The sequence below is a fragment of the Dermochelys coriacea genome, chromosome 1 (assembly GCF_009764565.3).
Source record: "Dermochelys coriacea isolate rDerCor1 chromosome 1, rDerCor1.pri.v4, whole genome shotgun sequence".
Classification (NCBI taxonomy): Eukaryota; Metazoa; Chordata; order Testudines; family Dermochelyidae; genus Dermochelys; species Dermochelys coriacea.
The window spans coordinates 4,558,543-4,702,721 of NC_050068.2; the positions used below are offsets into that span (position 1 = coordinate 4,558,543).

Consider the following 144,179-nt stretch of genomic DNA (forward strand, 5'->3'; position numbering starts at 1 on the left):
GCATAACATTGAAAGGTTTAAGAGCCATTTAAGCGGTAATTAAGCGATTTGAAGGGCATTTGCCAACCCCTAGGTACATACTGTCAGTTTCTGAATTTACTGATGAGAACAGTTGTGCATAACTGTAATATTTACTCAGAATATGTTAGTCTACTCTACAGGACCTTCGTTTAAAATTTGCTTTAAAAATACTTCATTAGAAGATTGCTGAAGATTCTAAACTCACATCTCTAAAAAACCCTTGCATAGATTTTTAGATCCACAATCTGAATATTCATCTTTAACCTTAAATGCTTGGATCTTCAGACATATAATTTTTTAAATAAATCCTTCGAAAGTCCACTCTTATCTAAAATACACATTTTAATTTTAATTACTGTAGTACAAAAAACTTGCTTCCAAAGTCTTCCTGTCCTTTCTGTCCATCCCTTTCTCCCTTCACCCCCCCACACCCAGTTGAAAAGAGACTAGTCCTTAAAGGGCTACACCCCTTTCCTTGCACATAGCTGAACAAACGAGTTTGCCTTTCTTTACTTCTGACTATTTGATTAACTAGTTTTAAGAGATCCCTCCAGCAAAATCAGTACCTTAGTAAGATATAAAATAGATTTATAGATTCATAGACATTAAGGTCAGAAGGGACCATTATGATCATCTAGTCTGACCTCCTGCACAATGCAGGCCACCAAATCTCACCCACCCACTCCTGTAACAAACCCCTAACCTATGTCTGAGCTAGTGAAGTCCTCAAATCGTGGTTTAAAGACTTCAAGGTGCAGAGAATCCTCCAGCAAGTGACCCGTGCCCCACGCTGCAGAGGAAGGTGAAAAATCCCCAGGGCTTCTGCCAATCTGGCCTGGAGAAAAATTCCTTCCCAACCCCAAATATGGTGATCAGCTAAACCCTGAGCATGTGGGCAAGTCTCACCAGCCAGACACCCAGGAAAGAATTCTCTGTAGCAACTCAGATCCCACCCCATCCTACATCCCATCACAGGCCATTGGGCATATTTACCACTAAAAGTCAAAGATCATTTAATTGCCAAAATTAGGCTATCCCATCATACCATTCCCTCCATAAACTTATCAAGCCTAGTCTTTAAGCCAGATATGTCTTTTGCCCCCACTGCTCCCCTTGGAAGGCTGTTCCAGAAATTCACTCCTCTGATGGTTAGAAACCTTAATCTAATTTCAAGTCTAAACTTCCTGTTGGCCAGTTTATATCCATTTGTTCTTGTGTCCACATTGGTACTGAGCTTAAATAATTCCTGTCCCTTTCTGGTATTTATCCCTCCGATATATTTATAGAGAGTAATCATATCTCCCCTCAGCCTTCTTTTGATTAGGCTAAACAAGCCAAGCTCCTTGAGTCTCCTTTCATAAGACAGGTTTTCCATTCTTTGGATCATCCTAGTAGCCCTTCTCTGTACCTGTTCCAGTTTGAATTCATCCTTTTTAAACATGGGAGACCAGAACTGCACACAGTATTCTAGGTGAGGTCTCACCAGTGCCTTGTATAACGGTACTAACACCTCCTTATCTCTACTGGAAATACCTCGCCTGATGTCTCACAAGACCGCACTAGCTTTTTTCACGGCCTTTTCCTTTGTTATGCCTAAAATCTTTGGAAACATATTTTTTTAAAGTTGGTGACATTTCATAAACATGTCTATTGTTATGGAGATCACACAAAGTAGATGAGTGTTCCCTTTTTCTAAAAGCAATGAACATTGTTATAAACACACTAAACCTCTGTGACTGATTAATTTAAAAGAATATCTTTGTTTCAAGGAGTTAAATATGTAGTAATCTGGAATAAATGCTTTTTGAAGGCTTAAGAGTACATTTAAAATCTAAAATCAGCTCAGAAATACTGATTAAGAAAATGTAAAACAGAGAAGAGCTACATCATGTGTTCCAAAATATTTAATGTTGTATTCAGCAGGACAGCGGACTTGCCCTTACTACAAATTTTTGGCAAATAAATCTCTGACAAACTTCAGGGTATATCAAAATACCTGTGACTGACATTTTTTATTCCTAAATTTAGTGCTTTTAATTTGGTACCTTCTGCGTGTCCAGTCTTCACATTCTGGCATGCAGTGGAAACATGCTCCATTTTCTTTTGAAAACCCCCCACTCTTCTGCAATTTCTTTCTAATGTCATTTGCTTCATTTGGATTCAGGGATTTGGCTGGAAGTGGGTGATTAGGGAGGGGGAGGGAAGAGAGGAGGGAGACAGTGGGAAGGGGCTGGGCCTGGGCAGAGTGGGGGTGGAGTATGGGCAGGATAGAAGAGGTGGGCCTTAGGCTCTATGGAGCCCTAGGCAGTATTATTATACTGGTTCCCCTATGCCCCATGGCAGCCTGGTCTCACAGCCTGGGGGCGGCGGGAAGGGACAAGGCAGCAAGGATACTGAGCCGCCTGGCCTGCCTCATGGTGGCAAAGAGTCACAGTTCCCCACAGAGACCCCCGTACCCTCTCCTTCATGCAGAATATGCGGCACTGGCACATTCGGCGCTGTGAATATGGCCCCTGCCTGAGGACACTGCAGCACGCGCTGGGTGTGTGGGAGCCGACCCACTCTTACTTGCTGTCATGGGCAGTGGGAGAAGCTGCTGCGTGGGGAGGCTCGTTCCCCAGCCGACCGTGCCTGTTACAGGGGTTTGATTCACTGCCTCAGCAGAGTTTAGAGCAGCCTGGGGGCTGGGCTGATCTATGCCTGGTGGCAACGACTTGCAAGAGCACAGCCCACTCTGGCCCAGACCTTCTGGACAGGGGCGCCCCAGAGCGCCACCGTGTGGCTTGAGGTAGCATAGCAGGCACCCTGTCCTTCCCTCTAAGGTCCTTGCAATGACTTACTCTCAGCCTGGGATACTTAAAACAAGAGCCCCCTTTGTGGGGTCACATTAATTCAGTCATCTCCAAAACACAGGTTCTCCTACTGTCCCCCCCATCCTACTCCTTTACTCAGGAACATCCCCACCTCCTGCTTAGTGGGGTCAGTTTCGTTTCAGGCTTGCTGAAGCCTCACTGGCTTCTCCGCAGCTGGCACCCATGATATCTCAGTCCCTTTCCCCTGGGCTGAGCGAGGGCAGCTGTCTGTCCCCTGCTGGTGTGGCCCATGTTTCGAGAGAGGATGCAGCCTGCCTGCCCTCCTAAGTCTCCTCCTGTTTCCCATGGAGGAAAGGGGGCCATGCCCTGCCCTACAAGGCTCCTGACCCAGGCCTTTTTTAAAACCAGTAGCCTGGGATTTCCCAAAGTATTAACTATTCCCCGGGACCATCTTCCTGTCTCCCACGAGCTGGCTCTACAAAGCTTCTGTCAGCTCTAAAAGTCACAGGAACCTTAAAGGGCCACACCCTGGATATTAGGAAAAACTTTTTCACTAGGAGGGTGGTGAAGCACTGGAAGGGGTTCTCTAGGGAGGTGGTGGAATCTCCTTCCTTAGAGGTTTTTAAGGTCAGGCTTGACAAAGGCCTGGCTGGGATGATTTAGTTGGGGATTGGTCCTGCTTTGAGCAGAGGGTTGGACTAGATGACTTCCTGAGGTCCCTTCCAGCCCTGATATTCTATGAGTCTAGGGGTTCACTGACCCTCCTAATCTCTCCAACAACAAAAAGGGGACACTCCACAGACAGCTCTGCTCTTCTTCCGTATGGAGTGGGCTCAGCAGGTGTGTGGTGTGCAGAGTCAACAGAGGTGATGATGAGAGCGGGGGCTGCCTGAATGGCTTCTCTTTCAGCTCTTGCATAATGATGTCTCTGGCACGACTCAGTCACAAGCACCTGGCTGAGGGCGTGGCAGAAGCATGGGTGTTCGTGCTCCTGGAATAGCCCCTGTCCACAGCTGGTGCAGCCCCCATGGATCACACAGCTTCCAGAGTGCTCAGGAAGGGCCAAAATTGTGACCGCAGAACAGCTCTGCAGCTTTTTTCATGGCCCCTGGATGTTTAACTAGAGACAGGACAGTGACAGGCCAAGTGTAACGGGAAACAACATCCACATCCCCTCTCTTTATTGAGAGTATTGACAGGATTTCTGAGGTTGGAGCAGCCACCGATATGGCTCTTTATGGGCCAACATCCTACCAGTCCCCTGGCTCTCCACGAACACAGTAACTCTGTAAATACTGCTGCCTGCCCTGGTCTCCTTCCCCCAGTGCACCGTCCTCCCTCACCAGTGGGTGGAGACAACCGCTATACCATTGCTTCAGGCCTTAGACCCCATCTGACCCTAACTGTACAGAGTGGAGATCAGTAGCTCATGTCATTACAGATATAAGGGTCCAGAATGGAATAAGTCACTGTGTCCTGTGTTTCTTGTTTCCTATGACACCAGTGCTTGAGCTGGGTGATAAACTGACCCTTCACTTCACGAACACCCTGATTATCCTCGAACGAAGGTGTTTGCTTTTCATGCTGTACACGATTGGGTTCATCAGAGGAGGAACCAGCAGGTAGACATAGCCCAGGACAATCTGAAGCAAGGGAGAAGAACTCTTCCTGAATCTGTGCATCAAAGTCAGGCTGATCTCAGGTGTGTAGAAGAGCAGGACAGCACAGAGATGGGAGACGCAGGTGTTCAGGGCCCTGAGGAACTCCTTGTGGGATGTGATGCTCAGCACAGTTTTGAGGATCATCACATAAGAGAGGAAGATGAGCAGCGAGTCCAACCCCTCTGTTATGATTGTAATAATCAAGCCATAGATGTTGTTAACTGTGATGTCCACACATGCCAGTGTCATGACCTCCATGTGCAGGCAGAAGGAATGGGAGAGGACATTGGCTCGACAGTATCGGAACCATTTCAGGATAATGGGGAGTGGGAGTATCACGGCCACCCCTCTTAGACCACACACCAGTCCCATCTTGGCTATTCTCGGCAGAGTTAAGATGGAGGCATATCTCAGCGGGTTACTGATTGCGATGTAGCGGTCAAAGGCCATCAACAAGAGCACGGAGGATTCAATAAATGTAAATGAGTGGATGAAGAATAGCTGGGCAAGACAGGCATTGAAACTGATCTCCCTTGAGTTAAACAAAAATACACCCAGTATTGTCGGTATGCTGGCTATCAATAAGCCTAGGTCTGTGACAGCCAACATGGAAAGGAACATGTACATTGGCTCATGAAGGCTTAGATCTGTTTTTATGATGAACAGAATAAGTGAATTTCCTACTATCGAAATAGCATACGTTAAGCAGAAGGTGATAGAGATCCAGAGATGGATGTCTCCCTGCCCAGGTATCCCAGTGAGAAGGAACATTTCGTAGTTGAATTTGGTGTCATTGACAGCTGACATAATGTACTGGGCAGGTCTGAGGAGTTTTGAGCTTTTCTTCCTGAAAGAAAAAAGAATTGGAGATTAGATGACTAGATGATATTTTACAAGATATCATTCTGCTCTCAGACTGCTAGGAGGTGAAGGAAGATGAGCAAAAGCATTGTCTTGGATTTACACCACTGATAGGAGGATAGGCATTGACAGACTGGATCAGACCTGTAGTCCATCTAGCCGAGTATCCAGTGGCCAGTTCCAAATACTTCAGAAAAAAATGGAAGAAGCCCTACAATAGGCAGCTAAGAGATACCCTGCTCCCAGGGAAAGTTTCCCCTGACACCCACTAGTTAGACATATTTTGCAATGTAAATCAGGAACATATATAGCCCTTCCAAGACATTTAAAAAAAACCCCTCACTTCTGTAGTTGACTTTTCTAATCATCCATATAAACTTCCAGTCCCTCTTTCAATCCTTCTAAGCTCTTGGCCCCGTTGATATCTTGTGGCTGGGAGTTCCACAGCCTACTTGAGCACTGTGTGATTTTACAATTCTGACCTTCCCACAGACACCCTTTCTAGCTCTCCACTTCTGAGTGTGGCCCATTGTATGATAACATATATAAACACATGGCAAGCGTATGGTGAAAACCACTGTATTTTCCACTGAATGCATCCGATGAAGTGAGCTGTAGCTCACGAAAGCTTATGCTCAAATAAATTTGTTAGTCTCTAAGGTCCCACAAGTACTCCTTCTAACAGTCAGAGTGGTTAAGCACTGGAATAAATTGCCTAGGGAGATTGTGTATTCTCCATCATTGGAGACTTTTAAGAGCAGGTAAGACAAACACCTTTCAGGAATGGTCTAGATAATACTTAGTCCTGCCACGAGTGCAGGGGACTGGAGTAGATAACCTCTTAAGGTCCATTCCAGTTCTATGATTCTATATATAAAAAATTTTCTTCACTCCTGAGAATCCAAATTATGTCACTGCCTCTTTGCAGTACATGGGATAAATACTTAGGGCCAGGTTCTTAGTTCAATTATATTGATTTCAATGGTGCCACTCCACATTTACATGTGTAAATTCAATCAGAACCGGGCTCTATTAACTTTCCCTTGCCAAATGTTCCCAGTGATACATTCTGACCTTGAAAAACTCCAAGAGAAGCTGATGTCCTTTGCTTGGTCAATCTCACAGACAGCTACTCCAGCTGGGGAAGGGAGGGGATGGTGTCACAAGTGGGTGAATAGTGGAAAAACTGGGTTTTCACGAACATCCAGTTGAGTGTGCAAATTACTTCAGTCATGTTCTTGTAAAGGTAATGGGAGTAAATTACATTAAAGACAATATAATATTCCCCTTTCCTGCACCTCAGCTCGATTCTTTGCTGAAACACAAACCAGCAGTTCTGTCCTCTCAGGATTTTACAAAGTTTTTCACAGGTAATACAGAGGAATTGTGTTCATGACCCTAAATGTAAGTGTTAGAAACAGCTACTGGTCTTTTACCAGGAGAAAATATTATACAACTATTCACTGAACACAGATTCAATACAACAAACCCTTTGCAAACAGTTTGTAGAGGACTTCTGAAATACTTTCTAAAGCAAAAGCCTTTAAACAGGAAAGTTACCACTGCTCCTTCCTCCAGCAATTCCAAGAACTTTGCTGCTGGCTTTTGACATGCATTCATTTAACGAAAGGTTGGTTTGTAATATTTGTATTGCAATGAAATATTCTGTCACAAGATTTACACATCTGTACTTTCATGCACACATGTCAAAACCACTGGTACCAAACCTAGCTGGACCTGCTGGGCAAGCACAGATGATCCACAGTATGCGGTAGCCCAGGGCCCAGTCCAGGGTTGGGAAAATTGTGAGATTCTACCCCATGAGGGGGCAGGGTACGAGGCTTGACATCTGGCACTGGGAGACCAGAGAGGGGGCAGAGATACCGATAGCCCTGTAACTCTGAGGGATATCTACAGGGCAGAAATGATGGAGCCTTCAGACCATTCGGAAAAAGAAATGTGCCCTATCGGACCTATTACCACAGAGCAACACAGCTCTGAATTCTCCTGCCTTCAAAATTGAGCCAGAGAATAAAATTGTTGAAAATACATTTGCTGATTACATTTCCTGCAGCAAATAAACCTGAGGTGATTTGGGAACTACTCACTGATATTCTGTGGGGTCTCCTCTGGCTCAGCCCCTGGCAGAATCGGGCCCAGAGCACATGGCACCTCTAGAAATCGGACCCATTCAGAAATCCTGACATGGGGCATCGGGGTTTTAACACTCCGAGCTGACTTTGAATGTTAGATTTCTCTGTAGCTTGAATAGCCCACCCTGGAGCATGGGGAGATGTGGGGGAGCGGTTCCCAAGCTTCCTAGCGTTGCCTGACCTCTGGCACCATCACTGAGTCACCCCGACAGCCCCGCTCAGCCCGCTGCCGCTACACAGAACATCTGCCAATGGAAACAGCTTCCGGCCTTTCCCCTTCCCTTTGTATTTTAAAGATAGTGAAACCTGCCAATGTACCCAGTTCCTGCTAGAAGGGGAGTCGCTGACACCAGAGGTCTTCACCCTAAAGGACAAGGAGTCATCGGAGAGGTTGCCCAGGCAGCAGGCAGCATCTGTTCAGATAGGGAGGCAGGTGTCTTTATGAAGCATGTTTGCACAGTCCCTTGGGGGCCACTTGGCCATCAGGGAACCTCAGCTGCTTAGCTTAGTGTGTACCAGCTGTAACCCCCGTGACAGCAAACAGTGAACTGTAGAAGGCCAAATCACAGAGGATGTGTGGTGATGCTACCCAACTGGACTTCAACTCAAGCCCTGTTGCAGGCTCTATTCCTTATGGTTCCAATTAGTCACAAGGCTACGTTGGGGGCGGCCGAGTGGTAACGATGATGCTGTCACAGCTGTGATAATAAAATATAATAAATAATAATAATTATAATGTAGGACCAGATTTCTCCAGGGCAGCACCCTTTTCTGCATCACAAACTCATGGTGCAGGGCAGGCAAGGGAGATTCCACAAGGCTTTCTATATAGAAATTTCTCTCAGATTTTTCCAGGATGGGAGGTCCCTTCCCTTCTTCCTGAATTTAAAGGAGGACCCAGGATTCAGGGAGGAGAGTTTAATTATTTAAGAAAACACATCTGGAATTTTGCCATTATAACTGGACCCTTGTGGCGTTTACTAAAAAAGAAAGTAGAATGGGAGTCGGGGCCAGAACAAGAAAATCTTTCTGTCATTTAAAACAAGGCTTGATGCAAGCTCCAGCATTGAAATTCCCAGAGATAAACAAACCGTTTGTGATTATATTGGCAGCAACCCAAGAGAGTCTGGAGGCAGCATTAATGCAGGAAATTGACAGGAAATTAATCCCAGTAGCATACGAGTCTAGAAGATTAACCCCTATGGAGCAGCAGTTTGGGATCTGTGAAAGAGAATGTTTAGCTGCTGTATGGGCCATTGAAGCTTTTGCTTTGACTACTGGCACAGCCCCTATTATAATACAAATACCTCAATCTCCTCTGAAGTATATTTTATCAGGGAAACTGCAGGGGAAGGAGTATCAAATACCAGGATGGCCCAATGGATCTTGAGGTTAACTAGCAGAGGTGTTACTTAGGAGAATAACAAACAAGCAATGATATTACCATATGCTTCTCTTGAAGGAGAGGAGCATGAATGCCCACTTCCAGAAACTGAACCAAAGTTAGTTGAAGAAGCATCCCTGGTAGATGAAGTGTTAAACCTCAGAGACAAAGAGGTTTGGTTTACGTATGGTAGTTCATACCATGAGAACTCTAAGCCAAATATGGGATATGCTGCTGTACAAATTGATGGGGAAACTATTTCTGGTTCTATGAGTACAACTTCAGCTCATGGAGCAGAAGTCAAAGCTCTTAGTGATATGCTTAACCAGAAAAAATAATGTTGTAGACTGTCTTTATGTCTATATGGATTCAGACTTTGTGGTACACAGATTGGGGTTTGGAAAAAGAGTAATTGGGAAACAGCTGAGGAGGAAAAAATTGGTCCAAAGGGAGGACTGGGAATCTATCTATGATTGGTTAAAAAAAACAGGAAAATTAAGAATAAGACATATTAAAGGTCATCAAAACTAAGAAGGGCATGAAAAATACTGGAATCATAAAGCGGATGCTTTAGCTAAATTAGCTGCAAATGAACCTTTGGGAGTTATGGTAGTTAATAGAGCTCAAGCCATAAAATAGGAGGTTAAACCCAAGGAAAGATGAGGAAATTGGAATATACAAGGTGGCTATGCAGTGAATAAGAAAACAGGAGAGGTAAAGTGGGTACCTAACAAACATCAAAGAGAAGAGATTATTAATCTGTGTCACTCTATGGTCCACCAAGGAATAGAGAATACTTTCTTTCAAGTAAAATCATATTGGATTATGGCCTAAGGTATGAAAGCATGTAGAAAGCTTTGTTAAAAACTGCATAAGGTGTGCAGCAGATGGAAATAGACTATCAAATTCAGGACCCTTGTTCCACAAAGAATTGTGGGGTCATGGAGTAGAATACAAGTTGATTATATTGATAAATTGCCTGTCAAGGTTCCTTCCTCACTCTGAACTCTAGGGTACAGATGCGGGGATCTGCATGAAAACGTCCTAAGCTTACTTTTACAAGCTTAGGTTAAAACTTCCCCAAGGTACAAACTATTTTACCCTTTGCCCTTGGACTTTCGCTGCCACCACTAAACGTCTAACCGGTTTTATTTTATTAGGAAAGAGCCTGTTTGGAAACGTCTTTCCCCCCAAAATCCTCACCAAAACCATGCACCCCCCTTCCTGGGGAAGGTTTGATAAAAATCCTCACCAATTTGCATAGGTGAACACAGACCCAAACCCTTGGATCATAAGAACAATGAAAAAGTATTCAGTTTCTTTCAAGAAGAATTTTAATAGAAGAAAAAGTAAAAAGAATCACCTCTGTAAAATCATGATGGTAAATACCTTACAGGGTAATTAGATTCAAAACATAGAATATTCCTCTAGGCAAAACCTTAAGTTACAAAAAGTCACAAAGACAGGAATATCCATTCCATTCAGCACAGCTTATTTTCTCAGCCAATTAAAGAAAACAGAATCTAACGCATACCTAGCTAAATTACTTACTAAGTTCTAAGTTCTATTCCATTCCTGTTCTGTCCCCGGCAAAAGCATCACACAGACAGACCCAGAACCTTTGTTTCTCCCCCCGTCCAGCTTTGAAAGTATCTTGTCTCCTCATTGGTCATTGTGGTCAGGTGCCAGCGAGGTTATCCTAGCTTCTTAACCCTTTACAGGTGAAAGGATTTTTCCTCTGGCCAGGAGGGATTTTAAAGGTGTTTACCCTTCCCTTTATATTTATGACATTGCCTAAAACCCAAAGGGGGAATTAGTGATAGAATCCTTTTCTGGATTTGTGGAGGTGATTCCCACAAGAAATCATACTGCAGAGACCACTGCCAAATAGTTCTGGGAAGTAATGTTTAGTAGATATGGAACTCCAAAAGTAATTGATTTAGATAATGGGCCATATTTTGTAGGATAAGTACTTAAAAGTTTATTAAAAGCTTTAGGAATAAAGCAACAACTACATATCCCCTATCATCCTCAATTGTCAGGGACAGTAGAAAGGATGAATGACTTGCAATGACTTCTTCTCAGCCAGGGATACTTAATAGAAGAGCCCCCTTTGCTGGGTCTCATTAATTCAGTCTTCTCCAAAACACAAACTCTCCTACCTTGCGGCCTTACTGGCTTCTCCCAAGCTGGTCCCCATAATAGCTCAATGCCTTCCCAACTGGGCTGAGTGAGGGTAACTGTCCTTCCCTTGCTGGTCTCACCCATTTTGTGGGAGAGGACGCAGCCTGCCCTCCCTCCTAAGCCTCCTCCTGGTTGGCAGGCAATGATGGGAACCATGTCCTGCCCTGCAGGACAAGGTCTCAGGCCCTTAAATAAACAGAAACCTGGGATTTCCCAAAGTATTAACTACTCCCAGTGACCATCTTTTTCTCTCCCACTAGCTGCCTCTACTAGGACTCTGCCAGCTTCAGAAGTCACAGGAACCTTAAAGGGCCACACCCTGGATCAGGGGTTGACTGACCCCCCAATCTCTCCTACCCCTAAAGGGAACAGTCCCCAACTTCAAACAAATGGCATGGTGGAGAAGTTTAATGGAACTTTGGGGGCCATGATACGTAAATTCATAAATGAGCACTCCAATGATTGGGACCTAGTGTTGCAGCAGTTGCTGTTTGCCTACAGAGCTGTACCACATCCCAGTTTAGGGTTTTCACCATTTGAACTTGTACATGGCTGTGAGGTTAAGGGGCCATTACAGTTGGTGAAGCAGCAATGGGAGGGATTTACACCTTCTCCAGGAACTAACATTCTGGACTTTGTAACCAACCTACAAAACACCCTCCGAACCTCTCTAGCCCTTGCTAAAGAAAACCTACAGGATGCTCAAAAAGAGCAAAAAGCCTGGTATGATAAACATGCCAGAAAGCGTTCCTTCAAAGTAGAAGACCAGGTTGTGATCTTAAAGGCGCTCCAGGCCCATAAAATGGAAACATCATGGGAAGGGCCATTCACGGTCCAGGAGCACCTTGGAGCTGTTAATTACCTCATAGCATTCCCCACTTCCAACCGAAAGCCTAAGGTATACCATATTAATTCTCTAAAGCCCTTTTATTCCAGAGAATTAAAAGTTTGTCAGTTTACAGCCCAAGGAGGAGATGACGCTGAGTGGCCTGAAGGTGTCTACTATGACGGGAAAAGTGCTGGTGGTGTGGAAGAGGTGAACCTCTCCATGACCCCTGGGCATATGCAGCGACAGCAGATCCAGGAGTTGTGCACTAGCTACTAGCCAATGTTCTCAGCAACCCCAATGTTGACTGAACGTGCATACCACTCCATTGACAGAGGTAATGCTCACCCAATTAAAGTCCAACCTTACCGGGTGTCTCCTCAAGCTAAAACTGCGATAGAACGGGAGATCCAGGATATGCTACAGATGGGTGTAATCCGCCCCTCTGGCAGTGCATGGGCATCTCCAGTGGTTCTAGTTCCCAAACCAGATGGGGAGATACGTTTTTTCATAGACTACCGTAAGCTAAATGCTATAACTCGCCCAGACAACTATCCAATGCTATGCACACATGAACTTTAGAGAAATTGGGATGGGCCCAGTTCATCTCAACCTTGGACTTAACCAAGGGGTACTGGCAGGTACCACTAGATGAATCCGCCAAGGAAAGGTAAGCCTTCACCACCCATGTCGGGCTCTATGAATTTAATGTACGTCCTTTCAGGCTGCGGAATGCACCCGCCACCTTCGAAAGACTTGTAGATGGTCTCCTAGTGGGATTAGGAGAATATGCAGTCTTCTACCTTGATAATGTGGTCATATTTTTGGATTTCTGGGCAGAACAGCTGGAACATCTACAAAAAGTCTTTGAGTGCATAAGGGAGCCAGGACTAACTGTTAAGGCTAAGAAGTGTCAAATAGGCCTAAACAGAGTGACTTACCTTGGACACCAGGTGGGTCACGGAACTATCAACCCCATACAGGCCAAAGTGGATGCTATCCAAAAGTGGCCTGTCCCAAATTCAAAGAAACAGGTTCAATCCTTCTTAGGCTTGGCCGGTTATTACAGACGATATGTTCCGCAATACAGCCAAATCGCTGCCCCACTGACAGACCTAACCGAAAAGAAACAGCCAAATGCCATTCAGTGGACCGAAGAGTGTCAGAAGTCCTTTAACCAACTTAAAGCGACATTCATGTCTGACCCTGTACTAAGGGCCCCACACTTTGACAAACCGTTCCTAGTAACCACAGATGCGTCCGAGCGTGGTGTGGGAGCAGTTTTAATGCAGGAGGGACTGGATCAAGAATTCCACCCTGTAGTGTTTCTCAGGAACAAACTGTCTAAGAGGGAAAGCAACTGGTCAGTCACTGAAAAAGAATGTTTCTCCATTGTCTACCCTCTGGAAAAGCTACGCCCATATGTTTGGGGATGGTGTGTCCACCTGTAAACCGACCATGCTGCACTACAGTGGCTTCATACCACCATGAGAAATAACAAAAAACTTATTGGGTGGAGTTTAGCTCTCCAAGATTTTGATTTCGACATCATACATCTCAGAAACTTCTAACAAAGTGGCTGATGCACTCTCCCATGAAATTTTCCCCAAATTAACTGGTTAAAATCATCCTTGAGATGTGGAAAATATTGTTAGTCTTTTTATATACTTGGTAGTATATTTAGATGTGCATGTGTCTTATTAAATTTGTTTTTTCCTAGAGCTCCAGGAAGAAATCCCAGCCAGCGTTTCACCCTAGCTGTGATTTGGGGGGCATGCCATAAATATAAAGGGAAGGGTAAACACTTTTAAAATCCCTCCTGGCCAGAGGAAAAACCCTTTCACCTGTAAAGGTTTGAGAAGCTAGGATAACCTCGCTGGCACCTGACCACAATGATCAATGAGGAGACAAGATACTTTCAAAGCTGGAGCGGGGGAGAAACAAAGGGTCTGGGTCTGTCTGTGTGATGCTTTTGCCAGGGACAGAACAGGAATGGAGTTTTAGAACTTAGTAAGTAATCTAGCTAGAGATGCGTTAGATTATGATTTCTTTAAATGGCTGAGAAATTAGGCTGTGCTGAATAGAATGAATATTCTTGTCTTTGTGTCTTTCTTGTAACTTAAGGTTTTGCCTAGAGGGATTTTCTATGTTTTGAATCTAATTACCCTGTAAGGTATTTACCATCCTCATTTTAAAGAGATGATTCTTTTTATCTTTTCTTCTATTAAAATTCTTCTTGTAAGAAATTGAATGCTTTTTTCATTGTTCTTAAGATCCAAGGGTTTGGATCTGTGTTCACCTATGCAAATTGGTGAAGATTTTTATCAAGCCTTCCCCAGGCATGGGGGTGCAAGGTTTGGTGAGGATTTTGGGGGGAAAGATGTTTCCAAACAACGCTTTCTCAAAATTAAACCCAGTTGAATGTTTGGTGGTGGCAGAGAAAGTCGAAGGGCAAAGGGTAAAATAGTTTGTACCTTGGGGAAGTTTTAACCTAAGCTTGTAAAAGTAAGCTTAGGAGGTTTTCATGCAGGTCCCCGCATCTGTACCCTAGAGTTCAGAGTGGGGAAGGAACCTTGACACCCTCCAATAATGGCTTTGCACACAGCGCACCTGCTCAGTCCATTCCCCCCCCGAGGCAGGGCAGAACTGCATGTGTGCGTAATGATCGGACACACAGGAGTCCTGGTATCATAGAATCATAGAATCATAGAATCATAGAATATCAGGGTTGGAAGGGACCCCAGAAGGTCATCTAGTCCAACCCCCTGCTCAAAGCAGGACCAAGTCCCAGTTAAATCATCCTAGCCAGGGCTTTGTCAAGCCTGACCTTAAAAACCTCTAAGGAAGGAGATTCTACCACCTCCCTAGGTAACGCATTCCAGTGTTTCACCACCCTCTTAGTGAAAAAGTTTTTCCTAATATCCAATCTAAACCTCCCCCATTGCAACTTGAGACCATTACTCCTCGTTCTGTCATCTGCTACCATTGAGAACAGTCTAGAGCCATCCTCTTTGAAACCCCCTTTCAGGTAGTTGAAAGCAGCTATCAAATCCCCCCTCATTCTTCTCTTCTGCAGACTAAACAATCCCAGCTCCCTCAGCCTCTCCTCATAAGTCATGTGCTCTAGACCCCTAATCATTTTTGTTGCCCTTCGCTGTACTCTTTCCAATTTATCCACATCCTTCTTGTAGTGTGGGGCCCAAAACTGGACACAGTACTCCAGATGAGGCCTCACCAGTGTCGAATAGAGGGGAACGATCACGTCCCTCGATCTGCTCGCTATGCCCCTACTTATACATCCCAAAATGCCATTGGCCTTCTTGGCAACAAGGGCACACTGCTGACTCATATCCAGCTTCTCGTCCACTGTCACCCCTAGGTCCTTTTCCGCAGAACTGCTGCCGAGCCATTCGGTCCCTAGTCTGTAGCGGTGCATTGGATTCTTCCATCCTAAGTGCAGGACCCTGCACTTATCCTTATTGAACCTCATTAGATTTCTTTTGGCCCAATCTTCCAATTTGTCTAGGTCCTTCTGTATCCTATCCCTCCCCTCCAGCATATCTACCACTCCTCCCAGTTTAGTATCATCCGCAAATTTGCTGAGAGTGCAATCCACACCATCCTCCAGATCATTTATGAAGATATTGAACAAAACGGGCCCCAGGACCGACCCCTGGGGCACTCCACTTGACACCGGCTGCCAACTAGACATGGAGCCATTGATCACTACCCGTTGAGCCCGACAATCTAGCCAGCTTTCTACCCACCTTATAGTGCATTCATCCAGCCCATACTTCCTTAACTTGCTGACAAGAATGCTGTGGGAGACCGTGTCAAAAGCTTTGCTAAAGTCAAGAAACAATACATCCACTGCTTTCCCTTCATCCACAGAACCAGTAATCTCATCATAAAAGGCGATTAGATTAGTCAGGCATGACCTTCTCTTGGTGAATCCATGCTGACTGTTCCTGATCACTTTCCTCTCCTCTAAGTGCTTCAGGATTGATTCTTTGAGGACCTGCTCCATGATTTTTCCAGGGACTGAGGTGAGGCTGACCGGCCTGTAGTTCCCAGGATCCTCCTTCTTCCCTTTTTTAAAGATGGGCACTACATTAGCCTTTTTCCAGTCATCCGGGACTTCCCCCGTTCGCCACGAGTTTTCAAAGATAATGGCCAAGGGCTCTGCAATCACAGCCGCCAATTCCCTCAGCACTCTCGGATGCAATTCGTCCGGCCCCATGGACTTGTGCACGTCCAGCTTTTCTAAATAGTCCCTAACCACCTCTATCTCTACAGAGGGCTGGCCATCTCTTCCCCATTTTGTGATGCCCAGCACAGCAGTCTGGGAGCTGACCTTGTTAGTGAAAACAGAGGCAAAAAAAGCATTGAGTACATTAGCTTTTTCCACATCCTCTGTCACTAGCTTGCCTCCCTCATTCAGTAAGGGGCCCACACTTTCCTTGGCTTTCTTCTTGTTGCCAACATACCTGAAGAAACCCTTCTTGTTACTCTTGACATCTCTTGCTAGCTGCAGCTCCAGGTGCAATTTGGCCCTCCTGATATCTTTCCTACATGCCCGAGCAATATTTTTATACTCTTCCCTGGTCATATGTCCAACCTTCCACTTCTTGTAAGCTTCTTTTTTATGTTTAAGATCCGCTAGGATTTCACCATTAAGCCAAGCTGGTCGCCTGCCATATTACTATTCTTTCGACTCATCGGGATGGTTTGTCCCTGTAACCTCAACAGGGATTCCTTGAAATACAGCCAGCTCTCCTGGACTCCCTTCCCTTTCATGTTAGTCCCCCAGGGGATCCTGGCCATCTGTTCCCTGAGGGAGTCAAAGTCTGCTTTCCTGAAGTCCAGGGTCCGTATCCTGCTGCTTACCTTTCTTCCCTGCGTCAGGATCCTGAACTCAACCAACTCATGGTCACTGCCTCCCAGATTCCCATCCACTTTTGCTTCCCCCACTAATTCTACCCGGTTTGTGAGCAGCAGGTCAAGACAAGCGCTCCCCCTAGTTGGCTCCCCTAGCACTTGCACCAGGAAATTGTCCCCTACGCTTTCCAAAAACTTCCTGGATTGTCTATGCACCGCTGTATTGCTCTCCCAGCAGATATCAGGAAAATTAAAGTCACCCATGAGAATCAGGGCATGCGATCTAGTAGCTTCCGTGAGTTGCCGGAAGAAAGCCTCATCCACCTCATCCCCCTGGTCCGGTGGTCTATAGCAGACTCCCACCATGACATCACTCTTGTTGCACACACTTCTAAACTTAATCCAGAGACACTCAGGTTTTTCCACAGTTTCGTACCGGAGCTCTGAGCAGTCATACTGCTCCCTTACATACAGTGCTACTCCCCCACCTTTTCTGCCCTGCCTGTCCTTCCTGAACAGTTTATAACCATCCATGACTGTACTCCAGTCATGTGAGTTATCCCACCAAGTCTCTGTTATTCCAATCACGTCATAATTCCTTGACATCACCAGGACCTCCAGTTCTCCCTGCTTGTTTCCAAGGCTTTGTGCATTTGTATATAAGCACTTGAGATAACCTGTTGATCGCCCCTCATTCCCAGTATGAGGCAGGAGCCCTCCCCTCACAGACATTCCTGCCTGTGCTTCCTCCCGGTATCCCGCTTTCCCACTTACCTCAGGGCTTTGGTCTCCTTCCCCCGGTGAACCTAGTTTAAAGCCCTCCTCACTAGGTTAGCCAGCCTGCTGGCAAAGATGTTCTTCCCTCTCTTCGTAAGATGGAGCCCGTCTCTGCCCAGCACTCCTCCTTCATGGAACACCATCCCATGGTCAAAGAATCCAAAGCCTTCTCTCCGACACCACCTGCGTAGCCATTCGTTGACCTCCACGATTCGACGGTCCCTACCCAGGCCTTTTCCTTCCACGGGGAGGATGGACGAGAACACCACTTGCGCCTCCAACTCCTTTATCCTTCTTCCCAGAGCCACGTAGTCCGCAGTGATCCGCTCAAGGTCATTCTTGGCAGTATCATTGGTGCCCACGTGGAGAAGCAGGAAGGGGTAGCGATCCGAGGGCTTGATGAGTCTCGGCAGTCTCTCCGTCACGTCACGAATCTTAGCCCCTGGCAAAAGACTCAGGCCTAGGTTCCCTCCCCATCCGCTCTATTTGTGATGCCCCAGCAATGCAAAACTGTAGAAACTGGCATCAACTCAGGCCCAGCTAGCTCCTGTCCGAACCCAGCCCATTTATTGTAGGGTGACCACCTTTTTAAAAGGCAAAAGCAGGCCACAGGCCAGGATCCCCATCCCCTCGGCGACCCTGCCATGCCCCTCTTCTTCTCCCTGGAGGCCCCACTCCCTGGAGGCCCCACTTCTTCTCCTCTTTCACCAAGGCTCAACCCCCTGTCCAGGCCAGAAGCCAGAGCCTGGACCTGGAAAGTGCTGATCAGGGAGCCAGAGCCTCCTTGAGGAGCCCCATATCCTCCACCTGCCCTGCAGGGGACTAGGGGGACAAGAGAATGCTCTAGCCTATGTCTCTGCCCCTCAGGATGAAACCCCAGAGAAGATGGAGAGTCTGAGAATCCCCACAGCAGCCTGGGCTCCCAGGGTAGCTGTAACCATGCTTTGGTGGATCACAAGTGCAAATACCAAATTCAGGACAAACTGCTAAGAAATAGGGCAGACAGACCCCAAAACTGGTGATTATTCTCCCATGAGATCTACCAAAGCAGCAACACAAAGTAAACTTCTGTTTGACCACAATGGCTAACAAGAAATCATAAAAGCAGTTTCCTTAGATATTCCAGTCTTTATATCCCTATCAAAAACACTAGATTTAAAGATGAATGGTTTTTTAAAACCAATTTAATGTAATGACAGGTGCTTCTGATCCCAAAGGACGAGCCGCACACCCAGGGCAATATATAGCTCAGATCTTACCCAAAACTCATGGTGATGCCAATCCTTTGGTATCTAAAGTCTAAAGGTTTATAGAAAGAAAGAAAGAAAGAAAGAAAGAAAGAAAGAAAGAAAGAAAGAAAGAAAGAAAGAAAGAAAGAAAGAAAGAAAGGAAGGTGAGCGCGTTAAAATTGGTTAAAGAAGTCAAATACGTACAATAAATGCCAAGATCTTATTTCAAGTTTGTAGCAGTGTTGGAATAAGCTGTTGCCTTGAGAAGTCTCTGGTTGCTTCCAAATCATTGGAAAGACCTCAGTCCATTGGTGAGAATGCTCCCATTAGTATAAGTCCATAGTCCAGAGGCGTGAGCAAGAAAGAAGCAAAACTGAGGTGTTTCCTTCTATAGCCATTGTAGCATCAGCCATGCGGAGGGAAGCCCGTTGTTTCAAACAAAGCCCTCAGCACAGCTGGTGGAAAATGACAGGTGACAAGCTGGGGTTTGGAATCACCTAGGCAAGTCACATGGGCATGATAATTTTGCCTAGTCACAGCTGGAAATGATTACCCATACCCTGGACAGGACATTTGCAGGACCGTCCACTCAGTGTAGATGGGCATCTCCCAGGGTCCATTTTCAGTTAAGTGTTTCTTGATGAGCCCTTAATTTGAATAGTCTCTCCAAGATTTTCAGGCTAACTACTTTGTGCTTAGGAGCAAACATTGGAAATTCAGGTATAGAGCCAATAGTCATACCTTCAAATACAAAAATGATACATGCAGACAGACAGCAGAACCATAACCAGCAAATCATAACCTTTTCATAGACATATTAAATGTCACATTTTGTAGAAGATTTGTTGCAAATATATAACAGTGGTTGCAAAAGTGATCTATATGGTCATATTTTCATCAGAGAACATCACAGTAGCTCTTACCATGGCCCAGCTCTGGGGTGGCCAGGAGGCGGAGCCTCAGGGGAAGTGGAGCAGCAGGAGGCAGGGCCTAGTGGGAAGAGATGGGTGGGAGGGACTCAAGGGAAAAAGGGTTGCAGAAAGTCTGAAACAAGCAGACACCACCAACAGGGATGATAGGGTGTTCATGAGTAAAACAGACTGGTCAAGTTGGAGGGTAGGAGACCTTGTGTTTTGGAGAAGACTGAATAAATGTGACCCCACAAAGGGAGCTGTCATAAATATAAAAGGAAGGGTAACCACCTTTCTGTATACAGCGCTATAAAATCCCTCCTGGCCAGAGGCAAAATCCTTTCACCTGTAAAGGGTAAAGAAGCTCGGGTAACCTCGCTGGCACTTGACCAAAAATGACCAATGACGGGACAAGATTCTTTCAAATCTGGAGGGGGAAAAAAGGCTTTTGTCTGTGTGTGTGATAACTTTGCTGGGAACAGATCAAGGATGCAAGCCCCCCAACTCCTGTAAAGTTAGTAAATAATCTAGCTAGAAAATGTGTTAGGTTTTCTTAGTTTTGGCTTGTAAATTTGCTGTGTGGAGGGAATGTGTATTCCTGGTTTTGTGTCTTTTTGTAACTTAAGGTTTTGCCTAGAGGGAGTCTCTATGTTTGAATCTGACTGCCAGTAAGTTTATCTTCCATTCTGATCTTACAGAGTTGTTCTCTTATCTTTTTTTTTGTTCTTCTAATAAAGTTCTTTTTTTTAAGAATCCGATTGGGTTTTTTGGGTTTTAAAAATCTAAGGCTGGTTTGTGCTCCTCTTGTTATTCTCAAGCCTCCCAAGGAAAGGGGGTGTCAGGGCTTGGGGGGTTATTTTTGGGAAATAGGAATTCCAAGTGGTCCTTTCCATGTTCTTTGTCTAAATCGATTGGTGGTGGCAGCTTACTGTTCAAGGACAAAGCAAAGTTTGTGCCTTGGGAAAGTTTTTAACCTAAGCTGGTAAAAATAAGCTTAGGGAGTCTTTAATGCGGGTCCCCAAATCTGAACCCGAGAGTTCAGGGTGGGGAAAAAACCATGACAGGAGCTCTTGTTTTAGATTTTCCAGGCTGAGAGTAAGTCATTGCAAGAACACTAGAGGGAAGAGCAGGGCGCCTGCAGGGCTACCTCAAGCCCCCAGGGCACACTCTTTGTTGGCCCTGAACCACAGGGACATGGCCAGAGTGTGCGGTGCTCTTGGAAGCTGTTAAAATCACGCAGAGGTTAGCCAAGTGCCCACACTACTCTAAACTCTGCTGTGGCTGGGGGAGAACAGGCCAGCGAATCAAACCTTCATAACTGGCTCCTGGCCATCCCTGCTCTCGACAGCAAGGCAGGGAGGGGGGGCTCTGCAGCTGCAGCAGAGATTCCATCCTGGCCTCTCACCACTCAGAGGGCTGGAAGCCTGGTCCTGTGATCTAGGCACTGCTCTGTGACTCAGGACAGGTGAGTTAAATTCCCCTGTCGTCTGTGACCATGGGCAAGCCATTGGCTGTCTCCAAGCCTGTGCTCAGGTGGATAACAGCCCGGCCCTGCCTCGCAGTGATGGCGGGAGGATAAATACATTCAAGGTGCTCAGATACTCTAAGACCAGAAGATCAGGGCTGTGTCAGCGATCCACAGAGCAACAACTCTGTCACTATCAACATCCTGGTCTGCTGATGGATAATGTATCCCTACTGCTATATTCCTCTTATTAGAGTATGGAATTACTATTCATAGAGATCCTTTGGTAGAGTTTGGTTCATTTAAGATTTTTACTTCATTTGTTTCGACACTTTCTATAACATAAAGTGCCACTCTTCCACCAGCACGATCTGTTCTGTCCATCTGATATATTTTCTACCCTTTGATTATCCTCATTCAACCAAGCTTCTGTGATGACTATTATATCAATATCCTCATTTAATACGAGGCCCTTTAGCTCCCCATCTTATTATTTGGTCCAATTAGGTAGCATCACCGCACATGCCCTGTGATTTGGCCTCCTGCACTTTGCCATTGGGGGTTAAAGCTGGTGCACATGAAACCAAGCAGCTGAGATTCCCTGAAAGCAGGTGGCCTCCAAGGGACTGTGCGAACATGCTTCATAAAGACACTAGCCTCCCTATCTGAACAGATCGGGCCTGCTGCCTGTGACTGGACTACAGGTATTGAAGGGTATGTGCTCTTTAGGAAAGACAGAAACAAAGGTAAAGGTGGTGGAGTAGCATTGTATATCAATGATGAGGTAGAATGTAAAGAAATAAGAAGTGATGCAAGGGATAAGACAAAAAGAAAAGGAGTACTTGTGGCACCTTAGAGACTAACAAATTTATTAGAGCATAAGCTTTCGTGAGCTACAGCTCACTTCATCGGATGCATTTGGTGGAAAAAACAGAGGAGAGATTTATATACACACACACAGAGAACATGAAACAATGGGTTTATCATACACACTGTAAGGAGAGTGATCATTTAAGATAAGCCATCACCAGCAGCGGGGGGGGGGGGGAAAGGAGGAAAACCTTTCATGGTGACAAGCAAGGTAGGCTAATTCCAGCAATTAACAAGAATATCAGAGGAACAGTGGGGGGTGGGGTGGGAGGGAGAAATACCATGGGGAAATAGTTTTACTTTGTGTAATGACTCATCCATTCCCAATCTCTATTCAAGCCTAAGTTAATTGTATCCAGTTTGCAAATTAATTCCAATTCAGCAGTCTCTCGTTGGAGTCTGTTTTTGAAGCTTTTTTGTTAAGTATAGCCACTCTTAGGTCTGTGATCGAGTGACCAGAGAGATTGAAGTGTTCTCCAACTGGTTTTTGAATGTTATAATTCTTGACGTCTGATTTGTGTCCATTCATTCTTTTACGTAGAGACTGTCCAGTTTGGCCAATGTACATGGCAGAGAGGCATTGGTGGCACATGATGGCATATATCACATTGGTAGATGCGCAGGTGAACGAGCCTCTGATAGTGTGGCTGATGTGATTAGGCCCTATGATGGTATCCCCTGAATAGATATGTGGACAGAGTTGGCAACGGGCTTTGTTGCAAGGATAGGTTCCTGGGTTAGTGGTTCTGTTGTGTGGTGTGTGGTTGCTGGTGAGTATTTGCTTCAGATTGGGGGGCTGTCTGTAAGCAAGGACTGGTCTGTCTCCCAAGATCTGTGAGAGTGATGGGTTGTCCATCAGGATAGGTTGTAGATCCTTGATGATGCGTTGGAGAGGTTTTAGTTGGGGGCTGAAGGTGATGGCTAGTGGCGTTCTGTTCTTTTCTTCGTTGGGCCTGTCCTGTAGTAGGTGACTTCTGGGTACTCTTCTGGCTCTGTCAATCTGTGACTTTGTCCTCACCCATAACTATTTCACATTTGGTGACAATGTATACCTTCAAATCAGCGGCACTGCGATGGGTACCCGCATGGCCCCACAGTATGCCAACATTTTTATGGCTGACTTCGAACAACGCTTCCTCAGCTCTCGTCCCCTAATGCCCCGACTCTACTTGCGCTACATTGATGACATCTTCATCATCTGGACCCATGGAAAAGAAGCTCTTGAGGAATTCCACCATGATTTCAACAATTTCCATCCCACCATCAACCTCAGCCTGGACCAGTCCACACAAGAGATCCACTTCCTGGACACTACGGTGCTAATAAGCGATGGTCACATAAACACCACCCTATATCGGAAACCTACTGACCGCTATTCCTACCTACATGCCTCTAGCTTTCATCCAGATCATACCACTCGATCCATTGTCTACAGCCAAGCGCTACGATATAACCGCATTTGCTCCAACCCCTCAGACAGAGACAAACACCTACAAGATCTCTATCATGCATTCCTACAACTACAATACCCACCTGCTGAAGTGAAGAAACAGATTGACAGAGCCAGAAGAGTACCCAGAAGTCACCTACTACAGGACAGGCCCAACAAAGAAAACAACAGAACGCCACTAGCCATCACCTTCAGCCCCCAATTAAAACCTCTCCAACACATTATCAAGGATCTACAACCTATCCTGAAGGACGAGCCATCACTCTCACAGATCTTGGGAGACAGACCAGTCCTTGCTTACAGACAACCCCCCAATCTGAAGCAAATACTCACCAGCAACCACACACCACACAACAGAACCACTAACCCAGGAACCTATTTTTGCAACAAAGCCCGTTGCCAACTCTGTCCACATATCTATTCAGGGGATACCATCATAGGGCCTAATCACATCAGCCACACTATCAGAGGCTCGTTCACCTGCGCATCTACCAATGTGATATATGCCATCATGTGCCACCAATGCCCCTCTGCCATGTACATTGGCCAAACTGGACAGTCTCTATGTAAAAGAATGAATGGACACAAATCAGACGTCAATAATTATAACATTCAAAAACCAGTTGGAGAACACTTCAATCTCTGTGGTCACTCGATCACAGACCTAAGAGTGGCTATACTTCAACAAAAAAGCTTCAAAAACAGACTCCAACGAGAGACTGCTGAATTGGAATTAATTTGCAAACTGGATACAAACTTGTCACCATGAAAGGTTTTCCTCTTTTCCCCTCCCTGCTGCTGGTGATGGCTTATCTTAAGTGATCACTCTCCTTACAGTGTGTATGATAAACCCATTGTTTCATGTTCTCTGTGTGTGTGTATATAAATCTCTCCTCTGTTTTTTCCACCAAATGCATCCGATGAAGTGAGCTGTAGCTCACGAAAGCTTATGCTCTAATAAATTTGTTAGTCTCTAAGGTGCCACAAGTACTCCTTTTCTTTTTGCGAATACAGACTAACACGGCTGCTACTCTGAAAAGGGATAAGACAGAGTCCGTCTGGGCAAAAATTACATTGGGGAAGATAACTAGTAAAGCCTCTCCTACGATAGTGCTTGGGGTGTGCTATAGACCTCCAGGATCTAATTTGGATATGGATAGAGCCCTTTTTAATGTCTTTAATAAAGTAAATACTAATGGAAACTGCATGATCATGGGAGACTTTAACTTCCCAGATATAGACTGGAAGACCAGTGCTAGTAATAATAATAGGGCTCAGATTTTCCTAGATGCTATAGCTGATGGATTCCTTCATCAAGTAGTTGCTGAACCGACTAGAGGGGATGCCATTTTAGATTTAATTTTGGTGAGTAGCGAGGACCTCATAGAAGAAATGGTTGTAGGGGACAATCTTGGCTCAAGTGATCATGAGCTAATTCAGTTCAAACTAAATGGAAGGATTAACAAAAATAAATCTGCAACTAGGGTTTTTGATTTCAAAAGGGCTGACTTTCAAAAATTAAGGAAATTAGTTAGGGAAGTGGATTGGACTGAAGAACTTATGGATCTAAAGTTGGAGGAGGCCTGGGATTACTTTAAATCAAAACTGCAGAAGCTATCAGAAGCCTGTATCCCAAGAAAGGGGAAAAAATTCATAGGAAGGAGTTGTAGACCAAGCTGGATGAACAAGCATCTTAGAGAGGTGATTAAGAAGAAGCAGAAAGCATACAGGGAGTGGAAGATGGGAGGGATCAGCAAGGAAAGCTACCTAATTGAGGTCAGAATATGTAGGGATCAAGTGAGACAGGCTAAAAGTCGAGTAGAGTTGGACCTTGCAAAGGGAATTAAAACCAATAGTAAAAGGTTCTATAGCCATATAAATAAGAAGAAAACTAAGAAAGAAGAAGTGGGGCCGCTTAACACTGAGGATGGAGTGGAGGTTAAAGATAATCTAGGCGTGGCCCAATATCTAAACAAATACTTTGCCTCAGTCTTTAATAAGGCTAAAGAGGATCTTGGGGATAATGGTAGCATGACAAATGGGAAGGAGGATATAGAGGTAGATATTACCATATCTGAGGTAGAAGCAAAACTTAAACAGCTTAATGGGACTAAATCGGGGGGCCCAGATAATCTTCATTCAAGAATATTAAAGGAATTGGCACCTGAAATTGCAAGCCCATTAGCAAGAATTTTTAATGAATCTGTAAACTCAGGAGTAGTACCGAATGATTGGAGAATTGCTAATATAGTTCCTATTTTTAAGAAAGGAAAAAAAAGTGATCCGGGTAACTACAGGCCAGTAAGTTTGACATCTGTAGTATGCAAGGTCCTGGAAAAAATTTTGAAGGAGAAATTAGTTAAGGACATTGAAGTCAATGGTAAATGGGACAAAATACAACATGCTTTTACATAAGGTAGATCGTGCCAAACCAACCTAATCTCCTTTTTTGAAAAAGTAACAGATTTTTTCGATAAAGGAAATGCAGTGGATCTAATTTACCTAGATTTCAGTAAGGCATTTGATACCGTGCCACATGGGGAATTATTCGTTAAATTGGAGAAGATGGGGATCAATATGAACATCAAAAGGTGGATAAGGAATTGGTTAAAGGGGAGACTGCAACGGGTCCTACTGAAAGGCGAACTGTCAGGTTGGAGGGAGGTTACCAGTGGAGTTCCTCAGGGATTGGTTTTGGGACCAATCTTATTTAATCTTTTTATTATTGACCTTGGCACAAAAAGTGGGAGTGTGCTAATAAAGTTTGCAGATGATACAAAGCTGGGAGGTATTGCCAATTCAGAGAAGGATCGGGATATTATACAGGAGGATCTGGATGACCTTGTAAACTGGAGTAATAGTAATAGGATGAAATTTAATAGTGAGAAGTGTAAGGTTATGCATTTAGGAATTAATAACAAGAATTTTAGTTATAAGTTGGGGACGCATCAATTAGAAGTAACGGAAGAGGAGAAGGACCTTGGAGTATTGGTTGATCATAGGATGACTATGAGCTGCCAATGTGATATGGCTGTGAAAAATGCTAATGCGGTTTTGGGATGCATGAGGAGAGGCATTTCCAGTAGGGATAAGGAGGTTTTAGTACCATTATACAAGGCACTGGTGAGACCTCACCTAGAATACTGTGTGCAGTTCTGGTCTGCCATGTTTAAAAAGGATGAATTCAAACTGGAGCAGGTACAGAGAAGGGCTACTAGGATGATCCGAGGAATGGAAAACTTGTCTTATGAAAGGAGACTTAAGGAGCTTGGCTTGTTTAGCCTAACTAAAAGAAGGTTGAGGGGAGATATGATTGCTCTCTATAAATATATCAGAGGGATAAATACAGGAGAGGGAGAGGAATTATTTCAGCTCAGCACCAGTGTGGACACAAGAACAAATGGGTATAAACTGGCCACCAGGAAGTTTAGACTTGAAATCAGATGAAGGTTTTTAACCATCAGAAGAGTGAAGTTTTGGAATAACCTTCCAAGGGAAGCAGTGGGGGCAAAAGATCTATCTGGTTTTAAGATTCTACTCGATAAGTTTATCGAGGAGATGGTATGATGGGATAATGGGATTTTGGTAAGTAATTGAGCTTTAAATATTCAGGGTAAATAGGCCAAATCCCCTGAGATGGGTTATTAGATGGATGGGATCTGAGTTACTATAGAAAATTCTTTCCTGGGTATCTGGCTGGTGAATCTTGCCCATATGTTCAGGGTTTAGCTGATCGCCATATTTGGGTCGGGAAGGAATTTTCCTCCAGGGCAGATTGGAGAGGCCCTGGAGGTTTTTCACCTTCCTCTGTAGCATGGGGCATGGTTGACTTGAGGGAGGCTTCTCTGCTCCTTGAAGTCTTTGAACCATGATTTAAGGACTTCAATAGCTCAGACATGGGTGAGGTTTTTCATAGGAGTGGGTGGGTGAGATTCTGTGGCCTGCGCTGTGCAGGAGGTCGGACTAGATGATCAGAATGGTCCCTTCTGACCTTAGTATCTATGAATCTATGAATCTAAACTGCTCCAATGACTCCTTGTCCTTTAGGGTGAAAAGCTCTGGTGTCAGCAGCTCCCCTTTTAGCAGGAATTGGGTACGTTGGCAGGTTTTGCTATCTTTACAATATGAAGTGAAGGGGAAAGGCTGCAAGCTGTTTAAATTTGGAGATGTTCTGTGCCAATGCAGCGAACCCAGCTAGGCTGTCATAGCGATTCAGTAACACGGGCAGGAGGACAGGCATCACTAGGGAGCTTGGCACCCCCTTCCCTGCATGTTCTCACGGTGCTCAGTGTGTTATTCAAGTTTCACAGAAACCAGAGCTGGGAGTGTTAAAACCCTGATTCCCGAGTCAGCATTTCTCTAGGGGCCCCATTTCTAGAGGTTCCGTGTGCTCTGGGCCCGATCCTGCCATGGGCTGAGTGACAGGAGACCCCAGGGAATGACATTGACTAGTTCCGAAATTGCCTTGCATTTATTTGCTCCTTGAAATTTAATCAGCACATGCATTTTCAAAGCTTTTATTCTCTGGCTTGACTATGAACTCAGGAATTCAGAGCTTCATTCCTTTGTGGAATGGATCCGAAAGGGCATATTTTTGCCCCATAGTTACTATAGTTACATGGGTACCGGCATCTCTTCCCTGTCTCTGGTCTCTGAGTTCCAAATGTCAGGCACTGTAACCTTCCCGCTCATGGGATGGAATCCCTCCATTCGCCCACCCTCAGACTGGACCCTGGGCTACAGCACACTGTGGGTCAACTGTGCTTGCCGAGCAGGTCCGAGTGGGTTCAGCACCTGTGGTTGACACATGCCTGTATATCGAAAGCCAGCAGCAGAGTTGTTAGAATCTCTGCAGCAAGGAGCAGGGGTAACTTTACTACTTAATGGCTTTGGCTTTAGAAAGTGTTTCAGAAGTGCTCCACATACTGTTTGCAATGGTGTCAAGTATCATGGGGTAGCCGTGTTAGTCTGTATCCACAAAAACAACAAGGAGTCACGTGGCACCTTAAAGACTAACAGATTTATTTGAGCATAAGCTTTCGTGGGTAAAAACTTCACTTCTTCAGATGTATGGAATGAAAGTTACAGATGCAGACATAAATATACTGACATATGAAGAGAAGGGAGTTACCTCACAAGTGGAAAACCAGTGTTGACAGGGCCAATTTGATCAGGATGGATAGTCCACTCTCAACAATAGATGAGGAGGTGTCAATTCCAGGAGAGGCAAAGCTGCTTCTGTAATGGGCCAGACACTCCCAGTCCCTATTCAAGCCCAAATTAATGGTGTTAAATTTGCAAATGAATTTTAGTTCTGCTGTTTCTCTTTGAAGTTTGTTTCTGAACTTTTTTTGTTCAAGTATAGCTACTTTCGAATCTGTTAGGGAATGTCCAGGAAGATTGAAGTGTTCTCCCATTGGCTTTTGTGTGTTACCATTCCTGATTGTCCGATTTGTGTCCATTTATTGTTCTACATAGGGACTGTCCGGTTTGGCCAATGTACATGGCAGAGGGGCATTGCTGACACATGATGGCATATATCACATTAGTAGACATGCAGGTGAATGAGTCTCTGATGGTGTGGCTGATGTGGTTGGGTCCTCTGATGGTGTTGCTAAAGTAGACATGGAGACAGAGTAGGCAACGAGGTTTGCTACAGGGATTGGTTCCTCCGTTAGTGTTTCTGTGGTGTGATGTGTGGTTGCTGGTGAGTATTTGCTTCAGGTCGTGGGCTGTCTGTAAGCGAGGACTGGCCTGTCTCCCAAGGTCTGTGAGAGTGAGGGATCGTTTTCCAGGATAGGCTGTAGATTGTTGATAATGTGCTGGAGAGGTTTTAGCTGGGGGCTGTATGTGATGGCCAGTGGTGTTCTGTTATTTTCCTTGTGGGGCCTGTCCTGTAGTAGGTGATTTCTGGGTACCCTTCCGGCTCTGTCAGTCTGTTTCCTCACTTCCCCAATTGGGTATTGTAGTTTTAAGAGCGCTTGATAAAGATCGTATAGGTGTTTGTCTCTGTTTGAGGGATTGGAACAAATTTGGTTGTATCTTAGGGCTTGGCTGTAGACAATGGATCATGTGATGTGTCCTGGATGGAAGGTGGAAGCATGTAGGTAAGTAAAGCAGCCATTAGGTTTCTGGTTTAGGGTGGTGTAGTTTCTTTTGCTACTCCTCAATGGGGTCAGAGGATAGTAGCCTGTAGAATGTGGTGTTGGAGAGTTGCCTGGCAGCCTCCTGTTCATAATCTGACCTGTTCATTATTATTACATCACCTCCTTTGTCAGCCCCTTTGATTATAATGTCAGTGTTGTTTCTGAGGCTGTGCATGGCATTGCATTCTGCACAGCTGAGGTTATGGGGCAAGTGATGCTGTTTTTTCATAATTTCAGCCTGTGCACATCTGCGGAAGCACTCTATGTATAAGTCCACTCTGTCATTTCAGCCATCAGGAGGAGTCCACGCAGAATTCTTCTTCTTGTAGTATTGGTAGGAGGGTTCCTGTGGATCAGTGCACTGTTCAGTGATGTCTTGAAAATATTCCTTAAGTCAAAGATGACGAAAGTAGGCTTCCAGATCACCGCAGAACGGTATCATGTTTGTGGGGGTGGTGGGGCAGAAAGAGAGTCCCCGAGATAGGACAGACTTCCCCCCGGCTAAGTGTGTGGTTGGATAGATTAACTATATTGTTAGGTGAGTTGAGGGTACCACTGTTGTAGCCCCCTGTGGCATGTAGGAGTTTACTGTCCTTTTTCTTCTGTAGAGAAGTGAAGTGTGTGTTGTAAATGGCTTGTCTCATTTTTGTAAACTCCAGCCACGTGGAAGTTTGTGTGGAAGGTTGGTTTTGTATGAGAGTCTCCAGTTTTGAGAGCTCATTCTTGACCTTCTCCTGTCTGCTGCACAGGATGCTGATCAGGTGGTTCCTCAGATTCTTTGAGAGTGTGTGGCACAGTCTCTCACCATAGTCAGTGGAGTATGTTGATTGCAATGGATTTTTTACCTTCAGTTCAGTTGGTATGATGTCCATGTGTTTGCACTTGAAGAGGAAGGTGATGTCTGTCTGTATCTGTGTGAGATTTTTGTTGAGGTTGATGGATTTCCACTCCATACGGCTTAAATTAGTGCCCTGCATGGTGTCAAGTATCAGAGGGTAGTCGTGTTAGTCTGTATCAATAAAAACAACAAGGAGTCCAGTGGCACCTTAAAGACTAACAGATTTATTTGAGCATAAGCTTTCGTGGGTAAAAACCTCACTTCTCCAGTTTGCAATGAGTTTGTGCTATTAACTCTTTATTCAGTGAACAGTTGTATGATACTTTCTCCTGGTAAACTAACTGACTAGAAGCTGTTTCTAACACTTACATTCAGAGTCATGCACTCAATACCTCTCCAAGACTTGTGCAAGACTTTCTAGAAAGACATGAGAGACCAGAACCGCTGGTCTGTGTTTCAGCAAAGCATTTATCTGAGGTGCAGGAAGGGGAGTGGTATAGTAGTTGTATGTAATTGACCCCAGTCACCAATTACATGAGCATGGCTGAAGTAACTTGTACACTCAAGTGGATATAAGTGCAATGTCAGCGTTTTCAGTATTGACCCATTTGTAAAGCCAACACCTCTGCTGCCCAGCTGAAATAACTGTGGGTGTCAGGTTGTAATTTTCCAAATATCTACAGACCGTTGCATGGGGAGAGGATGCAGGTCCCGGGGGGATAAAAAGAACCCTGTAGGATGATCGAAGTCTCTGGATTCAGTCAACATTGGCCAGGCAATGCCCTTCAGCTTCTCTTCGAGGGATTCTTGGGGGTCAGAGTGTATCACTGGAAGCTTTTGGTAAGGGTGAGTTAAGAGCCCAGTTCTGATTGAATTTACACATGAAAGTCTGGCATGAGGCTATTGATATCACCGTTATTGAGTTAAGAACCTGACTCTAAAAATGTATCCCATATCCTGGAAAGAGGCAGTTGAATAACCTGGACTGTCAGGAGCGCAGAAGAAAAGAATTCAGATAATGAAGCTATAAAACACATTTAAAAATAGCTTCAGTGCAGGAGAGGTAAATACAATGACTGTTTTCACCATGCACTTGCCATGTATTTACACACATGCCATGATACAAGGGGCTACACTCAGAAGTGGAGGGCCAGAAAGGCTGTCTGTGTGAAGGGTGTAACAGGATTCAAAAGAGAACTACGTAAATTCATGGATGATGGATCACTCGATGATGACCTATTCTGTTCATTGTCTCTGGGGCATCAGGCATAAGCCACTGTAGAAGACAGGATCCTGGGCTAGATAGACCTTTTCTCTCACCCTGTATGGTTTTTCTTATGTTTGTATGTTCTAATGTCACAATGGTAAAATCATACAGTGTGCAAGTAGGCTGTGGAATTCACAACGCCAAGTTATCAATGGGGCCAAGAGCTTAGCAGGATTCACAGAGGGACTGAATAATCAGAAAATCCAATTACAGTAGAGAGGATTGTTTTAAAAAAGTTTGGGAGAGGCTCTAAACCTTCCTGATTTACACCACAAAATATGTCTAACTAGTGGGTATCAGGGGGAAACTCTCTGGGAGCAGGTTATCTCATCGCTGCCTATTTCAGGGCTTCTTCCACATCCTCTGAAGCATCTGGACATGGCCACTGGTTACTGGGGGAGATGGACTACAAGTCTGATCCAGTCTAACTAATCAGAACCGTGTAAATCCAACAGAATGCTTTTGCTTATCTACCTTGAGCTCTGGGAGTCTGTAGACCTGCACTCAGCGCAGAATGAATCTTGCTAAATATCATCTAATCTCCTCTTCTTTTTCTTTTAGGAAGGACATTTCAGAACTCCTCACACCTGCCCAGTACATTATGTCAGCTGTCAATGACACCAAATTAAAATCTGCAATATTCCTTCTCACCAGGCTACCGGTTCATGGAGACGCACATCTCTGGATCTCTATCCCCTTCTGCTTCATGTATGTTATTTCAATAGCAGGAAATTCAGTCATTCTGTTCATTATAAAAACAGATCCAGCCCTCCATGAGCCCATGTACATTTTCCTTTCCATGTTGGCCATCACAGACCTTGGCATATCGATAACCACCATAGCGACGATACTGGGCATATCCTTGTTTAACTTTAGGGAGATCAGCCTCGATGCCTGTTTAACCCAGCTCTTCTTCATCCATTTGCTTCAATACATTGAATCCTCTGTGCTGTTGTTAATGGCCTTTGACCGCTTCATCGCGATCCATAACCCACTAAGATATGCTTCCATCTTAACCCTGCCGAGAATAGGCAAGATGCGACTGGTGTCTGTGCTAAGAGCGATGGTTCTAATACTTCCACTTCCCTTTCTCCTGAAATCGTTCCGATATTGTCATGCCAATGTCCTCTCCCATTCCTACTGTCTGTACCAGGAGGTCATGAAGATGGCTTGTTCGGATATCACAGTCAACAGCATCTATGGATTGTTTACTAAACTCTTCCAGATGGGGTTGGACTCGTTGCTTATTTTCCTCTCTTATGTGATGATCCTCAAAACAGTGCTGAGTATCACGTCCCATGAGGAGTGCCTGAGGGCCCTGAACACCTGCATCTCCCACCTTTGTGCCCTCCTGCTCTTCTACACACCAGAGATCAGCTTGTCTGTGATACACAGATTTGGGAAGGGTTCTTCTCCCTTGCTTCAGATTCTCCTGGGCTACATGTCCCTGCTTCTCCCACTGCTTATGAACCCAATTGTGTACAGCATGAGATGCAAACACCTTCGTGTGAGCATAATCAGGCTGTTCATCAAGTGAAAGGTCAGTTCACTACCTGGCTCCAGTAACATGGGAGATGAAAAACATGGGCCACCTGTTCCATTCTGGACCCTTACATCTGAGATGACATGAGTTACTGATCTCCACTCTATAGAGAGGTTCAGATGGGGTCTAAGGCTGGTGAATGGGGACAGGGCACTGGGGGTGGGAGACCATCGGCAAGCCATTGGCTGTCTCCAAGCCTGTGCTCAGGTGGATAAAAGTCCGGCCCTGCCTCATAGTGATGGCAGGTGGATAAATACATTCAAGGTGCTCAGATACTCTGAGACCAGAAGATCATTTCTGTGTCAAGGATCCATAGAGCAACAACTCCATCACTATCACCATCCTAGTTAGCTGATTGGTAATATATCCCTCCTGCTATATTCCTCTTATTAGAGCATGGAATTACTATTCATTGAGATCCTTTGGTAGAGTTTGGTTCATTTAAGATTTTTACTTAATTTGTTTCGAAACTTTCTTTAACATATAGTGCCACACTTCCACCAGCATGATCTGTTCTGTCCCTCTGATATATTTTTTACACTTTGATTGTCAACATTTCACCAAGCTTCTATGATGACTATTATATCAACATCCTCATTTAATATGAGGCACTCTAGTTCACCCATCTTATTATTTGGCCTTCTAGCATTGGTATAAAACCACTTGATAAACTATCCCTTTTTAGCTGTGTGCCATTGCATGATGTAATTGAATGGGACTTTTTTTCATTTGACTCTTCCTCATTAGATCCTACCTTTATTTTATCATCTTCCATTCACTCATCTTTACTAGGACATAAAGAATCTCTATTAATAGATTATTCCCCAAGGGATATCTCTGCCCGAAATCATGCTCCTTTGCACCTGTCAGCTTTCCCCCAGCCCTTAGTTTAAAAATTGCTCTATGACACATTTAATTTTAAGTGCCAGCAATGTGGTTCCATTTTTGTTTAGGTGAAGTCCAGCCTTCTTGTATAGGCTTCCTCCTTTCCCAAAAGTTTTCCCAGTTCCTAATAAATCTATCCCCCTCCTCCCTACACCATCTTCTCATCCATGATTTGAGACACTTCAGTTCTGCCTGTCTCACTGGCCCTGCACATAGTACTGGAAATGTTTCAGATAATGTTACCCCAGAGGTCCTGGACTTCAGTCTCTTACCTAGTAGCCTAAATTTGGCCTCCAGGACCTCTCTCCTATCTTTCATTATGTCATTGGTACCTACTTGTACCACAACTTCCCCAGCACTACACATACATCTATCTAAATGTCGCAACAGATCCATAACCTTCGCTCCAGGAGGGCAAGTCACCATGCAGTTCTCCCAGTCATCGCAAAGCCAGCTATCTATTTTTCTAATGATTGAATGTCCACAAGCTCTGACCTGTCTCTTCCTAATAACTGGAGTTCCCTTCCTTGGAGAGATATCCTCAATGCAAGAGGACACCACAACACGATCTGGAAGGAGGGTCTCAACTAAGAGGTCATTTCCTTCTGCTCCAGTTGAATATTCTCCTTCTCTGAGACTTTCATCCTCCTCAACAGGACAGAGACTGTGAGAGTAGGGGAGGGACTGTTCTACTCTGTCCCAGAAAGTCTCATCTATGTACCGCTCTGTCTCCCTTAGCTTCTCCAATTCAGCCATCTTCATCTCCAAAGTTCATACACTGTCTCTGAGGGCTAGGAGCTCCTTGTAGCAAATGCACATATATGCCACATGTTGCATTGGATGTAATAAACTGGATAGCCCCCAATCTGTAGCTGGGCTTCTACCTACATGTAAGTTGGACCGTTTCTGTTTCTCTATCTCCAGAGCAAAGCATGTCTAACTTAGCTTTCAGTGATATGTGAGATAGATGCATATAGATGTGTGACAGCTGTCTCTTATTTTAAAACCAATTTCTCTAATACTTTGTGCTGCTTACTACTAAACCTACTAAACCTAAGAAGGCTGGGGGTGACTATATAGCTCTGGTCATAAAGTACCCAAAGGGAAGAGACTGAGTCAGATCTGCTTGGTGATAAGCATTTAGCAGAGACGGGGTGTTGTTCCAGACTCTAAGAGTGGGATAATTAAGAACATAAGAATGACCATACTGGGTCAGACTAGTATTACATCTAGCCAAGTATCTTGTCTTCTGACAGAGGCCAATGCCAGGTGCCCCAGAGGGAATGGACAAAATAGACAATCATCAAGTGATCCATCCCTTGTTGCCCATTCCCAGCTCCTGGCAAACAGAGTCTAGGGACACCATCCCTGACCATCCAGGCTAATAGCCATTGATGGAACTATCCTCCATGAATCCTCCTAACTTGTTCTCTTTTGAACCGTTTTAAAGTCTTGGTAGTCACAACATCATCTGGAAAGGAGTTCCACAGGTTGACTGTGTGTTGTGTGAAGAAATACTTTGTTTTAAACCTGCTGCCTATTAATTTCTTTTCATGAACCCTAGTTTTTGGGATATGAGAAAGAGTAAATAACATTTTCCTAATTGCTTTCTCTTCACTTGTCATGACAGGCAAGGACATAGCTTAGAGGGTAAAGAGACGATATATCAGAGGTTTTTTGTGACAATACGGATTCTTATTCGCCAGTTCCTTGTTGAGTGCCTATCAGCATTCAGAATAGCTGCTTGTTCATGTTGCATCCAAGATAATGATAACTCAAAAAATGATTAAAAGATTATAGAATTTATGGCCAGATAGAATTATAAAATCATCTAATCTAACCTCCTGCATAATTTCACCCAGTTACCTCCGTATTGAGCACAATGTTTTGTGATTGACTAAAGCATTTCTTGTATAAACCTAAAACTTATCTTCCATGAAGGCATCCAATCTTGATATGGGGATGTCTGGAGAATCCACCACCTCCCTTGGGAATTGTTCCATGTGTTGAGCAACCTTGCTATGAAGAATGCATGCCCCATTTCCAAATTTAATTTTTCTGGCTTCAATTACCAGCCATTGGTCCTTGTTATACCTTTCCCTGCTAGATTAAAAAACCTGTTAATAGCTGGTATTTCATCCCTGTGAAAGTCCTTGTACACTGTCATCAGTTCAGCTTTCAATCTTCCCTAGTCTATTAACTAAGCTCCTATTTATATAGCCAAGGGTAAGTTGGAAACAACAAAGGTGGGGAAAGACCTGGGTGCATTAGTCAGTCCAATGATGACTGTGAGACATCCAAGTGATGTGGCTGTGATCAAGGCACATGAGATCCTAGAAGTGTCAGTTGAGAACAGGAAGTATTAATATTTTTATACCAGTCACAGGTGAGACCTCCTCTGGCAAACTGTGTACAATCCTGGTCACTCCTATTTCAGAAAGAAGAATTCAGACTGGAACAGGTGCAGAGAATGGCTTTTAGGGTGTTCAGGGCAATGGAGGGCCTGGTTTAGGAGAAGACTGAAAGAGCTTGGCAGGTTTAGCATAAGACAAGGTAGGCTGAGCAGGGATCCAGCTGGTCTATAAATATATCAAGGGAATAAACAGCAGAGAGGGAGACGAGGTCCTGGAGCTAAAATACAATGTTGGCACAAGAACAAATGGGGACAAACTGACCTGGAGCAAACTGAGGCTGGAAAGGAGAAGGGGCTTTCTGATCATCCGAGGAGGGATGTTCTGGAACAGCCTCCCAGCAGGAGCAGTATTGAGCAAACAACCCAATTACTTTTACAATGGAGCTCGACAGATGTCAGCCCTCTGCCAGGTGGAAGCAGCAGCAACCAGGGTCGCCGTCAATCTCTAGGGATTCCTTTTCAACAGTACATCACAGAAGTGTTTTGAGCCCCCATCCAGTAAACTGGGAAAATTACATCCCACCCCTTGGTGCCTCTGAAAGGCAATTCTTCTCCACTCGCAAGCACAAAGTCTGAGTGTAGGAAAGTAACTTTTAATTAAAGGAGGGAAGTTATCCGATATTAGTTAGGGAAAATGTCACAAGCAGGAGTCATACACATAAAACTGTGAGCAGGACAGGGTGTGTGGGGCAGTGTCTTTTGCCTCATATGCTTGAGTTCTACAAAAAAAAGTTCCTTTACTGTGCCCATCTCTTCTCCCTCACCTCACCCCACTCACTGTGGTCATCCTTGGTCAGCGAGGATACAGGGTTGAAAGGTGCTTATGTGTGAGTTCATCTCCCACCTGGGGAAGAAGGTACCTTGCTTGCTCTGCCACCTGAGCACTTGCTCTGGCTGGCCATCCCGTCAGACGCAGTTCCTCTCCACTGGACGACTGTTACTTCCCTTCTGCTGCCACCAGTATCTCTGCTTTGATCTTGGAAGGTCAGTCTCTTAGTTGTTGTCAGCTTTTAGTGATTTTCAACTTTTAACAGGCCAGGCAGAAATGCCCTCCCACCACCAGTGATTTCAGTTCTCATTTGATCAGTGAAAATAACAAAAGGATCCTAAGGGACCCTATTTAGCTCTATCTTTGAACAGTGGGTAGGAACATGTTAAACCAGACCTGGGACCGTTAGGAAAAGTCCACACACCCTGGCTAGGACACCTGTCCCCACCCCTTTTACCCTCACAGAAATCTGGTATTCGAGCCCCTGGCTTAGGAAGATACTTTCAGCTAAGGGTACCCCGCATTTGGGGCAGGTTAAGCACAGTTCCGCTCCCCTTTATGCATACAATAAAACAATAACATTGATAACATTTCACCCCTAATGCATTTAGTACTACAGCGATTTGTAACCCAGCACTAATCAAAGTTGATCATTTTGAGCATCACCACTCTATCTGCTGGATACCTAGGCAGAGTAAGTGTGTTTATGAAAATAAAGGTTGCTCCTGAAGTCTCTCCCCTCCCGGATAGCTGTCAGGGGAGAACTCACTCAGACCCTGCTTAAACAGGCTTATTCATAGGATGATATGCCTGTGTCACCTGCCATAGGAGAGGACCAGGCACACTGACCCAGGATGTCTTTCCAGGCCTATGTCCATATTGGTCACATTAGCCCATTTTGAGTCACACTGGGAGCTCATGTGGAGTTGCTTGTCCAATATGACCCTGCTCTGTGGCCTAGCCGATGGATTTGTTCGTCAGTAGAGTCAGGAGAAAACATGACTCAGCCCCAAAGAGGAACAATGGTTGGGTGCCAGGCTCACACAGGTTTCAGCAAATGCTCCTTCCACAAGAAAGAGGCAAACAGATTGGAAGATGGTCTCAGAGACACAGGAAAACTAAAATGGATCCCAAGAGTTCTTTGGCTTCCCAAAAGAATATAACTTGGAAACGTATATTTTCCTCTTGGAGAAGAGACAACTAAGGGGAGATATGATTGAGGAATGTATAGTCATGACTGGTGTGGAGAAAGTAAAGAAGGAAGTGTTGTTTACTATGTCTCATAACTCAAGAACTAGGGGCCACCAAATGAAAATAATAGGCAGTATGTTTAAAACAAATAAAAGAAGTATTTCTTCACACAACACACAGTGAGCCTGTGGAACTCCTTGCCAGAGGATGTTGTGAAGGCTAAGACTATAACAAGGTTCAAAAAAGAACTGCATACATTCACGGGGGAGGGGTCCATCCATGGCTATTAGCCATGATGGGAAGGTGTGGAGTCCCTAGCCTCTGTTTCCCAGAAGCTGGGAAAGAACGACAGGGAGCTGCCGTCCCCCACCTCCCGATTACAGCCGTGTCACTACAAGCATCAGGAAGCTACTTCCGAAGCTGTGGGGGTTGGTACCTGCAGGCAAGCGCAGAGCTGTGTGGACCCACCTGCACCCCCCCACACCAAACGGGACTTGCCCCAGGTCAGCACCTAGCACCCCATCCCCCTACCCCAGCCCTAAGCCCCTTGTGCACTCTTACTCCTGCCCAGGCCCTGCACCCCAATCCCCTGAACCCTAACTCCCTCCCAGACCCCCACACCAACCACCAGCCATGAGCCCCCTCCTGCACTCCAAACACCTCATCCTCACACCCACCCCAGATCCCACACCCACAGTTGGAGCCCTCACCCTCTCCTGCACCCACCTGCCTCAACCCGCAGTCCCCTCCCACACCCTGAACCCCTCATCTTTGTCCAATGGAGCCTAGGGAGCCCCAAAAACTCTAATAGCCCTGGGCCCCCAGAAGAGTTAATCCGGTTCTGCTCACATATCACTACAAGCTAAATTAGACAGGCTTTGCTCTGAAGCTAGAGAAACAGCTTTCAGAAGCCACATCTCCAAAAGCAGATTACAGTTTTGTGTGGCCTTGGCTCAACTAGGAAAACTGAGGCTCCCTCTCCATTCCTTCTGCAGCCCTGTCCTGCTGGGGAAGCAGGGTCAAGGGTGAAGGTGTTTCCACCTAGCACTCCTCTTGGGGAGTGGGGTCTGGGCACGCGGTCAGGCAGTGGGGGTTTATTCTGCTTCACCCATCCCAGTGATTCTGAGATGCTGTGCTTGCCCCACTCCTAAACTCAGTGCTATTCCAGTGCCCCGACCCACTCTCCGGCAGTCGGGTGTGGGGAGAGGGGCAATCCCCTACATCCACACCTCACTTCACCACAGGAGAGGCAGGTGGGTGGAACAGAGCATGGTGACACGGTTGGCCCAGGACTAGTGGCTGATCCACTATTGGCCCAAACCCACCCCCACAAGGCACACCCCATTTGGGGCAAGAGACCAAGGAAATCAGCGCTCCACACCAGCTGGAGAGGGATACAGCTGGGCACCAAGCTGGAATCGTGAGTCCCAGCTTGTGGATTGGGCTTGGATGATAAATAGGTGGACCCTGGCCCTCCAAGGCCTACCCAGGCTACACCCTGGCTCCGATCCAGCCTTGTTTCCCTGTGTCTCCGAGAGCATCTTTCCGTCTGTTTGCCCGTTCATTGTGGAAGCAGCTTTTGCTGAAACCCGTGTGAGCCTGGGCCCCGTCACCACAGTGCTCTGTGCTCAGTGTGTTACAGGGTCAAGGTGTGAAGCTGCTTTCTGCCAGCCAGACTATCTAAGATGAGCCTCCTGTGCCTGCTGCTCCATTCTTTGCAATGACTTGGAAACACAAGTCTGGTGCCTGTGCAGAAACTCCTGGCATCCGCGGGACACTCCCACATACCCCTCCAAAATCCTCCTCCTTATTCCTTGTTCCTCATGGTGAAGAGAAGGGTCCTCCCCTACTGGAAAGAACTGAGCGAAATTTCCATGAAGGGAGCCTTTTGGAATCTCCCTTCCCTTCCCTGGCCTGCACCCTGGGTTTGTAATGCAGGAAAGGGGGCTGCCGGGGAGAAATCAGGCCCCATATTATTGCTCTATTTTATTTTATTTCAGCAAGATCACAGCTGTGACGGCATCATTGTTACCATTCAGCCGCCCTCGAAGTGGCCATGTCACTAATCAGAATCATATGAACAGTGATGACCAGCCCGGATTCCAGGAATAGAACCTGCTGCGGAGCTGACACTACAGTCTAATTAAGTAGCATCACTGCACATGCCCTGTGATTTGGCCTCCTGCACTTTGCCATTGGGCGTTAAAGTTGGTGCACATGAAGCCAAGCAGCTGAGACTCCCTGAGGGCAAGTGGCCTCCAAGGAAATGTGCAGGCACACTTCATAAAGACACCTGCCTCCCTAACTGAACAGATCCGGCCTGCTGCCTGTGAAACTGCTCCAATGACTCCTTGTCCTTTAGGGTGAAAAGCTCTGGTGTCAGCAGCTCCCCTTCTAGCAGGAACTGGGTACGTTGGCAGGTTTCACTATCTTTACAATACAAAATGAAGGGGAAAGGCTGCAAGCTATTTAAATTTGAAGATGTTCTGTGCCATTGCAACGAACTCCCCAGGGCTGTCAGAGTGACTCTGTAAGAGCGGCAGGAGGACAGGCAGCACTAGGTAGCTTGGGCACCCCTCCCCTGCATGTTCCCACGGTGCTCATTGCGTTATTCAAGTTACACATATACTGGAGCTTGGAGTGTTAAAACCCTGATGCCCTGAGTCAGGATTTCTCTAGGGTTCCCATTTCCAGAGGTGCCTTGTGCTGTGGGCCCAATCCTGCCATGGGCTGAGTGACAGGAGACACCAGGGAATGTCAGTGACAGCTCATGGGATGGAATCCCTCCATTTGCCCACCCTCAGACTGGCAGGTTTCACTATCTTTACAATACAAAATGAAGGGGAAAGGCTGCAAGCTATTTAAATTTGAAGATGTTCTGTGCCATTGCAACGAACTCCCCAGGGCTGTCAGAGTGACTCTGTAAGAGCGGCAGGAGGACAGGCAGCACTAGGTAGCTTGGGCACCCCTCCCCTGCATGTTCCCACGGTGCTCATTGCGTTATTCAAGTTACACATATACTGGAGCTTGGAGTGTTAAAACCCTGATGCCCTGAGTCAGGATTTCTCTAGGGTTCCCATTTCCAGAGGTGCCTTGTGCTGTGGGCCCAATCCTGCCATGGGCTGAGTGACAGGAGACACCAGGGAATGTCAGTGACAGCTCATGGGATGGAATCCCTCCATTTGCCCACCCTCAGACTGGACCCTGGGCTACAGCACACTGTGGGTCAACAGTGCTTGCCGAGCAGGTCCGAGCGGGTTCAGCACCTATGGTTGACATGTGTGTACTAAGATACAGAAGTGTAAATGTTATGCCAAAACTATTCTTTTTAATACAATATTACAAACTGAACTTTTATGTCTTGCCTGTATATCGAAAGCCAGCAGCAGAATTGTTAGAATCTCTGCAGGAAGGAGCAGGGGTAACTTTACTGCTTAATAGCTTTGGCTTTAGAAAGTGTTTCAGAAGTGCTCCACATACTGTTTGCAATGGGTTTGTGCTATTAACTCTTTGTTCAGTGAACAGTTGTGTAATACTGTCTCCTGGTAACTGACTAGAAGATGTTTCTAACACTTACATTCAGAGTCATGCACTCAATAACTCTGCAAGGTTTGTGCAAGACTTTCTAGAAAGTCATGAGAGACCAGAACCACTGGTTTGTGTTTCAGCAAAGCGTTTAGCCGAGGTGCAGGGAAGGGGAGTGGTATAATAGTTGTATGTAATTGACCCCAGTCACCAATTACATGACAATGCTGAAGTAACTTGTACACTCAAGTGGATATATGTACAATACCAGGGTTTTCAGTATTGACCCATTTGTGATGCCAACTCCTCTGCTACTCAGCTGAAATAACTGTCTGTGTTAGCTTGTAATTTTCCAAATATCTACAGACCGTTGCATGGGGAGAGGATGCAGGTCCCGGGTGCATAAAGAGAAGCCTATAGGATGATCGAAGTCTGTGGATTCTGTCAACACTGGCCAGGCAAAGCCCTTCAGCTTCTCTTGGAGGCATTCTTGGGGGTCAGAGTATATCGCTGGAAGCCTTTGTAAGGGTGAGTTAATAAAGCCCGGTTCTGGTTGAATTTACACATGAAAGTCTGGCGTGAGGCTGTTGATATTACTATTATTGAATTAAGGACCTGACACTAAGAATTTATCCTATATGCTGGAAAGAGGTAGTTGCATAACCTGGACTGTCAGGAGTGAAGAAAAAAAGAATTAATATAATGAAGATATAAAACACAGGTCAAGGTTCCTTCCCCACTCTGAGCTCTAGGGTACAGATGTGGTAACCTGCATGAAAGACCCCCTAAGCTTATTCTTACCACCTTAGGTTAAAAACTTCCCCAAGGTACAAACCTTGCCTTGTTTTTGAACAGTATGCTGCCACCACCAAGCGTTTAACAAAGAACAGGGAAAGAGCCCACTTGGAGATGTCTTCCTCCAAAATGACAGGTTTCAGAGTAGCAGCCGTGTTAGTCTGTATTCGCAAAAAGAAAAGGAGTACTTGTGGCACCTTAGAGACTAACAAATTTATTAGAGCATAAGCTTTCGTGAGCTACAGCTCACTTCATGCATCCGATGAAGTGAGCTGTAGCTCACGAAAGTTTATGCTCTAATAACTTTGTTAGTCTCTAAGGTGCCACAAGTACTCCTTTTCTTTTTCCTCCAAAATATCTCCCCAAGCCCTACACCCTCTTTCTTGAGGAAGGATTGATAAGAATCCTCACCAACTGGTACTGGTGAACACAGACCCAAACCTTTGGATCTTAAGAACAATGAAAAATCAATCAGGTTCTTAAAAGAAGAATTTTAAATAAAGAAAAGGTAAAATAATCACCTCTGTAAAATCAGGATGGTAAATACCTTACAGGGTAATCAGATTTAAAACATAGAGAATGACTCTAGGCAAAACCTTAAGTTACAAAAAGACCCAAAAACAGGAATATACATTCTATCCAGTACAGCTTATTTACCAGCCATTAAACAAAAGGAAATCTAATGCATTTCTAGCTAGATTACTTACTAACTTAACAGGAATTGTGAGGCTGCATTCCTTATCTATTCCAGGCAAAAGCATCACACAGATAGACCAAAAGCTTTGTTCCCCCACATCCAGATTTGAAAGTATCTTGTCCCCTCATTGGCCATTTTGGGTCAGGTGCCAGCTAGGTTACCTTACCTTCTTAACCCTTTACAGGTGAAATGATTTTGCCTCTGGCCAGGATGGATTTTATAACACTGTATACAGAAAGGTGATTACCCTTCCCTTTATATTTATGACAAAACATTTAAAAATAGCTTCAGTGCAGGACAGATAAATACAATGACTGTTTTTATCATGTACTTGCCATGTATTTACACACATGCCATGATACAAGGGGCCACACTCAGTATTGGAGGGCCAGAAAGGCTGTCTGTGTGAAGGGTATAACAGGGTTCAAAAGAGACCTACATAAATTCATGGACGATGGATCACTTGATGATGACTGTTCTGTTCATTCCATCTGGGGCACCTGGCATAAGCCACTGTCGAAGACAAGATCCTGGGCTAGATGGACCTTTTCTCTCACCCAGTGTGGCATTCTTATGTTTGTATCTTCTAAGGTCACCATGGTTTTACACCACAAATATGTCTAACTAGTGGGTGTCAGGGGAAACTCCCGGGGAGCAGCTTATCTCATCGCTGCCTATTTCAGGGCTTCTTCCACCTCCTCTGAAGCATCTGGGCATGGCCACTGGTTACTGGGAGAGATGGACTACAAGTCTGATCCAGTCTGATTAATCCGATCCATGTAAATCCAACAGTATGTTTTTGCTTATCTACCTTGAGTTCTTGGAGTCTGTAGACATGCACTGAGGCAGAATGATTTCTTGCTAATATCATCTAATCTCCTCTTATTTTTCTTTTAGGAAGGACATTTCAGAAGTCCTCACACCTGCCCAGTACATTATGTCTGCTGTCAATGACACCAAATTAAATTCTGTAATATTCCTTCTCTCTGGGCTACCCGGTCATGGAGATACACATCTCTGGATCTCTATCCCCTTCTGCTTCATGTATGTTATTTCAATAGTATGAAATTCAGTCATTCTGTTCAATATAAAAACAGATCGAAGCCTCCATGAGCCCATGTACATTTTCCTTTCCATGTTGGCCATCACAGACCTTGGCATATTGATAACCACCATACTGACAATACTGGGCATATACTTGTTTAACTTTAGGGAGATCAGCCTGGATGCCTGTTTAGCCCAGCTCTTCTTCATCCATTTGCTTCAATACATTGAATCCTCTGTGCTGTTGTTGATGGCCTTTGACCACTTCATCGCAATCCATAATCCGCTGAGATATGTTTCCATCTTAACCCTGCCGAGAATAGCCAAGATGAGACTGGTGTCTGTGCTAAGAGAGATGGTCCTAATTTTTCTGCTTCCTTTTTTCCTGAAATGGTTCCAATAATACCATGCCAATGTCCTCTCCCATTCCTACTGCCTGTAGCAAGAGGTCATGAAGGTGGCTTGTTCGGATATCACAGTTAACAGCATCTGTGGATTGTTTACTAAATTCTTCCGGATGGGGTTGGACTCGTTGCTTATTTTCCTCTCTTATGTGATGATCCTCAAAACAGTGCTGAGCATCGCATCCCACGCGGAGTGCCTGAGGGCCCTGAACACCTGCGTCTCCCACCTCTGCGCCCTCCTGCTCTTCTACACACCAGAGATCAGCTTGTCTGTGATACACAGATTTGGGAAGGACTCTTCTCCCTTGCTTCAGATTCTCCTGGGCTACATGTCCCTGCTTTTCCCACCACTGATGAACCCAATTGTGTACAGCGTGAAAAGCAAACACCTCTGTGTGAGAATAATCAGGCTGTTCATCAGTTCACCACCTGGCTCCAGTGACATTGAAGACGAAAACATGGGCCACCTCTTCCACTCTGGACCCTTACATCTGAGATGACTTGAGTTACTGATCTCCATTCTGTAGAGAGGTTCAGACGGGGTCTAAGACTGGTGAGGGGGGACAAGGATGGTGAGGGAGGGCAAGGCACTGGGGCAGGGAGACCAAGGCAGGCATCAGCATTTACAAAGTGACTGTGGAGAGCCGGGTGATCGGTGGGATGTTGGCTCATAAAGAGTTTTAGTGGCCGCTCCGACCTCACAGTTCCTCTCAATAATCAATGAAGAGAAGGGATGTGGATGTTGTTTCCCATTATACCAGTCCTGTCACTGTCCCATCTCTGGCTCAACATCCAAGAGACATTGCAAAAGCTGCAGGGCTGTTCTGCTGTCGCAGTCCTGGCCCCTCCTGAGAGCTCTGGGTGCAGCATAACCCATGAGTGCTGCACCAGCTGGGGACAGGGGCTATTGAAGGGGCACGGTCACTCGCCCTTTTCCTATGCCCTTAGCCAAGGGGCTTGTGACTGTGTGGAGTCAGAGACATGATTAATGAAGGTGCACAGGAGAAGCCATTCAGGCATCCCCTCCATTAATGGCTTAGCACACCGCACACCTGCTCATATCCTGATTATATAGGTTTCTCCGGCTTCTTACCTCTGGAGGAACTTTGCTACACTGAAGCTCTGAACAAAGCACTGAATGACCCATCCCAGCTGTGGATGGACTCCAGAGACTTTATTTGATCCTGCAGTTAATTCCATCACTGCTACAAGCCTGAACCTTGACCTGCTCTAATAATGTGCATGGTCTTGCTTATCCTGCATGTGCATGTCTGAGCAACAGGAGAGAGGTAGGCCATAGGTATCCACTGATTCAGCGATCGCATTGATGTTATGTGATCCCAGAAATTACAGGCCTGTAAGCCTGACTTCAGTACCAGGCAAACAGAATGAAACTGTAATAAAGAACATTATTGTCAGACATATAGATTAACATAATTTGTTGGGGAAGACTCAACATGGTGTTAGTAAAGGGAAATCATGCCTCACCAATCTATTCAAATTCCTTGAGGGGGTCAACAAGCATGTGGACAAATGGGATCCAGTGGATATACTTAGATTTTCAGAAAGCCTTTGACACGGTCCCTCACCAAAGGCTCTCATACAAGGTAAACTGCCATGGGTTAAGAGGGAAGGTGCACTCATGGATTGATAACTGTTAAAAAATAGGAAACAAAGGGTAATAAGGGAGAGAGGTCTAAATAGTGGTGTCCCCCAGGGGTCTGTTCTGGGACCAATCCTATTGAAAATATTCATAAATGATCTGGAAATAGGGATAATCTGTGAGGTGGCAAAATTTGCAGATGATACAAAATTACTAAAGGTAGTTAAGACCCAGGTAGACTGTGAAGAGCTACAAAAGGATTTTGCAAAACTGGGTGACTGGCAACAAAATGGCAGATGAAATTCAGTGTTGATAGGTGAAAAATAATGCACACTGGAAAACGTTGAAAAACATAATCCCAACTATACTTATTAAATGATTGGGTCTAAATTAGCTGTTACCATTCAAGAAAGAGATCTTGGAGTCATTGTGGATAATTCTCTGAAAATATCCGCTCAATTATGCAGCAGCAGTCAAAAAAGTGAATGTAATGCTGGGAATCATTAGGAAAGGGGTAGATAACAAAATAGTTCCATTGTATCAATCCATGGGATGCCCACATCTGGAATACTGCATGCAGTTCTGATTGCCCCATCTCAAAAATATATATTGTAGAGCAGTGGTTCTCAAACTTTTATACTGGTGACCCCTTTCACACAGCAAGCCTCTGTGTGCAACCCCCCCCCCATAAATAAAAGCACTTTTTTACATATTTAACATCATTATAAATGCAGGAGGCAAAGCGTGGTTTGGGGTGGGACTGACAGCTCGTGACCCCTCATGTAGTAACCTCGTGACCCCCAGAGGAAATGTGCAGGCATGCTTCATAAAGACACTTGCCTCCCTATCTGAACAGATACTAGTTGATGCCTGTGAATCCTCTCTGATGACTCCTTGTTCTTTGGCTGAAGACCTCTGGTCTCAGTGGCTCCCCTTCCAGCAGGAACTGGGTACGTTGGCAGGTTTCAATATCTTTAAAGGTTTCAGAGTAGCAGCCGTGTTAGTCTGTATTCGCAAAAAGAAAAGGAGTACTTGTGGCACCTTAGAGACTAACAAATTTATTAGAGCATAAGCTTTCGTGAGCTACAGCTCACTTCTGAGCTGTAGCTCACGAAAGCTTATGCTCTAATAAATTTGTTAGTCTCTAAGGTGCCACAAGTACTCCTTTTCTTTTTGCGAATATCTTTAAAATGTGAAGTGAAGGGGAGAGGCTAGAAGCTGTTTCCATTTGCAGATGTTCCGTGCAGAGGCAGAGGACACAGCTGGGCTGTCGGGGTGACTCAGTGACAGGGGGTCCCATTTCTAGAGGTTCCATGTGTTCTGGGCCCGATACTGCCAGGGGCTGAGTGAGAAGAAACCCCATGGAATTTCAGTGACTAGTTCCCAAATTGCCTCAGGTTTATTTGCTCCTGAAAATTTAATTAGCAAATGCATTTTCAAAGGGTTTACTCTCTGGCTTGATTGTGTATGCAGCAATTCAGAGCTGCGTTGCTTTGTGGTAACTGGTCTGCTAGGGCATATTTCTATTTCCTCACTGGCTGCATGCTCCAGCATTTCTGCTCTGTAGAGACCGCTAAGAGTTACAGGGCTACCTGCATCTCTGCCCCCTCTCTGGTCTATGAATGCCAGATGTCAGGCCTTATAGCCTGCCCTTTCACAGGGTGGAATCCCATGATTCTTCCATCCTCAGACTGGACCCTGGGCTACAAATGGTCGACTGTGCTTGCTAAGCAGGTCTGGGTGGGTTCAGCATCTGTGATTGTCATGTGTGTACTAAAGTACAGATGTATAAATATTATACCAAAACTTTTCATTGTAAGACAATATTACAAAGAAAACTTTCATGACATGCCTGTATATAAAAAGCCAGCAGTAGAGTCACTGGAAGCTCTGCAAAAAGGAGCACTGATAACTTTACTGCTTAATGGCTTTGGCTTTAGAAAGTGTTTCAGAAGTACTCCACATACTGTTTGCAATGGTTGCGCTATTAACTCTTTGTTCAGTGAACAGTTGTATGATACTGTCTTCAGGTAACTGATCAGAAGCTGTTTCTAACATTTACATTCAAGAATGTGCACAAAATAACTCTGCAATACCCGTACAACACTTTCGAAAAAGCCATGAGAGAGCAGAACCACTGGTCAGTATTTCAACAAAGAGTAGAATTGAGGTTCAGGAAAGGGGAGTGTAATAGTGGTCGTAAGTAATTCACACTCATCACCTGTTACAGGAGCACGGCTGAAGTAATTTGTACACTCAACTGCACATTAGTGGAACACCAGTGTTTGTACTATTCACCCATTTGTGACACCAATCCTTCTCTCACCCAGCTAAAGTAACTGTCTGTGTTGGTTTGTAACTTACCAGATATCTACAGACTGTTGCATGGGGAGAGGATGAAGAGAAGTCCGTAGGATGATCGACCTCTCTGGATTGAGTCAAGAATGGAGAGGCAAAGAACTTCAGCTTCCCTTGGAGGGATCCTTGGGGGTCAGAGTGTATCTCCGGGAGGATTTTGTAAGGGAAAGTTAATAGAGCCTGCTTTTGATTGAATTTACATATGTAAATCTGGAATCAATATTTTTGAATTAAGATTCTATCCCTAAATATTAATGCCATGTTCTGGAAAGAGGCAGTGGTATAATTTGGACTCTCAGGAATGGGGAAAATAAATAATATTATTACTGGTGCAACGAAACACATTTATAAATAGCTTCAATGCAGGATATGATCATTTTCAGCATGCATTTGCCGTGTGTTTACCACATGTCAAGCTACAATGGACCACACTCAGAAGTGGAGGTCCAGAAAGGGTATCTGTGTGAAGGTCATAATTTTAAAATTACACAATTGTCAAAAATGCTGCGGAACTCACAGCTACCAAATTACGATGGGGCCAAAACCTTAGCTGGATTCAAGGAGGGATTAGATGTTTCTATGGGTAACCAAAAAATTCAATTACAATAGGAAGGATTTTTTTTAAAAAAAGTCTTAGTAGAGCTATACACCTTCCTGATTTACACCACAGAATATGTCTAACTAGTGTGTGTCTCGGGGAAACTTTCTTTTGGAGTAGGTTATCTCATAGCTGCCTGTTGCAGGGCTTGATCTGATCCATTCTGGCAATGTCTATCTTCCTATCATTGGTGTAAATCCAAGAGTATATTTTTGCTGATCTACCTTGAGCTCCTGGGCATCTCTACACTTGCATTGAGACCAGAAAGATTTTTCATTAAATATCATCTAGTCTCCTGTTCTTTTTCCTTTTAGGAAGGAAAGCTGAAAACTCTCCAGACTTTCACAGTACATTATGTCAGCTGTCAATTACAACAAATTTCAATTTGCAGTGTTCCTTCTGACTGGGCTACCTGGGCAGGAAGACATGCATCTCTGGATATCTATCCCCTTCTGCTTCATGTATGTTATTTCGATAGTAGGAAATTCAGTTATTCTGTTCACTATAAAAGCCGAACCAAGCCTCCATGAGCTTATGTACATTTTCCTTTCCATGTTGGCCGTCACAGAGCTTGGCATATCCATAGCCACCATACCAACAATACTGGGCATATACTTGTTTAACTCTAAGGAGATCAGCCTCAATGCCTGTTTTGCCCAGCTGTTCTTCATCCACTTGCTTCAAAGCTTTGAGTCCTCCGTGCTCTTGTTGATGGCCTTTGACCGCTTCATTGCGATTTGTAACCACTGAGATATGCTTCCATCTTAACCCTGCCGAGAATACCCAAGATGGGACTGCTGTTGCTGCTAAGAGGAGTGGCCATAGTATTCCCACTCCCCTTGTTCCTGAAACGGTTCCAGTACTGTTGCGCCAATGTCCTCTCCCATTCCTACTGCCTGTTCCAGGACGTCATGAAGATGGCTTGTTCAGATATCAGTGTCAACAGCATCTATGGCTTGTTAGCTAAACTCCTAACAATGGGGTTGGACTCGCTGCTCATCTTCCTCTCTTACATAATGATCCTCAAAACAGTGCTGAGTGTCGCACCCTCCAAAGAGTGCCTCAGGGCCTTGAACACCTGTATCTCCCACCTCTGTGCCGTCCTGCTCTTCTACATACCAGAGCTCGGCCTGTCTTTGATACACAGATTTGGAAAGGGCTCTTCTCCCTTACTTCAGGTTTTCCTGGGATACATTTCCCTGCTAGTCCCGCCCCTGATTAATCCAGTTGTGTACAGTTTGAAAAGCAAACACCTTTGTGCGAGGATAATCAGGGTGTTCATCAAGTGAAGGATCATTTCATCACCCAGCTCCAGCGCTCGTAACAGGAGACAAAATCAAGAAGCTGTCCAAATGCTTCACTAATGCTTTTTAGAATCAAACACATTGAGATACAAGTACCTAGCTAATATTGATAACTTCAAATACAAAATGATACACACACAGACAGCATAATCATAACCAGCAAATTACAACCTTTTTATATACATCTTATTTGACCTCCTTTGTCCAATTTTGGTGCCACTACAGGACCTTGGTTGCAACAATGATCTATACGGTCAAAGGTTTGTGTCAATAACGTCACACCTCCTCTGGCATACTGTAAAATTCTGGTCACTCATATTCCAGAAAGAAGAATTCAGACTGGAACAATTTCAGAGAAGGGCTCCTAGGATGGTCACCACAATGGAGATGCTGTCTTACAAGAAGAATGAAGAGCTTGGCTGGTTTAGCCTACCACAATGCAGGATGAGTGGGGATCTGAGTGGTGGTAAACACCGGGGAGGGAGATGAGATCCTGAAGTTAGAGGATAGTGCTTGCACAAGAACAAATGGGGACAAACTGACTAGGAGCAAACTGAGGGTGGGAAGGAGAAGGAGATTTCTGACCATCAGAGGAGGGAGCTCTGGAACAGCTGCCCAAGAGGAACAGTGGGGGCCAAACAATCTAGCTGGTTTGAAGATGGAGTTTGACAGGTTTATGCACTGGACCAAATGCCAGGCCTATATCCCGACGGGTCACAATAGCTCATTTTCACAGGTTTCAGAGTAGCAGCCGTGTTAGTCTGTATTCGCAAAAAGAAAAGGAGTACTTGTGGCACCTTAGAGACTAACAAAGTTATTAGAGCATAAGCTTTCGTGAGCTACAGCTCACTTCATCGGATGCATGCTCTAATAAATTTGTTAGTCTCTAAGGTGCCACAAGTACTCCTTTTCTTTTTGCGAATAGCTCATTTTGCATCACACTGGGAGCTCATGTGGAGTTGCTTGTCCACTGTGACCCCGCTCTGTGCCCCGGCTGATGGATTTGTCCCTCGATAGATTCAGGAGAAAGCATGACTCAGTGTTATTGTCTGGAAAAGGAATTTTTGGGGGGTTCCTGTTTGGTGATGTCACAGAAGTTTAATTCTCTGAGTTTCTGGTAATCTCAGCATGCTGAGCTGCCAGCTGCTCTCTCCACACCACCAGTCCCAGAGAGGAAGGATGGTTCAGTGGTTAAAAAGCTAGCCTGGGATTCAGAAGAACTGTCTTGAGTCCAAGCTCGCTCACAGAATTCTTCTGTGACATTGGGCAACTCACTTTCTCCCTGTGTATCGCAGCCACATGTGTTTTAATATGGCTCATTGTAAATGTTTACGCCTAGGAAAAAGGGATGCAGGCCATCCTTACTGGATGGGGGACCCAATCCTGGGAAGCAGTGACTCTGAAAAAGACTTGGGGGTCATAATCAGTTGAATATGAACTCCCAGTGTGATGTTTCATCTAAAAAACCTAGTGCAATCCAGGATATATAACCAGGGGACTCTTGAGTAGGAGTAGAGAGGTTATTCTGTATTTTGCACTGCTGGGATCCTGTGTCATAGAATCATAGAATATCAGGGTTGGAAGGGACCTCAAGAGGTCATCTAGTCAAACCCCTTGCTCAAAGCAGGACCTATCCCCAATTTTTGCCCCAGATCCCTAAATGGCCCCCTCAAGGATTGAACTCACAACCCTGGGTTTAGCAGCCAATGCTCAAACCACTGAGCTATCCCTCCCCACTGTCTACTTCTGCTCTCTACAGTTGAATAAGTATGTTGATAAATTGGAGTGAACCACAAGAATGATTAAAGGGTTAGAAAAACTGCCTTATAGATAAAAAGAAAAGGAGGACTTGTGGCACCTTAGAGACTAACAAATTTATTTGAGCATAATCTTTCGTGAGCTACAGCTCACTCAAGAACCTTAATGAAGAGAAGGTGAAGGGGTGACTTGGGTCACTGTCTGTAAGTACCTGCATGAGGAACAAATGTTTAACGGGCCCTTCAATCTAGCAGCAGAAGTCATAACAGGATCCAATGGCTGGAAGCTGAAGCTAGACAAATTCAGACTGGAACTAAGGTGTAATTTTTTAACAGTGAGTGTAATTAGCCATTGCCACAATTTACCAATCGCCGTGATAGATTCTCCAGCACTGAAACTTGTTAAATCAAGGCAGGAGGAGACAAATGCTGTTCTAACAGCTCTGCTTTAGGACAATTGTGGGACAGGTCTCTGGCTTTTGCTCTAGAATTGGTCAGACTAGGTGATCACAATACATGCCTTCTGATCTTGGGATCTGCTGTAGCCCAGCAGGTCAGCTTACGTCTATTATATTCATTGCTTTGCATTATATTCTGCTTCATTATAATCAGCAGTAATTCAAGGAATTTACAGGCTTGTATCATGTAAAACATTGCCTTCAGCAGTTAGCATGAGGCTTGAGACCTATAAACTTTGGCGTATATATAAACTTCAGTAACTCATAAGTTGTGGGGAACTGGAAGTGGAGTGTAGGGGGGAATTTTGTCCATGATGACATCAGCCAACCATAGTACATGAACCGACACCAGCTTCTGCAAAGTTTGGGGATGGAACATCCAATTGCAAGAGTGCCATGGCATCGAAATGACATATATGATAATGGGGTGAAATCATAAATACACTAACCTTTAAAAGGACACCTTAACATTGGTAAAGGGAAGAAATACAAATAAGGAAGAGGGATGAAACCCCTACTGAATATGTATTAGACATGGTAATGTCAGAATAACATATTAGAAAAGTAGCATATCAGAGCAGTAGGAGAGAGCGATGTAGTCCTTGGGAGGGACCAGAAGTTGATGGCTAACATTTCGGGTTGTTCTGCAAGGGATAGTGTGAGTATGGATGTTCAGATGTACTTTCTGTATTATCTCTGTCCACCTTACTGACTTGCAGTGTGTGTGTGACTTTGCCAAATGCATTAATAAATATTTATTTGTAAATATAAAAGAGTTCCTGTTGTGCGAGTGTTGCAACTGTGCATGTCACAGTCCCCAGCTATATAATAATTTTAATAATACTGGGCCTGATCTTGAGTCAAGAACCTGTCAACCCTCAAAGTATAACTAGAATTTTTTATTCATCATCTACAGATAGGGCTACATTGTACAGTGCTGTTAATAGCACTTCCCTACTGCATGGGGTGTTGTTTTGATAAATATGTTAGTGATTAAGAGGCACTTGGACACTATAATAGTTGAGGTCATAGCTGAGTACCTTATAGAGATTTCAGCTCTCAGATTTGGGGCACTGGGTGGAGAACCTAAACATTTCCCAACATCTCTTGGTAATGAGACCTGTCATTAGCACAGCCCCCTTTCACGAGGAAATTCTGAGCCCCTCCTGCAGCTCGGCAGTAAGAGGGAGAATCAGGACATGCTTTAAGAAAGCAAAGATTTGGAGGGTGTTTCCTGGCTGAACAGAGACCTGCCCCTCAGTCTGATCCTGACCCCCACCCATTCCATGAGCACTGATAGCAACTCTAGTCCTGGAGATAGACCTTACACCTTCCATCCAAACTGCCATCATCACCAATTTGGGGGGCTGCTGCATGGGGGGGCTGTCTGGGTCCAACAGAGAGCTAGCAGCAGGCATTTGGAGCTGGGCTTGAGTCATGCCATTTTCTATTAAGAATAGAACGGTCTTTGTCATAAATATAAAGGGAAAGGTAAACACCTTTAAAATCCCTCCTGGCCAGAGGAAAAACCCTTTCACCTGTAAAGGATTAAGAAGCTAGGATAACCTTGCTGGCACCTGACCACAAGGACCAATGAGGAGACAAGATACTTTCAAAGCTGGAGCGGGGGAGAAACAAAGGGTCTGTCTGTGTGAGGCTTTTGCCAGGGACAGAACAGGAATGAAGTCTTAGAACTTAGTAAGTAATCGAGCTAGAGATGCGTTAGATTCTGATTTCTTTAAATGGCTGAGAAATTAGACTGTGCTGAATGGAATGGATATTCCTGTCTTTGTGTCTTTCTTGTAACTTAAGGTTTTGCCTAGAGGGATTCTCTATGTTTTGAATCTGATTACCCTGTAAGGTATTTACCATCCTGATTTTACAGAGGTGATTCTTTTTACTTTTTCTTCTATTAAAATTCTTCTTTTAAGAAACTGATTGCTTTTTCATTGTTCTTAAGATCCAAGGGATTGGGTCTGTGGTCACCTATGCAAATTGGTGAGGATTTTTATCAAACCTTCCCCAGGAAGGGGGTGCAAGGTTTTGGTGAGGATTTTGGGGGGAAAGATGTTTCCAAATTGGCTCTTTCCTAATAAAATAAAACCGGTTAAACGTTTGGTTGTGGCAGCAAAAATCCAAGGGCAAAAAGTAAAATAGTTTGTACCTTGGGGAAGGTTTAACCTAAGCTGTTAAAAGTAAGCTTAGGAGGTTTTTATGCAGGTCCCCACATCTGTACCCTAGAGTTCAGAGTGGGAAAGGAACGTTGACATGGTGGTAAGAGTGGGATCAACTTGAAATCATATTAAGATTTTTTTGAACCAGAAGCACAGATTTGAAAAGGATTTTTTTTTCCTTTGGGCTGCTGGAAAGCAGGTTAAACTGAAAGCAGTTAGTTATTTTTTTCTCTGCTTTGGGGCCAGAGCAGGGACAAAAGGGAATTGTCTTCTGTGAGCTGGAGTTTTCTCTACCTAATAGCAGTATAGTTAACCTCCTGCAGGGAAATTCACATGTCTTCACAGACCTGAAGTTTTTTGTTTTGTTTTGTTTTGTTTTTTACCTAACAGCAACTAGAGGGGTTTTCTGCATATTTGCCTGGAGACAAAGTTGTTAGGTTTTTTTTGTTTCTTTGTTTGTTAGGATTTCTCTGTAGGCTGACAATCACTATCAGAGAATATAAGTATCATATTACTGCACAGCAAAATTTTACAAGCCAAGGTTTTTTTTTGTTTTCTTTCTAACTCTCGGGTGTAAATTTAGTTAAAAACAAAGAGGTTAGGATGACAGACTCCACGGTTGAACAAAAGCTGGAATTAGCCAGATTTGAGGCTGAGGAAAAACAAAAGGAACATAAAAGACAGGTAGAACTCAGATGGATGGAGATGGAGGAGAAGGAAAAAGAGAGGAAGCATGCACTGTAGATGGAGAAGGCAAAGGCTCAGCAGAATATACCAACAAACCCTAGAAATCCTTCTCCAGGTACCACTTCCCATCCCAGAAACTTACCCACCTACAAGACAGGTGATGATACCGAGGCCTTCTTAGAAAACTTTGAAAGGGCCTGCTTTGGGTACAGCATCTCTACAGAACAATACATGATAGAGCTGAGGTCGCAGCTCAGTGGACCCTTAGCTGAGGTGGCGGCTGAAATGCCTAAGGAACGCATGAACTAGTATGAACTGTTTAAAACCAAGGCGAGAGTCAGAATGGGGCTAACACCTGAGCATTCCCATCGGCAGTTCAGAGCCCTAAGGTGGAAACCAGATGTGTCATTTACCCGACATGCCTACCACATTGTGAAACATTGGGATGCCTGGATATCCGGAGCAAGTGTTAAATCTCCAGAAGATTTGCCCTTCCTAATGCAAATGGAGCAGTTCCTAGAGCGTGTTCCTGAGGAAATAGAAAGATGCATCCTAGATGGGAAGCCCAAAACTGTAATCGAGGTGGGGGAGATTGGAGCCAAATGGGTGGAGGTGGCAGAACAGAAAAAAAACTGGTTGCAGTTGGAGCGGATACCAGAAGGGACAACTTCAGACCAGCCCCTACTACCGGGGGCAGCCCAAGGCCCCACCTACCCCCCAAGGAACCCTCCAGCCACCTTATCATCCTGCCACACCGTTCTCCAGCTACCCACCTTGCCCCAGTGACCCGTCAGCTGGACAACGTTTTCAATGTAATGAGCCGGGGCATGTAAAGACCAACTGCCCCAAGAACCCCAACAGATTACAGTTCATCACACCAGAATCACCCCAGAGGTCCTCAGGCACAGATACCTCCCAGATACCCTTGGAGTGGAGGGAAACTGTGAGTGTGGGCGGGAAGAAGGTCACCGTGTGCAGGGACACCGGAGCACAAGTGTCGGCTATCCATGCTTCCTTAGTGGACCCCAATTTAATCAACCCAGAGATCCAGCTGATGATTCAACCCTTAAAGTCCAACTCTTTCAATTTGCCTACAGCCAAGTTGCCTGTAAAGTACAAGGGCTTGTCAGGAACGTTGACTTTTGCAGTCTATGATGATTATCCCATCCCCATACTGTTGGGGGAAGACTTGGCCAATCATGTGAAGTCAGCCAAGAGGGTGGGAATGGTCACCCACAGCCAGACTAAACCAGCCGTCACGCCTAGCTCTGTTCCGGAAACTTCTACCAGGACCCGGTCAGATGTGATGGACCTGGACCCAGGCCAATGTCTGCAACAGCAGTAGTGGATCCAGTCCCAGAGACCCAGACAGGGCAAGAACCAGAACCGGTAGAACAAATAGCACCAGACCCGTTGCCAGCACTGAATCCTGACCAATGAGAAGATAAGATACTTTCAAAGCTGGAGGAGGAGAGAAACAAAGGGTCTGGGTCTGTCTGTGTGATGCTTTTGCAAGGGACAGAACAGGAATGGAGTCTTAGAACTTAGTAGGTAATCTAGCTAGAGATGCGTTAGATTATGATTTCTTTAAATGGCTGAGAAAATAAGCTGTGCTGAATAGAATGGATATTCCTGTCTTTGTGTCTTTTTGTAACTTAAGGTTTTGCCTAGAGGGATTCTCTATGTTTTGAATCTAATTACCCTGTAAGGTATTTACCATCCTGATTTTACAGAGGTGATTCTTTTTACTGTTTCTTCTATTAAAATCCTTCTTGTAAGAAACTGAATGCTTTTTTCATTGTTTTTAAGATCCAAGGGTTTGGGTCTGTGTTCACCTATGCAAATTGGTGAGGATTTTTATCAAACCTTCTCCAGGAAGGGGGTGCAAGGTCATGGTGAGGATTTTTGGGGGAAAGACGTTTCCAAACTGGCTCTTTCCTAATAAAATAAAACCAGTTAAATGTTTGGTGGTGGCAGAGAAAGTCCAAGGGCAAAAGGTAAAATAGTTTGTAGCTTGGGGAAGTTTTTATCTAAACTGGTAAAAGGAACCTTGACAGCCTTGCTTACCCAGCTTGTGCATGTCTCATGTCTGAACAAGAGGAGGAGACTCTCTGAGCTGTGCCTGAGGAACCTGTGAATCTGCAAGACAGTCACTGATATGTCTGGCTATGTGTGGTGTAACCCTGTTCCTTACAGCAGGATGCTCTGTATCCCAGTGTAGAGGGAAAGAGCGTCTCTGCCACTGGTCTGTGTGACCAGAAATGTCCACTAACCAATCCTCAGTTCCTTCATTTGTGGGTGCTCCACTTGAGATACGGCCAGCAGCGCCATCTCCTGGGATTTTACTGGGAGGCTTGCACGATTTCCTGTTTTTTCTTAAAGCCCCAACTTCTGGAATCAAGACACTGCACAGAATCTCAGCTTTCTGTTTTCTCAAAAAAAGAAATAGTTTTAAAAAAGTTGCAGAAAAGCTAGAAAATCCAAAGCAGCTGACCCCTACGACTTGGACACCAAAGGCAAATGAAAAGGAATCCCACATTCATGTATTTTTAAATCTAATTATTTTTTACCAATCTCATGGGTTTTGGGGGAGTGACTTATAATTCTTGAATGAGGCTTGGTGATATTGCGTACCTAGTTCAAAAGATCTGAAAAGCTGCTAGCAAATTAAATGAAAACTAACAGCATTTTTTTTCAAAGTACATCAGAAGCAGTAACACTGTCAAACAATCAGAAGGGCCACTGGATGATTGAGGTGGTAAAGGAGCACTCAAAGAAGATGAGACTGTTGTGGAGAAGCTAAATAAATTCTTTGCATTGGTCTTCATGGCAGAGGATGTGAGGGAAATTCCCACACCTGACCTATTTTTTTAGGTGACAATTCCTGGAAACACCAGATGTACAAAGAGTGGACTGGGGGAAGTGCTGGACTCAGGCTAAAAGGATTTCTAGCCTGCATATGGAAACTTGGTGGACTGCTTGTATCAACAGTCAGGGTGAGAAATTGCTAATTCATATTTAATCTATCTAGTATGTTAGGTTTAGTCTGCATTTTTGTTTATTTGCTAGGTAATCTGCTTTGATCTGGTTGCTATCTCTTTTAATCACTTAAAATCCATCGTTCTGTAGTTAATAAAGTTGTTTTATGCTTTATATTTACCAGCATGTCTTGAGTAACATGTTTGGTGAAAATTCAGCTCTGTGTACAAATGTACATCAATGGGAAAGTGGCCTATATTAATGACCTAGATTAATAATGATGCTGTACAGATACCTGTGCAGTGAAAGATGGTGTAATTCTGGGTTTATACTCTAGGAAGCATGCAAGGTGGGAGAACTAGGAAATTGGCTGTTGTCTCCTGCCTGTCTTTGAGTGGCTTAGATAAAGCACTCAGGCAGCAGAGTTGGGTATGTGGCACCATCATCTGATGTCATACTGGTTGATAACAGGGCTTGGAGAGGCTGGCTGTGTTCACCAATAAAGCAGTGTAAGATTGGCCAGCCCAGCTGGAGGATTAAGGGTCACAGAGGTTCCAGCAGCTCCCAGACTGCACTCCAGGGGTGACAATCTCTCACAGTGGTATACATTACTCAGCTCCCTGGGTTCATCAGTAATCTCTATGGAGTCCAGGGAGATCACTGATGAACCCAGGAAGCTGAGTAACACATACTGCCTCCCCAGCCACACTGGAACCCGCATGGTGCATAATAATAAGCAAAAACTTCCCTTGGTAAACCCTGCAACCGGTGGTCAGTGGCCACAGCTGCGACAGGGGAGGTTTATCCTGTCCTGGCCTATTATATCCACCATCTATTGTTCCCAGCATTCTGTTAGCTTTTTTGACTGCCTCTGCACATTAATCGGATGTTTTCAGAGAACAATACATGACTCCAAGATCTCTTTCTGGAGTGGTAATGGCCAATTTGGAACCATCATTTTGTAGGTATATTTGGGAGTATGTTTTCTAATGTGCATTACTTTGCATTTATCTATACTGAATTTCATCTGCCATTTTGTTGCCCAACCATCGAATTTTGTGAGAACCCTTTGTAACTCTTCACAGTCTCCTTTGGACTTAAGTATATTGAATAATATTGTCTTGTCTGCAAATGTTGCCATCTCACTCCTTACCCCTTTTCCAGATCATTTATTAATATGTGGAACAGCACTGGTCCCAGTATAGACCCCCTGTGGGGCACCACGAGTTACCTCTCTCCATTTTGAAAACTGACCATTTATTCCTACCCTTTGTTTCCAGTGTGGAAGAAAATAAATCCTCACTGTCAGATTGGAATGCAACAAAATCAGAGACAGCTTTATTTCAGGCAATTGCCAGTGAAGAAATACAGCTGACAGATAGTATCTCTGCCTCAGTTTCTCCAAAGTACAAAAAATAAGTTACCAACATATATACTCTTTTATGGAATGCATTAATTAAAAGCATCTGCAATTTATTTGTGTTATGTCCTGCCCATTCCATTATTTTCTCACTTCTGTCTCACTTCTGTTCTCACAACATCATTATCTTCAAGGTTAGGTCACACTGACTCTTTGTTGTTTCCCGCCCGCTTCAGACACAGAGTCTGCTTTCCCAAATCTTGCATTATGAGACTTCAGAGTTAGCTTGACTGTGCTCTGTCTTGACATAATTGAGGGGCCTATAGTCAAATCCTTTAACCCTTGTTTCCACACCAGTGTTTTAACTAGTTACTGATCCATGAGAGAACCATCCTTCTTATCCCATAACTGCTTAATTTTCTTAAGAGCCTTTGGTGAGGGACCTTGTCAAAGGCTTTCTGAAAGTCCAAGTATACTATATCCTCTGGGTCACCCTTGCTCACATTTTTGCTGACCGGCTCAAAGAATTCTTATAAATTGGTGAGCCATGATTTCTCTTTGTAAAAACAGTGTTGACTCTTCCCCAACAAATCATGTTCATGTATTTGTCTGAAAATTCTGTTCTTTATTATTAATTTCAACCCAATTTACCTAGTACTGAAGTTTGGATTACTGGCCTTTAATTTCTGGGATCACGTCTGGAGCCTTTTTAAAAAATCAGCATCAAATTAACTATTTGTGAATCATCCGGTACAGAGTCTGATTCAAGTGATAGGTTACATTTAGTAGTTCTGCAATTTGGTACTTGAGTTCCTTCAGAACTCTTGGGTGAATATCATCTGGTCCTTCTGATTTTTCTTTTTTAAATTATCAGTTTGTTCTAAAACTTCTTTGATGTGTTGTCAACCCCAGAGTGCAGGCTGGGATCCCGTGGAACTGTGGAGACCCCTAATCATTCAGTTGTGCTGGCCTCTCTCACACTGATCAGCTGCTGACACAGCCAGCCTCTCCAGGCCCCGTTGTCACCCAACACGACAGCAGGTGGTACCACACACATGACTGAGCTACCTGAGTGCTTTACCTAAGCCACTCAAGGAAAAACAGAAGACAACAACCAATTTCCCAGCTACCCAGGCTTGGACTCTTGCAGGAGCATAAATCCAGAATTATACCATCTTGCACTGCACAGGGATCTGTATAATGCTAACTCGTTAATATAGGTTACTTTCCCCTCGAAGTGGGATAGATATGCAATAGCCTTTGTTTACAGAGCTAACATTTTGGATCCCCAAAAGAATTGGAGACTTTTCATCTGCCTCTCCCTCGTAACATAAACAATGGTTGCAGTGAGTGTACGGCTGCATTTTGGGAACGGAAAAGTCGAAACCTCCCAACTAGTCTACTACTCTAACCAGCCTTTCCATATCTGTGCAGCCTCCTCCGCCCTGTACAATGCTCCCCTTCAGCTCCCCAACCTCTGCTACTGGAACGATCTGAGGCAAATTTCCCTGTAGGGAACCTTGTGGAATCTGCCTTCCCTGGCTTGCACCCTGGGTTTACAATACAGGGAAAGGGCCTGCAGGGGAGAAATCTGGTCCTATATTGTTATTAATTATTAATGATTAATGATTTATTATTATTATTTTTATTTATTTTATTTTATTTCAGTAAGATCACAGCTGTGACAGCATCATCGTTACCACTTGACTGCACCAAAGGTAGCTACGTGACTAATCGGAATCATATGAACAGTGATGACAAGCCCGGATTCCAGGAATAGAGCCTGCAGCAGGACTGGCACTGCAGTAAGGTTGGCTGGCATAAGCAGGCATCCCCTGTGATTTGGCCTCCTGCAGTTTGCCATTGGCCGAGATGGGAGCTAAAGCTGGTGCACAGAAAGTCAAGCAGCTGAGGTTCCCGGATGGCTGAGTGCACCCAAGAGAATGTGCAAACATGCTTCATAAAGACAGTTGCCTCCCTAACTGAACAGATACTGCCTGGTGCCCGTGCCACCTCTCTGATGACTCCTTGTCCTTTACCGTGAAGACCTCTGGTGTCAGCGGCTCCCCTTTTAGCAGGAATTGGGTACATTGGCAGGTTTCACTGTCTTTAAAATGCAAAGTGAAGGGAAAAGGCTGGAAGCTGTTTCCATTGGCAGAGGTTCTGTGCAGCGGCAGAGGGCTCAGCGGGGCTATCGGGGTAACACAGTGATGGGGCTGGAAGGCAGGCAGCGCTAGGTAGCTAGGTAGCTCCCTTACATCTGCCCATGCTCCATGGTGGGTCATTTAAGCTACACAGAAATCTGACATTCAAAGCGAACTCGGAGTGTTAAAACCCCGATGTCCCATGTCAGGATTTCTCAAGGGGTCCCATTTCTAGAGATGCCGTGTGATCTGGGCCCGATCCTGCCAGGAGCTGAGTGAGAGGTGACCACACGGAATATCAGTGACTAGTTCCCAAATTGCCTCAGGTTTATTTGCTCCTGGAAATGTAATCAGCAAATGCATTTTCAAAGGTCTTATTCTCTAACTTAATTGTGAGCGCAGGAGTTCAGAGCTGAGTTGCTCTGTGGTAACAGGTCCGATGACGCATATTTCTATTTCCTGACTGGCTGCGGGCTCCAGCCTTTCTGCCCTGTAGAGATCCCTCAGAATAACAGGGCTACCGGCATCTCTGACCCCTCTTTGGTCCCTCAGTGCCAGATATCCTCGTAGTCTTCCCTTAGCTCACGAAAGCTTATGCTCTAATAAATTAGTTAGTCTCTAAGGTGCCACAAGTACTCCTTTTCTTTTATGGGGTGTAATCCCACCATCCTCCCACCCTCAGATGGGCCCTGGCTACAGCACACTGCAGGTCACCTGTGCTTGCTGAGCTGGGCCGAGTGGGTTCAGCACCTGTGGTTCTCCCCTCTGGGAGTCTGTGACTAGTGGTGAGACAAATGACCAGTCAGCTTTCTTGAACCAAAATACTGTTTAATCTCAACAGCAGGAATAAAGCGTGGCTGGAGCCCAGAAATTTGCTCTTCCCACCTCATAGCTCTGGTGCTGTTTCTCGACTTCCCTGGGGTACTGACCGAGCAATGGCTTTTCTTGAGCTGTTGTTTCCCTTCCTGCTTGTTTTCCAGCAGCCTGCTATTAAACTAAGATGAGCCTTAATATCATAACAATACAACCATAACATTAACATCCCAATAGTTAATCCAATATAGCTCTACAACACACATCCCAAAAACAGGGTTTAACATACACATTGATTAAGTTTCAGAGAAGCAGCTGTGTTAGTCTGTATTCACAAAAAAGAGAAGGAGGACTTGTGGCACCTTAGAGACTAACAAATTTATTTGAGCATAAGCTTTCGATGAAGTGAGCTGTAGCTCATGAAAGCTTATGCTCAAATAAATATTGATTATGTTGTTCCCAAATGCTGTGGAGAGAGAGAGAAAGAGAGAGAGTTCCATTTCCATGAATATTCATGCATTTGACTTTGAAATCCACTTCCTGCAAACCCTCATCGTGGATGAATAACAGGTGCTGGGGTTACTATGTACTAATGAGTCAGAGCTCAGGGAATGAATATTTTCTTTACTGGTCTCAATGCCTGTTACCACTCCACATACAGGCTACAGACTGACAGAACAGAAGCTGAGGAGAACCAGTCAGCTATTAACCCAGGGACAGCGGAGCCACTAGACATTTGTTTGCCAACAAGCGACTTCATGAGGGCTGAGAGAAATATACAAATATTACAAACTAAGCTTTCATGAGATATATCAAAAGCCAGCAGCAGAATTGTTGGAATCTCTACAGGAAGGAGCAGTGGTAACTTTACTGCTTAATGGTTTTGGCTTTAGAAAGTATGTCAAAAGTACTCCACATATTGTTTGCAATGGGTTTCTGCTATTAACTCTTTGTACAGTGAACAGTTGTATGATACTGTCTCCTGATAACTGACCAGAAGCTGTTTCTAACACTTACACTCAGGGTCATGAACACAAACCCTCGGCAATACATGTAAACGATTTTTCAAAAAGTTATGAGAACAGAACCGCTGGTCTGTGTTTCAGCAGAGTAGAGCTGACATGCAGAAAATAGGAGTGCAATAGTGGTTTATGTAATTTATGCCAATCACATCTTACATGAGCATGGCTGAAGTAACTTGCACACACAACCTGATATTAGTGCAACACCAGTGTTTGAAATCTTCATTCACTTGTGATGCCACCCCCTCCTGCACCCAGCTGAAGTAACTGTCTGTGTTAGCTTGTAACTTGCCTGATATCTACAGACACTTGCATGGGGAGAGGATGCAGGTCCTGTGAGGATGAACAGAGGCCAGTAGGATGATTGAATGCTCTGGATTCCATCAACACTGGGCAGTTAAATCACTTCAGCTTCTCTTGGAGGAATTCTTAGGGGTCAGAGTGTATCACTGGGGGCTTTTGGTAAGGGAAAGTTAATGGAGCCTTTTTCTGATTGAATTTATACACGTGAATCTGGAGTTACACTGTTGAAGTCAATGCTATTGAATTAAGCACCTGACCCTAAGAATTTATCCCACAAAACTGCAAAGTGGCAGTGGCATACTTTAAACTTTCAGGAGTGGAAAAAATAAAAAAAATATGCATAAGGAAACAATGAAACACATTGATAAATAGCCTGAATGCAGGACACACAAATACCATTTTCACCATGCACTTGCCATGTGTTTACCCATATTTCATGATACAAAGGGCCACACTCAGAAAGTGGAAGGCCAGAAATCAAGTCTGTGTGAAGATCACAATTGTAAAATCACACAGTGCTCAATTAGGCTGTGGAACTCAGTCAAATCTAATTGCAACAGTGAGGATTTTTTTTAAATAAGTCTTTGAAGGGCTCTAAATCTTCCTGACTTACACCACAAATAATGTCTAAATATTGGGTCTCAGGGGAAAACTTTCCCTGAGAGCTGGTTATCTCATAGCTCCCTATTGCAGGTGTCATAAACACAGACAAGGGTGGCATAAAATCCTTCCTGGGTAGCTGTACTGAATCTGTACCTGTAAGGGGTAAGAAGTTCAAATAAACTAGTTGGCATTTGACCAAAAGGGCCAATGAGAAAAGAAGATGCTTTCAAATCTGGGCAGGGAAGGGTTTGTTTGTGCTCTTTGTTTGTTCCCTCTCTGGACGGAGAGAGACCAGGAAGGTATAACAGCTCCTGAAAACATACCATAAATGAGTATCTAAGATTACAAAAATTATAAGTAATGGCAAGGAAATGTGTTAGGTTATCTTTTGTTTTAGCTTGTGAATTTTCCTTATGCTAAGAGTGAGTTTTATTCCTGGGTTTTTTATAACTTTGAAGCTGAGCCTAGAGGGGAATCCTCTGTGTTTTAAATCTTTTTATTACCTTAAAAAAGTACCTTCCATCCTGATTTTTGCAAGTGTCATTCTTTTACTTTTTTTAAAGTAAAATTCTTCTCTTAAGAACCTGATTGATTTTCAGTGTCCTAAAAACCAAGGGGCTTTATTTGTGCTCAAATTGTAACCAATTGGTGAGGATATTATTCTCAAGCCTCCGCAGGAAAGGGGGTGAAGAGGCTTGGGGAGATATTTTGGGGCCTTTTTCCTGAATTTTTGTCTAAATCACTTGGTGGTGACAGCAATACCGTCCAAGGACAAGGAAAGAATTTGTGCCTTGGGGAAGTTTTTAATCTAAACTGGCAGAAATAAGCTTAGTGGGTCTTTCATGCGGGTCCCACATCTGTACTGCAGAGTTCAGAGTGGGGAGGGAATCATGACAGCAGGGTTTTTTCCACCTTCATCTGAAGCATCTCGAACTAGCCACTGGATACTGAGTGAACAGGACTGATCCAATCTGGCAATGCCTATCTTCCTATCGATGCTGTTCTTGCTGAAATTCCTTGAGCTCCTGTGAGTCTCTAGATCTGCACAGAGAGCAGAAAGATGTCTCATTAAACATCATCTAGTCTTCTTTTCTTTTTCCTTTCAGGAAGAAAAGTTGAAAACTGCCCAGTACATTATGTCAGCTGTCAATAATACCAAATTAAATTCTGCAGTGTTCTTTCTCATTGTGATACCTGGGCAGGAAGATGTCAATCTCTGGATCTCTATCCCCTTCTGTTTAAAATATGTTATCTTGATAGTAGGAAATTCAGTCATTCTGTTCATTATAAAAACAGATCCAAGCCTGCATGAGCCCATGTATATTTTCCTTTCCATGTTGGCTGTCACAGAGCTTGGTGTATTAATAGCCACCATACCAACGATACTGGGCATATTCTTGTTTAACTCTAGGGAGATCAGCCTCGATGTCTGTTTAGCCCAGCTGTTCTTCATCCCCTTGCTTCAATGAACTGAATCCTCCATACTCTTGTTGATGGCCTTTGACTGCTTCATTGTGATCTGTAACCCACTGAGATATGTCTCCATCTTAACCCTGCCGAGAATAGCAAAGATGGGACTGGTGTTTGTGCTAAGAGAGGTGGCCATAATATTCCCACTCCCCATTCTTCTGAAACACTACCAATACTGTTGAGCCAATGTCCTCTCCCATTCCTACTGCGTGCATCAGGAGGTCATGACGATGGCTTGTTCAGACATCACAGTAAACAATATCTATGGCTTGTTTGCTAAACTCTTAACAATGGGGTTGGACTCACAGCTCATCTTCCTTTCTTACATGATGATCCTCAAAACAGTGCTCAGTGTCGTGTCCCATGCAGACTGCCTCAGGGCCCTGAACACCTGTGTCTCCCACCTCTGTGCTGTCCTGATCTTCTACTTACCATACATCAGCCTGTCTGTGGTACACAGATTCGAGAATAGCTCTTCCCCATTACTTTGTATTAACCTGAACTACATCTCCCTGCTGGTCCCGCCCTGATGAACTCAGTTGTGTACAGTGTGAAAAGCAAACACCTTCTTGCGAGGATAATCAGGGTGTTCATCAAGTAAAAATTCAGTTCATCACCCGGCTCCATCACTAGTGACACTGGGAACGAAAAGCATGGACCTCCTATTCCATCCTGCACCCTTACATCCAAGATGACATGAGCTATTGATCTCCACTCTGTAGAGAGAGGTTATGACATGGTCTAAGGCCTGGAGCAATGGGAGAAGGGCTGGTGAGGGAGGACAGTGCCCTTCGGGGAAGGAGACCAAGGCAGGCAGCAGCATTTACAATGTGACTGTGTTCATGGAGAGCCAGGGGACTGGTGGGATGTTGGCCAATAAGGAGCGATATTGGTGGCTGCTCCAACCCCAGAATTCCTCTTGAGAAAGTCTATAAAGAGAAGGGATGTGGATGTTGTTTCCTATTACACCTGGCCTGTCCTTGTCCTGTCTCTGGCTAAACATCCCCAGACCATGACAAAAGCTGCAGGGCTGTTCTGCAATCACTGTCCTGGCCCTTCCTGAGCGCTCTGGGTGCTGCACATTCTGAAAGTGTTGCACCAGCTGTGGACAGGAGCTATTCAAGGGGTATGGACACCCACCCTTCCCCTATCCCCTCGCCAGGTAATTTTGACTGGGTCTTGTCAGAAACATGATTAATGCTGGAGCCTCAGAAGAAGCCATTTAGGCAACCCCTTCCCCATTGATGGTTCTGCACACAGCACACCTACTCAACCCACTCCCCACTGAGGCAGAGCAGAGCTGCCTGTGTGAGTGAGATTCTGACACACAGGAGTCCTGGCAAGAGACTCAGGCCATGTTCCCACCCAGGCCCCTCTGTTTGTGCTCCCTAAGCTGTTTGCAAAGGAATTTAAATGGTCCTCAGCTCCCACACAGAGGCACAGCTAGCTCCTGTCCCAGCCCAGCCCATTAACTATAGGGTGACCATCTTTTCAAAAGGCAAAAGTGGGACACATGCAGGAGCCCCATCCCCTGGGTGACTCTGCCATTGGCCCTCTTCTTCGTATTTGTTGCCCCACCCACTACTCCTCCTCTTCTGCCGAGGCTCCACCCCCATCTCCAGAACTGAAGCCAGAGCCAGGCCATGGTAAGAGCTGCCCCGTGAGCCAGAGCCACTGTGAGGAGCCCCAGACCATCCACCTGACCTGGCCGGGGCTTGGGTCCCAAGCAAAGCCCCCAACCTTTAGCCCCACCTTCCTGAATATAAAACCAAAGGAATTTGGAGAGCCTGGGGTTCCCCACAGAAGCCTGGGCTCCCGAGACAGCTCTTACTATGGACTGGCTCCAGCCTGCCTAGTAGATGGAGCCTCAGGAGAAGTGGAGGAGCAGGGGGCTCAGGGGAAAAGATGGGGCAAGAGGCGGATCTTAGGAGAAAAGGAGGAGCTGGTGTTGCTTCAAGCCAGAACCAAGGCTGTCATAACCATAGGGGTAGCCTAAATTCCTCCTTACCTGTAAGAGGTTAAGAAGCTCAAGTAACCTGGTTGGCACCTGACCAAAGGAAGCAATGGACAAAATATACTTTCAAATCTGGCCTGGGGGAGAGGTTTTGTTTTGGGTTCTTTGTTTCTGTGGCCTTTCTCTCTTGGGACTAAGAGGGACCAGACATCAATCCACGTTCTCCAAATCTTTCTGAACAAGTCTCTCATATTTCAAACTTGTAAGTAACAAGGCGTATTAGTTTATCTTTGTTTTCTCAACTTGTGAATTTTCCCTTTGCTAGAGGGAGGTTTATCCCTGTTTTGTTGTAACTTTGAAACTAAGGCTAGAGAGGGTTCCTCTGTGCTCTTTGAATTTTCTGCAACTCTGTAAGGCTAACTACCAGCCTAAATTTTCAGAGGTGATTCCTTTACCTTTTTCTCTTTAAATAAAATCCTTATTTTAAGAACCTGACTGATTTCTCCATTGTTCTAAGACCAAGGGGTTTGCATCTGTAGTCCCTTTGTAACCAGTTGGTTAGGATATTATTCTCAAACCTCCCCAGGAAAGGGGGTGTAGACTTGGGGGAATATTTTGGGTGAATAGGACTCCAAGTGGTCCTTTCCCTAATTGTTTGTTAAATCACTTGGTGGTGGCAGTTACCCCAAAGCAAGAAGGGAATCTGTGCCTTGGGGAAGTTTTAACCTAAGCTGGTAAGAATAAGCTTAGGGGGTCTTTCATGTGGGTCCCCGCATCTGTACCCTAGAGTTCAGAGTGGGGAAGGAACCCTGACAAAGGCTGATCCCAGCAACTAGCATGGTGGGGGGTTCCTGAGTAAGGGAGGAGGGAAGGGGTCTGGGCAGATTGGGGTGTGGAAAGACCACTGGGTGGGGGGGCGGGGAGTAGCATAAGCCTTGATGCCACAACCCCACTCCCCGGCAGTAGCACCAGGTGGTGAAAGAGGGACAAGTGTCTGTGCCTTGACCCCTCTCCCCAGTAGGAGTACCACACCGTGATCCTAATGGGTATTGAAGATGAAACCTGTGGTAAATGAGGGGAAGTAGAACCCCTTTGTATGCTGTAAAGCTTGGGCCAGGTATGAAAAATTATCAGCAGAATTTGACCCAGTTACCCCTGTATTGAGCTCAATGACTTGTGTTTGACTAATGAATAACTTGTCTTCATCTAAAGTGTATCTTCCAGGAAGGCATCTAGTTTTGATTTGGAAGTATCAGCAGACTCCACCACCTACCTTCAGAGATTTTTCCACTGGTTAAGCACCCTCTCTGTGAAAAATGTGTGCCTCATTTCTACATTTAACTTGTCTGGCTTCAGTTTCCAGCCATTGGTTCTTTTTATACCTTTCCCTGCTAGATTAAAGAGCCCATTAATACCTGATGTTTTGTCCCTGTGATGATGCTTGTACACTGTCATCAAGTCAGCTCTCAGTCTTCCCTATTTCTGCTCACTACACCCAGTTTATACAGCCAAGAGTAACTTGGAAATGACAGAGAAGGAAAAAGTCCTGGCTCTATTAGTCAGTTCCAGGATGACTGTGAGCCACTGATGTGATGTGGCTGTGACAAGGCTTATGAGATCCTTGAATGTGTCAGGTGAGACAGGGACAGGGACAGGGACAGGGAAGTATTAATATCACTATACCAGGCACTGGTGAGATCTCCTCTGACAAACTTAGTCAAATTCTGGTCATTCCTGTTCCAGAAAGATGAACTCAAACTGGAACAGGTGCTGAGAAGGACTCCTAGAATGGGGAGGGAAATGGAGGGCCTGGCTTCGAGGAGAATGGAAGAGCTTGGCTCATTTACCCTAACAAAACACAGGCTGAGTGGGGATTGTTCTATAAATATAGATGGGGAGCAGGGGGCAAACACCAGGGAGGTAGACAAACTCCTGAAGCTAAAGGACAGTGTTGGCACAAGAAGAAATGGGAAGAAACTTGCCAGGAGCAAACTGAGGTTGGAAGGAGAAGGAGGTTTCTGACCATCCGAGGAGGGAGGTTCTGGAACAGTCTCCCAACAGGAGCAGGTGGGGCAAACAACCCAGCTGGTTTTAAGATGGAGCTTGACAGGTTCATGCACTGGATGATATACTTGGGATGCCTGCCATAAGCAGGGGACTTGGTTCTGGGCAACACAAAATGGGGAAGAGATGGCCAGCCCTCTGTAGAGATAGAGGTGGTTAGGGACTATTTAGAAAAGCTGGACGTGCACAAGTCCATGGGGCCGGACGAATTGCATCCGAGAGTGCTGAAGGAATTGGCGGCTGTGATTGCAGAGCCCTTGGCCATTATCTTTGAAAACTCGTGGCGAACGGGGGAAGTCCCGGATGACTGGAAAAAGGCTAATGTAGTGCCCATCTTTAAAAAAGGGAAGAAGGAGGATCCTGGGAACTACAGGCCAGTCAGCCTCACCTCAGTCCCTGGAAAAATCATGGAGCAGGTCCTCAAAGAATCAATCCTGAAGCACTTAGAGGAGAGGAAAGTGATCAGGAACAGTCAGCATGGATTCACCAAGGGAAGGTCATGCCTGACTAATCTAATCGCCTTTTATGATGAGATTACTGGTTCTGTGGATGAAGGGAAAGCAGTGGATGTATTGTTTCTTGACTTTAGCAAAGCTTTTGACACGGTCTCCCACAGCATTCTTGTCAGCAAGTTAAGGAAGTATGGGCTGGATGAATGCACTATAAGGTGGGTAGAAAGCTGGCTAGATTGTCGGGCTCAACGGGTAGTGATCAATGGCTCCATGTCTAGTTGGCAGCCGGTGTCAAGTGGAGTGCCCCAGGGGTCGGTCCTGGGGCCCGTTTTGTTCAATATCTTCATAAATGATCTGGAGGATGGTGTGGATTGCACTCTCAGCAAATTTGCGGATGATACTAAACTGGGAGGAGTGGTAGATACGCTGGAGGGGAGGGATAGGATACAGAAGGACCTAGACAAATTGGAGGATTGGGCCAAAAGAAATCTAATGAGGTTCAATAAGGATAAGTGCAGGGTCCTGCACTTAGGATGGAAGAATCCAATGCACCGCTACAGACTAGGGACCGAATGGCTCGGCAGCAGTTCTGCGGAAAAGGACCTAGGGGTGACAGTGGACGAGAAGCTGGATATGAGTCAGCAGTGTGCCCTTGTTGCCAAGAAGGCCAATGGCATTTTGGGATGTATAAGTAGGGGCATAGCGAGCAGATCGAGGGACGTGATCGTTCCCCTCTATTTGACACTGGTGAGGCCTCATCTGGAGTACTGTGTCCAGTTTTGGGCCCCACACTACAGGAAGGATGTGGATACATTGGAAAGAGTACAACGAAGGGCAACGAAAATGATTAGGGGTCTAGAGCACATGACTTATGAGGAGAGGCTGAGGGAGCTGGGATTGTTTAGTCTGCAGAAGAGAAGAATGAGGGGGGATTTGATAGCTGCTTTCAACTACCTGAAAGGGGGTTTCAAAGAGGATGGCTCTAGACTGTTCTCAATGGTAGCAGATGACAGAACGAGGAGTAATGGTCTCAAGTTGCAATGGGGGAGGTTTAGATTGGATATTAGGAAAAACTTTTTCACTAAGAGGGTGGTGAAACACTGGAATGCGTTACCTAGGGAGGTGGTAGAATCTCCTTCCTTAGAGGTTTTTAAGGTCAGGCTTGACAAAGCCCTGGCTGGGATGATTTAACTGGGACTTGGTCCTGCTTTGAGCAGGGGGTTGGACTAGATGACCTTCTGGGGTCCCTTCCAACCCTGATATTCTATGATTCTATGATTCTATGATTCTTGGACCCAGGAGGTCCCTTCCAGTCCTATGTTCCTATGGGTCACATTAGCCTATTTTGCATCACACTGGAAGCTCATGTGGAGTTACATGTCCACTATGACCCTGCTCCATGCCCAGGCTGATGGATTTGCCCCTGAATAGATTCAGGAGAAAACATGACTCAGTATTGTCATCTGGAAAAGGAGTTGTTCTTGGGCTCCTGTTTAGTGATGTCACCGGAGTTTAATTCCCTGAGTTTCTGGTAATCTCAGCATGCTGAGCTGCCAGCTGTCCCTTCCCCAGCCACTAGCCCCAGAGAGGAAGTGGTTAAAGTGATGGCCTGGGGACTCAGAGGACTGGCTTCAGTTCCAGGCTCTTCCAAAGACTTCTTCTATGACCTTGGGCAACTCACATAGTCATTCGGTGCCTAAGCAATATGTGTTTTAATACAGCTCAATGTAGAAGTGTACATCTAGGGACAAGGGATGCAGGCCATCCTTGCCATATGGGGGACCCACCTCTGGGAAGCAGTGACTCTCAAAGATGCTCGAGGGTCATAGTGGACAGTCAGTTGAACATGAGTTCCCTGTGTAGCGCTACATCTGAAAAAGTTAGTGCAATCTGGGATGTACAACCAGGGGAATCTTGAGGTTGAGCAGAGAGGTTATTTTCCCTCTGTGTTTGGCATTGGTGTGGCCATTGCTAGGATCATCTGTCAGTTCTGGTGTGTACAGTTTACGAAGGACGTTAATACACTGGAGCGGGGTTCAGAAAAGAGCCATGGGAGTGATTAACGAATTAGAAAACCTGCGTTAGCCTGATAGTGTCAAGAAGTTCAGTCTCTTGAGTCTAACTAAGAGAAGGAGGGGTGCCATTTCAGATTGGGGGAGGGGCAACTTTAATCATGGTTCCTGGGGCTCTTTACGCATCTGAAAACTGTAGGGTTTTTTTTGCAGATAACTGAGAAATTAGCTCATAGGAGCACTGCATCTAATTCCCATATGAAAAAGAGAATGAAATAAATACTAGACCCATTAATACGAACATGTTCTCACATCTTGTGTCAAGTCACTTAAGGGTCACTGGTTAGGTTTAAAATGTTAATGTACATTCTTACTTTGTTACAAACTCTTGAATACAACCATTGAAACAATTGTAGCAAAATCTAGAAGACTTTCTATCACTTTTTTGCAGCTCACCAAGCTTTGAATGCATCATTTAACTTTGGAAACATCCTCCTAGGGCAAGGTCCTGTGAGTTTATACAGCACCTGCCTGGGGCCCTAGGGGTGTTACCCCACTACAAATAATAGACTAGAAGCTGATCTTAAACAGGAGTGAAACAGACTTTTTCAAGTCACTTTCACAGTACTACAAATCTGAAATGTTCAAAAATCATGAATCAGGCACACGAAAACCCATGAGATTGGCTTTATAATCATGAGATTATGTAAAAATAACAGATGTTGAGTTCTTTTTATTTGCCTTTTGCTCTTTGAGCATTTATGGGGCAGTAGGGTCACATTTTGATGCATTCTCCATAGCCACAAGGACTAGAAACTTCATTTTTCTTTAGGAATGCCAGCTGAAATCATCTCATATCCACCTGACTCCAGGACCTCTACAAAACAATAATTATCATGAGACTCCTGACATCGTAAGAGTTGGCGACATTGCTTTCACTTCTGTTTAAAGGCTAGTTACTTTCCAGAAGGCTCTTAAACACAACACTACAGCAACTCTGCGAGCCCGTCCATGTTATGTACGGCTGTCTGTGGCATAACCTTGTTCCTTACAACAGGAGGCTCTGTTAGCCAATGCAGAGGGACTAACTGCATGACCAGAACTGTCCACTAACTAACCCTCAGTGCCTTTGTTGTTTGGGTGCTCCACTTTAGTTAGTGCCAGCAGGGAGCCCTCTTGGGATTTTATTGGGAGTATCGCACAATTGCTTGTCTTTCTGAAAGCCCCAACTGCTGGGATCAAGAGACTTCAAAAGAACCTCAGCTTTCAGTTATCTTAGAAAACTTTATTTTAAAAGGTGAGTTTCAGAGAAGCTAGAAAACCCGAAGCAAGTGAGCCCAAAGGCTGAGAAACCAAAGACAAGTGAAAACAAACCCTACATTAGTATATTTTGAAATCTCATTATTGTAAATCAATCTCATGATTTGTTTTGGGTGTGACTCGTACTTGTGGAATGGGGCTTGCTGATATGGTACCTAGTTCAAAAGGTCTGAAAAAGAACTAGAAAATGACACAAAAAGTACAAGCTATTTTTTCCAAGTACATCAGAAGCGGTGAGCCTGGTAACCAAACAGTGAGTTGGGCCAATGGAGAGTTGAGTTGGTGAAGGAGCACTTAAGGAAGATGGATCTGTTGCACAGAAGCTAATTGAATTCTTTCCATCAGTTTTCACTGCAGAAGACGTGAAGGAGATGCCCACAGATGAGCCATTTTTTGTGGTGGGGGGTTGACAGATCTAATGAAACAGATTTAAGTCACTAGGACCAGATGATATTCACCAAAGAGTTCTGATGAAACTCAAATACCAAATTGCAGAACTTCAAACTGTAGTATGTGACCTATGGCTTAAATAAGCCTCTGTTCTTAATGACTGGTAGATGTGGTGCTCATTTTAAAAAAAAAGTCTTCACAGGTGACCCTGGCAATACAGGCCAGTAATCCTGACTTCAGTATCAGGCAAATTGGTTGAAACTATAGTAAGGGGCTGAATTATCAGACATACATGAACATGATTTGTTGGGAAAAGTAAGCATGCCTTTTGGAAAGAGAAACCATGACTCACGAATCTATTAGAATTCTTTGAGCGGGTCAACCAACATGTGGGGAAGGGTGATTCATGACACATAGTGTATTTGGACTTTCAGAAAGCTTTTGACAATCTCCCATGCCAAAGGCTCTTAAGCAAAGAAAGCTGTCCTGGGATAAGAAGGAAGGTCCTCTCATGGATCACTAACTGGTTTAAAGACAGGAAACAAAGGGAAGCAATAAATGGTTAGTTTTCAAAACGGAGAGGGGTAAATAGTGGTGCCCCCATGGGTCTGTACTGAGACCAGTGCTGTTCCACATATTGGTGACACTGTATTGATTTTTTTGGGGGAGGGGCACTTTAGGGTATTATGAATACTAGTATTTTAAAATTGGAATGAGTTGTGACAGATCTGCCATGTAAGGTATCTGGAGAAATGTTATAATTTGCCATATATGATCATCTCATGTATGTGTTCATATTACCTCTGTATTGTAAGTTATAGGTTTGGTATGTCTGTGCTGTGCATCTGGGTGACACTCCCAGAGAGATTGGCATTAGCACTGCCTAGACTGCTTGATGGCCCATCAAGGGACATTTTCTATACAATTGACCCATTGAGATAAGGCAAGGGATAAACCTTATTACTCAGCAAGGCATCCAGGGGCATACATATGGACAGAACTCTAAGACTTCCAGGCCATGTGCTGGGCAGCTTGTGTTTGGAACAAAAGAAGTCAAGCTGCATGGCAAAAGACTATAAAAGTCAGCAGCATCTTCTCCATTTTGTCTTCACTCCTGCATCTTGTCTTCATTCCTGCTTCTTACCTCTGGATTAACCTTTCTACAAACAAAGCATTGAACAAAGGGCTGAGTGACCCATCCAAGCCGTGGATGTGTTCCAGTCCGACTTTCAAGCCAGCAGACTCACCAATACTGCTAGGAACCTGATGGATTTTGAAGACTTTGTATGTATGTGACTGTTTCAGCATTCAACATCTCTCTTCTACTTTCTTTTAGCTTTTAACACAACAAAAGATTGGATGGAAACACTGTATTTTGGGTAAGATCCAAACGTGTACTGACCTGGTGACAAGGCTGACCCTTTGAGGTCAGAAGAACATTTTGCATATGTAAGTAGAGTTTTTTAAATAACTTCTCACTGTACTGGACCTAGGTGCTGACTGGGAGCCAGAGAACTGAAATGCAATAAAGGGGGCTGTGTGATTTCTTTTTTGCGTCTTGATAACCAGTGTGGGGGATCAGAAGCACAGTTTGTGACTGGTTGGGGCATTTAACTCCAGTGTTACCCTCCAGTCTTGGGAGTATCTGCTCTCCCTTTTGCAGCCTACCCTGACCATGGCATTTCCAGTGAGGACTAACCCAGGGCTAACCCAGTTGAGCACGTCCCCTGTGATTTCGCCTCCTGCAGTTTGCCATTGGCTGTGATGGGGGTTAAAGCTGGTGCACAGGAAGCCAAGCAGCTGAGGTTCCCTGATGGTCAAGCGTCCCCAAGGGAATATCAGGCATGCTTCATAAAGACACCTGCCTCCATATCTGAACAGATACTGCCTGCTGCCCGTGCAAGCTCTCCGATGACTCCTTGTCCTTTAGGGTGAAGACCTCTGGTGTCAGCGGCTCCTCTTCTAGCAGGAATTGGGTACATTGGCAGGTTTCACTATCTTTAAAATGTGAAGTGAACGGGAAAGGCTGGAAGCTGTTTCCATTTGCAGAGGTTCCGTGCAGCGGCAGAGGACTCAACTGGCTGTCGAGGTAATGCAGTGACGGGGCTGGAGGGCAGGCAGCGCTAGGTAGCTAGGTAGCTCCCTTACATCTGCTTCACGGTGGGTCATTCAAGCTACACAGAAATCTGACATTCAAAGCGAACTCGGAGTGTTAAAACCCTGATACCCCGTGTCAGGATTTCTCAAGGGCTCCCATTTCTAGAGGTGCCATGTGCTCTGGCTCCGATCCTGCCAGCGGCTGAGTGAGAGTTGACCCCACAGAATATCAGTGACTAGTTCCCAAATCGCCTCAGGTTTATTTGTTCCTGGAAATTTAATTAGCAAATGCATTTTCAAAGGTCTTGTTCTCTGGATTAATTGTGAGTGCAGGAGGTCAGAGCTGTGTTGCTCTGTGGTAAAAGGTCCGATGAAGCATATTTCTATTTCCTGACTGGCTGTGGGCTCCAGCCTTTCTGCCCCGTAGAGATCCCTCAGAATAACAGGGCTACCGACATCTCTGACCCCTCTCTGGTGTCCAAGTGCCAGATGTCAGGCCTCGTAACCTTCCCTCTCCTGGGGTGGAATCCCGCCATCCTCCCGCCCTCAGACTGGGCCCTGGCTACAGCTCACTGTGCGGGGACTGTCCTGGCTCAGCAGGTTCCAGTGGGTTCAGCACCTGTGGTTCTTCCCTCTGGGAGTCTGTGACTAGTGGTGAGACAAGTGACCAGCCAGACTACTTGACCCAAAATACTGTTTAATCTGAACAGCAGTGTAACATGGGAGAATAAAAGGGTTTTCAAACAACAATCTGTATACATCTCTGACCCCAAGCCTTCCCGCTCTGATGGGGACCCAGGCTGTCCGAGGGGCTTCAGACTTCCTCAGCAGTGTCTGTGCCTGTCAGTCTAAAGAGCTTCTCACAACAGCTGCTCCACCTGTGTACAGACTCCAAGTGCTGTCAAAATAATCTGGGTAATATGGCTGGAGTCCGTAAATAGGTTCTTCCCAAGTTCCCAGCTTGTAGCTCCAGTATTGTCTCTCAAAATCCTTGGGGTGGCTACTGAGCGACAGCTTTTCTTGGGCTGTTGCTTCCCTTCCTGCTTGTTTTCCAGCAGCCTGCTGTTAAACTAAGAAGATCCATACTGCTTTCACCTAATATAGCCATAACATAAACATCCCGATAGTTAATGCCAGATAGCCATAACATAAACATCCCAAGAACTGGGTTTAACCTACACATTCATTATGGCAGCTCAGTTCCATGTCTGTCCCAATACCATTCCAGTTTGCTATGGATTTTATGAATACAGGTCATAGGCAGTCAGAGAGCAATAGACTACTTTCATATGGGAAATGAAGATCCACTTGCATTTGAATTTTAAATGCACTCCCTGCAAACCCTCATGATGCCTGAAAAACAGGTGCTGGGTTTACTATGTACTAGAGAGTTAAAGCCCAGGTAATTAATGTTTTCTATACTGATCGCAATGCCTGTTACCTCTCCGGATAGAGGCTACAGAGTGATTGTCTCTGAGTTAATCTCTGACTTGTTCTCCTCAGGTTCTGACGAGCTACTAGACTTTTGTTTGCTGACAAGTGATTGACTGAAGGGTGAGACTTGTGATCTTTTCAGGTTCTGGAGAAATCCAGATGACATACATGTAACCCTTCTTCCAGGTGTAGCCGGAGGCAACCAGAGCCGGGTTCAATATCTAGGGTTTTCTTTACAATAATACCACAAAGAAGAGGGCTGAGCCCTCACTCAGTAACCAGGGAAAATTCCACACCCATCCTGGGGACGTCTGAGAGGCAATACTTCCCTCTTGCAAGCACAGGGTCTGAGCATAGAAAAGAAACTGTTAATAAAAGGAAAGAAGTCTCCCAACATTAATTAGGGAAAATGTCACAAGCAGGATTCATTATCCTAAAACTGTGAGCAGGACACCCACCCCTTAGTGCATGGGGCAGTGTCTTTTGCCTTGTGCTCTTGAGTTCTACAACCCACAGTTCCTTTACTGAGCCCCTCTGTGCTCCTTCACCACACCCACTCACAGTGTTTCTCCTTGGTCAGTGAGGCCCTAGGGTTCAGAGGTGCAGCTGTGTGAGTTCACCTCCCACCCAGGGAAGAAGGCACCTTGCTTCCTCCCACCCTGCCAGCCATGGCTCCTCTCTCCGGGCTGCCCCACCAACCACTTGCTTTACTCTGGCTGGTTGACTGTCAGTTATCTTCTGCTGCTACCTGCCTCTCTGCTATGACCTCTACAGGTCTATCTCTTAGTGATTGACAGCTCTTCATGACTGTCAGCTTTTAGAAGGCTGGTCAGAAATGCTTTTCCACCGCCAGTGATTTCAGCTCTCATTTAAGCACTTACAATAAAAAAGCCTCCTAATGGAGTCTATTCAGCTCTATCTTTGAACGGTGGGAGGGAACAGATTAAACCATACCAAGGACCCTTAAAGGTCACCTGTCAGTAAGGCGTTTGATACTGTTCCACATGGGGAATTATTAGTTAAATTGGAAAAGATGGGGATCAAAATGAACATCAAAAGGTGGATAAGGAATTGGTTAAAGGGGAGACTACAACGGGTCCTACTGAAAGGTGAACTGTCAGGTTGGAGGGAGGTTACTAGAGGAGTTCCTCAGGGATCAGTTTTGGGATCATTCTTATTTAATCTTTTTATTATTGACCTTGGCACAAAAAATGGGAGTGTGCTAATAAAGTTTTCAGATGATACAAAGCTGGGAGGTATTGCCAATTCAGAGAAGGATCGGGATATCATACAGGAGGATCTGGATGATCTTGTAAACTGGAGTAATAGTAATAGGAAGAAATTTAATAGTGAGAAGTGTAAGGTTATGCATTTAGGGATTAATAACAAGAATTTTAGTTATAAGCTGGGGATGCATCAATTAGAAGTAATAGAGGAGAAGAAGGACCTTGGAGTATTGGTTGATCATAGGATGACTATGAACTGCCAATGTGATATGGTTGTGAAAAAAGCTAATGTGGTCTTTAAACCATGATTTGAGAACTTCAATAGCTCAGACATAGGTGAGGTTTTTCGTAGGAGTGGGTGGGTGAGATTCTGTGGCCTGCGCTGTGCAGGAGGTCGGACTAGATGATCAGAATGGTCCCTTCTGACCTTAGTATCTATGAATCTATGAAACAACTGGTTCTAAAAGGGCTTCTAAATTTAACAGCCGGTTCTAGCGAACCGGTGCAAAGCGGCTCCAGCTCACCCTGCATACAACTGTTCACTGAAGAAAGAGCTAATAGCACAAATGCGTTGCAAACAGTTTGTGGAGTACTTCCGATATACTTTCTAAAGCATAAGTCATTAAGCAGTAAAGTTACCACTACTCCTTCCTGTAGAGATTCCAACAACTCTGCTGCTGGCTTTCAATATACATGCATCTCATGAAAGTTCGGTTTTAATATTTGTATTACAATGAAAAGTTTTGATATAATAAATCTTCTTTCAGAGAAGATTTCTCAGGTTAGAGTGGGACTTAAAAAGTAGTATATGTAAACAAGGTCTGAATGAATTCTCCCCTCACAGCTACCTGGAAGGAGGAGAGACTTGAGGAGCAAACTGTATTTACATGAACACACCTACTGTCCATAGATATCCAGCAGATAGAGTATGTTCAAAGTGTTCAACTTTGGCTGGTGCACAGATCCCTTAGTACTGAATGCAGGGGCAGTGAAATACTGTTATTAATGTTGTTGTCTTTATTGTATGAATAAAAGGGAGCAAAAGTATGCTTAACTGGTCCCAAAAAAGGTGGTCACCTTCAGCTGAATGTATCTCTTTAAGCCAAGGGTTTGAATGCCAAAGCCCTGTAAAAGTAAGAGGGGTGGGGGCAGGTATCCCATGCAGAAGTTGTGGGCTCTCTTTAAGGGTCCTTTGCGGGATTTGCGGGAAGCCGGCGGGGGCAGGGGGCATGGAGAAGCAGAGTGGGGCAGCGCGTTCAGGGGAGGATGAGGAGTGTAGGTGAGCTGGGGCCAGGTGCGGGGTGGAAAGCTGCCAGTGGGGGCTCTGCACCCACCAAATATTCCCTGTGGGTGCTCCAACCCCGGAGCACCCACGGAGTCAGCGCCTAAGGCACTACTTTTGATGTGATCAGTGGGGGAGAGCGGCCACTCCCCCGCTCCCCTCCAGCTATGTCATGATACAAAGGACCACACTCAGAAGTGGAGGGCCAGAAAGTGTGTCTGTATGAGGGTCACAATTGTAAAATCACACAGTGCTCAGATAGGCTGTGGAACTCACAGTCAAAAGATATCACAGGGGCCAAGAGCTTAGAGGATTCAAAGAGCGACAGGATGTTTATATGGGTAACTAGAAAATCGAATTATAGTAGTGAGGCTTTTTAAAACAATGTCTTGTAAGGGCTCTAAACCTTCCAGATTTATATCACAAAATATGTCAGTGGGTGTCAGAGGAAAATTTTCCTTTGGAGAAAGTTATCTCAGAGCTGCCTATTGCTGGGCTTCTTCCACCTTCCAATGAAACATCTGTACCTGGCCACTAGATACTGGGTATCATAAATATAAAGGGAAGGCTGACCACCATTAAATCCCTCCTGGCCAGAGGAAAAACCCTTTCACCTGTAAGTTAAGAAGCTAAGATAACCTCGCTAGCACCTGACCAGAAGGACCAATGAGGAGACAAGATACTTTCAAAGCTGGGGGGGTGGGAACAAAGGGCTCTCACTGTCTGTTGCTTTTGTCGGGTCCAGAGCAGGAATGCAGGTCAGAACTCCTGAAAAGAGTTAAAAAGCAATCTCGTTAGATATGCGTTAGATTCTGTTTTGTTTAAATGGCTGATAAAATAAGCTGTGCTGGATGGGATGTATATTCCTGTCTTTGTGTCTTTTTGTAACTTAAGGTTTTGCCTAGAGGGATTCTCTATGTTTTGAATTTGATTACCTTGTAAGATATTTACCATCCTGATTTTACAGAGGAGATTCTTTTACTTTTTCTTCAATTAAAATTCTTCCTTTAAGAACTTGATTGCTTTTTCACTGTTCTTAAGATCCAAGTGTTTGGGCCTGCGTTCACCCATGCAAATTGGTGAGGATTTTTATCAAGTCTTCCCCAGGAAAGTGGGTGTAGGACTTGGGAGGATTTTGGGGGGAAAGTCGTTTCCAAGTGGGCTCTTTCCCAGTTATATTTGTTAGACGTTTGGTGGTGGTAGCAATAAAGTCCAGGGGCAAAAGGTAAACTAGTTTGTACCTTGGGGAAGTTTTAACCTAAGCTGGTAAAAACAAGCTTGGGGGTCTTTCATGCAGGTCCCCACATCTGTACCCTAGAGTTTAGAGTGGGGAAGGAACTTTGACATTGGGCTATATGGACCACAGGTCTGATCCAGTCTGGCAGTGCCTGTCTTCCTATTGGTGGTGTAAACCTAAAGCTATGTTTTTGCTGATCTTCCTTGAACTCCTGGGAGTCTCTAGACTTGCACTCAGAGCAGAAAAATGTCTAATTAAATATCAATTAGTCTCCTGTTCTTTTTCCTTTTAGGAAGGAAAGTTCAGAACTCCTGGGAACTGCATAGTACATTATGTCAGCTGTCAATGACACCAAATTGAACGCTGCAGTGTTCCTTCTGGCCGGGCTACCTGGGCAGGAAGACATCCATCTCTGGATCTCTATCCCCTTCTGCTTAGTGTATGTTATTTCAATAGTAGGAAATTCAGTCATTCTGTTCATTATAAAAACCGATCCAACCCTCCATGAGCCCATGTACATTTTTCTTTCTATGTTGGCCATCACGGACCTTGGCATATCAATAACCACCATGCCGACGATACTGGGTATATGCTTGTTTCAATTTAGAGAGATCAGCCTTGATGCCTGTTTTGCCCAGCTATTCTTCATCCACTCTCTGTCATTCATTGAATCCTCCATTCTCTTGTTGATGGCCTTTGACCGTTTTGTCGCGATCTCTAACCCACTGAGATATGCTTCTGTCTTAACTCTTCCGAGAATAGCCAAGATGGGACTGTTGTTTGTGTTAAGAGGGTTTGTCCTAACTTTCCCACTCCCCTTTCTCTTGAAGCGGTTCCGATACTGTCAAGCCAATATCCTCTCCCATTCCTACTGCCTGCACCAGGAGGTCATGAAGCTGGCTTGTTCAGATATCACAGTCAACAGCATCTATGGCTTGTTTATTACACTCTTAATGGTGGGGTTGGACTTGCTGCTCATCTTCCTCTCTTATGTGATGATCCTCAAAATAGTGCTGAATGTTGCATCCCCCATAGAGTGCCTCAGGGCCCTGAACACCTGTGTGTCCCACCTCTGTGCTGTTGTGCTCTTTTACACACCAGAGATTGGCTTATCTGTGTTACACAGATTCAGGAAGGCTTCTCCTCCATTACTTCAGATTCTCCTGGGCTATGTCTATCTGCTGGTCCCACCTCTGATGAATCCAATTGTGTATAGTGTGAAAAGCAAACACCTTCGCAAGAGGATAATCAAGGTGTTTGTCAAGTGATGGGTCAGTTCATCACCTGGTTCCAGCATTGGTCACCTGGGAGATGAAAACCAGGGGCCACCTATTCCATCCTGGACCCTTACATCTGAGATGACATAAGCTATTGATCTCCACTAAAGAGACGGGATGTGGATGTTGTTTCACATTTTAACTGGCCCATCACTGGCCCGTCTCTGGTTAAACATCCAGGGGCCACAAAAAAAAGTGCTGAGCTGTTTTTCAGTTTCATTTCTGCCTCTTCCTGAGCATTCTGGGTGCTGAGTGATCCATGGGGGCTGCACCAGCTGTGGCCAGGAGCTATTCAAGGGGTAGGGACACCCACCCTTCCCCTACCCCCTTAGCCAAGTCCTAATGACTGAGTCATGTCAGAGACATGATTAACGTCAGCACCCCAGGAGAAGCTATTCACATAGCCCCCCACCCACCCTTGTTGGTGGCTCTGCACACAACACATCTGCTGAACCCACTACTCATGTAGGCAGGGCAGAGCATGTGAGTGGGGGCCTGACATACAGGAGTCCTGGCAAGAGACTCAGGACCAAATTCCCTCCTACTCTTCCCCTCCTTTTGCCCTGCTGCAGGGTGGAAACGGTCCTCAACTCCCCCACCGAGGCACAGCTAGCTCGTATCCCAGACCAGCCCATTCGGTGCAGGGTGACCACCTTTTCAAAAAGCGAAAGCAGAACATACGCAGGAGCCACATCCTGCATTGACCCTGCTCCTGCTCCTGCTCCTCTTCTTCCCCTGAGGCACCTCCCTCTGCCCCATCCCTTCCCCCAAACCACATCTTCTGCTCCTCCTCTTTACCTGAGGCTCTTCCCCCTCTCCAGGCCCAAGGCCAGAGACCACCCACCCTTCACCTAAGACCTGTCCAGGGATCCAGAGCCACTATGAGGAGCCCCAGGCCCTCCTCTTGTCCTGGGGAAGTGGCTGGGGGGCCCGAGAGCAGCTCCCAGCCTTTGACTCTGCCCTCACCCCCCGCGATGAACCTCCTTAGGGAAGTTGTATAGTTTGAGGCTCCCAATAGAGGCCTGATCAGCTCTTACCACAGCCCAGCTCTGGCCTGGCCAGGGGGCAAAACCGCAGGGGTAGGGGAGGAGCAGGGGGAAGGGCATAGTAGGAAGTGATGGGGGCAGGGTGTCAGGGGAAGAGATTGGGCAGCAGGTGCGGCAAGTTTGAACCAACACTGACCCCAGCCAGCAGGGTGGTGGGTAGCTCTCGAGTAAAGGAGGAAGGTGGGGCTGAGGGTTAGGAGACCTTGTGTTTTGGAGAAGACTGAATGAATGTGACCCCACAAAGGGGGCTCTCGTTTTAAGTATCCCACGCTGAGACTCAGTTATTGCAAGGACCTTAGAGGGAGGCACAGGGCACCTGCATGGCTACCTCAGATCACAAGGAGTCACTCTGGGGTGGCCTCTGTTTGCAGGGACTTGGATAGAGTGGGCTGTGCTCTTGGAAGCCGTTGCCACTGGGTGGAGTTCCACCCAACCCCCAGACTGCTCTAAACTCTGCTGAGGCAGTGGGAGAACAGGCCAGCGAATCAAACTGCTGTAACTGGCTCCGTGCCATCCCTGCTCGCTGAGACCAGCTGGACCTGTCACCGCTCAGATGGCTGCAATGCTGCCTGTGGTCTGTGCATTGCTCTGTGACTCAACAGAGCTGGGTTTGATTCTCTTCCCCTAGGAGACCGTGGGCCATTGGCTGTCTCTGAGCCTCTATATTGCATCTATTTCCCCATGTTAAGTATCCTCACAGCTTCTTGTCAACTGTCTAAATGGGCCATCTTGATTATCACTACTAAAGTTTTTTTTTTCTCCTGCTGATAATAGCTCATCTTAATTAATTAGCCTATTACAGTTTGTATGGCAACTTCCACCTTCTCTGTATGTATATATAGATATCTTCTTACTATATGTTCCATTCTATGAATCCGATGAAGTGGGTTCTAGCACACAAAAGCTTATTCTCTAATAAATTTGTTAGTCTCTAAGGTGCCACAAGTACTTCTGTTCTTTTGCACAGGTGGGTAATAACCCTGCCCTGCCTCACAGCGGTGGTGAGAAGATATATACATTCAATGTGCTAAGATTCTCTCACAAGGGAGCCACGTGATACCCTAAGATCAGGGTGTGACACTACTTCCCATATTCTTCATAGACATTTTGTTATGAGATGATTATAGCATATCTAGGATGTATTTTATGCAAGATGAATCATGAAAGGTATCATTGGAAAGGTGATGATTTACTGAATATAATTATCCTATTTGTATGCACATATCATTCCTGTCTCTGAAGTTAGGAATATTGACTATGTAACAATTACAGCTGTGTTTACACCTGGAGAACACCCACCAGATATTATGCAATCAACCTGATGGGCCATTAGGGAGAATAATAGGAGTTTGAACATGCTAATATCCCACCTTCCTAAGAAGTTTCCTGGGATGCTGTTTGGCACTGCAGCTTCATGTGATCATATCACCTGGTAGTGGATCCCATCTTGGCCTGCTAGTATTTTTCCAAAAATAAGGGATGCGGATCAAACTGGGAAACAAAAGATTCCGGCCCTGCGTAAATCTTATTTAAGGCATAATATTGAGTTAATCAGGGTCGGTTCTTCACAGAATCCCTGCCCAGGATGACTGCTTAAAACACCTAAGACTGTTCTGGGGAAGAAAAGACTGGACCCAAGCTAGAAGGTGTCTGGCCTGTGAAAGAAATACCTGGAGTTCCACGCTGCAAGCAAGAAACTCTGCAACCTGCTTAAAACAAAATGTAGGGATAGAAATGACTACTTGCTACTTGTTGCCTGTTTCTTTAGTACATTAAGCTTAGTTTGGGTGTTTGTTTTATTTGCTCAGTAATCCGATTTGATCTGATTGCTGACCCTTATAATCACCTAAATCTTTCTTTTTGTAGTTAATAAACTTGTTTTTGTTTATTCTAAAACCCAGATTGTGGAATTAATAACGGACAAGGGGAGCTGTGCATATATTCCTCCACATTCAGGGAGGGGGTGCTGTACAGTTCTCTGTGGAGCGCAGGACAATACAATTTTGGGTAACACTCCTAATAGGGTATGGATTTGAGTGCTGGGCAATTCCTGAGCTCTTCCCATGCAGAGCTGATTTCAGTGTCTGTGGCTTTCTGCAGCTGGATGTGTCCCTACCCGTGTGTGTGTGCTGGAGGAGGCTTGAGGGCCTGGCTCAGCAGGACAGTGTCAGAGAGCCCAGGCTGGTGGAACAGGCGGGCTCAGTGATACCCCAGTACATCAGGTGGCACCCTAGAGGAGGAAGAAGTCTGTCACACAGGGCTATCTCAGGGTTCCAAAGAGCGACACCTCTGACATTTGTCTATAAGAGCTTTTTATCCTGAAACACAGACACAGCTGAGCACTATGGTACCTGGGCCCAGTCTCACACAAGTTTCAGCAAAGGCTTTTTCCACAAGAAAGGGGCAAACAGATGGGAAGAGGCTCCCAGGGACACAGGGAAACTAGGCTGGGTCCCAAGAGCTCCTTGGCTTCCAAAAGAATGTAAGTTGGGTCAGTTCTGTTCCTCTATCTCCAGAACAAAGCCTGTCTAACTTAACTTGCAGTGTTACCTGCATGGATGAGTGTAGACGTGTGACAGCTGCTTGTTATTTTAAAACTATTTTCTCTAATGCTTTGTTCTGTTTACTAATAAACCTATCTGTTTTAAGGAAGCTGATTGCTCTGGCCATAAGCATCCAGAGGGAAGCGACTGAGGTCCCATCAGTGGTGATAAGCATTAGCATAGGTGGGATGTTGTTCCTAGCTCCAAGAGTGGGACAATTGTGAGATTCCCCCCAAGACAAGATAGGGCCTGGTTTAGAGGATAAAGAAACCATATATCCCAGTGTCAAGGCTGATTCTCCACTCTGGCACTTCAAGTGCAGAAGATGGGGACCCACGCGTACTTTAAAAAATGAATACTTGCCACTCCAGACTTGTATTAAACTCCCAAAGTTACAGATGCCCCTGGCCTTGGTTAGTAGTGCTGTCACCACGCAAGTGCAGAACCCCTTGGAGAGCCCAGGAAGGCGCATTTGGGAATTCCTTCCTGTGGGGTACCCTCAAGCCCTTTCATCCCTCCTCTGGGGAAGAGCTGAGAAAAGGGAAAAGAAAAAGAAACCAGCTGTTGCTACCAGATAACTGAAAAACAGGTGCAGAGATCTTTTAAGATACAGAAATCTAATTATGTTCTTAAAAAAGGTAAATTTTATTTAAAAAGATAGAAAGAGAACACATCTGGAAAATCAGGCTGTTGCTAGATATTAAAAGAGCAACTGCAAGGATTAAACACCAAGAGTGGCTTTCTTGGGGTCCAGCTTAAAGGTTACAAAAGAAAACAAAGGTACCTGTGTTAGCACAGAGTAATCCACAAGCCCAAAATAAAACCAGATCACATCTAACTAAACATTTCCTGATCTACTTACATATCTGTGGTTCCAAATGAGTAGTTTCTAGGGATGATGCTGATGATTTTTCATACCTGGCCAAGCCCTACAGCACACCTACTGCTCTGTGTCTCTTCAGCAGAGAGAACAACACCACAGACAAAGGGAAGGGGTTTTTTTTTTCCAATTTTAAAAGTTTCTAGTCTTCCCATTGGATCTTTTGGCCAGGTGCTAACTCACTTCCTCTTACCTAAGCATTTCAGTGAGACTTCTTAACCCTTTACAGGTAAGGCAAGTAGAGAACAGCTACTAAGAAGGATTTTTATAGCTAACTGACTGGTTAGGTGTCCATAAAATGTGTGCTACACCCACCCATCCCATTTACCACACCCATTTCTTTTTGGTTAACATATATACTTGCTCAGTGCCAATCAGCATTCAGAGTAGCAACTTTTTCAAGCTGCATCCCAGATAAAGATCCACTCAAGACAAGGATTCATGGAATTTAAGGCCAGCATCCAGTCTGACCTCCTGTATATCACAGGCTGCAGAATGCCACCCAATTACCCCTGTATTGAGCCCAATGACTTGTGTTTAACTAACACATCACTTGTGTTCCTCTAAAGCGTATCTTCTAGGAAGACATCCAGTCTTCATTTGGAGGTATCAGGAGACTCCACCATCTTCCTTGGGAGTTTGTTCCACTGGTTCAGAACCCTCACTGTTAGAAATGTGTGCCTCATTTCCAAATTTAATTTGTCTGGCTTCAGCTTTCCCTGCTAGGTTAAAGAGCAGTACCTGGTATTGTGTCCCTGTGATGGTGCTTGTACACGGTTATCAAGTCAGCTCTCAGCCTTCCTTTTGCAGATTTAGCTCTTCAAGTCTCTCACTGTCCAGCATTTTCTCCAGCCCTACAATCTTTTGATCTGCACCCTCTCCAATTTTTCAATCTGGGTACCCAATCTGGATTCAGTATTCAAACATTGGTCTCACCAATGACGTATCCAGAAGTAAGATCACCATGTACCTTCTACTCACTATACCTCTGTTTATACAGCCAAGGATAAGTTGCAAACAACAAAAGAGGAGAAAGACTGGGGTGTATTTGTCAGTCCAAGAAATCAGGATGACTGTGAGCTGCCAATGTGATGTGGCTGTGAACAAGGCACATAAGATCCTAGAATGTGTCAGGCAAGATAGGGCAATATTAATATCCTTATACAAGGTGCTGGTGAGACCTACTCTGGCAAACTGTATAAGATTCTGGTCACTTGTATTCAAGAAAGATGAATTCAGACTGGAATAGGTGCTGAGAAGGGCTCCTAGGATGGGCAGGGGAATGGAGGGCCTGGCTTACGGAAACTGAAAGAGCTTGGCTGATTCAGCCTAACAAAATGCAGGCTGAGTGGGGATCGGATTGCTCTGTAAATACTGGTTTCAGAGTAGCAGCCGTGTTAGTCTGTATTCGCAAAAAAGAAAAGGAGTACTTGTGGCACGTTAGAGACTAACAAATTTATTTGAGCATAAGCTTTCGTGAGCTACAGCTCACTTCATCGGATGCATTCGGTGGAAAATACAGTGGGGAGATTTATATACACACACAGAGAACATGAAACAATGGATTTTATCATACACACTGTAAGGAGAGTGATCACTTAAGATGAGCCATCATCAGTAGGAGGGGATGGGGGGGGAGGAGGAAAACCTTTTGTGGTGATAATCAAGGTGGGCCATTTCCAGCAGTTAACAAGAACATCTGAGGAACAATGGGGGGTGGAGTCGGGGGAGAAATAACATGGGGAAATAGTTTTACTTTATGTAATGACTCATTCACTCCCAGTCTCTATTCAAGCCTAAATTAATTGTATCCTTTGGAGTACATGGATATGTGTCATGTGCTCTAGTCCCTTAATAATTTTTGTTGCCCTTCACTGTACTCTTTCCAATTTTTTCACATCCTTCTTGTAGTGTGGGGCCCACAACTGGACACAGTACTCCAGATGACGCCTAACCAATGCTGAATAGAGGGAAATGATTACATTCCTTGATCGGCTGGCAATTCTCCTACTCATATAGGCCAAAATGCCATTACCCTTCTTGGCAACAAGGGCACACTGTTGACTCATATCCAGCTTCTCATCCACTGTAACCCCTAGGTCCTTTTCTGCAGAACTGCTGCCTAGACATTCGGTCCCTAGTCTGTAGCAGTGCATGGGATTCTTCCATCCCAAGTGCAGGACTCTGCACTTGTCCTTGTTAAACCTCATCAGATTTCTTTTGGCCCAAGCCGCTAATTTGTCTAGGTCCCTCTGTATCCGATCCCTACCCTCCAGCATATCTACCACTCCTCCCAGTTTAGTGTCATCTGCAAACTTGCTGAGGGTGCAATCCACACCATCCTCCAGATCATGGAATGAATTCAAACTGGAACCGGTGCAGAGAAGGGCTATGAGGATGATCAGAGGAATGGAATACCTACCTATACTTTGATTTTTCTAGAATGTCATTTCTATCCATAGAGATTCTATGGTACAGTTTTGATTTTTACTTTATTTGACTCTACACTTTCTTTCACAGATAGTGCCACTTCCACACCAGCACAATCTATTCTGTCATTCCTATATATCTTGTACCTTAGTATTACTGTGTCCCATTGATTATCATTGTTCTGACAAATTTCTGTGATGCCTATTATATCAATATCCTCATTTAATACCAGGCGCTCTAGTTCACCCATCTTAGCATTTAGACTTTTAGCTCTTGTATATAAGCATTTGCACATTTTGTAAATATGCAATTGCTTGCCTGCCTGTCTTATATTTGAATGGCATTCATTCATGTTTGACTGTTGCTTGTGTGATGGGGCAAGGCCAGATGGCTATAGAAAAGTAGTGGGAGATAGATATATTAGCTCAGATGATATTGGATCAGACAATTTTAACCAGTTGATTCTGGGAAACTTTCATGGGAGAGTGCATCAGCCACTTTGTTAGAAGCTCTTGAGATGGGTTGGATGTCGAAATCAAAATCTTGGAGAGCTAAACTCCACCGAATAAGTTTTTTGTTATTTCCCGTGGTGGTATGAAGCCACTGTAGCATAACATGATCAGTTTGCAGGTGGAAACGCCGTCCCCAAACATATGGGTGTAGCTTTTCCAGAGTGTAGACAATGGTGTAACATTCTTTTTCACTGACTGACCAGTTGCTTTCCCACTCAGACAGTTTTTTGCTGAGAAACACTACAGGGTGGAATTCTTGATCCGGTCCTTCCTGCATTAAAACGGCTCTCACACCACGCTCAGACGCATCTGTGGTTACTAGGAATGGTTTGCCAAAGTCTGGGGCCCTAAGTAGAGGGTCAGACATGAGTGTCACTTTAAGTTGGTTAAAGGCCTTCGGACACTCTTCGATCCACTAAACGGCATTTGGCTGTTTCTTTTTGCTTAGGTCTGTCAGTGGGGCGGCGATTTGGCTATATTGTGGTACAAATTGTCTGTAATAACCGGCCAAGCCTAAGAAGAATTAAACCTGTTTCTTTGAATTTGGAACAGGCCACTTTTGGAACAGCATCCACTTTGGTCTGTAGGGGGTTGATAGTTCCTTGACCCACCTGGTGTCCAAGGTAAGTCACTCTGTTTAGGCCTATTTGACACTTCTTAGCCTTAACAGTTAGTCCTGCCTCCCTTATGCGCTCAAAGACTTTTTGTAGATGTTCCAGCTGTTCTGCCCAGGAATCCGAAAATATGGCCACATCGTCAAGGTAGGCGACTGCATATTCTCCTCATCCCGCTAGGAGACCATCTACAAGTCTTTGGAAGGTCGCGGGTGCATTCCGCAGCCTAAAAGGGAGCACATTAAATTCATACAGCCCGACATGTGTGGTGAAGGTTGACCTTTCCTCGACGGATTCATCTAGCAGTACCTGCCAGTGCCCCTTGGTTAAGTCCAAGGTAGAGATGAACTGAGCCATCCCAGTTTCTCTAATAGTTCACCTGTGCGTGGCATTGGATAGTTGTCTGGGCAAGTTACAGCATTTAGCTTACGGTAGTCCACGAAAAAACGTATCTCCCCATCTGGTTTGGGAACCACTGGAGATGCCCATGCATCACTGGAGATGCCCATGCATCCATCTGTAACATATTCTGGATCTCCCATTAGATAGCAGTTTTATCTTGAGGAGATACCCGGTAAGGTTGGACTTTAATTGGGTGAGCATTACCTGTGTCAATGGAGTGGTATGCCCATTCAGTCAGTCCTGGGGTTGCTGAGAACGTCAGCGTGTAGCTAGTGCACAGCTCCTGGATCTGTTGTCGCTGCATATGCCCGAGGGTCATGGAGAAGTTCACCTCTTCCATGACACCAGCACTTTTCCCTTCATAGTAGACACCTTCAGGCCACTCAATGTCATCTCCTCCCTGGGCTGTAAACTGACAAACTTTTAATTCTCTGGAATAAAAGGGCTTTAGAGAATTAATATGGTATACCTTAGGCTTTCTGTTGGAGCTGGGGAATGCTATGAGATAATTAACAGCTCCCAGGTGCTCCTGGACCGTGAATGGCCCTTCCCATGACGCTTCCATTTTATGGGCCTGAAGCGCCTTTAAGATCATAACCTGGTCTCCTACTTTGAAGGAACGCTCTCTGGCATGTTTATCATACCAGGCTTTTTGCTCTTTTTGAGCATCCTGTAGGTTTTCCTTAGCAAGGGCTAGAGAGGTTCGGAGGGTGTTTTGTAGGTTGGTTACAAAGTCCAGAATGTTAGTTCCTGGAGAAGGTGTAAATCCCTCCCATTGCTGCTTCACCAACTGTAATGGCCCCTTAACCGTGCGGCCATATACAAGTTCAAATGGTGAAAACCCCAAACTGGAATGTGGTACAGCTCTGTAGGGTAAGGAGTGGCAACCAAGTGATTTACCCCATGTGCTTTCCAAAGGCTTTCCATTGTTCCTGCCAGGATATTAGTTCCTGCATCTGTGAGGATGTCAGAGGGCCAACCTACCTTGGCAAAAATGTCTGCTAGTGCCTGGCACACACTTTTAGCCCTGGTGTTGCTTAGAGCAACTGCTTCCAGCCATCGGGTAGCAAAATCCATGAAAGTCAGTATGTACTGCTTTCCTCTGGGTGTCTTTTTCGGAAACGGACCCAGAATGTCCACAGCTACTCATTGAAATGGAACTTCAATGATGGGGAGTGGCTGGAGAGGGGCTTTGACCTGGTCTTGGGGTTTTCCCACTTTTTGGCATCCCTCACAAGACCGGACATAGGTAGAAACATCCTTGCCCATTCCCTCCCAGTGGAATGACCTCCCCAAATGGTCTTTGGTCCTGTTCACCCCAGCATGGCCACTATGATGATTGTGGGCTAAGCTCAAGAGCTTGACCCGGTACTTAGTTGGAACTACGAACTGTCTCTGAGGATGTCAGTCGTCCTGGTGTCCACCAGAAAGAGTTTCCTTGTATAACAGTCCTCTTTCTACAACAAACTTGGATCGATTAGAAGAGCTGAGAGGCGGTGGGTTGCTCCATGCCGCCATCCAAGTTCTCTGGAGACTTTCATCTACTTCCTGTTCAGCCTGGAACTGTTCCCTTGATGCTGGAGACATCAGTTCCTCATTGGATTGTGGACCTATGCTTGGTCCCTCTGGAAGCGATGTAGGGGATGGAGATGTTTCCACTGACTGTGAACTGTTCTCTGCTGTTGCTCTATGTTGGGGTTCAGGCTCCGGCTGAGCCTCTTGTGTAGGGTTATTGGCTGCTGCCGGTTCAGGTTCGGTGGGGCCCTCTGGGGTTGGGGTTGCAAGTACTGGATTCAGTGCTGGCAATGGGTCTGGTGCTGGTTGTTCTGCCAGTTCTGGTTCTGGGACTGGATCCACTACTGCTGTTGCAGACATTGGCCTGGGGTCCGGGTCCATCACCTCTGACCGGGTTCTGGTAGAAGTTTCCAGAACAGCGCTAGGCCTGACGGCTGGTTTAGTCTGGCTGTAGCTGACCATCCCACCCTCTTGGCTGACTTCACATGATTGGCCAAGTCTTCCCCCAACAGCATGGGGATGGGATAATCATCATAAACTGCAAAAGTCCACATTCCTGACAAGCCCTTGTACTGGACAGGCAACTTGGCTGTAGTCAAATTGAAAGAGTTGGACTTGAACGGTTGAATCGTTACTTGGATCTCTGAGTTGATTAAATTGGGGTCCACTAAGGAAGCATGGATAGCTGACACTTGTGCTCCAGTGTCCCTCCACGCAATGACCTTCTTCCCACCAACACGCACAGTTTCCCTCCACTCCAAGGGTATCTGGGAGGTATCTGGGCCTGAAGACCTCTGGGGTGATTCAGGTGCAATGATCTAATCTGTTGGTGTTCTTGGGCCAATGGCCTTTACATGCCCTGGCTCGTTACATTTAAAACATCGTCCAGTTGACGGGTCACTGGGGTGAGGTGGGTTGCTGGAGAACGGTGTGGTGGGATGATAAGGTGGCTGGAGGGTTCCTTGGGGGGTAGGTGGGGCCTTGGGCGGCCCCCGGTAGTAGGGAGTGGTCTGAAGTTGTCCCTTCTGGTATCCACTTCAACTGCAACCAGTTTTTTTCTTCTCTGCCACCTCCACCCATTTGGCTCCAATCTCCCCCACCTCGATTACAGTTTTGGGCTTCCCACCTAGGATGTATCTTTCTATTTCCTCAGGAACACCCTCTAAGAATTGCTCCATTTGCATTAGGAAGTGCAAATCTTCTGGAGATTTAACACTTGCTCCTGATATCCAGGCATCCCAATGTTTCACAATGTGGTAGGCATGTCGGGTAAATGAGACATCTGGTTTCCACCTTAGGGCTTTGAACTGCTGATGGAATGTTCGGGAGTTAGCCCCATTCTGACTCTCACCTTGGTTTTAAATAGTTCATACTGGTTCATGCTTTTCTTAAACATTTCATCCGTCACCTCAGCTAAGGGTCCACTGAGCTGGAACCTCGCTCTACCATGTATTGGTCTGTAAAGATACTGTACCCAAGGCAGGCCCTTTCAAAATTTTCTAAGAAGGCCTCAGTATCATCATCTGTCTTATAGGTGGGGAACTTTCTGGGATAGGAAGTGGTATCTAGAGAAGGATTGCTAGGGTTTGTTGGTATATTCTGCTGAGCCTTTGCCTTCTCCATCTCCAGTGCTGGCTTCCTCTCTTTTTCCTTCTCCTCCTCCGCATGCTTCCTCTCTCTTTCCTTCTCCTCCAGTTCTTTGGCCCTTGCCTCCATTCCCACCCGCATGAGTTCTATCTGTCTTTCATGTTTTTTTGCTTTTCCTCAACCTCAAATCTGGCTAATTCCAGCTTTTGTTGAACCATGGAGTCTGTCATCCTAACCTCTCTGTTTTTAATTAACTTTACACCCGAGAGTTAGACAGAAAACCAAAACAAACAAAAAAGAACTTGGCTTGTAAAATTTTGCTGTGCTGAATATGTTACCTATATTCTCTGATAGTGATTGTTAACCTACAGAGAAATAAAAAGAAAAAACAAAAAACAAAAAACTAACACCTTTGGCTTCAGGCAAATAGGCAGAAAACCCCTCTAGTTGCTCTTAGGAAAAAAAAAAAAAGCTTCAGGTCTGTGAAGACTTGAATTTCCCTGCAGGAGGTTAACTATCCTGCCTTTAGGTAGAGAAAACTCCACCTCACAGAAGACAATTCCCTTTTGTCTCTGCTCTGGCCCCAAAACAGAGAAAAAAAAAACCCTCTAACTGCTTCAGTTTAACATGCTTTCCAGCAGCCCAAAGAAAAAAAAAATCCTTTTCAAATCTGTGCTTCTGGTTCAAAAAAAATCTCAAAATGATTTCAAGTTGATCCCACCACTCTGCCACCATGTCAAGGTTCCTTCTCGACTCTGAACTCTAGGGTACAGATGTGGGGACCTGCATGAAAACCTCCTAAGCTTCCTTTTGCCAGTTTAGGTTAAAACTTCCCCAAGGTACAAACTATTTTACCCTTTACCCTTGGACTTCCACTGCCACCACCAAACGTTCGACTGGGTTTATTTTTGAGAAAGCGTTGTTTGGAAACATCTTTCCTCCCAAAATCCTCACCAAATCTTGCACCCCCCTGCCTGGGGAAGGCTTGATAAAAATCCTCACCAATTTGCATAGGTGAACACAGACCCAAACCCTTGGATCTTAAGAACAATGAAAAAAGCATTCAATTTCTTACAAGAAGAATTTTAATAGAAGAAAAGGTAAAAAGAATCACCTCTGTAAAATCAGGATGGTAAATACCTTACAGGGTAATTAGATTTAAAACATAGAGAATCCCTCTAGGCAAATCCTTAAGTTACAAGAAAGACACAAAGACAAGAATATTCATTCTATTCAGCACAGTCTAATTTCTCAGCCATTTAAAGAAATCAGAATCTAACGCATCTCTAGCTAGATTACTTACTAAGTTCTAAGACTCCATTCCTGTTCTGTCCCTGGCAAAAGCATCACACAGACAGACAGACCCTTTGTTTCTCCATCCCTCCAGCTTTGAAAGTATCTTGTCTCCTCATTGGTCATTGAGGTCAGGTGCCAGCAAGGTTATCCTAGCTTCTTAACCCTTTAGAGGTGAAAAGATTTTTCCTCTGGCCAGGAGGGATTTTAAAGGTGTTTACCCTTCCCTTTATATTTATGACAGCCCCAAATGAATAAGCTAGAGGCAATTCAAAACTGGGCCCAGCCAACCCGAAAGAAGCAGGTCCATGCGTTCCTAGGCGTTGTAGGCTACTACCGACTGTTTATTCCCGACTTTGCTACTAGGGCAGGTCCGCTAACAGACCTGCCGAAGGCCCGAGGTCCAGACATGGTAAAGTGGACCGATGCAGCAGAGGGGGCATTTACAGACCTTCGGACGGCCCTCTGTAATGACCCCGTACTCATCACCCCAGACTTTAACAGGAAATTTGTTTTACAAACAGACGCTTCCGAGGTGGGGTTGGGAGCAGTTCTGTCGCAAATGGAGAGAAGAGGAACACCCGATCCTCTACCTAAGCAGTGGATGCAATGGAATAAGGAAAAGAATGCAATGGTCAGCAGGTGGTTCTTATCCCTCCAACCATTCCAGTTCCACATACGGCACAGGGCTGGATGCCACCATGGCAACGCTGATGGTCTGTCACGAGCATACTGCCTGGCGTCCCAAGTTGCCCAACTCTATGGTGTTGAGCAGACGGCGGGGGGATATGTGACAGGGCAAGTCCAGATGGCTGTAGAAAAGTAGTGGGAGATAGCTATATTAGCTCCAGGCTAAACAAATCCCTGGTACCAGGTTAAGTGAAATGGAAGCTGTTCCAGGTCAATTAAGACACCTGGGGCCAATTAAGAACTTTCCAGAAGGCAGGGAGAAGGCTAGGTTGATTGGGACACCTGAAGCCTATCAGGGACTGGCTGAAACTAGTTAAAAGCCTCCCAGTCACTCAGGTGGGTGTGTATGTCAGGAGCTGTGGGAAGAAGTTGTGTGGTTGGAGAGGCTGAGTAGTACACACCATATCAGGCACAAGGAAGGAGGCCCTGAGGTAAGGGTGAAGTGGAGCTTGAGGAAGTGAGGGCTGCTGTGGGGGAAGTAGCGCAGGGAATTGTACATGTCATGTCTCTAAAAGGTCAGCTACCATAGCTGATGGTAACTATTAGAGTCCCTGTGCTGGAGCCCGGAGTAGATCGTGGGCCCGGGCTCCCCCCCCCCACCTTTGCCCCCTGTTTAATCACTGAGACTGGGAGACAACAGAGACTGTACAAGGAAGAATAACTTCTCCTCACCTCCCTCGCTGGCTTATGATGAAAACAGCTCAGTAGACTGTGACCCTTGTCTCTAGAGAAAGAAGGGTTACGTGGAGGGTCAGTGAGCCTCTGAGGCTAGCGAAATCCGCCAGGAAACGTGGGACCCACCGAGGCAAGGACAGAGCTTTGTCACACTTGCTAACTCCCATTTATGGAATCATAGAAATGTAGGATTAGAAGGGACCTCAGAAGGTCATCTAGTCCAGCCTCCTGCGCTCAAGGCAGGACTAAGCAATAACTAGCCCATTCCTAGCTGGTGACCTATACTATTCCCTGATCTAACCTGTTCTTAAAAATCTCCAGTGATAGAGATTCCACAAACTCCCTAGCTATTTGTTCCAGTGCTTAAGTACCCTGACAATTAAGAAGTTTTTCCTAATGCCCAACTAAGCCTCTGTTGCTTCAATTTAAGCCCATTGCTTCTTGTCCTATCCTCAGAGGTTAAAGAGAAAAACATATCCACTCTCCTTCTTGTAACAAACTTTTATGTACTTGAAAACTGTTATCATGTGTGGGACTTTTCAGCTTGGAAAAGATACAGCTACGCAAGGATATAATAGAGGTCTATAAACTCATGACTAGTATGGAGAAAATAAATAAGGAAGTGTTATTTATTTCTTCTTGTAAAACTCAAATTAGGGAGTCACCAAATGAAATTAAATGGCAGCAGGTTTAAAACAAGCAAAAGGAAGTATTTTTTCACACAACACAAAGTCAACCTGTGGAACTCCTTGCCAAAGGATGTTGTGAAAGCCAAGACTCTAAGAGTGTTAAAAAAAACTAGATAAATTCATGGAGGATAGGTCCATCAATGGGGGTAGTGACTCTGATGGGTTGGATCACAGGAACCCCCTGGGAGCTGCTGCCTGATGTGCCAAGAGTACTTCTGCCTCTGATTTCCTGTGCTGTCAGCTTAGGACTTCAGTGCCCTGCCTGGGGTTTGAGCCAGACCTACTAGCCTGCTGCAAACCCAGACCCTGGTCTTAACCACGTCCCCTAACAGCTGTAAGCTTAACTGAAAGCAGCTTAGAGAAGTTTCAGAGTAGCAGCCATGTTAGTCTGTATTCGCAAAAAGAAAAGGAGTACTTGTGGCACGTTAGAGACTAACAAATTTATTTGAGCATAAGCTTTCGTGAGCTACAGCATCTAATGCATCCGATGAAGTGAGCTGTAGCTCATGAAAGCTTATGCTCAAATAAATTTGTTAGTCTCTAACGTGCCACAAGTACTCCTTTTCTTTCAGCTTAGAGAAGTGTTCCTGTCTTTGACACTCAGATGCCCAACTCTCAATAGTGTCCAAACCCCAAATAAATCCATTTTACCCTGTATAAAGCTTATACAGGGTAAACTCATAAATTGTTCGCCCTCTATAACACTGATAGAGAGATATGCACAGCTGTTTGCCCCCCCCCCCAAGTATTAATACATACTCTGGTTAATTACTAAGTAAAAAGTGATTTTATTAAATACAGAAAGTAGGATTTAAGTGGTTCCAAGTAGTAACAGACAGAACAAAGTGAACTTACCAAGCCAATAAAATAGAAACTGGAGAGTGTTCATCATCTACTCCTGAGGAAGCAGAGCTTGAACACTCTGCGCAGAAACATTTCCTCTCTCTCTGTCAGACATGTAGTGTGGAAGTATTTATAGCACACCTGGTAAAAGCTCTTGAGGATGAATTAATCAACTGGGAATCACCATGGATTGCACTGTTACATGTTTTAGCTTGACCAGCACAAATGGAAAATAATTAAAAGGTAAATGATTTGAAGTATTTCTGCACTGACTCAGTTTTTCACTGGTGAAGCTTCCAGGATTAAAGGTATCACGATTCTCAAAATGTTTTGGAATATTCAGCAATCATCCATCTCAGAGCTGCTTTGAATGGTGTAACTACGTGAGTCAGGGGACTGGCATTGACTTGCTCTCAGTCAGGATTTGAGTCTGAATTTTTTTTTCTCAAAGAGAAGTTAGTTCTTGTGAAAGGTGCCAGACTGACAGACCTGGAGATGTCTGTGCTTTATTGAGCCAAAATTCCATGTGTACTATTATGGAATCATAAAACTAGAAGGGACCTTGAGAAGTCATCTGGTCCAGTTCCCTGCACTCATGGCAGAACTATGTACTATCTAGATTCTAGACCATCCCTGACAGGGGATTCGTCTAACCTGCCCTGAAAAATCTCCAGTGAAGGAGAATCCACAACCTCCCTAGGCAATTTATTCCAGTGCTTAACTACCCTGACAGGTAGTTTTTCCTTATATCCAACCTAAACCTCCCTTGCTGCAATTTAAGCCCATTGCTTCTTGTCCTATCCTCCGAGGTTAAGGAGAATAATTTTTCTCCCTCCTCCTTGCAACAAGCTTTTATGTACTTGAAAACTGTTATCATGTCCCCTCTCAATCTTAAGAACATAAAAATGGCCATACTGGGTCAGACCAAAGGTCCATCTAGCCCAGTATCCTGTTTTCCGACAGTGGACAGTGTCAGGTGCCCCAGAGGGAATGAACAGAACAGGTAATCATCAAGTGATCCATCCCATCGCTCATTCCCAGCTTCTGGCAAACAGAGCCTAGGGACAACATCCCTGCTCATCCTAGCTAAGAGCCACTGATGGACCTCTCCTCCATGAATTTATCTAGTTCTTTTTTTAACCCTATTGTAGTTTTGGCCTTCACAATATCATCTGGCAAAGAGTTCCACAGGTTGACAGTGTGTTGTGTGAAAAAATACTTCCTTTTATTTGTTTTAAACCTGCTACCTATTAATTTCATTTGGTGGCCCCTTGTTCTTCCTTATTTACTTTCTCCATACCAGTCATGGTTTTATAGACCTCTATTATATCCTTACTTAGTTATCTCTTTTCCAAGCTGAAAAGTCCCAGTCTTATTAATGTCTCCTCATAAAGCACCCATTGCATGCCCCTAATATTTTTTCTTTCCCTTTTCTGAACCTTTTCCAATTCCAATATATATATTTTTGAGATGGGGCAACCACATCTGCACACAGTATTCAAGGTGTGGGAGTACCAGAGATTTATACAGAGGCAATATGACATTTTCTATCTTATTATCTATCCCTTTCTTAATGATTCCCGACATTTTGTTCACTTTTTGGGTTGCCGCTGCACATTGAGTGGATGATTTCAGAGAACTATCCACAATGACTCCAAGATCTCTTTCTTGGGTGGTAACAGCTAATTTAGACCCCATCATTGTATATGTATAGTTGGAATTATGTTTTCCAATGTGCATTACTTTGCATTTAGCAACATTGAATTTTATCTGCCATTTTGCTGGCCAATCACCCAGTTTTGAGAGATCCTTCTGTAACTGTTCACAGGCTGCCTGGGGCTTACCTATCTTGAATAGTTTTGTGTCTTCTGCAAATTTTGCCACCTCACTGTTTTCTCCTTTTTCCAGATCATTTATGAATATGTTAAATAGGACTGGGCCCAGTACAGATCCCTGGTGGACACCACAATTTACCTCTTTCCATTATGAAAACTGACCATTTATTCCTACCCTTTGTTTCCTACCTTTTAACCAGTTACCAATCCATGAGAGACTCTTCCCTCTTATTCCATGATAGCTTACTTTGCTTAAGCGCCTTTGGTGAGAAACCTTGTCAAAGTCTTTCTGAAAATCTAAGTATGCAAAATCCGCTGGATCCCCTTGTTCACATGCTTGTTGATCCCATCAAAGAATTCTAGTAGATTTGTGAGGCATGATTTTCCTTTACAAAAACCATGTTGACTCTTCCCCAACAAATTATGTTCATCTATGTGTCTGATAATTTTGTTCTTTACTTTAGGTTCAACAACTTTGCCCATGACTAAAGTCAGGCTTACTGGCCTGTAATTTCTGGGATCACCTCTGGAGCCCTTTTTAAAAATTGGTGTGACATGAGCTATCATCCAGTCATTTTGTACAGAAGCTGATTTAAATGATAGATTACAGATGACAGTTAGTAGTCCTGCAATTTCACATTTGAGTTCCTTAAAATCATAGAATCATAGGACTAGAAGTAACCTCTAGAAGCCATCAAGTTCAGTCTCTTGCACTCATGACAGGACCAGCACTATCTAGAACATCCCTGACAGGTGTTTGTCTAACCTGCTCTTAAAAATCTCCAATGATGGAGATTCCACAATCTCCTTAGGCAATTTCTTCCAATGGTTGACCACCCTGACAGTTAGCAAGTTTTTCCTAATGTCCAACCTAAACCTCCGTTGCTGCAATTTAAGCTCATTTCTTCTTGTCCTATCATCAGAGGCTAAGGAGAATAATTTTTCTCCTTCCTTCTTGTAACAACCTTTGAGGTACTTGAAAACTGTTCTCATGTCCCCTCTCAGTCTTCTCTTTTCCAGACTAAACAAACCCAGTTTTTTCAATCTTCCTTCATAGGTCATGTTTTCTAGACCTTTATCCACATCTTTCCTGAAATGTGGCGCCCAGAACTGGGCACAATACTCCAGTTGAGTATCAATGCAGAGTAGAGTAGAAGAATTATTTCTCGTGTCTTGCTTACAACACTCTTGCTAATACATCCCAGAAGGATGTTCACCTTTTTTTGCAGGAGTATTAAACTGTTGACTCATATTTAGCTTGTGATCCACTATGAGCCCCAGATCCCTTTCCGCAGTACTCTCTCTTAGGCAGTCATTTCCCATTTTGTATGCGTGCAACTGATTATTCCTTCCTAAGTGGAGTACTTTGCATTTGTCCTCATTGAATTTCATCCTATTGACTTCAGACCATTTCTCCAGTTTGTCCAGATCATTTTGAATGTTAATCCTATCCTGCAAAGCATTTGCAATCCCTTTCAGGTTGGTATCATCTACAAACTTTTAAGTGTACTCTCTATGCCATTATCTAAATCACTGATGAAGATATTGAACAGAACCGGACCCAGAACTGATCCCTGCAGGACCCTTCCAGCATCACTGTGAACCACTGATAACTACTCTCTGGAAATGGTTTTCCGACCAGTTATGCACCCACCTTATAGTAGCGCCATCTAGATTTTATTTCTCTTGTTTGTTTATGAGAAGGTCACATGAGACAGTGTCAAAAGCTTTACTTAAATCAAAATATACCACATCTACCACTTCCCCCCATCCACAAGGCTTGTTACCCTGTCAAAGGAAGCTATCCAGTTGGTTTGACATGGTTTGTTCTTGACAAATCCATGCTGACTATTACTTATCACCTTATTATCTTCCAGATGTTTGTAAATGGATTCCTTAATTATTTGCTCCATTATCTTTCGGGATACAGAAATTAAGCTGACTTGTCTGTAATTCCCTGGGTTGCCCTTATTTCCCTTTTTATAGGTTGGCACTATATTTGCCTCTTTCCAGTCTTTGTGAATCTCTCCTGTCTTCCATGACTTTTCAAAGATCATTGCTAAGAGCTCAGATATCTCCTCAATCAGTTGCTTGAATATTCTAGTATGCATTTCATTAGGCCATGATGACTTGAAGACAACTAATTTGTCTAAGTAATTTTAAACTTGTTCTTTCCCTATTTTAGCCTCTGATCCTACCTCATTTTCCACTGGAATTCACTATGTTAGACATCCAATCACTACCAACCTTCTTGGTGAAAACCGAAACAAAGAAGTTGTAAGCATCTCTGCCATTTCCACATTTTCTGTTATTGTTTTCCCTCCTCATTGAGTAATGGGCCTACCATGTCCTTGGTCTTTCTCTTGCTTCTAACATATTTGTAGAATGGTTTCTTGTTACCCTTTTCAGAGTAGCAGCCGTGTTAGTCTGTATTCGCAAAAAGAAAAGGAGTACTTGTGGCACTTTAGAGACTAACAAATTTATTAGAGCATAAGCTTTCGTGAACTATAGTTCACTTCATCGGATGCATTTGGTGGAAAAAAACAAATTTTTTTTCCACCAAATGCATCCGATAAAGTGAGCTGTAGCTCACGAAAGCTTATGCTCTAATAAATTTGTTAGTCTCTTAGGTGCCACAAGTACTCCTTTTCTTTTTGTTACCCTTTATGTCTCTGGCTAATTTGATCTCGTTTTGTGCCCTGGCCTTGACATCACTCAAGTCTCTGTGATGCCAGCTCTGTCATAGTTTTGATTTATTTACTAGTATTTCCAGTTCTTCCTCCTAATTTCCCATATTTCTCACATAAGTATTCAGACATCTAAGATACTGATTTGATCCCCCACACCTCAAGTTCTGTGCTGCCTCTCCTTTTTCCCTACTATAAGAGTCATGATCTCCCCAAAATTCTGACCCTTCTGTCAGGTCTCCATGTTTTTGACTTACTTGTGGGCTTTGGTAACTTCCCAAAGTTATATATTTCAACTTTTATCATTTATATGAAGACTTCACAAGTTACACATCTCTTCACCCGTGACTAATATCCATAGGCACAGGAAGTAGGGGTCTGGGGGATACTGCAGCACCCTCAGGTTTTGCACCTGGTGTTCTCATGCCCAGGGCTAGCCCCAGGTCCCCGCCTGCTCTGACAGTGCCAGTCCAGCTGATGGACCCAGCGGGTTCTGCTGCTCCCGGCATCCCACCGCCCCCATGGGCTCTGCCGAACCCCAGAGGCCCACCACCCCCGGGGGCCTTCCATCTGCTGAAACTGAGGGTTCTGCCACCCAGGGTCCCACCATGGCCCAGGTCTTCACAACTGCTCCAAGCTCTGACTGCAGCCTGGGGCAATGAGGGGCACTGTGTGGACAAGAATAAGAGTGGTGCAGCTCAGCACCCCCACCCTAAAAATAATTCCAGTGCCACTACTAACCCTCAGTTTGTCCCAATTCCCTACTTTAATGTGGGGAACATTCCTGGCTTCTGCATTACCCAGGGGAATTGCCTAGTGAAAGAGTCTGAGTCCCACTCCAACTGTCTTTACCAGAAGCATACCTCATCTCAGGGATTCTCCTTCCACTTTCCTGTGCAAAAATGGTGACACAGCTGGTCCCAAGATTCCTGGCAGACTGAAAACCCAGTCTCATCATAGTAACTTAAGACAAGGGCTAGGGTGTCCCCAACTCAGGGCACTCTCTTCACACTGGACGATTCCCTCACCCATGGATAACTACAGTAAGTTCAACCCAAATATAATTTATTAAATAGCAATTGTAATTGTAACTGCCCAGGTCCTGGCTATGCTGTGTTGATACCGTGGGTCCAACATTGCTCTGGCAATGGAGACACGCCCTTGGGCTGTAGGTGACAGGACCCTTCTCCCTAACATCTGTCCTTCCATCAGATTCACATACTTCCTGCTAAATCCATCCTTTGAGGCCCACTTGTCTGGTGATGTCTCCTTGTGCTGGGCCCTCTGCCCAAGGCCCCACCTTGCTCTCCCCAGCTATTCATTCTGCTCGGCAGCCGGGTTACTTGTGGCATGGCTGGCATCTACTATCCTGTCTCTGGCCCTGTAGCTCCCCCCTGTAGCTCAGCCCTGGCTCCCCATAGGCGCAGCTGGTCTGTGTTGACCTAGCTTCGAGTTCTGGTCTGCTCCAGCTGCAGCCCCCCAGCTCTGCCTCAGCACCACTGCTCTGCTTCCATCCCAGTTCTGACTCCTCCGGCTCAGTGTTTCTAGCTGCTGCTGCCCTGCCTCCAGTTCAGCTTTCCCAGATTTCTACTGCATTAATAGACCAAAGTGACTTAAAAACTAACCTAGAAGTAAACCCACCTCTTTCCTGAAACAAAGGGTTTTTTTTAAAATTAACACATTGGCCTGTACATCAAGAAAGAAATGGAAGATTTCATTAGATAAATGCATCAGATGAAGTGAGCTGTAACTCACAAAAGCTGATGCTCAAATAAATTTGTTAGTCTCTAAGGTGCCAAAAGTACTCCTTTTCTTTTTGCGAATACAGACTAACACGGCTGCTACTCTGAAACTAGTACGGATGAATTTTTTAAGAGAAAAGCTACAAGCCACAGCAGTAGATGGTCCGCATTACCAACAAAGCTGTGAGATGACAATGAAATTCAAAATCAAACCCCCAATACTGGTAATTGTATCCTGATTGAGGGCTGGTAGCTAATAGTAAATGTCCATATTTTGAATTGAATTAGTTTGTTACTGTTACTCCCTAAAGGCAACATTTCATACTTGCTGTCTTTGTTGGGAGTAGAATACTTCTGCTGCTGGTCCTACATATCAGCAGTGACCAATGCAATCTGCACAGACACACCCCTGGAACTCCGACCAGGAGTATTCTATTTGCTAGCCAAGATCCATAAACCTGGAAATCCTGGACGCCCCATCATCTCAGCATTGGCACCCTGGCAGCAGGATTGTCTGGCTATGTAGACTCCCTCCTCAGGCCCTACGCTACCAGCACTCCCAGCTATCTTCGAGACACCACTGACTTCCTGGGGAAACTACAATCCATCGGTGATCTTCCTGAAAACACCATCCTGGCCACTATGGATGTAGAAGCCTCTACACCAACATTCCACACAAAGATGGACTACAAGCCGTCAGGAACAGTATCCCCGATAATGTCACGCCAAACCTAGTGGCTGAACTTTGTGATTTTGTCCTCATCCATAGCTATTTCACATTTGGGGATAATGTATACCTTCAAATCAGCGGCACTGCTATGGGTACCCGCATGGCCCCACAGTATGCCAACATTTTTATGACTGACTCAGCTCTCCTCCCCTAATGCCCCTACTCTACTTGCATTACATTGATGACATCTTCATCATCTGGACCCATGGAAAAGATGCCCTTGAGGAATTCCACCATGATTTCAAAAATTTCCATCCCACCATCATCCTCAGCATGGATCAGTCCACACACGAGATCCACTTCCTGGACACTACGGTGCTAATAAGCGATGGTCACATAAACACCACCCTATAAAGGAAACCTCCTGATCGCTATACTTACCTACATGCCTTCAGCTTTCATGCAGACCACACCACATGATCCATGGTCTACAGCCAAGCTCTACGAAACAACCGCATTTGCTCCAACCCCTCAGACAGAGACAAACACCTACAAGATCTCTATCAAGCATTTTTACAACTACAATACCCACCTGCTGAAGTGAAGAAAGAGATTGACAGAGCCAGAAGAGTGCCCATAAGTTACCTAATACAGGAGAGGCCCAACAAAGAAAATAACAGACAGATCTTGGGAGACAGGCCAGTCCTTGCTTACAGACAGCCCCCCAATCTGAAGCAAATACTCACCAGCAACCACACACCACATAACAGAACCACTAATCCAGGAGCCTATCCTTGCAACAAAGCCCTTTGCCAACTGTGTCCACATATCTATTCAGGGGACACCATCAGAGGGCCTAATCACATCAGTCACACTATCAGAGGCTCGTTCACCTGCACATCTACCAATGTGATATATGCCATCATGTGCCAGCAATGCCCCTCTGCCATGTACATTGGTCAAACTGGACAGTCTCTACGTAAAAGAATAAATGGACAAATCAGATGTCAAGAATTATAACATTCAAAAGCCAGTCGGAGAACACTTCAGTCTCTTTGGTCACTTGATTACAGACATAAAAGTGGAAATTCTTCAACAAAAAAACTTCAAAAACAGACTCCAATGAGAGACTGTTGAATTGGAATTAATTTGCAAACTGGATACAATTAACTTAGGCTTGAATAAAGACTGGGAGCGGATGGGTCATTACACAAAGTAAAACTATTTCCCCATGTTTATTTCCTCCTCCCCCCGCTGTTCCTCAGCTGTTCTTGTCCACTGTTAGAAATGGCCCACCTGATCACTCTCCTTACAGAGTGTATGGTAACACCCATTGTTTCATGTTCTCTATGTATATAAATCTCCCCACTGTATTTTCCACTGAATGAATCCGATGAAGTGAGCTGTAGCTCATGAAAGCTTATGCTCAAATAAATTTGTTAGTCTCTAAGGTGCCACAAGTACTCCTTTTCTTTTTACATTTATTTGGGCATAAGCTTTTGTGGGCTAAAACCCACTTCATCAAATGCATGGAATGGAAAAGACAAAGATATATATGGTTTTAGCCACTGTGTATATATATATATATATATATATAAAGAGAACATGAAAAGGTGGGAGTTGCCATACCAACTCTAATGAGACAAATCAATTAAGGTTGGCTATTATCAGCAGGAAAAAAAAAAACTTTTGTAATGATAATGAAGACGGCCCATTTCAACCAGATGACAAGAAGGTGTGAGTAACAGTATGGGGAAAAATTAGCATGGGGAAATAGTTTTTAGTTTGTGTAATGACCCATTCTTAATAAGAATATTTTCTAAAAGTTCCTCTAGTATCTTCTTGTGTAATTTCATTCAACTGCAGTGTTGCTAAAAGGTAGCAACAGCAATGAAATAGCAAACAAGGCAAGTTCACTAAAGTCTTTGTCCTCAGCCGAATCCATGAGTTTAAGAACGTCAACCCCAAACTGCTCAACTTAGTTTTCCTAAGCATGAGGCCAGCATGAGGCTTTCTTCCGGCAACTCACGGAAGCTAATAGATCGCATGCCCTGATTCTCATGGGTGACTTTAATTTCCCTGATATCTGCTGGGAGAGCAATACAGCGGTGCATAGACAATCCAGGAAGTTTTTGGAAAGCGTAGGGGACAATTTCCTGGTGCAAGTGCTAGGGGAGCCAACTAGGGGGAGCGCTTTTCTTGACCTGCTGCTCACAAACCGGGTAGAATTAGTGGGGGAAGCAAAAGTGGATGGGAATCTGGGAGGCAGTGACCATGAGTTGGTTGAGTTCAGGATCCTGACGCAGGGAAGAAAGGTAAGCAGCAGGATACGGACCCTGGACTTCAGGAAAGCAGACTTTGACTCCCTCAGGGAACAGATGGCCAGGATCCCCTGGGGGACTAACATGAAAGGGAAGGGAGTCCAGGAGAGCTGGCTGTATTTCAAGGAATCCCTGTTGAGGTTACAGGGACAAACCATCCCGATGAGTCGAAAGAATAGTAAATATGGCAGGCGACCAGCTTGGCTTAATGGTGAAATCCTAGCGGATCTTAAACATAAAAAAGAAGCTTACAAGAAGTGGAAGGTTGGACATATGACCAGGGAAGAGTATAAAAATATTGCTCGGGCATGTAGGAAAGATATCAGGAGGGCCAAATCGCACCTGGAGCTGCAGCTAGCAAGAGATGTCAAGAGTAACAAGAAGGGTTTCTTCAGGTATGTTGGCAACAAGAAGAAAGCCAAGGAAAGTGTGGGCCCCTTACTGAATGAGGGAGGCAAGCTAGTGACAGAGGATGTGGAAAAAGCTAATGTACTCAATGCTTTTTTTGCCTCTGTTTTCACTAACAAGGTCAGCTCCCAGACTGCTGTGCTGGGCATCACAAAATGGGGAAGAGATGGCCAGCCCTCTGTAGAGATAGAGGTGGTTAGGGACTATTTAGAAAAGCTGGACGTGCACAAGTCCATGGGGCCGGACGAATTGCATCCGAGAGTGCTGAAAGAATTGGCGGCTGTGATTGCAGAGCCCTTGGCCATTATCTTTGAAACCTCGTGGCGAACGGGGGAAGTCCCGGATGACTGGAAAAAGGCTAATGTAGTGCCCATCTTTAAAAAAGGGAAGAAGGAGGATCCTGGGAACTACAGGCCAGTCAGCCTCACCTCAGTCCCTGGAAAAATCATGGAGCAGGTCCTCAAAGAATCAATCCTGAAGCACTTAGAGGAGAGGAAAGTGATCAGGAACAGTCAGCATGGATTCACCAAGGGAAGGTCATGCCTGACTAATCTAATCGCCTTTTATGATGAGATTACTGGTTCTGTGGATGAAGGGAAAGCAGTGGATGTATTGTTTCTTGACTTTAGCAAAGCTTTTGACACGGTCTCCCACAGCATTCTTGTCAGCAAGTTAAGGAAGTATGGGCCGGATGAATGCACTATAAGGTGGGTAGAAAGCTGGCTAGATTGTCGGGCTCAACGGGTAGTGATCAATGGCTCCATGTCTAGTTGGCAGCCGGTGTCAAGTGGAGTGCCCCAGGGGTCGGTCCTGGGGCCCGTTTTGTTCAATATCTTCATAAATGATCTGGAGGATGGTGTGGATTGCACTCTCAGCAAATTTGCGGATGATACTAAACTGGGAGGAGTGGTAGATACGCTGGAGGGGAGGGATAGGATACAGAAGGACCTAGACAAATTGGAGGATTGGGCCAAAAGAAATCTAATGAGGTTCAATAAGGATAAGTGCAGGGTCCTGCACTTAGGATGGAAGAATCCAATGCACCGCTACAGACTAGGGACCGAATGGCTCGGCAGCAGTTCTGCGGAAAAGGACCTAGGGGTGACAGTGGACGAGAAGCTGGATATGAGTCAGCAGTGTGCCCTTGTTGCCAAGAAGGCCAATGGCATTTTGGGATGTATAAGTAGGGGCATAGCGAGCAGATCGAGGGACGTGATCGTTCCCCTCTATTCGACACTGGTGAGGCCTCATCTGGAGTACTGTGTCCAGTTTTGGGCCCCACACTACAAGAAGGATGTGGATAAATTGGAAAGAGTACAGCGAAGGGCAACAAAAATGATTAGGGGTCTAGAGCACATGACTTATGAGGAGAGGCTGAGGGAGCTGGGATTGTTTAGTCTGCAGAAGAGAAGAATGAGGGGGGATTTGATAGCTGCTTTCAACTACCTGAAAGGGGGTTTCAAAGAGGATGGCTCTAGACTGTTCTCAATGGTAGCAGATGACAGAACGAGGAGTAATGGTCTCAAGTTGCAATGGGGGAGGTTTAGATTGGATATTAGGAAAAACTTTTTCACTAAGAGGGTGGTGAAACACTGGAATGCGTTACCTAGGGAGGTGGTAGAATCTCCTTCCTTAGAGGTTTTTAAGGTCAGGCTTGACAAAGCCCTGGCTAGGATGATTTAACTGGGACTTGATCCTGCTTTGAGCAGGGGGTTGGACTAGATGACCTTCTGGGGTCCCTTCCAACCCTGATATTCTATGATTCTATGATTCTATGATTGAAATCATAGGCAAAAATCTCCATTGCTGCTTCAACTATCTAAGGTCTCCACAAACCCATCGCAAAAATGAGATATCAGCCAATCTAGGTTGTGCCAAATTGAAATCAATAGAAGGATTTAGTACTGCAAGTGATTCAATCACTTCGACATGTAGTGGCAATCTCTGTTTCATCTGTTTCAAAAACTCCAGCATGAAATCTCGACACTTAGTTTGACATCTTCGACAATGTGAACAGTTAGTGTCTGTTTTGAAAGTTCCAGTTGGAAAGCAACTGTGCAATGTGGTGATTATTTTGACTCAATGGTTATGGTAATCGTTTAATAAAGCGGTCCCATTCTCAAAAATACATGGTTTCACAACTCTCGCCAACAAGCTCTAGGAGAATGTTCTCAATTACTGCAGAAGCTTTCCTGTATTATCATTTTCCCACTGAAACATTTGGTTTATTCTCCAGGCTTCCTGAATTACTGAACATAGCAAAATCAGATAAATTTTACTCACTAGATCACGGCAGATATGAAAAAGAAAAAAGTTTAGCATTGTAGTTTCTTTCTTTCACAAAGGGCTAATGCAAAATCCCTTGCTTCAAAAAAGTTGCAGTATCTTCTGGTAGTCTGGAAGTCATGAAAAGGCCAAGTGACATAGGGGTGGGGACTGATGGGTGATGCTGAAAGAGATCAGGTGATGGTCAGAAAGAGGGAACTACGCAACGGAGAGAGCAGTGCTTGGTGATATGGTGATAAGATATTAGGTGTGAGGAACTTTTCAGACTCTGAACTTGTACAAGGTTGAGCTCAGTCAAACTTGGACAAAGCACCCTTGATTAATAAGGTAAAATGCTTTCCCACTCTTGTCACAGAGGATTAAAGTCAGTGGCCCTAAGAGATCACCTTCTGCAGGTGTATTTGACCAATTTGTCATGAAGCTCTTTGGTTTTGACCCCATAAATGATCGGGTTGAGTATGGGGGGGATGAGGAACAAGAGGTTGGCCAAAATGATGTGAACTTGGACAGTGATGTGCTTACCAAACCGGTGTGTCAGAGTAGAGAAAAAGAAGAGAGTAAAAGACGTCATTATCACACAGATATGGGCTGTGCAGGTGTTGAGGGCTTTTTTGGAGGAGATTCTGAGGACGGCCCTGATGATCAGACTGTAGGACAGGGCAACCAGTGTCAGATCTAAACCAGTGACTACAAATGCCGTCACCAAGCTGTATGTCCTGTTCACAGTGGTGTCCCCACATGACATCTTCACCACAGCTATATGCTCACAGTACGTGTGGGGGATAATGTGGTTAGCACAGAATGGCTGCCTACTGAGAAGCAGGGGAAGGGGCAGAATTAAGAGAACAGCTCTTATCAAACCCACAAGCCCTAGCTTAACTATTCGAAGATTGGTGAGGATGGTGGCATATCTCAGAGGGTTACATATGGCGACATAGCGATCGAAGGCCATTGTCACGAGGACAGCTGACTGCATAATAGAAACCATGTGAAGAAAGAACATCTGGGTGAGACAGCCACCCACAGTAATGCCTTTCAAATTGAACCAAAATATACACAGTGTCATCGGTATGACGGAAGTAGACATGGCGATGTCTGTGAGCGCCAGCATGCAAAGTAGCAGGTACATCGGCTTGTGCAGGGTCTGCTCTTTACCTACAACAAAGAGAACCATGGAATTTCCCAACAGGCTGATTACATAGAGCATAGAGAAAGGAATGGAAATCCAAATGTGAGCAACTTCTAGGCCAGGGATGCCCATTAGGATGAATGTTGAAAGGTCAGATGAGGTGAGGTTAAAATCTGCCATGAGATGGTTGATGCGTTGATCAGTCTCAGAAATGCTCAAGCTTCCTGTGAAGGGACAGAAGCACAGTGAGCGGGGTTACACACTTTATAGCAAATAGTGTGGTAAATATATTATAGCTATTAACAATGTAGAAAGGGGGTGAGCAGTGAGGTGGCAACATTTGCAGATGGCACCAAATTATTTAGGTCAGAGTCAAGTCCAGAGAAGTTCTCAGTGGTAGCTAACCAAGCCAGGTGAAAGGCTCATAACCTTCAATGTCAAGAACTGCAACATTTATGCCCATTGGAGGGTATGGCTGGAACTCCTCAAACACCTAACAAGGTTGAAATTTAACTGTATGAACTCAGGACAGGGATCTGGGCATCATGGCACACATCTCAGTGAAACTCTGCTCACAGTGCAAGCAGGGACAGAAACCAAGCAAAACATTGTAACCCAGGAGGTGTAGGATGGGAAATCATACAGAAAATACAATGCCATGAGATCAGTCAGCCAATGTTTCACCCTCCCTTGACTCCTCTGTGTAGTACTGGGCACCCTTGTCACACAGGATATTTCAGAACTACAGGGGTTCAGGGAATGATCAAGGAAAGAGGTTGAAAAGATTCGGATCGTTACTTTACTAAGGAGATAAATAAGAAGGGATATGAAAAAAGTCTGTAAATTACTGACTGGAAGGAAAGAGGGAGTATACATGCTCAATCTACTCTCTAACATAAGGTCAAGATGACATTCAAGAAAATTGAAACATGGCAAATTCAAAACAGATTAAAAATGCTTTCTTCACTTGATGTCTAATCAAACTGAGGAACTCATTGTCACAAGAAGTATTTGAAGCCATGAGCTAAGCAGAAATCAGGAAGAGTTTGAACATTTACATGGATAGTGACACTATCCAGTTACAATAGTTACAGCATAATATATATTTTGGAAAGTGTATATGCCCATGTGTTGAAGGGCACAAGCCAATCTCTAGCTGTTAGGCAATAGGGTGACACCCTCATGATGGTCAGGTCATCCCCCTGAATCAACCCACTGCTGGGTGTCTTACACCTTGTACTGTAGCACCATGGACTGTCACTATCGGAGGGAAGATGCTGGAATCCTGTCTCCAGTTCGGGTGCCCAAGGTTAAAGATGGATGTTGATACACTGAAGAGCTTCAGAGAAGAATCACAAGATTTAATAAAAGAGCAGAAAAACTGCCCTACAGTGATAGATGCAAAGACCTCAATCTGTGCAGTGTAACAAAGATGGTTAAGGGGTGACTTGATAATGGTCTGTAAGTACCTACACAAGAAACCAATATTTAATAATAGCCTTTTCAAGCTAGCATACAGAGGTGTAACAAGTTCCAACAGCTGGAAGTTGAAGTTATAGAAATTCTGTCTGAAAATAAGTCATACATTTTTAAATGGTAAGAATAATTATGCATTGGAACAATTTACCAAGGGTTTTGGTGGATTCTTTGTCATTGAGAATTTTTAAATCAAGGTTGGAAGTTTGTCTAAAAGATCTGCTCTAGGAATTATTTTGGTGAAATTCTGAGGCCTGTGTTATACAACCCTGTGTTATACAGACTAGATGATCACTATGATCCCTTCTGGCCTTGGAATCTACCGGTCCTGTCAGGAGTCAGATATAGGCGTTTTCCCTGCAAGTTCATGCCTGAGCTTACTGAAGGCATTTTTTCTATTCATGAAGATGTTGAATTTAGCCATATGTGGAGAAATTCTCATTTGACTGTGACGCCTTGGAAATGTTACACTAAGTGTGTAGTTCACAAGTCTGATGGGTCCCATCAGGCACTGCATGGATGAATGTTTTAGATGAAAAAAATAATGACTTGACCCATAAAATCTCTGCACTGGGGAATGAATGTACAACTGTCACCACTGACTAACAAAGCTGGCTAACTAATGGTCCCAGAACATCCTGAGTTTAATATCCGTGTCCCAGGGGCCCACTGTTTCAGGTATGTCCCAGAGTTCCCTGCTCTCATTATGCAGTGTGCATACTTCTCAGCTTACAAGTTGTTCCTGTGTAGCTGTAGTTGAAATATCACACGGTATGTATGGGCGTAACAAGAGAAGTCGCACAGGTGCCTGCTTGGGAATTTCCCACTTCTCTGTCATATTCCTCCCAGTTGAGACACAGTCACTGATGACCCCCCAGCCAAGGGAGCAGGTGTGATGTGAGGCAATTCACCCTCTGCAGAAGAAGAGTTGTGGGGAGTGTGAGGCAGCTCAGAGTTATTGCGGGCCAGGGATGACAGGGTAGCATGGAGAAGACACTGGTGACCAGAATATTTTGGGGACAGGGAAGCCTGGGATGGGAAAGTAGAGTACAGAGAGGGCGTCATAGTACGATGGGAGATTGAAGCAGTTGAGGAGCAACTGGAACTGGGTGACACTGATCCCTTTGACTCACCAGCCTTGGATCCTTGTCTCAGTGTGCTGTTGTGACCCACTGCAGACTCAGTCCAGGTCCTACACCTTCACCAGCAATCACACAGGAAAGGACAAACCCAGGCTCCCTGACCAGCCACTGCATGAACCAGCAATGTAGAGACTAAAGCCAAAATAAACACCAACTCCCTAGCCTAGGATCCCAGAGCTGTACCATCCTACCATAGTCCAAACACCGACCAGTATGAATTAGTTACCCTGTTTGCCCTCCCTGAATGTGGGGAAGACAATACACACTTGTGGTAACCAAGCTGAGATTCCCCCACCTCCACCCCCAGACACTTCACTTCAAGGCATACCGGGTTTAGATTAAAACATAAAAACAAGTTTATTAACTACAACAGATAGATTTAAAGTGATTATAAGGGATAGCAACCAGATCAAAGCAGATTACTTAGAAAATAAACAAATGGCTGAATGGCTAGCAGCAGTTCTGCAGAAAAGGACCTAGGGGTTATAGTGGATGAGAAGCTGGATATGAGTCAACAGTGTGCTGTTGTTGCCAAGAAGGCCAATGGCATTTTGGGATGTATAAGTAGGGATCATTGCCAGCAGATAGAGGGACTTGATCATTCCCCTCTATTTGACATTGATAAGGCCTCATCTGAGTACTGTGTCCAGTTTTGGGCCCCACACTACAAGAAGGATGTGGAAAAATTGGAAAACATCCAGCAACAAAAATTATTAGGAGGTTGGAGCACATGACTTTTAGGGAGAGGCTGAGGGAATTGGGATTGTTTGGTCTGTGGAAGAGAAGAATGAGGGGGGATTTGATTGCTGCTTTCAACTTCCTGAAAGGGGGTTCCAAAGTGGATGGATCTAGACTGTTCTCAGTGGTACCAGATGACAGAATGAGGAGTAATGGTCTCAAGTTGCAGTGGGGGAGGTTTTTAGGTTAGATATTAGGAAAAACTTTTTTACTAGGAGGGTGGTGAAGCACTGGAATGGGATATCTAGGAAGGTGGTGGAATCTCCTTCCTTAGAGGTTTTTAAGGTCAGGCTTGAAAAACCCCAGGCTGGGATGATTTAGTTGGGGATTGGTTCTGCTTTGAGCAGGGGGTTGGACTAGATGACTTCCTGAGCTCCCTTCTAACCCGGATATTCTATGATTCTATGATTCTAAGCTTAGCATACTATTTAGATTGACTATGATTTAGCAGTTTCTTACCCTGACTGATGAAACAAGCAGTCTAAAACAAACTCAAGGCACAAGCTGTATTTGCTTTACAGCTTGGGTTTCCCAGGTTTCCATACACAGGCTAGAAATCTTTTTAGTCTGGGTCCAGAACTTCTTCCAGTTCACTCTTTTTTCCTCAGTTGTTCCCAGGAATCTTCTTCTGTGGGGAATGAAGAACCACTGATGATGTCACTCCCTGCCTTATATAGCTTTAGTGTATGGCGAGAACCCTTTGTTTCAAGACTTGATTCCCAGACCAGTTTGTGGGAAAAGTACAGACCCTCAAGATTGTGTCCAGAGTTATGTAGGCTGTTCACATGCCATTGTAGAGTCATAGCATCCATGACTTTTAGGTAAGGCTACAAGTTTGTCACGGAGGTCACAGTAATAACAGATTCCATGATTTTTGGTACCTCCGTGACTTCTGCGGGTGGCAGGGTGACTGACCAAGGTCCACCTGAGAAGCACGGTGGACCTTGTGCCAACGGCACCACTTCCTGCCCTGCAACAGTGGCGGTTCTGGGCCGCTGGCCGCCAGCAGAAATGATAGTCCCGGACTCCCCCACGCTAGCAGCAGTGTGGCGGTCACAGGCTGGCTGAGCCACCCCCTACCAGGTTGCAGCACGGCAGTCCCAGACAACCCCCACTCGCAGCAGTGCAGTGGCCCCGAACTGGCAGTGTTGCCTCCCTGCCAGCAGCATTGCGGCACTTCTGGGATGACCCCCCCTCTAGCATTTGCCATCCCCCCCTGAGCACCAGTGGGCACCCTGGAAGCCCCCTCTCAACACCAGAGGACTCCTTGGAGGCCCCACCCAGAACAAGCAGCTACCCTGGACTGCCCCAGCACCAGTGGGTGCCCCAGAGCCTCCCTCCAGAGCAGCAGCTGTGCACCAGACTCCTCCAGAACACCAAAAATGTAGTCAGGGGTATGTTGTACAATTCATTGACTGGTCACAGGGCTGTGAATATTCATTTATTGCCTGTGACCTGTCCATGATTCTATTCAAAAAATGCCTGTGACTAAATCTTATCCTTACTTATAGGCTGCCTGGAGAATACTCAGAAAGGCTCAACAGGTGAGAGATAAGTTTTTCCTAAATCCTATTGTTTTCCCTTATGTCTCATTTGCCTAATTAGGTCCTCCCCAACCTTGACCAAAAGTGGAACACCCACAGACCCTAAGATCACATCACAATATCACTATAAAGAATATGGGGTGCAGTGTCACATAAAGATCAATGGTTCTTTCCACTGGCGAAATGCCTGAAGTTACATAACAACCGTAGGATTGAGAACTGAGTAAAGGTTGTGACACCCCGTCTGCAGTTCTGTGGCTTGCCAGGGCAGGTCCCCCCCTGCACAACTTCCATCCTTGCCACACAGCGATACCCCTCACTCAGGTGCCAGACCCCACAGCAATAACTCACAGAAATCCCTCCTCAGACCAAGTGACACTCAGTGTTTGCCTGCACCAGGGAAAAGGGGGGATCAGCCTGAACTGCTTTTCTGGGGGCAAAGGGAACCCCAGCAGCAGCTCAGCCTGTGCTGGAAGGCGAGAGGGACAGACCCGGCGGGAGGGAGAGAGGACGTGGAGATTGAAAGTAGCCAGCATCAGTAACTCTTCCTCAAAATGACACAAAGCTTTAACATATTGCAGCCGGTTAGAAACCCAGACACCCCTTTCTGAGGCTGCTTTTCCATGTTGGCAATTGCTGATGTTGTCAAGAGTCTGTAGTGGGGTTGCTCATGGGAGGAGGGATGGCGGATGGTGTCAGAGACAATCTGCTACAGTGTGGTCCACATTCCATTCCAGTCTGAGACACCCCCCTCACCCCCCCCAGGAGGTCTCGTTATGCCTCTTTGGTCTGACCATTAGGCAGGATGTCCACTCCATATTTCGCTCAGTTTCAGCACTCTGTGCCACTGTGATCTGGATACAAGATGCCCCTTGCCCCCCCCACATACACACACTGTGTATTCCTGGACCTCCCCGGCTCAGATTTCCAACCCTGCGTGGTGTCCTCTATGCCAGAAATATGCTTTTATTTTTATTGCCTTTTAGTGCTTCTCAGCCACTCCAGAACCCAACATGCCAGGGGACAGAGAGAACAGACACCTCTCCTTTCTAGAAAAAAATTATTATCCTAACAGTTCTGAATCACTAAGACAGTGAGATTGAGATTTCACCAACTCCCCTGTCAGTTCATTTTGGTTCAAACAAGCTCACCCATCCTTAGAGGTCACAGGACAACTCCAGTTGAAGTCACTGGAGGCTCACGGCCAGTGTAAATCAGGCTATTTATTTCTGACCCTACATGTGGATTTAGGGTGAACTCCTGGCTGTTTTCAGAGCTTTGCTATTGATCTCAATGGGACCAGATTCACCCTAAGTTTTTAACTTTCAGCTACAAGCTGCAATAATCATGGGTTCGGGTCCTGCTACAGAGAGCATGTTTCTGTTAGTGAAAGAATCTGAAGTAAACCATGGTGTTCAGAAGATATGAAAGATGGAGGTTCCAAAACACGTGGGCCCTGATTTTGCTCTCAAGGAGGTCAGTTTCAATCCGGAGTGACACACCGAAGGCAGAATGTGCGAGTAGAATCTGGCCAGAGTACCACCCATTCTTGTTGTGAATCCTTTGGTAACACAGGTACCCACTGCAGATGCTTTGCCTGCACATCCTAATAGGGCAGTGAATTCGCTGAATTGGAAAAATTTAGGGATCCAGAGGAAAAACCACCCTGCCCAAAAAAGGGAGCTATTGAGACAGTTAGGAGGACACAGTAAGAGAAAAGGAATTGATCTTAAATAACAAATATTTGGCTAAACTATTTCTAGTACATTTGTAGTTTCAATTTTACCAGGAAAATGTCTTGGTATTTCTGATAATACTAAACATTTCAAGTGCTTGACTTTTACCCTGGAATCCTTCTTGAGCCCTTGCCACTAACTTCAGTGCACAAACAGGCAACTCACCGAAATCCATCTCAGCAGAGAGAAGAAATCTCTTTACGGTGACAGGAAGGCAGAGCCCTAAGAATCAAGGTATGACTCTCACATGTCAGAAACTCACCATGCTGGGAAGTGACCTTTATGAATCTCCTGTACACTCCCTGCAGTCTCTCAGATTCTCCAGAACTCCCGGACAATTCCCTTGGCTCTGTGAGCAGTGGGATAAGCAGAAAACAGACCCTGGAGAACTACAGCTTAAGAGTCTCCCACGGGAGTGAAGAAATTATTTGCTGATACCAGGGGCTCAAGATTGTCAGGCCAAACTGAGTCTTGCACACTGTGGTTCAGCCTAGCAATTGACAATGTGTGTTTTTTCTCTGTGTAAAGTACTGCTGTCTGCACTACGTGTGGGTATACTGGCACAAGATACACAACCAAAAACCATTTTCAATTGATCGTAGCAGTGTACTGCTGCATTCTGCCGATGCAGATGTAATATACAGTGCATTAGCCTCTGCAAAGTCAATGCCACTCTGTGAAGGCCAAATTAAGTGATCCTTAATTTATGTAAGATGTTAGGTATGGAAAAGGCTTTCTTCTTCTTCTTCTTCTTCTTCTTCTTCTTCTTCTTCTTCTTCTTCTTCTTCTTCTTCTTCCAGAATTCTGGTATTAAAGCTATTTGCCAGTATCCCTTTGTGAGGTCTAAAATGGCTATATAGCTGGAAGCTCAAAATGTTCTAATATTCCATCTCCTCTCTGCATCAGGTAATCATAACATTTCAATATTCTGTTGATATTTCAGAAATTGATGCAGAAAAGAGGTTGTGCTATCCTGTGTGAGAACTAGTACAATGGGACTTCTCCACTCACTGTGATGTTTTACATTGTTATGCCCTGCTGGGGTGAGAACACAGGGATAAAAGAATCAAACAACTCCTATATCTGGATCTTTTGGACTGGATACAGTCCCTTTCCCATGCTTGTGTCACAGGTGCCTGGGGACCTAATCTGGGCTCCGGAGGGTATGACTGTGATGAGTTCTTACCCCAGGTTTCACTCTGGGAGTCCTGGAAACTGTTGCACCCTTCTAACCACACTGCTTGCTGGCGATTCAGCATCTCCAGGCCCTGTTATCAGCCAGCATGACAGCAGATGGCGCCACACACCCAAACTGAGTTACCTGGGGGCTTACCTGAGCCACCCAAGTACAAACAGCAGACACCAGGTATTAGAGGGTTTTCCCTTCACCTTCTCCCTTTCTCTGACTGAATCTATGAAGGTAAACACAAGTCGCCATCACTGATAATCAAGGGTGTGGCCCTTGGTGGACTCTTGTGCCGGCACGCAGCTTACAGGGAACACTGACCCCATCTTGGTGGCCATGGTACCGTTTAGCAGCCCTTGGTGCCATGGTTTGTGCCTCTGTTGTTTGATTGCAGAACGCTGTGTGTGGATTGCTCTCTCACATGCAAATCTCTGAAGTCTTCAAGTGTACCTGCTGTGAAGACTGTTAGTAGCCACATTTCCAGGCCTTGTCACACATCAGTCTGCTCCGTGGCTTCACATTTTCAGAGGCTTTTTGTATCAAGTTGGGCAGAGTCAATAAGGGAACCACTACATCCATGAAACCATAGGGGTAGCCTAAATTCCTCCTTACCTGTAAGGGGTTAAGAAGCTCAAGTAACCTGGTTGGTACCTGACCAAAGGAACCAATGGGGAGGGGAAGGAACCCTGACAAGGGGATTGTCTGGGCCATTTGAAATCCTAGTACAGTAGGCAGAGCCCTCCAGGTGTTAAGGGCCCAGGTCTGGGAATCGACTATTTGGAACATAACAGGGATAAACAGAAACAGGCACGTGCGTGAAAGGTTTAAGCTTGGGAACAAGATGGGGCCACTCCTGGACCATGCCAGCTGTACCAGAAATGGATTTCAGGGAGTCAGCGAGGATGTCCAGAGGAATGCTGCCCAGGTGTGTAAGATAGCTAAGGAACAGAAACAGACCTTCTCAGTCACAGGGAACCTCCTTGTGGACTGGTTTCAGAGTAGCAGCCATGTTAGTCTGTATTCGCAAAAAGAAAAGGAGTACTTGTGGCACCTTAGAGACTAACAAATTTATTAGAGCATAAGCTTTCGTGAGCTACAGCTCACTTCATCGGATGCATTTGGTGGAAAAAACAGAGGAGAGATTTATATACACACACACAGAGAACATGAAACAATGGGTTTATCATACACACTGTAAGGAGAGTGATCACTTAAGATAAGCCATCACCAGCAGCAGGGGAGGGAAAGGAGGAAAACCTTTCATGGTGACAAGCAAGGTAGGCTAATTCCAGCAGTTAACAAGAATATCAGAGGAACAGTGGGGGGGGGGGGGAGGGAGAAATACCATGGGGAATAGTTTTACTTTGTGTAATGACTCATCCATTCCCAGTCTCTATTCAAGCCGAGGTTAATTGTATCCAGTTTGCAAATTAATTCCAATTCAGCAGTCTCTCGTTGGAGTCTGTTTCTGAAGCTTTTTTGTTGAAGTATAGCCACTCTTAGGTCTGTGATCAAGTGACCAGAGAGATTGAAGTGTTCTCCAACTGGTTTTTTAATGTTATAATTCTTGATGTCTGATTTGTGTCCATTCATTCTTTTACGTAGAGACTGTCCAGTTTGGCCAATGTACATGGCAGAGGGGCATTGCTGGCACATGATGGCATATATCACATTGGTAGATGCGCAGGTGAACGAGCCTCTGATAGTGTGGCTGATGTGATTAGGCCCTATGATGGTGTCCCCTGAATAGATCTGTGGACAGAGTTGGCAACGGGCTTTGTTGCAAGGATAGGTTCCTGGGTTAGTGGTTCTGTTGTGTGGTGTGTGGTTGCTGGTGAGTATTTGCTTCAGATTGGGGGGCTGTCTGTAAGCAAGGACTGATCTGTCTCCCAAGATCTGTGAGAGTGATGGGTCGTCGATGGGTAGTTTCCTCAGGAAGTCAGTGGTGTTATGGCTGACTTAGAACAACGCTTCCTCAGCTCTCATCCCCTAATGCCCCTACTCTACTTGCGCTACACTGATGACATCTTCATCATCTGGACCCATGGAAAAGAAGCTCTTGAGGAATTCCACCATGATTTCAACAATTTCCATCCCACCATCAACCTCAGCCTGGACCAGTCCACACAAGAGATCCACTTCCTGGACACTACGGTGCTAATAAGCGATGGTCACATAAACACCACCCTATATCGGAAACCTACTGACCGCTATTCCTACCTACATGCCTCTAGCTTTCATCCAGATCATACCACTCGATCCATTGTCTACAGCCAAGCGCTACGATATAACCGCATTTGCTCCAACCCCTCAGACAGAGACAAACACCTACAAGATCTCTATCATGCATTCCTACAACTACAATACCCATCTGCTGAAGTGAAGAAACAGATTGACAGAGCCAGAAGAATACCCAGAAGTCACCTACTACAGGACAGGCCCAACAAAGAAAACAACAGAACGCCACTAGCCATCACCTTCAGCCCCCAACTAAAACCTCTCCAATGCATCATCGAGGATCTACAACCTATCCTGAAGGACGACCCATCGCTCTCACAGATCTTGGGAGACAGACCAGTCCTTGCTTACAGACAGCCCCCCAATCTGAAGCAAATACTCACCAGCAACCACACACCACCCAACAGAACCACTAACCCAGGAACCTATCCTTGCAACGAAGCCCGTTGCCAACTCTGTCCACATATCTATTCAGGGGATACCATCATAGGGCCTAATCACATCAGCCACACTATCAGAGGCTCGTTCACCTGCGCATCTACCAATGTGATATATGCCATCATGTGCCAGCAATGCCCCTCTGCCATGTACATTGGCCAAACTGGACAGTCTCTACATAAAAGAATGAATGGACACAAATCAGACGTCAAGAATTATAACATTCAAAAACCGGTTGGAGAACACTTCAATCTCTCTGGTCACTCGATTACAGACCTAAGAGTGGCTATACTTCAACAGAAAAGCTTCAAAAACAGACTCCAACGAGAGACTGCTGAATTGGAATTAATTTGCAAACTGGATACAATTAACTTAGGCTTGAATAGAGACTGGGAATGGATGAGTCATTACACAAAGTAAAACTATTTCCCCATGGTATTTCTCCCTCCCACCCCACCCCCCACTGTTCCTCTGATATTCTTGTTAACTGCTGGAATTAGCCTACCTTGCTTGTCACCATGAAAGGTTTTCCTCCCTTTCCCCTCCCCCTGCTGCTGGTGATGGCTTATCTTAAGTGATCACTCTCCTTACAGTGTGTATGATAAACCCATTGTTTCATGTTCTCTGTGTGTGTGTATATAAATCTCTCCTCTGTTTTTTCCACCAAATGCATCCGATGAAGTGAGCTGTAGCTCACGAAAGCTTATGCTCTAATAAATTTGTTAGTCTCTAAGGTGCCACAAGTACTCCTTTTCTTTTTCCTTGTGGACTGTCATCCCCCTGGATTGATTAATGGCTGTTTTGGCCAGTGCCAGGGAAAGTTTGATGAGGTCTGTGACTTCATGGTGTTACCCTTCTGGTAAGGGTGGAGTTCTGCACCAAGGGGTTTTGGTTAAGAGACTAGGAGACCCGCTCCATAAAACAGACATCATTTACTGAGTGATACTGTAGCATACATACACAATAGTAAAAACCTGCTCTATACGATTTACCTTAATCCCAGCTCTGTTCTTGCTACTGGGGGCCCTCCAGATCAAAAGGCTAGGGGTCGCTTGTTTGCTGTCATTCAGTGTCTGAATAACAAACCAACTCACTTCTCTGTCCTACCCTCTACACTCCGAGGCAAACAACCCCTTGTGCATATACAAATTTCAAAATAAACCCATTTGTAGGCAACGTTTTCTCATTTTCCAACCCATAAACAATGGTAAGCACCTACTAATCATAACCATTGTCTATTAACTCTGTGCATGGCACGGCTGCACTGTCTCACTAGCTATGGGTCTCTGCAAAAGGTCAAAGGACAGAGTTTTCTTACTCTATAATGGGGCCACAGATGTGAAAGGAGCATTGTTGTGCTCCCAGTCCTGGTACCCAGTGTCCAGAAGGTTACAGACTGACACCAGTTAGGACCAACATTTGGCGAGGGGCCCTCTGCCGCCAGGGCAGGGAGATGGGGGTGGGGCAGTAAGGCCTGGAAGAGGAGGTCTCAACTATTGGCAGCTTCCAAGTCAAAGTAGAAGATCAGCAGCTCCAAGGTCGATTCTAGCGAGGACAGTTTAACCCCATTCACTTCACTTCACACACCTGCTCTGAGAGACCACACGGCCCTAAATGACACAATCAGACCAAACACAGCTCACCCAGGTCCCTTCACCTCCAAGTGCAGGACTCACAGTTACTTCTCATGCTCCCCTAGGACTCTTCTCTCTGGATTCTCTGATGTCTAGACCTTGTGAGGGGACTGACCGAATGTGGGGAAAAGTTCAGTCTGAGATCTCACCTAATCCAGCCTCACGCTGCTGTGGCAATGTGCTGCCTATGAAATCCAGATATAAATTTGTAGTCATTGCTACCTACCTAGGCCATATGAAAGAAGAAGCTCAAACTCCAAGTGGGATAGAGTCTAGTGATGTTTGCGTGTCCCTTTTTCTTCATTTGAGATTTTGCCCTTCCTTCACAGAAATGGTTATCGAGAGACTTCTGCCAGACACAGATGTGTGGGGTTGATTCTGAGCCAATCTCCTCTTGGCAGCTTTCCTCGCTTGGAATTGTGGGACGACTTTTCCTTATATGGCAATGATTTACCTGCGACTCAGTCTAAGAAGGGCCCAGGATGGCAGTGATTGTTTTTTTCATTCTGCCCCAGGAGATCAAAGTGTGGGCAAAATAATAATAATAATAATTAATAATAACCTCCACTTCAGCCTGACCCGGCAGAGAACATGGAAAAGCAAAGAACCAGCCAATTCCTCTGTGCACAGCGGCTCCCCGCCCAGAACAAGTACAAAACCCTGAATGATTTAATGATTTAATGGTGGGAACCTACCTTATTCATTTCGTTCCCAGAACAATCAGCATGACCCAACTAATCCCTCCCCCCGCTGCCCGTCTCTTTACTGGGCTGGCAAGCTTAACGGACTGTGTGCTCTCCTTCAGTATCTCTAGGGGCGTCTTATTTTAAGTGGGGTGACAAGACAGATCACTCCCAGTTCAGCGCTGTACATGGGCATGGAGGGAGGGCTGGCATGTAGACTGTGCCATGGGTGATATACCACTGTGCCACAGATCTGTGGTAGTCACCATCCTCCTAGTGAAATAGCTATTCAGGGAGATATTCTGCCTTCTCACAGCTCATCTCCCCTGCAGCTGGCAGTAGCAGGTTTGCTCTCCACCCTGCTCTGCCACAAAATGAGCTGTTCCCCTGTATTTTTGCTTTCCTTAAGCACAGCTCTTCAGACATGATTTCTCTGCCCCATTTGCCTGATCATTTATTGCTGAATGTTTGGCTTCTTGGACCTCATTTTCAAACATAGCTAAAAGTTCAGTGGCTGTGGGAAATAATACTGCTACTTTGTATAGGTCTGTGTCTCTGCGTTGTAGCAGTTTTGAAACAGCATTTCCCATTTCCAGAAACTTTCTTTGGAGCACAATGAGAAAAAACAAAACTAAAATGTCCATTAATTTCTTAAAAACTGAATGCATCTGATGAAATGAGCTGTAGCTCACGAAAGCTTATGCTCAAATAAATTTGCTAGTCTCTAAGGTGCCACAAGTACTCCTTTTCTTTTAATGCTGAAGGCTTGTAAACTTCATTGGCCCTTTTATTCAGGAGACCTATTTCAGTGTGTGCCTTCATTATGTCTAAATACTGAATCTGAGAGGAAGGAGAGATTCATTTTGGTTGTTAATCAACTGTGTAGTCAATTCCTTGACCAAGCTTTGATTTGTTATGAAATGTGTTCAAGAGGGCAAATAAACAATGTCAGGTTTACTGCTCTAACCCATTAATAAAATAATACAGGAAAAAGGTTTTATATGATACCAGCCTCTGGGAAGCCATCTCATGCAGTGATGTTACATTCACCTTACACAGAAAGTGTGCTCCCCAAAGTTACACATTTCAGCTTTTATCATTTATATGAAGATATCACTGATGACGCAGCTGGGCCCAGGATTCATGGCACGCTGAAGACCCATTCTCCTCATAGTGATTTAGGACAGGGACTAGAGTGTCCTCACTCCAGGGTACTCTCTTCACACTGGACGTTTCCCTGACCCACTGATCACTTCACTAAGTTCAACCCAAATATAATTTATTAAATATCAATTTAAACAAAATAAAAAAATGAGAAATGTTCAGGGAAACAAGGAACTTCGCTCTGTGGGTATGGGAAACACCACAAACAGCCGTCTCTGGGATGTAATAAACGTTTCCAGTTTGTTCTTCATACATCACAGGCCTCTTTCCCAGGCCCTGGCTCTAAGCTGTGATGATACTGCACGTAAGGAATCTTCTCTCTCAGTGGCCACATGCCCTCAGTCTCTCGGAGGCGGGACCATTCTCCCTAACATCTTCTCTAATTTCAGATTCACATACCCTCTTCTTAATCCATCCTTCAAGGACTTCCTGTCTGGTGATGTCTCCCTTTGCTGGGCCCTCTGCCCATGGCCCCACCTTGCTCTCCCCAGCTTCTCACTGTGCTTGGCTGCTGTGATACTTGTGGCATGGCCAGCATCTATCCTGTCACTGTCACTACAGCTCCCATTTGTAGCTCAGCTCTCTGTCCCCGTTGGCGCAGCTGGTCTCTGCCGACCCAGCTTTCAGGTTTGGTCTGCTCCAGCTGCAAATCCCCAGCTCTGCCTCAGCACTGCAGCTCTGACTCCAGCCCAGTTCTGCCTTCTGGGCTCCTTCTCTGGCCCTTCTGTTTCTGGCTGCGGTTGCTCTGCCTCCAGCTCAGCTTGAATAATTGTCAAATTTCTACTGCATTATTAGCCCAAAGAGACATAAAAACTAAGTCAATAGTAGCTCAATCTATTTCTTGAAACAAAGGGTACTTTTTAATTAACACATTGGCCTATACATCAAGAAAGAAATGGAAGATTTCATTAGATATCTAGTACAAACTTGATTTTTTTAAAAGAAAAGCTACTAGCTCCTGCAGGAGTTGGTGCACATTAGCAACAAAGCTGTGAGATGACAATCAAATTCAAAATCAAAACCCCAGCACCTGGTATTTGTATCCCGATTGAGGGTTGTCAGCTGTTTCAAATAAAAAAAAGAGAATGATGGTATTAAATATAACCAAAAAGTAGCAGAAAACATAGGTAGTCTAAAAACAATACATAATTATGTTATTTGTTTTTAATGGCATTCGATGACGGAAGCCAATGTCCATATTTTGAGTTGAATTAGTTTGTTACTGTTAGTCTCTAAAAGGTATATTCTGTTCATACTCGCTGCCTTCTTTGGGAGTAGAATGCTTCTTCTGCAACTCACATATATCAGCAATGACCAGAGCAATCATTTCTTTCATTGGTGCAAACTCTTCACAACAGATTTTTGTCATTGCATATACACCTTAATAGGAGTATTTTCTAAAAGTTCCTCTAGTATCTTGTTGCACAGTTTTGTTTTTATCAAGTTCAAATGAAAAAACAATCATTAAACTGAAGCGTTGCTAAAAGGTAGCAACAGTAATGAAAGAGCAAACAAGCCAAATTCACTAAAGTCTTTGTCCTCAGCCGAATCCTTATGTTCGACAACTTCAACCCAAAACTGCTCAACTTGCTTTTCTTGAGTATGAGGCCAGGGAACCATAGGCAAAATTCTCCATTGCTGCTCTAACTGTCCAAGGCCTCCACAAACCCATGGCAAAAATGAGATATCAACCAATCTAGGTTATGCCAAGCTGAGCGCAGTAGAAGGACTTAGTACTGTAAGTGATTCAATCACCTTGACATGTGGTGGCAATCTCAGTTTCATCTGTTTCAAAAATGCCAATATGAAATCACAGCATCTACTTTTGACATCTTTGTCACCGTGAACATTTAGTGTCGGTTCTGAAAGTTCTTACTGGAAAGCGACTATGCAAAGTGGTCAGTATTTTGACTCAACAGTCATTGTCATAGTTTACTACAGAAGTCCTGTTCTCAAAAATACATGGTTTCACAACTGTCACCAACAAGCTCTAGAAGAATGTTCTCAATTCCTGCAGAAGCTTTCCTACATTATCACTTTCCACCTGTTACATTTAGTTTATCCTCCAGGCTTCCTGAATTACTGGACATAGCAAAATTAGGTAGATATTACTCTCTGGATCACTGCACATATGAAAAAGAAGTTCAGCATTGTAGTTTCTTATTTTGTTTTTGACTATCCTAAAGCATACCTTTAGTTAATCAAACTGATCAAGAACCCTGTTTACACAGGAACTAATGCAAAGCCACCTTGCTTTCGAATGCGTCAGTATCTTCTGGTAGTCTGGAAGTCACAGAAAGGCTGAGTGACAGGCTGTGTGGGGTTGGGGACTGATTTGTGATGCCGAAAGAGATCACATGATGGTCAGAAAGAGGGAATTACGCAATGGAGAGAGCAGTGCCTGGTGATGGAGTAATAAGACATTACTTGTGAGGAACTTCTCAGATGCTGAACTTGTACAATGTTGAGCTCAGGCAAACTGAGACAGAGTACCCTTGAGTAATGAGGAGATAGCCTTTCCTTCTCTTGTCACAGAGGATTAAAGTCAATGGCCCCATGCAATCAGCTTCTGCAGATGTATTTGACCACTTTGTTACGCAGCTCTTTGGTTTTGACCCCATAAATGATTGGGTTGATCATGGGGGGGATGAGGAAGAAGAGGTTTGCCAAGATGATGTGAACATAGGGAGTGATGCTCTGACCAAACCGGTGTGTCAGAGTGGAGAAAAAGAAGAGAGTAAAAGATGTCATCATCACACAGATGTGGGCTGTGCAGGTGTTGAGGGCTTTCTTGTAGGCTTTCTTGGAGGAGATTCTGAGGACGGCCCTGATGATCAGACCATAGGACAGGGCAACCAGTGTCAGATCTAGCCCAATGACTACAAATGCCATCACCAAGCCGTATGTCCTGTTGACAGTGGTGTCCCCACATGACATCTTTGCCACAGCCATGTGCTCGCAGTACGTGTGGGGGATAACGCGCTTGTCACAGAATGGCTGCCTAATGAGAAGCAGGGGAAGGGGCAGCATGAGGAGAACAGCTCTTATCAAACCCACGAGCCCTAGCTGAGCTATTCTTGCATTGGTGAGGACAGTGGCATATCTCAGTGGGATACATATGGCAACGTAGCGATCGTAGGCCATTGTCACAAGGACGGCTGACTCCATAATAGAAATTGCGTGAAGGAAGAACATCTGGGTGAGGCATCCACTCACAGTAATGCCTTTGAAATTGAACCAAAATATACACAGTGCCTTCGGCACAACGGCAGTAGATGTGCCGATGTCTGTGACCGCCAACATGCAGAGCAGCAGGTACATTGGCTTGTGTAGGATCTGCTCTTTCCATACAACAAACAGAAGCATGAAATTTCCAAACAGGCCAATAATGTAGAATATAGAGAAAGGGATGGAAATCCAGATGTGGATAGCTTCTAGACCAGGGATGCCCATTAGTATAAATGGAGAAGGGTCAGAGGTGGTGAGGTTGAAAGCTGCCATGAGGTGGTCAATGCGTCAGTCGGGTTCAGAAATTCTCAAGGTGCCTGTGACGGGAGAAAAGCACAGTTAGGGGGTTACACAGTTTATAACAAATATTTGATATTATTAACAATCTAGAATGGGGGGTGAGCAGTGAGGTGGCAACATTTAAGGATGGCACCCAATTATTTCTGTCATAGTCAAGTCCAGAGAAGTCCTCAGAGGGAGCTAACCATGTGAATGGTACATGACATTCAATGTCTGCAACACGTATGCCCATTGAAGGAAAAAGCTTGAACTCCTGAAACACCTAACAAGGTTGTAGCAAGCAGGGACAGAAACTAAGCAAAACATTGTAATCCAGGAGGAGTGGGATGGGAAATCATACAGAAAATACAATGCCATGAGATCAGTCAGACAATCTTTTACCCTACCCTGGTCTCCTCTGTGTAGTACTGGTCATCCTTCTCACACAGGATATTTCAGAACTAGAGGGGTTCAGGGAAGGGCAAGAAGAATGATCAAGGAGAGAAGTTGAAAAGACTGGGATCGTTACCTTACAAAGGAGATGAATAAGAGGAGATATGAGAAAAGTCTGTAAAATACTGACTGGAAGGAGAGAGGGAGAACACATGCTCCATTTACTCTCTAACACAAGATCAAGAAGATATTCAATTACACTGAAACTTGGAAAATTCAAAACAGATAAAAAAAAAGAATGCTATATTCACTTGATGCCTAACTAAACTGAGGAACTTGTTTCCACAAAAGGAAGTTGATGCCAGGCACTAAGCAAGAATCAGGAAGGGTTTGGACATATACATGGACAGTGACACTCTCCAGTTACAATAGTTACAGAAAGCCTACAGAGCCACATGTTTCAGGATACAAGCCAATCTTTAACCGTTAGGCATTACGGTGAAACCCTCCTGAAAGTCAGGTCATCCCTCTGTGGGTTTCTTACACCTTTTACTGCAGCACCTGTGGCTCTCACTGTCAGAGAGAGGACACTGCACTAAATGGACCAAAGGTCTGATCCACGACGCAGTTCCTATATTGGAAAGGAGCCAAGTTTCCGTCATGGAAAAAGACATTCTCATGCTGGTCCATGACTTTGTACTCAAGAGAATGGGCACCGGGGGCACAAATCAGTGCCTGCTAGAAAGACAATTGCAGGCCCTCAGCTTTGTCTGAGGCAAAAGTGACAGGTGGTAACTGACAAGTGTAAGCAGAGAAACGTGTCAACAGCTCACATGCCAACCCTTCTCATGCCGGAATATCGAAGAAGTTTGCAGATGATGCAACAATTTCAGGGTGATAAATAATGAAGAGGTCAGGTCACTGATTCAGAGAAATCTGGATTGATTTAGAAAACTTGGTCAAAGCAACAAACCTGTGTTCTGACAGAGCCATATAGATATCTACAAGAATGTAGGCAATGATCACACGATGGGGGGATATCATGGGAAGCATAATGACTCTGAACTTGATTTGGGGGCATTAACGGGTAATTAGCTAAACATGAGCTCCCAATGTGACCTTGTGGCCAGAAGAGCCTGAGATGATAACAGGGGAAATCTGAAGGAGAAGTAGAGATGTTATTTTACCAGTATATTGGGCACTTGTGCAACTGCTGCTGGAATCCTATGTCCGGTTCTGGTGCCTATGGTTAAAGATGGATGTTGATACATTGATGAGGGTTCAGAGAAGAATCACAAGATTTAGAAAAGGAGTAGAAAATGTGCCCTATATTGATAGATCTCTGTAGTAGTTTAACAAAGAAATCAAAGAAATCTGTGTAGTTTAACAAAGATGGTTAAGGGGTGACTTGATAACAATCTGTACGTACCTACACAGGGAACCAATATTTAATAATAGGCTTTTCAGGCTAGCATACAGTGGTGTAACAGAATCCAATAGCTGGAAGTTGACGTTATAGAAATTCTGTCTGGAAATAAGTTTCAGACTCCAGTAACTCTCCGCTCATATCATCCATATAAAGGGAAGGGTAACCACCTTTGTGTATACAGTGCTATAAAATACCTTCTGGCCTGAGGCAAAATCCTTTCATCTGTAAAGGGTTAAGAAGCTAAGGCTGGCACCTGATCCAAAATGACCAATGAGGGGACAAGATACTTTCAAATCTGGAGGGAGGGGAAAAGGTTTTGGTCTGTCTGTGTGAGACCTTTGCCAGGAACAGATCAAGGGTGCAAGCCTTCCAACTCCTGTAAATTTAGTAAGTAATCTAGCTAGACAATGCATTAGGTTTTTCTTTGTTTTGGCTTGTAAATTCGCTGTGCTGCAGGAAATTTCTGTTTTTGTGTCTTTTTTGTAATTTAAGGTTTTGCCTAGAGGGATTTTCTATGTTTTGAATCTGACTGCCTGTAAGATTATCTTCCCTTCTGATCTTACAGAGTTGTGGTCTTATCTTTTTTTGCTCTTCTAAAAAAGTTCTCTTTGCCATTGATCTCAATGGGACGAGATTCACCCTGAGTTTTTAACTTTTGGCTATAAGCTGCAAAAATCACAGGTTCAGGTCCTGCTAGAGTGAGCCCAGTTCTATAAGGGTGCTGAAAGTATATGAAGGAAACCCCCAGTTTTTGTGGCATTCTGAGACCGGGCATGAAAGATGGGGATTCCAAAACATGTGGGTCCTGATTTGGCTCTCAGGCAGATGAGCGTCAATCTGGAGTGACCCAGTGAAGGTCAAATGTGAGAGCAGAATCTGGCCAGTGTGCGACCCATTCTTGTTGTGAACCCCTGGTAACACAGATACCCACTGCAAAGGCTTTGGTTGCACTTCCTAACAGATCGGTGAAATCTCTGAATTGGTAAAATTTAGTGAACCAGAGGAAAACCACACCTCCCAAAAAGGAAGCTATTGAGACAGATAGAAGGATGAAGTAAGAGAGAAGGAACTGATCTTAAAAACAAATATGTGTCAAACTATCTGAAATACATATGCACTTTCAGTTTTACCAGCTAAATCCATTGGTGTTTCTGACAATACTAAACAAACAGTGCTGGTGAATTCCTGCTCAAATGGTTCTTCACTTGTACCCTGGAACCCTTCTTCTTCCCTTAGCAATAACTTTAGTGCAGGAACAGGCAACTCACCGAAATCTTGCTCAGCAGAGAGAAGAAATCTCCATAGAGTGACAGTAAAGAAGAGCCCTACATGTCTGACACTTGCCATGTTGAGCAGTGATTTTTATGATTCCCCTGTACAGTCCCTGCAGACTCTCAGATTGGCCAGAACTCCCAGACAATTCCCTTGTCTCCATGAGCCATGGGCTAAGCAGAAAATAGACCCTGGAGAAATACAGCTTGAGAGCCTCCCCCGGGAGTGAAGAAATAATTTGCTGATACCAGGGGATGAAAATTGCCAGGGTAAACTGTCTTGCAGAATGTTGTTTAGTCTAGCAATTGATGAACGTTTTTTTTCCCCTGTGTATAATGTATAGCCATCTGCACTATGTGTGGGAATACTATCACAAGGAGTCCAATGAGTCAGTGAGGGTGCCCAGAGGAATGCTGCCCACGTGTGTAAGACAGCTAAGGAACGGAAACAAACCCTGTATTACACAGGGAGATTTTGGCAAACCAGTAAACTGCGTGAAACCACTATTGCTTATTCCTGAAAGCAGCCAAGTCAGCAGGCCATAAATGGCCATGCAGCAGCCTCAGCTTAACCAAGGCAGGCGGGTGGGGGTGGTTTTGGGTGCAAGAGAAAAGGCAGGTTGACCCCACATCCTTCCTGATAAGAATTGTGTTTAAATTGCTGATTCATGCTTTTTAGGGGCCTCAAGGAGTGCAAACTCTGAAAAAAATATACCTGGTTAATCGATCACCAGAAGGAAACCTCTTGCTTGACCTTTGAAACTGCTTGCTTAACAAGTTTTCTTTATGTGACATGTCATTGTATTCCTTATGTAGAAATTATGGGGGAAGTTTGAATTAGTTGGACTCCTCAGGAGGGTTTCTTCAGGAACTCTCCATCTGGACACATCTTGGTGTCCCACCGGCAGACGGAACTTTGGCCCATGGAAGCTTGTCGCTATGCTACTCAAGAGCCACACTCCGCTTTGGTAATTATCGAGGGCTGGAGGTGTTTTCCTAACTTTTTGTGGATGTGTGTAAGTGCTTTATACTAAGCAAAGTTTAAGTGAAAGCACTCTTGTGTTGCCCTGTCTGTGCCAGCCATCTATCTGTCGGACAGCCGTCTCTCCCTTGATTTATTTCCTGACACCACGTTGCACAGAGTAAAAATTACCAAGAGCTTTGGATTGAAAAAACCCCGAGTTATACTATGGTCATAGGGAAACTCCTTGCGGAGTGTTGTCCTCCAGGATCGATTGATGGCTGTTTTCACCAGTGGCAGGAGCAGTCTGATGAGATCTTGTGACTCAGCGGTGTTACCCTGCTGGTAAGGGTGCGGTTCAGCACCGAGGGGCTTTGCTTAAGAGACTAGGAGTCCCTCTCCATAAAACACATAATTTACTGAGTGGTACGGAAGCATATATACACAATAGTAAAAACATCTTCTGTATGATTCATCATAATGCCAGTTCTGTTCTTGCTACCAAGGCCCTCCAGATTACAAGGCTAGGGATCCCTTGTTTTCTGTCCTCCTCTGTCTGAGGAACAAACCAACTCTCCTCTGTCCTGCCTTCTATGCTCTGAGGCAAACAACCCACGGCACGTGTACAAACTTCAAAATAAACCCATCTCTAGGAAAAGTTTTCTCATTTTCCCACCAGCAAACAATGGTAATCTAGTAAACCTAGTAATCATAGCCATTGTCTATAAACTCTGTGCATGGCAGGGCTGCACTGTCTCACTAGCTATGGTCTCTGCCCATGATCCAAGGGCACAGTTATCTTACTCTTCAATGGGGACATGAATGTGAGAGAAGGGCAAGCCCTGTTGTGCTCTCCAGTCCTGATACCCATTTTCCAGATCTTATGCTGACACCAGTTAGGACCATTCTCTGGTGAGGGGCCCTCTGCCAGCAGGGTAGGGAAATGGGGGTGGGGCAGTAAGTTGGCTGTCAAATCTAGATATAAATTTGTAGTCGTTGCTACCTACTGAAGCTATATGAGCATTTGGGATTTTGCCCTTCCTGCACAGAAATGGTTATTGAGAGACTTCTGCTGGAGACAAATGGGTGGGGGTAACTGTGAGCTGAGCTCCTCTTGGTAGCTTTCCTATTTTGAAATTGTAGGGTGACTTTACTTATACAATGATTTGCGTGTGACTCAGCTTAACAAGGGCACAGTATTGCAGTGAATTTTTTTCATTCTGCCCCAGGAGATCAAAGTCTGGGCAAAAAAAAAAATCTAATCACTACTTCAGCCCAAACTAGTGGAGAACATGGAGAAGCAAAGAACCAGCCAATCCCTCTATGGAGAGTGACTCCCAACCCAGAAACCATCTCAAGTACAAAACTCTGAATCTTTTAATGGTGAGGGGGGGAACCTACCTCACTCATTGCTTTCCCAGAGCAGTCAGTATGACCCATCTAATCCCTCCCAGCTCCGCCCATCTCGTTAGGGGGATGGCAAGTTTACCAGACTGTGTGCTCATCCAGTATCTGTACGGATGTCTTATTTTAAGTGGGGTGACAAGACAGGTGGCTCCCAGTTTGGTGCTATTCATGGGCATGGAGTGAGGGCTGGCAGGTAGACTGTGCCATGGGTGATGTACAATCATGCCACAGATGTGTGGTGTTCATAAGAACCATCCATGTGTTAACCCCATCATGGCCCACACTGGCCACCACCTCATGGACTCAACAGTGGGATTCCAAGTGCCCTGAGTCAAGCTCACACTGGAGACTGAAGCCCCACACACTGGTAGCAAATGGGCTGCTGAAGTGATTTCTCCTGGGACACACCGTGACTAAGAAACCCTGCCATGGGATCATGACCCTCAGGGCACTATGGGCCTGAATACAATGACAAATGGGTGGTGTCTGGCACCAAGGGAGGTGAGGGGCATAAATATGAGAACCATATGTGGCCGTGGGGGATGTCATCTCATCAAAATGGTCCCCATCACCGTGGGGCTGCATTCCCACCACAGCCAGGAGGCCTACTTGGCTGAGGTGGCCACTGGGATGGGGGACCACTGGTAACAGCTCACTCCAGCTCCTCTACAGCCATGGTAAGCCATGACTCAGGCTGTCTGTATCTGCCTGAGTCAGGGCAGCCAGCTGCATAGCCATATTTTCCAGGCCAGTGACCAAGGCTTGCAGTGGGTGCTGGCGCTCAAACGCACAGCCTATCCGTGCCCCACAGTTCCATGAGGCACCAGATGGTGGTGCAAGGCAGCTCTGGACCAGGGAATGCAGCAGGGTGTCCTGGGGGATTGTCTAGGTAGCCAACCAGGGAGTTTCCCAGTGTCACTGAGGTGGGGAAGTATCCCCTCAGGAACTTACCTGCGCTATGTCATTGCCCAATGCAGGGGTTGGGTGGGCCTTTGATGATCCAGTAAGATCTCTTGTGTCTCCTCAGTGGCTCTTCCCCAGTTCCTGAGAAGGGAGTGCATGTGGTCGTAATGCAGGGGCTGTTTCCCAGGGCTGGATGTGACCCAACTGCTGAGGCCAGCTGACTCAGCAGACTCCAGTCTCAGGGGACTTGTGGTGTCTAGCTGTGGTCACATTGATGTGGGTGACGGATGTGGAGGGGATGGGATGTCATTGGCCATCGCCGCCCCTGGGCCTTTCCACCTCATCCTGGCTGGGTGTTGCTCCCATCTCTGGATAGTCCTTGTTATGGTTGATACTCACTGTAGCTGCTCCACCTCCCTGGGCCGTGGGGCTTCCAGCCCTCTTGGGCTCCAGATAGTCCTTCCCCCCTTTCCACAGTGGCAGCACAGTCAGGATTCATCCCTCTACCACAGGTCTTCCCCCTCGGATGATGCACAGTTGGGCTGTCTACCCTTAGACCCTTCCGCCCCAGCTCTTGCCCTCTCTGTTTCCCTGGCACTCTTCCTATGCAGCCCTTTCTCTGGCTTTCCTTCATAGATCAACCCTTCCCCAATGTCTATTTTGTTTTCATAGACTGGGTCCCTTCCCAGCCACTTTCCCAATTTCTTAGCAGAGAGCTTGGCCTAGTATCCCCAAACTGCTACTGGGGCAGCTCACCCAGCTTTCCGATGTTTCTTCTTCACTACTGACTGAGACACAGGCTTATATACTATAGCCCTGAGATATGGCTGGCACCGGAGCCCTGGACTGTCTATTCCATCCCCTTCCTTAAAACTCAGCTCTGCCTTGACAGAGGGCGGATCAAACCGGGCTATGATCAGAAAGCACCCAAGCTGGTTCTGGGGTAGCTGTGGCTGACTTTGCCCTGACACATGCTTTCCCAAGCCAGCTGCTATCTATGAGTGTCTGATGTCATTTCATTGTTGGATGATGAAGGAGAAACAGCTCCTATTCAGTGACAAAAGCAGCAAGTTCTGGGGCTGTGGGAACTTGTGATTGAGCCTATCTGCTAACAGGTTTTGTGCCCCAGAAGGTAAGCCATCAATTGTGTGATTTGTGGGAAATGCCCCAGATTAATAATTGTAGTGCTTCTGTGCGGAGGGGAGGGTAACCTGGCTCCTCCCGATTGAATTATGCAATACATACATGGTGTGTTGTCTGTTAAGACTCTCATGTGAGTTCCCTTGAGCAATGGGAGAAAATGGGAGCAGTTATTCCTGACTGCCCTGAGTTACCACAGCCATGACTCAGAGGCAGTTCTCAGCATCCTCAGGAAGGCTTCCCAGTGGGAGATTACCCGACGGCCGCAGCTCTTAAAAAAGAGGCCCAAAGTTTACGCCTCCCTTTACACATTCCCATGTCGCCCATAGTTTGAGAACTGCTGCTCTAAACAGATCTGAATGAAAGCAACTGGCCAGGAAAAAGCATGAGAAATGTCCTTTAGAATGATTTGACAGTTTTGCAGGTCCTTCATACAGATCATTGTCTCTTGCAGAACTGCAACTATTTCGCTGAATGACATGGACTTGATCACCTGTAACCTTTGGAAATGAGTGGAAATCTATACATTGATTATATGTAGAGAACTGTAAAACATGTTCACTTTGAAATAACTATGTGAGTCGGCAAGTCTTTCACCTTGTGACAGCCATTTCTCAGGGCTGGTTGGCAGGAGAGTGATGCTTAATACTCAGGGCTCAGGCCTGTGATGTGCAGGGGATTGTTGGTTGGGGAGCCCGGGCTCTCCCACTTCATTGGACTTTGACCCAGGGCCTTTTGGGGGCTGTCAGTCCTCTGAAAGCCAAGGTGGTGTCAGGAGCTTGACCACCCCATCCTGTATGCCACCTGATTTACAGGGTTTCACAAAGCCATTCCTGATGCACCAGTCTGGATTCCTTCTTCCTGTTTTGCTGAATTAGGCTCTCCAGTCTCTTGCTGCAAATACACCCAGGTAGAGAAACACCCTGCTGTAGACAGACTGAAGTCAGCTCTGTGTGAGAGGACGCACCCAGAATTCATGTACTCACCCCTTTTGGGGGATAAACCTAAAATAATACTATTTTCAACTGTAGAGAATGTTCTGCACAGAGCAAGCTCATAAAAATTCACACTGTCCCTCAATGCCTCCCAGATTTTCATTACACACACTGGGTTATGTTATAAACAAGAAATAAGTTTATTAACTACAAAATATAAGTTTGAAGTCATTATAAGGGATAGAAAACAGATCAAAGCAGATTACCTCAGATTCCTCCCTCAGGGAACAGATGGCCAGGATCCCCTGGGGGACTAACATGAAAGGGAAGGGAGTCCAGGAGAGCTGGCTGTATTTCAAGGAATCCCTGTTGAGGTTACAGGGACAAACCATCCCGATGAGTCGAAAGAATAGTAAATATGGCAGGCGACCAGCTTGGCTTAATGGTGAAATCCTAGCGGATCTTAAACATAAAAAAGAAGCTTACAAGAAGTGGAAGGTTGGACATATGACCAGGGAAGAGTATAAAAATATTGCTCGGGCATGTAGGAAAGATATCAGGAGGGCCAAATCGCACCTGGAGCTGCAGCTAGCAAGAGATGTCAAGAGTAACAAGAAGGGTTTCTTCAGGTATGTTGGCAACAAGAAGAAAGCCAAGGAAAGTGTGGGCCCCTTACTGAATGAGGGAGGCAAGCTAGTGACAGAGGATGTGGAAAAAGCTAATGTACTCAATGCTTTTTTTGCCTCTGTTTTCACTAACAAGGTCAGCTCCCAGACTGCTGTGCTGGGCAACACAAAACGGGGAAGAGATGGCCAGCCCTCTGTAGAGATAGAGGTGGTTAGGGACTATTTAGAAAAGCTGGACGTGCACAAGTCCATGGGGCCGGACGAATTGCATCCGAGAGTGCTGAAGGAATTGGCGGCTGTGATTGCAGAGCCCTTGGCCATTATCTTTGAAAACTCGTGGCGAACGGGGGAAGTCCCGGATGACTGGAAAAAGGCTAATGTAGTGCCCATCTTTAAAAAAGGGAAGAAGGAGGATCCTGGGAACTACAGGCCGGTCAGCCTCACCTCAGTCCCTGGAAAAATCATGGAGCAGGTCCTCAAAGAATCAATCCTGAAGCACTTAGAGGAGAGGAAAGTGATCAGGAACAGTCAGCATGGATTCACCAAGGGAAGGTCATGCCTGACTAATCTAATCGCCTTTTATGATGAGATTACTGGTTCTGTGGATGAAGGGAAAGCAGTGGATGTATTGTTTCTTGACTTTAGCAAAGCTTTTGACACGGTCTCCCACAGCATTCTTGTCAGCAAGTTAAGGAAGTATGGGCTGGATGAATGCACTATAAGGTGGGTAGAAAGCTGGCTAGATTGTCGGGCTCAACGGGTAGTGATCAATGGCTCCATGTCTAGTTGGCAGCCGGTGTCAAGTGGAGTGCCCCAGGGGTCGGTCCTGGGGCCCGTTTTGTTCAATATCTTCATAAATGACCTGGAGGATGGTGTGGATTGCACTCTCAGCAAATTTGCGGATGATACTAAACTGGGAGGAGTGGTAGATACGCTGGAGGGGAGGGATAGGATACAGAAGGACCTAGACAAATTGGAGGATTGGGCCAAAAGAAATCTAATGAGGTTCAATAAGGATAAATGCAGGGTCCTGCACTTAGGATGGAAGAATCCAATGCACCGCTACAGACTAGGGACCGAATGGCTCGGCAGCAGTTCTGCGGAAAAGGACCTAGGGGTGACAGTGGACGAGAAGCTGGATATGAGTCAGCAGTGTGCCCTTGTTGCCAAGAAGGCCAATGGCATTTTGGGATGTATAAGTAGGGGCATAGCGAGCAGATCGAGGGACGTGATCGTTCCCCTCTATTCGACACTGGTGAGGCCTCATCTGGAGTACTGTGTCCAGTTTTGGGCCCCACACTACAGGAAGGATGTGGATAAATTGGAAAGAGTACAGCGAAGGGCAACAAAAATGATTAGGGGTCTAGAGCACATGACTTATGAGGAGAGGCTGAGGGAGCTGGGATTGTTTAGTCTGCAGAAGAGAAGAATGAGGGGGGATTTGATAGCTGCTTTCAACTACCTGAAAGGGGGTTTCAAAGAGGATGGCTCTAGACTGTTCTCAATGGTAGCAGATGACAGAACGAGGAGTAATGGTCTCAAGTTGCAATGGGGGAGGTTTAGATTGGATATTAGGAAAAACTTTTTCACTAAGAGGGTGGTGAAACACTGGAATGCGTTACCTAGGGAGGTGGTAGAATCTCCTTCCTTAGAGGTTTTTAAGGTCAGGCTTGACAAAGCCCTGGCTGGGATGATTTAACTGGGACTTGGTCCTGCTTTGAGCAGGGGGTTGGACTAGATGACCTTCTGGGGTCCCTTCCAACCCTGATATTCTATGATTCTATACCTTAGTAAATACACAAAAAACGCAAACTGAGCTGAACACACTAATAGGTACGACATAAATTAGCAAATTCTCACACTGAGTGAGAAACAGGCTGGTAGATTCTTAAGGCACAAGTTGCTTAGGCTTTCATAGGTAGACTGAAAATCCTTACTGGCTGGGACCATCACTTCCCACAGTTCAGTCTTTTTTTCTCAGGTGTTTCCGATTGCGTAGTGTGATCTCTGAGAGGTTTCTATTGTACACATTTCCTTGTGCTTGTGTGTATTTCCTCAATAAGCCATTAACATGTTTTGACTTTTTTACTGTCATACCCGAAAGGCTGCTGGTGGGTGTTTTCAACCTCAGGACATGTTTGAGCAACACATTTATAGCCACACTTCAAAACTTTACCCACAATGATAGCACATACGAGATATTACCGTCTAGCAGATGAAGACTTTTAGAATAACACCTCACAAGGCATACCTTAAACAAAACATACCTTAATTACATGACCGTGGTGAATATTGGTGTGTCTGGGTGTAAGAGGTGGCCTTCTATGGGTCACTTCTTACCACCTCCCTGGAAATGTCTTCTCCTTCAGGGCAACTTCCTCCACTTGCAGGGCCAGCTCAGTCCAAGGGATCTCCCCTGCTGGGGTAGTCCAAACAGCAAATATAGGGGATCAATCAAGCCTAGAGTTCATATTGGAGATGAATGCTTCCCTCTCAGGCTGGCCCTGCAGCAAACCCTCCCTTCCCTCAGAAAGGTACCTTTGGGCAGTTATCATAGAAGATTGGGGTTGGAAGAGAAATCAGGAGGTGATCTAGTCCAACCCCCCGCTCAAAGAAGGAACAACACCAACTAAATCATCCCAGCCAGGGCTGTGTCCAGCCAGGCCCTAAAAACGTCTAAGGATGGAGATTCCACCACCTCCCTAGATAACCCATTCCAGTGCTTCACCACCTTCCTAGTGATATCACTATTCAGGGAGATATTCTGCCTTCCCTCAGCCCCATTTACTTGCTGAATGTTTGTCATTTTGGACCTCATTGTCAAATGTAGATAAAAGTTCAGTGGCTGTGGGAAATAATATTGCTACTTTGTATAGGTCTGTGTCACTGGGTTGTAGGAGTTTTGAAATAGCATTTACCATTTCCAGAATCTTTCTTTGGATCACAATGAGAAAAACAAAACTAACATTTTCCATTAGTTTTTTTAATGCTGAAGGCTTGTAAACTTCATCGGCCCTTTTATTCAGGAGAATTATTTCTGGTTGTTGATCAACTGTGTAATCAATTCCTTGACCAAGTTCACCAAAGCAGTCAGGTTTACTGCTCTAACCTATTAATAAAATAATACAGGGAAAAGGTTTTATACAATACTAGCCTCTGGGAAACTGTTTCACACAGTGATTTTACAAAAAGAAAAGGAGTACTTGTGGCACCTTAGAGACTAACAAATTTATTAGAGCATAAGCTTTCGTGAGCTACAGCTCACTTCATCGGATGCATTTGGTGGAAAAAACAGAGGAGAGATTTATATACACACACACAGAGAACATGAAACAATGGGTTTATCATACACACTGTAAGGAGAGTGATCACTTAAGATAAGCCATCACCAGCAGCAGGGGGGGAAATGAGGAAAACCTTTCATGGTGACAAGCAAGGTAGGCTAATTCCAGCAGTTAACAAGAATATCAGAGGAACAGTGGGGGGTGGGGTGGGAGGGAGAAATACCATGGGGAAATAGTTTTACTTTGTGTAATGACTCATCCATTCCCAGTCTCTATTCAAGCCGAGGTTAATTGTATCCAGTTTGCAAATTAATTCCAATTCAGCAGTCTCTCGTTGGAGTCTGTTTCTGAAGCTTTTTTGTTGAAGTATAGCCACTCTTAGGTCTGTGATCGAGTGACCAGAGAGATTGAAGTGTTCTCCAACTGGTTTTTGAATGTTATAATTCTTGACGTCTGATTTGTGTCCATTCGTTCTTTTACGTAGAGACTGTCCAGTTTGGCCAATGTACATGGCAGAGGGGCATTGCTGGCACATGATGGCATATATCACATTGGTAGATGCGCAGGTGAACGAGCCTCTGATAGTGTGGCTGATGTGATTAGGCCCTATGATGGTATCCGCTGAATAGATATGTGGACAGAATTGGCAACGGGCTTTGTTGCAAGGATAGGTTCCTAGGTTAGTAGTTCTGTTGTGTGGTGTGTGGTTGCTGGTGAGTATTTGCTTCAGATTGGGGGGCTGTCTGTAAGCAAGGACTGATCTGTCTCCCAAGATCTGTGAGAGTGATGGGTCGTCCTTCAGGATAGGTTGTAGATCCTTGATGATGCGTTGGAGAGGTTTTAGTTGGGGGCTGAAGGTGATGGCTAGTGGCGTTCTGTTGTTTTCTTTGTTGGGCCTGTTCTGTAGTAGGTGACTTCTGGGTACTCTTCTGGCTCTGTCAATCTGTTTTTTCTTCACTTCAGCAGGTGGGTATTGTAGTTGTAGGAATGCATGATAGAGATCTTGTAGGTGTTTGTCTCTGTCTGAGGGGTTGGAGCAAATGTGGTTATATCGTAGCGTTTGGCTGTAGACAATGGATCAAGTGGTATGATCTGGATGAAAGCTAGAGGCATGTAGGTAGGAATACAGGCCCTTCGTTACCAGCACTCCCAGCTATCTTCGAGACACCACTGACTTCCTGAGGAAACTACAGTCCATTGGTGATCTTCCTAAAAACAACATCCTAGACACTATGGATGTAGAAACCTCTACACCAACACTCCACACAAAGATGGACTACAAGCCGTCAGGAACAGTATCCCCGATACTGTCACGGCTAACCTGGTGGCTGAACTTTGTGACTTTGTCCTGACCCATAACTATTTCACATTTGGGGACAATGTATACCTTCTAATCAGCGGCACTGCAATGGGTACCCGCATGGCCCCACAGTATGCCAACATTTTTATAGGTGACTTAGAACAACGCTTCCTCAGCTCTCGTCCCCTAATGCCCCGACTCTACTTGCGCTACATTGATGACATCTTCATCATCTGGACCCATGGAAAAGAAGCTCTTGAGGAATTCCACCATGATTTCAACAATTTCCATCCCACCATCAACCTCAGCCTGGACCAGTCCACACAAGAGATCCACTTCCTGGACACTACGGTGCTAATAAGCGATGGTCACATAAACACCACCCTATATCGGAAACCTACTGACTGCTATTCCTACCTACATGCCTCTAGCTTTCATCCAGATCATACCACTCGATCCATTGTCTACAGCCAAGCGCTACGATATAACCACATTTGCTCCAACCCCTCAGACAGAGACAAACACCTACAAGATCTCTATCATGCATTCCTACAACTACAATACCCACCTGCTGAAGTGAAGAAACAGATTGACAGAGCCAGAAGAGTACCCAGAAGTCACCTACTACAGGACAGGCCCAACAAAGAAAACAACAGAACGCCACTAGCCATCACCTTCAGCCCCCAACTAAAACCTCTCCAACGCATCATCAAGGATCTACAACCTATCCTGAAGGACGAGCCATCGCTCTCACAGATCTTGGGAGACAGATCAGTCCTTGCTTACAGACAGCCCCCCAATCTGAAGCAAATACTCACCAGCAACCACACACCACACAACAGAACTACTAACCTAGGAACCTATCCTTG

At 45.0% G+C, this 144,179-nt stretch overlaps 5 protein-coding genes and 3 pseudogenes across 6 annotated transcripts; 5 read left to right on the plus strand and 3 right to left on the minus strand.

Annotated features, from left to right (window-relative positions):
* Positions 1–4,366: 4,366 nt before the first annotated feature.
* Positions 4,367–5,910, minus strand: LOC119858839 (olfactory receptor 51G2-like). Its single transcript, XM_038410305.2, has one exon. The coding sequence runs from the start codon at positions 5,300–5,302 to the stop codon at positions 4,367–4,369; it is 936 nt and encodes a 311-aa protein (XP_038266233.1). The 5' UTR covers positions 5,303–5,910.
* Positions 5,911–32,311: 26,401 nt separating this feature from the next.
* Positions 32,312–33,271, plus strand: LOC119862600 (olfactory receptor 51G2-like). The gene has a single exon (XM_038419586.2). It carries the CDS (start codon positions 32,336–32,338, stop codon positions 33,269–33,271), a length of 936 nt encoding a protein of 311 aa, XP_038275514.1. The 5' UTR covers positions 32,312–32,335.
* An 11,218-nt stretch (positions 33,272–44,489) lies between these two features.
* LOC119846990 lies at positions 44,490–45,500 on the plus strand (annotated as a pseudogene).
* Positions 45,501–49,880: 4,380 nt separating this feature from the next.
* LOC119857902 lies at positions 49,881–50,848 on the plus strand (annotated as a pseudogene).
* Positions 50,849–66,299: 15,451 nt separating this feature from the next.
* LOC119849853 lies at positions 66,300–67,234 on the plus strand (annotated as a pseudogene).
* An 11,883-nt stretch (positions 67,235–79,117) lies between these two features.
* Positions 79,118–83,369, plus strand: LOC119849688 (olfactory receptor 51G2-like). 2 transcript variants are annotated; one of them, XM_038386771.1, is made up of 2 exons: positions 79,118–79,142; positions 82,471–83,369. In XM_038386771.1, the coding sequence occupies exons 1-2, from the start codon at positions 79,118–79,120 to the stop codon at positions 83,367–83,369; spliced, it is 924 nt and encodes a 307-aa protein (XP_038242699.1). The 2 variants fall into 2 exon arrangements, with proteins under 2 accessions (XP_038242699.1, XP_038242700.1); XM_038386772.2 differs by lacking the exon at positions 79,118–79,142 and having other exon boundaries at positions 82,401–83,369.
* A 28,059-nt stretch (positions 83,370–111,428) lies between these two features.
* Positions 111,429–112,355, minus strand: LOC119845869 (putative olfactory receptor 52P1). Its single transcript, XM_038378777.1, has one exon. It carries the CDS (start codon positions 112,353–112,355, stop codon positions 111,429–111,431), a length of 927 nt encoding a protein of 308 aa, XP_038234705.1.
* A 16,361-nt stretch (positions 112,356–128,716) lies between these two features.
* LOC119847028 (putative olfactory receptor 52P1) lies at positions 128,717–129,655 on the minus strand. Its single transcript, XM_038381393.1, has one exon. The coding sequence runs from the start codon at positions 129,653–129,655 to the stop codon at positions 128,717–128,719; it is 939 nt and encodes a 312-aa protein (XP_038237321.1).
* Positions 129,656–144,179: the final 14,524 nt, after the last annotated feature.

Excerpts from the sequence above, each read along its gene's own strand:
- LOC119849688 (XM_038386772.2), top strand. The coding sequence starts at position 82,434 with ATGTCAGCTGTCAATGACACCAAATTGAACGCTGCAGTGTTCCTTCTG.
- LOC119858839 (XM_038410305.2), bottom strand. The coding sequence starts at position 5,302 with ATGTCAGCTGTCAATGACACCAAATTCAACTACGAAATGTTCCTTCTC.
- LOC119862600 (XM_038419586.2), top strand. The coding sequence starts at position 32,336 with ATGTCAGCTGTCAATGACACCAAATTAAAATCTGCAATATTCCTTCTC.
- LOC119847028 (XM_038381393.1), bottom strand. The coding sequence starts at position 129,655 with ATGGCAGCTTTCAACCTCACCACCTCTGACCCTTCTCCATTTATACTA.
- LOC119845869 (XM_038378777.1), bottom strand. The coding sequence starts at position 112,355 with ATGGCAGATTTTAACCTCACCTCATCTGACCTTTCAACATTCATCCTA.